Source organism: Eucalyptus grandis, chromosome 9 (assembly GCF_016545825.1).
Source record: "Eucalyptus grandis isolate ANBG69807.140 chromosome 9, ASM1654582v1, whole genome shotgun sequence".
Lineage (NCBI taxonomy): Eukaryota > Viridiplantae > Streptophyta > Magnoliopsida > Myrtales > Myrtaceae > Eucalyptus > Eucalyptus grandis.
In genome coordinates this window covers 33,598,861-33,727,556 of record NC_052620.1, presented here as the reverse complement: position 1 = coordinate 33,727,556, position 128,696 = coordinate 33,598,861, and the positions used below count along the sequence as shown (strand labels likewise).

General features: G+C 40.0%; 12 protein-coding genes across 21 annotated transcripts; 5 read left to right on the top strand and 7 right to left on the bottom strand.

The window, feature by feature from the left end:
* Positions 1–3,992: 3,992 nt before the first annotated feature.
* On the bottom strand, positions 3,993–5,939 carry LOC104420702 (GDSL esterase/lipase 7). Its single transcript, XM_010032495.3, has 5 exons — positions 5,690–5,939; positions 5,386–5,507; positions 4,804–5,052; positions 4,426–4,678; positions 3,993–4,247 (listed from the first exon to the last, which is right to left on the bottom strand). Exons 1-5 carry the CDS (start codon positions 5,937–5,939, stop codon positions 4,033–4,035), a joined length of 1,089 nt encoding a protein of 362 aa, XP_010030797.3. The 3' UTR covers positions 3,993–4,032.
* A 25,034-nt stretch (positions 5,940–30,973) lies between these two features.
* On the top strand, positions 30,974–36,473 carry LOC104419454 (O-fucosyltransferase 27). 2 transcript variants are annotated; one of them, XM_010031123.3, is made up of 10 exons: positions 30,974–31,486; positions 31,986–32,073; positions 32,606–32,676; positions 32,765–32,853; positions 32,974–33,217; positions 33,816–33,928; positions 34,009–34,099; positions 34,192–34,320; positions 34,590–35,143; positions 35,707–36,473. In XM_010031123.3, exons 1-10 carry the CDS (start codon positions 31,286–31,288, stop codon positions 36,173–36,175), a joined length of 2,049 nt encoding a protein of 682 aa, XP_010029425.2. In that variant the 5' UTR covers positions 30,974–31,285; the 3' UTR covers positions 36,176–36,473. The 2 variants fall into 2 exon arrangements, with proteins under 2 accessions (XP_010029425.2, XP_010029427.2); XM_010031125.3 differs by having other exon boundaries at positions 30,975–31,486; positions 31,989–32,073.
* Positions 36,474–37,641: 1,168 nt separating this feature from the next.
* LOC104419453 lies at positions 37,642–40,424 on the bottom strand. 2 transcript variants are annotated; one of them, XM_010031120.3, is made up of 5 exons: positions 39,540–40,424; positions 38,662–39,208; positions 38,320–38,578; positions 38,102–38,220; positions 37,642–37,937 (listed from the first exon to the last, which is right to left on the bottom strand). In XM_010031120.3, exons 1-5 carry the CDS (start codon positions 39,938–39,940, stop codon positions 37,932–37,934), a joined length of 1,332 nt encoding a protein of 443 aa, XP_010029422.2. In that variant the 5' UTR covers positions 39,941–40,424; the 3' UTR covers positions 37,642–37,931. The 2 variants fall into 2 exon arrangements, with proteins under 2 accessions (XP_010029422.2, XP_010029421.2); XM_010031119.3 differs by having other exon boundaries at positions 37,642–38,220.
* Positions 40,425–40,555: 131 nt separating this feature from the next.
* LOC104419452 (transcription factor BIM2) lies at positions 40,556–45,458 on the bottom strand. Of its 2 annotated transcripts, none has more exons than XM_010031118.3 (7): positions 45,070–45,458; positions 44,869–44,953; positions 44,193–44,262; positions 44,000–44,095; positions 42,680–43,068; positions 42,034–42,163; positions 40,556–40,928 (listed from the first exon to the last, which is right to left on the bottom strand). In XM_010031118.3, the coding sequence occupies exons 1-7, from the start codon at positions 45,200–45,202 to the stop codon at positions 40,818–40,820; spliced, it is 1,014 nt and encodes a 337-aa protein (XP_010029420.2). In that variant the 5' UTR covers positions 45,203–45,458; the 3' UTR covers positions 40,556–40,817. The 2 variants fall into 2 exon arrangements, with proteins under 2 accessions (XP_010029420.2, XP_010029419.2); XM_010031117.3 differs by having other exon boundaries at positions 44,869–44,962; positions 45,070–45,457.
* An 896-nt stretch (positions 45,459–46,354) lies between these two features.
* On the bottom strand, positions 46,355–67,350 carry LOC104419450 (auxin transport protein BIG). Its single transcript, XM_039302068.1, has 14 exons — positions 66,792–67,350; positions 66,297–66,403; positions 64,738–64,903; positions 58,562–64,608; positions 57,298–57,915; positions 57,001–57,181; positions 56,219–56,453; positions 51,623–56,146; positions 51,322–51,544; positions 50,412–50,816; positions 50,169–50,312; positions 48,807–49,829; positions 47,714–48,217; positions 46,355–47,461 (listed from the first exon to the last, which is right to left on the bottom strand). The coding sequence occupies exons 1-14, from the start codon at positions 67,117–67,119 to the stop codon at positions 46,646–46,648; spliced, it is 15,321 nt and encodes a 5,106-aa protein (XP_039158002.1). The 5' UTR covers positions 67,120–67,350; the 3' UTR covers positions 46,355–46,645.
* Positions 67,351–78,903: 11,553 nt separating this feature from the next.
* Positions 78,904–79,985, top strand: LOC120288514 (glycine-rich cell wall structural protein 1-like). The gene is made up of 2 exons (XM_039302555.1): positions 78,904–78,922; positions 79,360–79,985. The coding sequence occupies exons 1-2, from the start codon at positions 78,904–78,906 to the stop codon at positions 79,983–79,985; spliced, it is 645 nt and encodes a 214-aa protein (XP_039158489.1).
* Positions 79,986–80,787: 802 nt separating this feature from the next.
* LOC108955202 (uncharacterized PE-PGRS family protein PE_PGRS20-like) lies at positions 80,788–81,681 on the top strand. The gene has a single exon (XM_039302554.1). The coding sequence runs from the start codon at positions 80,788–80,790 to the stop codon at positions 81,679–81,681; it is 894 nt and encodes a 297-aa protein (XP_039158488.1).
* A 1,947-nt stretch (positions 81,682–83,628) lies between these two features.
* Positions 83,629–93,100, bottom strand: LOC104419448 (AUGMIN subunit 5). The gene is made up of 10 exons (XM_010031114.3): positions 92,233–93,100; positions 91,194–91,736; positions 90,427–90,568; positions 89,357–89,533; positions 88,712–88,921; positions 88,016–88,201; positions 86,419–86,578; positions 85,395–85,590; positions 84,760–84,892; positions 83,629–84,329 (listed from the first exon to the last, which is right to left on the bottom strand). The coding sequence occupies exons 1-10, from the start codon at positions 92,727–92,729 to the stop codon at positions 84,201–84,203; spliced, it is 2,373 nt and encodes a 790-aa protein (XP_010029416.1). The 5' UTR covers positions 92,730–93,100; the 3' UTR covers positions 83,629–84,200.
* A 4,290-nt stretch (positions 93,101–97,390) lies between these two features.
* On the top strand, positions 97,391–101,692 carry LOC104419447 (E3 ubiquitin-protein ligase At3g02290). Of its 3 annotated transcripts, none has more exons than XM_010031111.3 (5): positions 97,391–97,626; positions 98,300–98,673; positions 99,559–99,982; positions 100,563–100,672; positions 101,406–101,692. In XM_010031111.3, exons 2-5 carry the CDS (start codon positions 98,557–98,559, stop codon positions 101,427–101,429), a joined length of 675 nt encoding a protein of 224 aa, XP_010029413.2. In that variant the 5' UTR covers positions 97,391–97,626; positions 98,300–98,556; the 3' UTR covers positions 101,430–101,692. The 3 variants fall into 3 exon arrangements, with proteins under 3 accessions (XP_010029413.2, XP_010029415.2, XP_010029414.2); XM_010031113.2 differs by lacking the exon at positions 97,391–97,626 and adding an exon at positions 97,662–97,799; XM_010031112.3 differs by lacking the exon at positions 97,391–97,626 and adding an exon at positions 97,986–98,188.
* A 394-nt stretch (positions 101,693–102,086) lies between these two features.
* LOC104419446 (uncharacterized protein YwbO) lies at positions 102,087–105,560 on the bottom strand. 3 transcript variants are annotated; one of them, XM_039301984.1, is made up of 8 exons: positions 105,403–105,560; positions 104,187–104,354; positions 103,972–104,091; positions 103,850–103,893; positions 103,626–103,751; positions 102,794–102,878; positions 102,436–102,492; positions 102,087–102,312 (listed from the first exon to the last, which is right to left on the bottom strand). In XM_039301984.1, exons 1-8 carry the CDS (start codon positions 105,487–105,489, stop codon positions 102,229–102,231), a joined length of 771 nt encoding a protein of 256 aa, XP_039157918.1. In that variant the 5' UTR covers positions 105,490–105,560; the 3' UTR covers positions 102,087–102,228. The 3 variants fall into 3 exon arrangements, with proteins under 3 accessions (XP_039157918.1, XP_039157919.1, XP_039157920.1); XM_039301985.1 differs by having other exon boundaries at positions 105,298–105,428; XM_039301986.1 differs by lacking the exon at positions 105,403–105,560 and adding an exon at positions 105,304–105,397.
* A 908-nt stretch (positions 105,561–106,468) lies between these two features.
* Positions 106,469–112,166, top strand: LOC104419445 (ultraviolet-B receptor UVR8). Of its 3 annotated transcripts, none has more exons than XM_039301980.1 (8): positions 106,469–106,954; positions 107,625–107,818; positions 107,908–107,955; positions 109,402–109,474; positions 109,672–109,843; positions 110,683–111,114; positions 111,197–111,388; positions 111,791–112,166. In XM_039301980.1, exons 1-8 carry the CDS (start codon positions 106,702–106,704, stop codon positions 111,855–111,857), a joined length of 1,431 nt encoding a protein of 476 aa, XP_039157914.1. In that variant the 5' UTR covers positions 106,469–106,701; the 3' UTR covers positions 111,858–112,166. The 3 variants fall into 3 exon arrangements, with proteins under 3 accessions (XP_039157914.1, XP_039157915.1, XP_039157917.1); XM_039301981.1 differs by having other exon boundaries at positions 111,197–111,391; positions 111,792–111,924; XM_039301983.1 differs by lacking the exon at positions 111,791–112,166 and having other exon boundaries at positions 111,197–111,392.
* A 570-nt stretch (positions 112,167–112,736) lies between these two features.
* On the bottom strand, positions 112,737–122,419 carry LOC104419444 (agamous-like MADS-box protein FUL-L). Its single transcript, XM_010031105.3, has 8 exons — positions 121,680–122,419; positions 119,787–119,868; positions 116,030–116,094; positions 115,038–115,137; positions 114,893–114,934; positions 114,144–114,185; positions 113,903–114,021; positions 112,737–113,064 (listed from the first exon to the last, which is right to left on the bottom strand). Exons 1-8 carry the CDS (start codon positions 121,862–121,864, stop codon positions 112,950–112,952), a joined length of 750 nt encoding a protein of 249 aa, XP_010029407.1. The 5' UTR covers positions 121,865–122,419; the 3' UTR covers positions 112,737–112,949.
* Between the last annotated feature and the right edge of the window lie 6,277 nt (positions 122,420–128,696).

The window sequence follows — 128,696 nt, the reverse complement described above, 5'->3', positions numbered from 1 at the left end:
AGGCTCGGCTAGGTGAGGGCCAACCCCAACGGGGTGGCCTCACCTAGGCAAGGCTCGACAAGGGTCGGCCTTTCCTAGACTAAGTGAGGCCAGCCCTCACCTACGCTAAGCGACCTCGCCAAATTTGGCGAGGGAGCCCTTGTCAAGGAGCCTTGCTGAGGCTTACCCTCACAAAGACCAGATTTGGCGAGGCCACCTTGGCCTAGGAAAGGCCTCACTAGATCTAGCCAGGCGAGGACAACCCTAGCCGAGTCTTGCTCGACTAGCCCTCACTTGTGTGAGGGCACCCCTCGCCAGTGGCAAGCAAGACCAGCCCACCCTTTCCATGGCTGGTGGCTGACCATCGTCTAGAGTTGGAGGCCAACGACCGGAAAAAGGTAGAAGAATACCAAAAAGAAAAAAAAAAAAAAAAAAAAAAAGAAAAAATTCAGAAAAAATTCAAGAAATATTAAAATATTATTAAGAATGTGTCCACGTCAGTACCAGACATGCCACATGGCATTGCGGACGTCCACATCGACAAATTCTGGCCAAAATTAGTCGGATAGACTCAATTACCAAAAAGTAAAAAAGTTTATGACTAAATTGACAAAATTGAAATATTTAGTATTGAATTGGTAAAAGTACAATAGGGTTAGGGCTTTTTGAATGTTTTTCATAAGAATTAGGTATTCATCATATGTCTATCTTTAGTGTAAACAATCTGATGATTTCTGGCTCTCGCCCGCTTTCAACATGTGTCGTACTTTATTCATGAAATCAATGAAAGTATTCCGTGGATAATGAAGGGTGTTTCGTGTTGTTTGTTTTCCACATAATCGCAACTTAACTAGGTGTTGGGAGCTGATGGCTTGTAGCTTGTTTATGCTTTTGGGAATAAGCTACATCTTGTGGAAAACAGTTTGGGGCTTCTAGTATATAGGTCAATTGTGATGAACTCATCAATATCGAACCTTCGGATCTCAAGAGTGATATTATATAGTTATTAACTTAAATGAAATATTTCATAATAGATGTAAGACTCAATTATGTGGCTTAAAAAGAACAACTGCATTACTTGCTTGAAAGGCTCGAGAGGGATAACTGCTCCACTCGATTCTTCCCACCTTTTTCTTGCCTTGGTCATATTCTTCATAAAGAAAAAAAGGAGTACGGAGAATGATCAAGCAATTGGATTAACTTTAAACTTAGCATATGGCCTGTTCAATTCACAACATCTACCACTCTTATTAACCCTAAAGGTCATGCCAACCATGCCGGGGACAAACCCTTTCTAAATACTTGTGAATGAAGCGATTTGTGTATTACTTTCACAAGCATTAGTCAAGCTAAAGAATTATCAAATATATATAAATCTAAATCTATGAAGAACCCCAACAAGAAGTTGCGCAATATTCTCTGTACGTTTTTCTAAATTTTAGGGCATAACAGCATATAAAACTACTTGAAAACCCTAATATTCTTTCCCGGAACCATGGACATTATCCTCTAGGGCAACGAATCGGATCGACTAGACAACTCAGCAGAACAACCCATCATCGACTCATTAATCTAGCATATCTCATGGCACTGGATAGCAACTTACGAACCAAATTTTCTTCTTGGAGAACATGATTCGAGGAACAAAACCAACCGATAATGTCCCGATGTTTCCGCGTCCGTTACATGGTCACCACCTCTTGTGGCACCATAGTGCCTGAGACGTGAAATCCTAAACAAATCAAACCCAAAAAATTTGCAGCAATGTAGAAATGATGGCTTGATCATAGTATAATCTTGCAAATTCCCTGCCGACAAGTGTTCCTTTAAGTTGTGGTTAACGAGTATTATTAGTCATAATATTAAAATATAAAAATAAAAAACAACCCGTAATGATTCCGAATGCGATTCGCCCCTTTTTACTGGTTACAAAAACAAAACAAAAACCTGACAAATCGAACTACTGCTCCCATTTTTCAATTATTTAACTCGGTCAACACGGATTGTTGAGTAGCTTATGGACTAGCAGTTTGGTTACCCAATTTTGAACTCGATCTCGTTCCATTGGCTAAACATTAATGGGCTTTTATTTGATTTATCAACTTCATCAAGTGTATCGAATGGGTACCTATGGTTTCATTCCATTTAAGTCTATCAATTTGATTGTTATTTTTTATGTATTGATTACTAGACTTGAAAAGACTCGCTAAGGCTTCTTAAAAGGTGCTTATGACTTTCCGTTGAAACAAGACAACATCATAAGTTTGGTTAAGCGCTCTTATTGCACAATAGGTGCTTTAATATTATTCACAAGACGCATATTTTTACTAAGCTGTGTTTTGCTTGCTTCTATCGCGTAATCGTACATTATAAGTTCTCAAGGTGCCGAAAAAAAGTCGGAAGGTGCGGAGGACATTTACTAGAGGCCGCGAAGCTCGGGAAATAAGCAAGCACGGCAGAGATCACTGGTATTCGCGGGAGAATCTGCAAAGAAACCAGCAAAAACCGCAAGTACGCGTTAGACAGTGCGTAACAATGGTGGCCCACACACGCATAACGAGAGAGGGCAGTTGCATTGCTTGCCTAGAAGGGATAACTGCCCCACTCGATCCTCTCCCCCATTTTTTCGCCATGAAAGATCTTGAGGACATTCTTAAAAGGAAAAAAAAGAAAGGAGTCTGGAATAAAATCTATGTACTTATTTTTTGCTTCATCGTAATGTAAATAGCAAATATTTTAGAAGTATAAACCGATCCCCCAATTGGACTTATAAATATTTTTGTCATTATTGCATAGTTAGACAATGCGATTTCACTATTTCATTTCTCAAAAACAGTGGGGGTGTGCAATATAAAAACCACCCGAACTGGCCAGTTCTTAGAGGTGTTGTCTGGTTCCTGATACCGTAAATTGGAATTAGTGACAAGTGGTTCGATTTCAATTTAAGAGTAGGAACCAAACCACTGGATCGGACCAAACACGAAATCTTTAGATCTCTTTCTCAACCTCTGAAGAAGGAGGAGGAAGAATAGGGTCTCTCCCTCCCCTCTCCTCCGCAGACCTCCCTCCTTCAACTCCATATTCCCCCCTAGCTCAAGCAAAGAACACAACCACTGCCATCGACGAATCCACCCTCCCCAACCTCTTCCAATCCCAGCAAAACCACTTCAACTTCTTCTTCTCGAATCTTGACCTCCCTCAGACACTCTGCTTCACCCAGACCCTCCTCCTCAAATCCTCCTCTGCCGTTAGCACCATCTACTTCACTGGCGTCGACAAGTCCAGCTTCATCGCCCGCAAGATCTTTGAGACCCTTGTCTCCCTTGGCATCTGGTCCAAGTTCCTCCCCCGAAAACCTCCATAATAACAAGCTCGGCATTGACCTATTCAATTGGATCACCCGGAAACCAAATAGGATCGATCGATCCATTCCAAAATTGAGCAATCTGATTCCTAGTTCCAAAAATGGGGAACATGTCCTTCTGGTCCCTTTCTCAGTCTAGTGGTTCTTGATTCCTAAATAGGACCAGACCAAACCGAGAACTGATCCCCTTTGAATAATAGAATTTTAGATAGAGAAATTCACATAAGATTCAAAATTTTGTGATGTAAATAAGAGTAGGAAAGTTAGTATAGAACAGGTAATTTTGCAAACAATAATAAAAAAAAAAATTTGATAAGTTTTAGACAAATTATCTGCAAAGGAAATCACCAAACATTTTTATTTACTAACAGTTTCTCAGGCTCACAATAGTTTTAAAAAATAAAATTGAACAGCATAAAAAAAATTCCGTATTTTGAGGCATGGAACAATAAAATTCTGTAGGCAGACAACATGTAAACAATTATAGTGATAACTTAGAAAAAAATCTGAAAACTTCACTTTCGAGAAATTTGGGTGGAAGTATACATATGGGGACCACATTATTGTACGTTCGCGAACAACACAGGACAATTACACTGTCCTTTACATTATGCCAGGGACGACCTTCGGATAATGATGATAATCCAAGATGAAAAGTAGCCTTAGATAGGACTTATCAAATGAGATGCTCAAATCTGCACGAGATCTTGTATGTTGACCGGAGAGCAAACTTTTGTGTCATTGAAACACAATGAAGCTAAGATCGAGTTAACGGCCTCAGTCGGATGATATCCATCCCAAAAGAAGCGTTTATCGACGTCGGGGCACGGGGTAAGTAATGGAATGCATGTTAAGGTTCCGTTCCCCCACGCTGTGCAGCAAGGGTTTCTCGAGTCCGTCAAACCTGTTTCAACATGGTCAAAATATTCCATCAAGACTCAGGTCTACGCGCCAATCGGATCCAAGAGCAGCCATTGGATCCAAAATTGGTGTCATATGATCCAATGGCTACGATGGATCCAAAAATCATGAATTAATTGATCGAGTAAGCCTTTCTCAATTCAGATGAGCTGAGTGCGTACCATATCTGGAGGGATTGATTACCGCGTCATAGCCAAGCCCATTCGCTCGACCGAGAACGAACATTGATCCGGCGAGACTAGAAGTCATGTTTTGTAGCATCGGTTGAAGCATCTGATTGAAGTAGGAAACTAGCAAGTTTGGTCCTCCGTCACATACTCCATCGTGGTTCGGTTTCTTCGCGATCGTTGGGATGCAACCAATCGGGCCAATCTCAAAGACAACAAACTTTCTCGCTCCCGCATTATATAATCTCTGCAATAATATTGCCCGATATCTGTTGAGACTTACTGTCAACCTAAGATATACTTGGATGCATGTATATGTTTTCCTGGAAATTCAGTAATGAAATCAGCATGTCGGTAGAATCAAAGGAGTACCTCTAGTTGCCGAGAAAGCGAAGCGACGAGGAGCTTCGCGAATGGCTGAGGCTCATAGGTTTTGCTCGTGCTGTAGAGCACTGGATTGAGGTAGTTGCCGAGGTAGTCGTTGCTGCCGATCGCGAAGGCAAAGATGGACTTGGCCAAATAACTAGAGAGCTCATCAGAGCTCTTGAAGAGTCTTGGTAAATCATGGAGGGCGGCACTCTCAAATAACCTCACTTGGTCATCCAAATTAAGGCATTTGCCCTGAAAAAAAAAAAAAGGTTCCCCTATCATGCGTTTCCAAAGTTCAATATAAGCCTGTCACGTGACAATATTTTATTTTCATTTTTGTTATATCTGTACAAAATTTTGGGATCATTTTGTATGGTCAAAGTTCTAAAACCCTAATATCAATCGATGGACCACAAGTGTAATTTTTTTCAATTTTGAGATTGGTTTATAATCTGAATTTAGGAGCAATTCAAATATGAATTAGCACAAACCCGAAATAGACATGCGTTGATTTAAAAAAAAAAAAAAAAAAAAACAGAAGCAAACGCGCAATGAAATATGGAGTGGACGGTAATGAGCTCATACCAAGGCATTTCCTGTCTCAGGAAGAATGCCACATGCCCCGGACGCGAAATTTAGTCCGGTGATCACTCCTGACATCCGAAAACTCAGGAATGGCGGTGGATAAGGCAACCCCAGAAATTCAGCTAACAAATCAAGAAAAGTTAAGGAGAAAATGCTGGTCAAAATCAAAGAGAAAAAAGGGGCAAATGAAAGCGGTTCCGAGTGATTAGATGTAGTCACGATGATGTTTGATTCGTAAAAAGAGATATTTGCAAGGCGCGTCATTTTCCTTGCAAATTAAAGTCGAGAATATATCGATACATACCAAGGAAGTCGGCGGCGGTCCTCCCGTTGGTGAATCGTCCGGTGACGCCTTTTGGAAAATCGTCGCCATAAGGAAGGTAATTGCACTTGGCGAGGGTGGGCAATGCGTTGTTGTTGCCACTGTCGAACAGCGAATCGCCAAATGCGTACAATGCCGGTGCGAGGGGCTGGTGCAAAGACGACGAGCACACTACTACTTGCGTCTGAAGTCGAATCACCAGGAGGAAAAACGCCACAAACTTAGGAACCATCCTTGACCGATTTCTCATGTTCCCGACCATGAAATGGATTGCAATGCAACGTTGTTGTCTGATCGAACAGAGAAAGAAGGAAAGTTCAAAACTGAGAAACTGGTTGGGGTTGCGGACGTGGTCGCATGAAAGTCTTATATATAACTTGTGCAATTTTGATGTCTATTTAATTGAGCGACGAACAGAGAACTAATAGTTAAGTAGTACTAATATTGACATGTGACACGCGACACGACACAACACGACACGCCGATACGTCGTTTATCAAAAAACAGAGAATTCCGACACGTTGGGACACGTTGTATATTAAATATATATTTTTATATATACATAATAAATTATCATTTTTATGATTATTTCAGTCAAATTAATTTGAATCAAATTCATAAATAAATAAATAAATAATTAAAAAGCCTAGAATGAATTTACACTAAAAACATTAATATGCCATTTGTTAAAATCATTTATTGTTTTAATGTGACAAATTTAACTCTATTTCAATAAAACAAGCAATCCATATTCTGGACTTGCATGTTAAATATGTTGGAAGAGGAGGAAAAAAAAAACTTAAGAAGTGAATTGTGTATTAGAAAGTGAGAGTAAAAAGAGAAGAGAAGACTAGGTTTTATTCTTTCTTCATTTATTATTTTTATTATTGTGTTTTATTTTCACACACACACACACACACACATATATATATATATATATACACACACACACATATATATATATATATATATATATATATATATATATATTGACATCTCATTTATTAAATTTTTAAAATTGACGTCGATATCGGAATCATGTGTCGGAAACTCGTATGTCCGACTCGAGTGTCGGAAAAGTTGACGAGGTGTCGGATTTTCCGACATGTGTTGACTGAGTGTCGGAGAGTGTCGGATACATGTCGAAGTATCAACACGATACAAAAACTTTTGGAGAGTGTTGGTGCTTTATAGACTAACAGAAATGAATTCAAACGGGTGTAAGCCATCAGGCATACAAGAGAACTGCTATTTGACATTAATATCAAAATGACTGGTCCACCAAATCTATCAAGCACGATGAGAATGAAGTGATCCTAGATAGCCTTGAAAAAATTGATAGATTCCCCTTATAGAGACAAATTAAAGAAATTCGTTTGGTATTAAGATCAAATAATTTTTGCTGTGTAATTCGAACAGAGAATCAGTCAGGCCCAAGAAGATTCCTAGTAGGGTCATCATGATTGGGCCTTTTTTTTTTTTTCCTTTTCTCGGATATGACATATTCAGAAAAGATTTGACTTTCAAAAAATAAATCAATTTCCTTTTTGAGGACGCTACCTAATTATTTATTCATTATAATTTATCGAAACTTGTTATTCGCCACGCCAACCCGCAAATAATAGTATACTAATGAGTCTTATTTGATTGCGAGAAATAACGAAAATACATTAAAAGTGATGCAATACGCATATCCAAGAATTTTTTACGAGAAAAAAAAAGCTGAGAAAACAATCTCATTAAGTTGAGTTAGCCATTGTGAATGGTTATGCACGTAAGAATAAGGGGATAAATTATCTAAAAAGTTATAAACTTATTGTGTTTTTACCAATTCAATCCTAAATATTTTAATTTTGTCAATTAAGTCATAAATATTTTTACTTCTTACTAATTGAGTTCATTCAACCAATTTTGGTTGGAATTTACTGACGTAGCTGCCAATAGTATCACGTGGCATCACTAATGTTAACGTAGACAATTTTTAATAATATTTAATATTTTAAAATTTTAAAATTATTTTTCTTCCTCTTTTTTTTTTTTTTTGGATCTTCTTCTACCTTTTGCCAATGGCTGACCTTCGTCCATGGTAGGGCGAGCTGGCCTCATCCACCTCAAGCAAGGCTTGGCTGGGCGAGGGCCAACCCCAGCGAGGGGTGGCCTCACCCAAGCAAGGCTCAGCGAGGGTCAGCCTTTCCCAGACTAAGCGAGGCCACCTTGGCTTGGGTAAGAGTTGGCTGCGCTAGATCCAACCTGGGCAAGGACGACCCTAGCCAAGTCTTAGCAAGGGCACCCCTTACTAGGGCTCAACCAAGCCTCGCTAATGGCAAGCAAGACCAGCCCATCCTACCATGGTTAGTGGCCGACCATCATGTAGAGCCAGGGGCCAATGACCGACAAAAGGTAGAAGAAGACCAAAAAGAAAAGAAAAAGAAAAAAAAAATCAGGAAAAATGATTATATATATATATATATATATATATATATATTAAAATATTATTAAAATTTATCCACGTCGGCACCGGCCGTGCCACATGGTACTGCCGACGTCTACATCGGTAAATTCTAGCAAAAATTAGTCGGATAGACTCAATTACCAAGAAGTAAAAAAATTTATGAATGAATTGACAAAATTGAAAGATTTAAAATTAAATTGGTAAAAGTACGATATGATAATTTCTGGCTCTCACCCGCTTTTAACATGTGTCGTACTTTATTCATGAAATCAATGAAAGTATTCCGTGGATAATGAAGGGTGTTTCATGTTGTTTGTTTTCCACATAATCGCAACTTAACTAGGTGTTGGAAGCCGATGGCTTGTAGCTTGTTTATGCTTTTGGGAATACGCTACATCTTGTGGAAAACATTTTAGGGCTTCTAGTAAATAGGTCAATTGTGATGAACTCATCAATATCGAACTTTCGGATCTCAAGAATGATATTATATAGTTATTAACTTAAATGAAATATTTCATAATAGATGTAGGACTCAATTATGTCGCTTAAAAAGACCAACTGCATTACTTGCCCGAAAGGCCCGAGAGGGATAATTGCTCCACTCGATTCTTCCCACCTTTTTCTTGCCTTTCATGGTCATATTCTTAATAAAGAAAAAAAGGAGTACGGAAAATGATCGAGCACTTGGATTAACTTTAAATTTAGCATATGGCGTGTTCAAATCACAACATCTACCATTCTTATTAACCTTAAAGGTCATGCCAACCAAGTCGGGGACAAACCCTTTCTTGATACTTGTGAATGAATCGATTAGTGTATTACTTTCACGAGCATTAGTCAAGCTAAAGAATTATCAAATATATATAAATCTAAATCTATGAAGAACCCCAACAAGAAGTTGCGCAATATTCTCTGTATGTTCTCCTAAAATTTAGGGCATAACAGCATATAAAACTACTTGAAAACCCTAATATTCTTTCCCGGAACCCATGGACATTATCCTCTAGGGCAACGAACCGGATCGACTAGACAACTCTGCAGAACAACCCATCGTTGACTCATTAATCTAGCATATCTCATGGCACTGGAGAGCAACTTACGAACCAAATTTTCTTCTTGGAGAACATGATTCGAGGAACAAAACAAACCGATAATGTCCCGATGTTTCCGCATCCGTCACATGGTCACCACCTACTGAGGCACCACAGTGCCTGAGACGTGAAATCCTAAACAAATCAAATCCGAAAAATTTGAAGCAATATAGAAATGATGGCTTGATTGTAGTATAATCTTGCAAATTCCCTGCGGACAAGTGTTCCTTTAAGTTGTGGTTATCGATTATTATTAGTCATAATAATAAAAAACAACCCGTAATGATTCCGAATGCGATTCGCCCCTTTTTACTGGTTACGAAAACAAAAACAAAAACAAAAAAACCTGACAAATCGAACTACTGCTCCCATTTTTCAATTATTTAACTCGGTCAACACGGATTGTTGAGTAGCTTATGGACTAGCAGTTTGGTTACCCAATTTTGAACTCGATCTCGTTCCATTGGCTATACATTAATGGGCTTTTATTTGATTTATCAACTTCATCAAGTGTATCGAGTGGGTACCTATGGTTTCATTCCATTTAAGTCTATCAATTTGATTGTTATTTTTTATGTATTGATTACTCGACTTGAAAAGACTCGCTATGGCTTCTTAAAAGGTGCTCATGACTTTCCGTTGAAACAAGACAACATCATAAGTTTGGTTAAGCGCTCTTATTGCACAATAGGTGCTTTAATATTATTCACAAGACGCATATTTTTACTAAGCTGTGTTTTGCTTGCTCCTATCGCGTAATCGTACATTATAAGTTCTCAAGGTGCCCAAAAAAAGTCGGAAGGCGTGGAGGACATTTTCTAAAATGGTAATTTTGGCAGGATAATGATAAATAAATAAATAAATAAAAAGCCATAAAAACTTATTGTATAATTGCTAATTTAATCATAATTTTTTTTAATTTTGCTAATTTAATTCTAAACTTTTTGAAGATTCGTCAATTCAATCATTCTTATTAAAAATTACTGACGTGAATGTCAATCCGTTATCCTCCATGGTCAATGAGGGTTGGGGGAGAGCATCGGTCCAGGGTTAACCCTAGATCGACCCTGGACTGATCCAACCTTACTAGTCTTAGTTTGGTTTTCAATAGGACTAGGTCGATCCTTGGTCCTAAAACTCCTGGACCCTACATTGTGCGGGTTAGTCATTGGTCTTAGGAGTTTAGAATTAGTCCAACCCCGACTAATCCTATAGATATTATATATTTATATATAATATATAGTAGATATATTATATATTTAATATGTTATATATAATATTCTTTTACCTATTCTAAAGTTTATAACTCTAATTTAATGTTAATGGCTCTAACAAGTTGTCCTCCTCCAGCATTTTGTTTTGTCCTCTTCTTTCTTTTCTATCCTCTTCTTTGTTTTCTTTTTTTTTTTTTTTTTTACATGTTTCCCAAATAAATCAGAAAGAACAAAGCCCTAATTAGAAATTTAGAAACCCTTCGTGAGCAACGCTCGACACTCGCCCCGCTCTCAACTCGCCGCTTGCCCCTTGCAACACTGCTCGCCTCTCGCCCTTTGCCTCACAACTCGCCACTCGCCCCGTGCCTCGCGTGGGACTAGTCCAATCTAGATGATGCTTTCTCCTAAATAACAAGATGTAAAATTGTATATTCATGGTTTCTATTAAGTATTTTGAACTTTTTATGGTTTAATTACATTCCACCGGTAAGTTTCACCTGCACTATAGCCTAGAAGTCTCTTGCTTTGAACTTCCAATCTCATCCCATTTCCCAAGCAAAAAAAATGATTCAAAGACAAATCAAAAGTGAGGGAATTATAGCATGCTCAAGTGATGAAAACACTTTATTTCCATGAGTAGTCTTGATCGTTTTTAAGCTTTGTTACTTTTAGCAATTGTGAAATTTCTATTGTTACGTTATTTTAAATTTATGTTGGACATGTATTGGTGTTTATAGTTTGATTGATCAACATCGTATTGTTGATGAATATATAATTTCAAATAGTAGGCTTATATTTTTAGAGAATATAAAAATGAAACCAAAAAATTATTGATTGGTCTAAGATTGACCTTGAAATAAGACCGGACTAATAGAGTCAATCCAGTCCTCGATCCTAGGCTTAATAGGGTCGGTCATTGAGGACTAACACTATGCGGGTTAGTCCCTAGGTTAGGTGTTGGACTGACCTAACTTGGGCCGTGCTCAATCCTAGTGAGGCTTGGATGCCCTCACTTTGTGGCCGGCATGACTGACGAGAGTATGGAGGCCCTAGCCTAACTTAGGTCGTGCTCACTCCTAGTGAGGGTTGGATGCCCTCGCTTTGTGGCCGGCATGACCGGCAAGAGTGTGGAGGCCCTCGTTCGTCACCGGTAAGGGCCATGATGCCCCTAGCCATGCTAGGTGAGGATAAGAATAATATAAATAAATCATTCATGTTAGTGCCGATTAAGCTATATAGGATAGCCGGCATCCATAGTAGTAATTTTGACCAAAATTGGCTAGAATAACAACATTATTAAACTATCAAAATGTTTAAGACTAAATTGATATAATTGGAAAGTTTAAAACCGAATTGATCGACGTACAATAAGTTTAAGATTTCTTTAGTAATATCTCCCGATTTTACATGTCAACATTTCAAAACCTTTTAATGGGTTTCAAATGTTTCAAGTTAAATAAAAGTCAAAATATAAGTTATACCAAATATATAAAAAAGAAGTCAAAAAATAAACAGAAATCACTCCAGACATTTAAGGATTTAAGAAAATCGATATCATAATATATTATATATACGTATGTATATATGCAAGGTAACACGAAATGTAACATTTCAAAACCTTTTAATGGGTTGGGTCCATTTTCCTTGTTCCCGTTTCTTTGGGTAGAAGTGTTACCGTGGAGAGAGAGAGGGAGGGAGGGAGGGAGGCGAAAGGAAAAAGCACAAGCAGAACCAATTCGTGCGACATTAGCCTCGACAGATCTCGAAATACAAAAGCTACGAACAAAGAAAATCTTGCTATTACCTTGATGCGAAGAGAGAAGAACTTCGAGAGGTCGAACGGAGAGAAAGCACTAGGGTTTGAGTTTTCCTCTGCAACCTATAGCGAATTGGCAGGCCGGGGAGATCGTGCGCATTTATAGTCTACGTGCCGCGTCGAAGACCAGACCGCCGGATTATGCGCTACGACAACGCGTTTCCTCGTTGCGTGGCCCATACGAGGCGACCATCAAGGCATCTCGTGTCGTGCAAAACGCGCCACCGTTTAGGCCACGCAATGAAAACCTCGGCAGCAGAAATGAATGCTTCTGCTCGGTTCCCATCTAGTTTGTTTCAGCACTTTCTTTTCACTAAAGAACGCGAAAAATGCGGATCAATCAAATTTCTAAAAAAAACTATTTTTTCAGGCAAAATATTCAAACTTCACTTGCGTGAATTACGCTTAATTTTAAGCATAAAAGAAATAATGTAAAGTATTTTTAGATTTTATAGACAATCTGTTCGGATGAAATAACAACAAGAGCTTTGAAAATGTACCTCAATTGTGGAAAATATTTTTCATATATTATATTGATAAGGAAAATCTTTTCCTTTATATACTCTTTTCATTTATTTTATTTTTTAAAATGGATTTTTCATATTTTTTTTTTTTAAAAATTGATTTTTAATTATTTTAATTTTTAAAACCTATTATTAATTTTTCAATTTTTTATTTTTTAAAATTTTTTCATATTTTTTGATTTTTATTTTTTTAATTTTTAAAATATATTATTATTTTTTCTTTTTTTTTCTTTGTTTTCCGTCTCCTTCTTTCTTGGTCGGTCACTAACCACGGTGATGGCCCGTGATCGGCCACCGACGAGCCTCAAGTTTGCCAACGAACACAAGACTCACCGCTCCCAAATTAGGCGAGCACGAGCGTCGAGCTTGAGGCTCGCCAAATCGACGAGCGCAAGCTTGAGATCGACAACTCGAGATTCACTTGGCAATGACCATGATTAGCCAAAAATGAAGAAGATGGAAAACAAAGAAAAGAAAAGAAAAATATAAAAGAAAAAGGAAACTAAAAATAATTCAAATTAAAAAAGAAAAGAATAAGAAGAAAGGGGAAGAGGAAGTAAGAATTTGTAAAGATGTGAGATAAGAGAGATCAAATGAAGAAAATATTTTTCACTTTTTAAAAGTAGAAAATATTTTCCCATAATTTAGAAGACATTTTTCCTTTTATGGAAAATAGTTTTCCTAAGGAATTCATTTTCCATGAAACGAACGTTGGAAAATTCGGAAAATATTTTCCCAAAAATTATTTTCCGCAAAATGAATAAAGTCCTCAACTCAATGCTTCTGGAGCTTGACCTAAAAAATTGACATGACAAGTCATTGAATTTTGTTTTTGTACAACATACAACATGATTTTAAAACTTTTATTTTATTTTAATTTGATCATGAACTTTAATTCAATTTATATATAATATGATTTCTAAACTTTTGTTTTATTTAATATATTCTAAAATTTTGATACATATTCGTTTTATTCCTTGAATAATATAAAAAATGTCGATATTATCTCTAAATCAGAAAGAACAAAACCCTAATTAGAAATTTAGAAACCCTCTTCATGAGAAATGCTCGACACTCGCCTCGTTCTCAACTCGCTTGCCTCGCGACTCGCCTCTCACCTTTTGCCTTGCAGCTCATTGCTCACCCCTTGCCTCGCGTGGGACAGGTCCAATCTGGATGATTCTTTCCCTTATTAACAAGATATAAAGTTATATATTCATGGTTTATATTAAATATTTTAAAATTTTTATGGTTTAATTACATTCCACCAGTAAGTTTCACCCGGAAGTCACTTGTTTTAAACTTTCCATCCCATCCCATTTCCCAAGCAAAAAAATGATTCAAAGACAAATCAAAAGTGAGGGAATTATAGTATGCTCTAGTGATGGAAACACTTTATCTCCATGAGTAGTCTTAATCAATTTTATGCTTTGTTACTTTTAGCAATTGTGAAATTTCTATATTTACGTTATTTTAAATTTATGTTGGATATGTATTAGTGTTTATAGTTTGTTTGATTAACGTTATATTGTTGATGGATATGTAATCTCAAATAGTATATGACTTTTTAGGGAATATAAAAAAATGAAACAAAAAAATTATTAATTAGTCCCAGGTTGACCTTGAAACCGAACCGGACCAATAGGGTCGATCCAATCCTCGATCCTAGGCTTAACATGATCAGTCCTCGGTCTAAAATTTAAGGACTAATACTATGCAGGTTGGTCTTTAGATTAGGTGTTGGACTGGCTAACTTGATCGTGCTTAATCCTAATGAGGGTTGAATGTGACATTTGAATTTTCGCTCAACAAAATAGTGAGCCACAAACATTTGACTGTCCACACTACGTTAGTAAGCTTGCCATCGGACTATGCCGTTCGGGTCCTTGCGGTGTCGTCACCAAGTGACACCATTTCCACTTCCTCTGAAGATGCGCCTACATAGCCAAGCTGCCGCTTCCTTTACATTAACATAAGAGTCTTGAAATTTTCCCATTATTGCTCATAAAGATTTTTAAATTATCCTCCATCATTTGAGGATTCTTGAACCATCCCCTCACCGCCTACAAAAGGGATAAGGATCCAGCTGGTCAAGGGATGGGATAAATAGTCAATAATCGTTGCTACACAAGGGAGGGACCATGGCTATGGAAGGGGCAGCGAATGAGAGAGAGAGAGGGTGGGGGCTGCATTTTACTGTAAAACACACCCACTCCGCTTCATTTTTAGGGCATGTTTGGTTCGGCTTTGAGCAAATGTCATTAAAAAAATGTAAATACCTTTAAGCTAAAAGGGTTTGTGCAAATACAAATAATGTTTGGTAAATTGTAATTTTAAAGTGTATTGTAAAAGGACTTTATCTTAAACAACATTTGGTAAAAACTATATTTTGTAAAGGATTTTTACTAAATTTTATATATATAAAAAAAATTATTTTATTTTATCTGTAGCCACCGGTGGCCGATCTGACCACCCGCAACCAATGTCTGACGGCTAGATTTGGCCACCGGCGGTCAATGTTCGGCGGCCAGATTTGACCGCCAGACAGCCTTGCCTAAGGTCCGGCAGCCTCAAGCGAGGGTCGCCTAGGCTCGCGCGACCCAAGCGACGATCACTTGTTGTCGCCAAACCTCAGGCAATGCCTAGGGTTTGTGACCGGGCGCCGTCACCAGGTCGTGCAGCCGTCGCTTGGGTCGCCCAACCTCAAGTGACGGTCGCCGAGTGGCCGCAACCCCTAGGTGGCGGTCACCGAGGTTAGGCGAGGGTCGCCAACACGAGCCACTCCTTGGCCGACAGTCATTAGCCTCCATTTGTGTCTCTCCAAAGAAGATGAATAGTACCGAGAAGAAGATGAACAGTACCGGACTTGCATTCCAAAGATGCAACTTCCCAAAGTACCTCCAAAGCTGCATTGGGCTAAAGACTCTTAGAGCCATTTGGAGATACAATTGCATCTTACCAAAGTTGTCCAAAAAATCGAACCAAACGTGTTTGCATTTGGCTAAAGGACTTTAGAGTCCCAAAACCCATTCCCAAAGTCAAACCAAATGGGGCATTAGTCCACCGCCAGAGTCCCCATGCCCCCTCCTCACTTTATTCTCTCAACCTAATTGCTGCCAACAAACCAGCAACAAAAGAGACAAACAGCTTCGACGTCTTCATTGCTTGCTCTAGAAGAACATCAAGCCAGCAACAAGCCATCTTCGTTGACTTGAGACCACGGCACACGAGAACCTAAGGCAAGTGGACATCCTTCATTCTATCCTATATTGATCATTTGTCATGTGACGAGAATAGTTTCGTAAAAATCCAAGAACATTGTTGAGATTTTCATTTAATCGAAATTTCAACTACATTATTTGTTTAATCGGAAGTTCCGACTACATTAGTTAGCAACATTGTTGAGTTCAAAATAGTCAAACTTGTAGTTAGGTCGTAGAGGCATGGATAGTCGATATTTGACACATGTGAAGGCCGAATAGCAGAAACTTTGAAGGAAATTCATGACTGGGCTAAGGGTGGGTTCGGCTCTAGCCCGACCCAGAAGTTTGCTAATTTTTTACCGACTTATGTTGTGCAAATTTCATAAGGCATTCTTCACGAGAGTTGTCCATTATTGGCTATTCTATGACATAATTTAATTTCAGATTTTTGGATTTCATATGGCAAAAATATATTTGAAAAACTTCAGGATTCAAAATCTATTTTTGCGTCGCTGGACCAACCTCTTTCTGCTTTTCATTTTCTACAAATTTCTCGGTCTAGAATTCTAAGATATGTTCTTCACAAAGGTTGTAGAGCACGTCCCAAGCTACCACATAATTGTTTGGTCTCAATTGATTAGTGAAATACATATTTTTCTACTCAATTTCATCTTGGAGATTTTGACTGCTTTGAGCCCGGCTTGCAAAAGTTATTTAGAATTGTAGGAATTGAACTGGATTTTGAGTTCTTCACAAAAAGATGTTCCTTTAGGTCTTATGCACCTCATACTAAATTTTCATATTTTTTGGAGATCGATTACCTAGATGATGGTTATTGACTCTAGAGGCATGCAAGACACCTTATGAGGCTAGTTTGGGTCTAGAATGTGGGACCTTTCCCACGGTTCACTTAATGTCTATATGGATGAGTTTGTATTATTCTAAGGAATGAAAATGACTGATGATTTATTAGATGCATGCTTGAATCCCTAAATGGTAGTGGTGTTAACGTACTTTTAATTGAATTATAAAATTGCTGCATCATGGTTTGAATATGTGGCTAAGAATGCCATCGGTCCTTGGAATGACAATGCCCCGAGTTGTAGTAAGGATGCCTAGAGGGGTAACTAGATTCCTTTAGATGCTTGGGGGGTGTAACGCAGGTCCCTCAGATGCCTCAAGATGCCCGGGGGTAATAGGGTTCCTCGGAAGATGATGACAGCATGTAATTGTATTGATTGTGGCTTTGGTATTCCTGAATTGAACTATTGGTCATTTGCTAGGAAAAGTAATTATTTATATTGATCAACCGTGTATGTTGAAAAAGTTATCAGGTAAGTTGTTATGTATGGGATTTATGAAACTTTCTATTGAAACTTTTTTATCATACGGTGATCGATTTGTGTGGTATAGATCGGCGGACCTTCTACTTGCTGGGTTATAACTCACTGGTTGTTGACCTTTTTTGTAAATCATTAGAATGTTAATCCCACCCGCCTCCCCGATGATTCACTATGGGGTGCCGGTAAACTTCACTTCAGAGGAGGACAGGTTCATAGACCCCAATTTTCCGAATACTATCTTCATTCGAATCAAGTCGAATATGGTCATTGATGTAGGGCTCTCAATGGGAAAGGTTACCCTTGAGTTCGTTGGGGTGTATGCTCGCGTTAACGGATGTACAATGGATCCACTCCCATTGACCTCTGAAGGGTTAGGAGGCGGAGATTGTTGGAGAAATCTTTCCGGAGATATTTTGAAGCCGACAAAACATTTCTATCGCCCAGTCCGGATAAGACATGCACCTTCCGTTTAGAGTCCGAAGACTTTCGAGATCACCGAGACTCAAGACTCAAGACTCAAGACTCTAGAGTCAAGACTCAAGACTCAAGACTATTCTCTTTGACGGTTTTTCTAATCCAGTGACGAAGGCAATCCAGAGCCAAAGTATTTGGTTGAGGATTTGGTCTTATCCTCTGGAGAAGATCTCTTAGCTGGATAAATATAACGGATTCTTTTATTCGTAATCAAGATCGTTTGAAGATCCGATGGTGAAGAAATATTCTTGGAAGGTTCTATTCTTGGAAACCAAGATCCCGATTGTATGGGCGAACATGATTGATAGCTATCGTCGGGTTCCTTTAATAGCTCGAATGATCTTCTTGATTGATTCCGTCCAACGGGTAGATTGGAGGAATTCCTTTGGTAAGTGCCAATGGGTATGATGGCATAAAGGAGTATAAAAGGAAGACATTCTAGTTACTTTAGAAAATGATCGATAGAGAAATTCCAAAGTCTGAAGTACCTTGATTATCTTGAGCGAGTGTGGTAGATCATTTACACCGTGAAAGCAAGGGAGAACAACACTGTAACATCTCTTTGTTCATAGTGGAATCCAGCCAATAGGCTGTCAGTGCAGAAGAGTGGACGTAGGCTTGACATAAGTCGAACCACTATAAACCGCGTGGTCAATTTTCTCTTCTCTCAGTCTTACTTTGATTATCGTTTGTCTCAAATCTATCAACTGTCTAGTATTGTGCAATTATCGAGAAAAATCCTTTATATACCTATTCACCCCCCTCTAGGTACTTATACTAGCTATATCAATTGGTATCAGAGCTCGTGTACTCACTTTATTTGAAGTGTTTTGCTTCAGAGTAAAAGATCCATGGCTAGTATATTAGCACCAGGGCTGATGGAAGGGCAAAGTAATACCAGACCACCCTACTTTGATGGAAATGATTACAACATCTGGAAGAACAATTGGAAGAACAATTATACTAGCTATATCAATTGGTATCAGAGCTCATGTACTCACTTTATTTGAAGTGTTTTGCTTCAGAGTAAAAGATCCATGGCTAGTATGTTAGCACCAGGGCTGATGGAAGGGCAAAGCAATACCAGACCACCCTACTTTGATGGAAATGATTACAACATCTGGAAGAACAAGATGAAAGCTTTCTTACGATCAAAAGATCCTCTGGAATGGGACGTTGTAGAAAAAGGAATTACTCCTACAGCTGCATCAGTCTCTAAAAGAGGGAAAGAAACCTGTTGAGACCAAATGAATGACTCGGAAGAGATAATCAAGAGACAAGCACTCGATGCAAAAGCAATTTACTCTTTATATTGTGCTTTGTCACCAACTGAATATAACAGAATATCTTCTTGTGTTACAGCAAAAGAAGTTTGGGACAGATTGCATATCACCTATGAAGGAACAGGACGAGTGAAGGAAACTGTAATTAACATTCTCCTCGGTCAATATGAAGCCTTCAAAATGAAACCAGATAATCTATAACCGACATGTTTAGCCATTTTACAGATATTGTCAATGGTCTTGAGAATCAAGGACAAACAATTTCTGATCCCATGAAGGTAAACAAGCTACTGCGTGGACTCTCCAAGGATTGAAATCACATAAAGACTTCAATTAGAGAGACGCAAAGAATTATGCCACTATTTGTCGACGAGCTGATTGGACCTCTTCAGTCTTATGAAGTGGAACGGATCAATGAAGATGAAGATCCAAAAGGTAAGAAATCTATTGTATTAAAATCAAATTATGATTCTGATGATACAGATTCTGAAGATGATATGGAAGATGAGGAGCTTGCTCTCATGATAAGAAGATTCAAAAAACTGAATAGAAAAGGAAGAAGGTTCAACTCAAAGAAATAAAGCTTTCAAAGACAGTAGACCAAGTCTGTTGATGATGAGGAACCCAACAAAGATATAGTTTGCTTTGAATGTAAGAAAAATGGACGCCATCAGACCCAACTGTCCTCTTCTGAAGAAGAAGAGAGGAAAAGTTGAAAATTTTCGAAAAGCTCTCAAAGCCGAAACCTGGAGTGATACAGAGTGTGAAGAAAGTGATAATGAATATGCCAACCTATGTCTGATGGCACAATCAGACTCAGACTCAGATTCTGGATCCGACTCAGACAGTGAATTTGAGGCAAGTAATTTTAAAATTCCTGTCAAAGTTTCTAAATACATTGATGAACTGTGTTTTAGTCTTAAGACTTCTCTCAAAAGAATTTCCGAACTTAAGAAGGAAAACTCAGCTCTAAAACAAAAGGAAAACGTTTTAGAAGAAAGAGTTAAAAGTCTAGACTTGACTGTTTCCACTCTTAAAGAAAATGAAGATAATCTTTTGAAAGAAAATACTCTTTTAAAACTGACTTATCAAATATTTCAAAGAAATTTTCAATAGGGTCCGAAAACTTGAAAAATTCTTTCAGCTCAAAGACCTTACTTCAATAAGTCCGGTTTAGGTATGACATCGAAACAATTCCCTTGATTGATTTTCCTAAAGTAAAAGAAAGAATTAAGAAAAGACCCTCGAGAGAGGCTTACAAAAATCATTTCAAGAAAGTTTTTGTAAAGTCTCGTAAGTCGAAATGCTCTCGATGTTCGAAGTGCAACAGTCCGGATCACTTTGAAAAGAATGTCCTATGGTTTGGAAACCTGTTAAGAAAGTATGGGCTAATACTGCTTATCTTACTAACGCCAAATGACCCAAGAAAGTTTGGGTACCAAAGAAAGCTTGAGACTCTATTTTAAATGCAGGTCTCCGTCAAGAAAAAGGTAAAGTGGTATCTTGACAGTGGATGCTCAAGACATATGACAGAGACTCAAAATTGCTTCATAAAGCTTGTTCAAGTAAATGGTGTAAAAGTTTCAATTGGAGGAAATAGCAAAGGAAGTATTGTGGGATTTGGAACTGTGAAAATTGGAAATCTCACAATAAGTAATGTTTCCTTAGTGGAAGGACTCAATTACAATCTTCTCGATTAGTCAATTGTGTGATGCTGATTTTAAGATCTTCTTTCAAGAAGGAACATGTTCTCGGAATCGCAAAGACTCTACTCGCCTCTTTCATGGGTCGAAGACATGTAAATATCTATCTTCTGGATGTGAAACCAAATGAATCGCAATGTCTAATCTCTATTCAAGACGAAGCAAGCTTATGGCACAGAAAGCTTGGTCATGTCAACATGAAGCAATTAGCCAAAATCTCATCAAAGCAGCTTGTTCGAGGTTACCCAAATTACCTTACCAAAAGACTGATCCATGCACTCCATACATTCGGGAAAACAGTTGCTGCATATAGATATCTTCGGACCAACTAGAACCTAGAGCATTGGAGGTAAGAAATATTGCCTAGTAATTGTGGACGATTACTCCCGTTTTACTTGGGTATATTTCCTTGCAAGTAAGTCTGAAACATTCTCGTATTTTGAAAAATTTGCTAAAAAGGTTCAAAATGAAAAATGATGTGTTATCTCAAGTATAAGAACAGATCATGGAGGTGAATTTGAAAATCAAGATTTTACAAAATTTTGTGATGAATCTGGTTTTAAGCATGTGTTCTCCTCTCCATATACTCCTCAGCAAAATGGAGTTGTGGAAAGAAAGAATAGATCTCTTCAAGAAATGGCTAGAACTCTTTTAATTGAAAGTAATATTTCTTCACGATTTTGGGCTGAAGATGTTTCAACAGCATGTTATATCATCAATAGAGTCTTCTTAAGACCTATTCTAGAGAAAACCCCTTATGAGTTATTCAAAGATAAGAAGCCTATTGTGTCATACTTTCATGTATTCGGTTGCAAATGCTTTATATTAAAAAATGCAAAAGATCGAGTTGGTAAGTTTGAAGAAAGATCAGATGAAGGCATCTTCCTTGGATATTCTACATCAAGCAAAGCCTACAGAGTATATAACAAGAAGAGCCGATCCGTGGAGGAGTCAATGAATGTCAAATTTCAAGACTCAATGCAAGATGAATCCAAATCGACTCATCATGAAGAGTCCGAACCCGCTTGACCCTCCAAAGCTTACTACTCAAGAAGCATCTTAGACTCGGAAGACCAAAGATCAAGCTGTTTGTGAAGATTCAAATAAAGAAAGAGACCATCAACCGCACAAATCAACAAGTAACTGGAAGCATAAGTCCAGTCATCCTAAAGATCTCATTATCGGCGAAATTAATGAAGGAATTCGCACCAGATCCAAAAGGCGAGAAGAGTCTAGTGCTGTGGCTCTCGTTTCTGAAATTGAACCAAAGAGCATAGAAGAAACTTTATCTGATGAAAGCTGGATTGAAGCTATGCAAGAAGAGCTCGGGCATTCAACATTAATGATGTCGGGGAATTGACATCCAAACCAAAAGGTAGAACTATTATTGGAGCTAAATGGGTGTTCAGGAACAAGATGAATGAGAAAGGAAGAGTCGTACGAAACAAAGCAAGACTCGTGGCCAAGGGATATACGCAAGAAGAAGGAATAGACTATGATGAGACTTACGCACCGCAGCAAGGTTAGAAGCTATTCGACTATTACTTGCGTTTGCTTGTTATAAAATTTCAGGTTATTCTAAATGGACGTCAAAAGTGCCTTCCTAAATGGATTTATCCATGAGGAAGTTTATGTGAAAACCACCGTGATTTGAAGACCCAAAGAAGCCGACTTAGTCTTGACTGAAAAGGCTTTGTATGGTTTAAAGCAAGCACCTCGAGCTTGGTACGACGACTAAGTAAGTTCTTAATACATAATGGTTTTGTCAAAGGTAAAGTAGATACAACTTTATTTATCAAAAAGGAAAACAAAAGTTTCTTACCTGTTCAAATATATGTGGATGATATTATTTTTGGATCCTCTAATGAAAGTTTGTGCAAGAAATTTTCTAAGTCTATGCAAGATGAGTTTGAAATGAGTATGATGGGAGAGTTAACATTCTTTCTTGGTCTTCAAGTAAAACAATTGAAGGAATGAACTTTTATTTATCAAGAAAAATATGCTAATGATCTTGTCAAAAGGTTTGGACTGGAAAAGTGCAAAAAGACCGACATACCGATGTCAAGTTCTTTGAAGATAAACAAAGATGAAGAAGGGAAGAAAGTTGATCAAAAGCTGTACAGGAGCATCATTGGTTCACTTCTTTATCTTACTGCTTCTAGACCAGACATTTTGTTGAGCGTTTGCATCTGTGCTAGGTTTCAATCAGATCTTAGAGAATCCCATCTCAATGCTGTGAAACGTATTTCATCTTCAAGCATCGGTCTTTGGTATCCTAAGAAGGGAGACTTTAATCTTATGGGATATTCAGACGTAGATCTGGCCGGTTGCAGAGTTGATAGAAAGAGCACTTCGGGAACTTGCCATTTGCTTGGAAGCAGGACAGTGTCTTGGTTTTCAAGGAAACAAAGCACTGTGGCTCTTTCAACAACATGAAGCAGAGTATGTAGCCCTTGGAAGTTGCTGTTCGCAAATTCCGTGGATAAAACAACCTACAAGACTTTGGAATTGAAGACTCATGCACGAGATTAGATGTGACAACACCAAAGCAATCAATCTCACTAAAAATCCAATCCTTCACTCAAGAGCAAAGCATATAGAGATTCGTCATCACTTCATTAGAGATCATGTTCAAAATGGAAAAATCTCAATTCAATTTGTTGATTCAAAAAATCAACTAGCAGATATATTCACAAAGCCTTTGGAGAAAAATCAATTCGATTTCATCCGCTCCAGACTCAACATTTTGAAGCTTGAGGAAGTTAAAGTCTAGAGACTCTCCAACCCTCGACTGCACATTCATGGCTATAGACTCGTAAGTTGTTATATTCAATCTCGAAAAGGTACGATCATTAGTTCGGTTAATTTATAATTTCCGTGAGAAACCGAATCTTGTCTTTTCAAAAATATTAACTTCTATTTGGCGCTTATTGATTTTAAAAGAGTCTTCTCGTTCATTTTCCTTTGTGCCGATTGGTTTTTCCTTTTTAAACCGAGTTATATATATACGCTTTTCCTCGCAATCTTCAAAACCCTAAAAGCATTCTCCTCCCAATCCTGTTTCTACTTCGTGTTTATCTTCGAGAAAGTTGTCATCTTTTCTTGGGAAAGCGAGTAAAGGAATCTTTCAACGACAAGAAAGGATGTCTTCCTCGAGAAAGTCTTCAAGAATCGCGAACAGGGGACCACAGAGAATGAAGGAGGGACCTACCCATTTCGATCTCACCGAAGAGAAAGATTTACCGAGCCGCAACAGAGCCCGATTCACTCTCCACCACGTCACTCTTCATCATCTACCCCACAAGATGTGAGTCATCAACCAGAGGAAGAAATCATCGAGGACGCAGACCTTGTAAGAGTCCAAAAACCCTCTTTTATTTACAAGCTCTATCGTGCAATGAAGAGCATTGGGACTCCGCTGAACTATATAGATGATTTCCTTAAAGATAAGAATTATGGGAATGAGTATCTATTTTTGCGACGAATGGAGGATTTAGGAATTGCTCTCAAATGAAAGGCTGAGGAAGCACTTGCGAATATTCCAAGTGACCCTCATGTATCGGGACCGACCCGACCGATGGGAACGATGATGATAAAATGTTCGAGAAATTTCAACCTCTAATGGGAGTTGCTGCGAAGGTGAAGGGAAAAAGGAAGGACTTGTTTAAATCGAAGGAACAGGAGAATCTGCTTCTTCGACCGTTGAAACGAGGGGTGATAAATCCTAGGAGTGTTGATTTCGATTTCTTGGATGCCATTAATGTGAACTTAAGGGAGAAGTTAAATCTGCTTCAACTTGAGCAATTCTGCTCCGATACCACAGACGGTTATGCGCAATTAACAGCATACTTCTATTCGAATCTTAGCTTTTTGGATGTGAATAGAATATCATTCAGTGTTCAAGACCAGGTCTATGAGGTGGATGTGGACATGTTGGCAGACATAATTGGAGTCGAAAGAGGACGATATAAACCAATCAAGGTGTCAATCGCTCATACCACTCTGGAACTTGTCAAAGACAGGAGTACAGAAGGAAGAGTTACCTATTCAAGAATGCATGCCATCAACATTTTGCTTCACAAAATTGTGATCAACTGTATCAGGCCAAAGTCTACATCAAAAACTGACGTGTCTAATTCCGAGGCAAAATTGATGTATGCGATCAATTCAGGGAAAAAGTTCTCTCTCCCTCACACCATTCTCTTTCACATGTACAGAGCAATGGTGAATGACAAGGGCCAATTGCCTTATTTTGGTCTTGTGACCAAGATCTTCAGACACTTGAACATTGAACCTCCACATACTCTTTCACATGTACAGAGCAATGGTGAATGACAAGGGCCAATTACCTTATTTTAGTCTTGTGACCAAGATCTTTAGACACTTGAACATTGAACCTCCACATACTCTTTGTGTTCGACCATGCGACAAAATGGTGGTGGGTTTGAAAATGCTGACTAAAATGCGTCCGAAAGAGCTTAGTAAGGCAATGGAGAAGTTCAAAGTGAAGACTCCAAAGATCTTTGCATCAAAGAAAAAGGGAAGGAACCCATGGGTGCTCCATCCAAAAAGAAAAGAACTCTTATCTTGGAGGATGAAGATGAAGAGGAGGATCTCACTATCTCTACATTGAAAAGAACCGGACGTTCATACCAATCAACGTAACATCGAAGAAAGGAAAAGAAGCGAAGAAAAGAACAGAGAGAAGAAGAGGGACAAGCAAAGAACAGAGAAGCAAAGGAGCAACAAGAGAAAGAGAAAGAAGCTGAAGCAAAAAAAGAAAAGACTGCAGATGAAGCCAGAGGAAGGGAATCAAGGCGCAGATGAACATGACCATCACTCTTCCCCAATTGAGGTCTTAGAGATAGGGGGAGATGGTGAGCAAGGAAGGACTACACCACATGCTGTCAACAGTGAAGGTGTGAGTCGCTCACCAGCAAATCTAGAAGACTTTCAGGCTTCTCAAATGCCTGAGGAAGGACATGATACGTCAACACCAAATCTGCTCGATTACGCTGAAGTTCCATCGTCTGCCTTCACTCCATCCGAAAGAGCAAATGCGAGCACACAGACGGACAATACAGCAGATTTTCGTCGTATCCTTGATGTTCTTCCTCGAAATGCGGGTCAAATCTATGCTCTGAATGTGAACTTCAAGTCATGAAGAATGCTAGACAAGCATCTTCTGTTACCCTGGCAGATCAAATGAAAGCCCTCGCTCTTCAAATTCAAGCCAATGCCAAAGGAGAAGAGGTGGCTCATCTTCGGGAAAACTTGAAGAGACTGGAAGGCATCGTCCAAACGATGGGAGATTTCCAGATTGTGCGCATTCCCAAGAAGACTTGACTCTTTTCTCACCTTTTTAATGATGACAAAAATGGGGAGAATTGCAATTTGAACTCTTTAAACTCTTTAAAAATTTGACGTGTTTGAATATTTGAGTATGACTTGGGTGTGAACTTGAATTTGACTGACTTATGTGGATTTTGATGTTTGACTATTTGCATTTATATCAAGTGTTGTTATATGGTCTTACTCATGAAAAACTAACCGATTTTCTGTGGATGCAGAGTCTGGTTGATTTATTAATCTTTATGAGATAGCCATATTGCTTGAGTAATGTTTTGCAGGTCAAAGTTATTCAAATCTACAGGAAAGTTTTGTCACCATCAAAAAGGAGGAGATTGTTGGAGAAATCTTTCCGTAATATTTTGAAGCCGACAAAACATTTCTATCGCCTAGTCCGGATAAGTACAGACTTTCTGTTTAGAGTCCGAAGACTTTCGCATCACCACTCAAGACTCAAGACTCAAGACTCAAGACTATTCTCATTGACAGCTTTTTTTAATCCAAAGGACGAAGGTAATCCGAGCCAAAGTATTTGGTTGAGGATTTGGTCTTATCCTCCGGAGAAGATCTCTTGGTTGGATAAATATAACGGATTCTTTTATTCGTAATCAAGATCGTTTGAAGATCCGATGGTGACAAATATTCTTGGAAGGTTCTATTCTTGGAAACCAAGATCCCGTAGGGCAAACATGATTGAACATAATAGCTGATCTGGATTCCGCTTGAAATTCCTTTGATTTATGATGACATCATTCTAGTTACTTTAGAAAATGATCACTATTGATTATCAATCGATACATTTTGAGCAAAATTGTACACACAAAGAGTGTTCATACTTAGTGATACCTTGAGCGAGTGGGAGATCATCTACACCGTCAAAGCAAGGGAGAACAACATTCTCTTTGTTCATAGTGGAATCCAACCAATAGGCTGTCTAGTAAGAGTGGACGTAGGCTTGACATAATATAAACCGCGTGTTCAATTTTCTTTCTCTCGCCTTACTTTGATTATCGTTTGTCTCAAATCTATCAACCGTCTAGTATTGTGCAATTATCGAGAAAATCGAGAAAAACTTTATATACCTATTCACCCCCTCTAGGTACTTATACTAGCTAATGATACATGTATAATTGTTGGAGCTAAAGATTTTGATGAATCATGAGCCACTATAGGCGAAGTTGGTGGGAGGGGTGATTGACCTAGAGTCTAGTATTTTTTTTTGTACTTCCCCGTAGCACTCCACATGTCATCTAATGTACATGTATAAATAAATAAGAAATAAAGTTGCCCTTTCTTTTTTTTACAGAAAATTCCTAGAATTTCCTTTAGTCCCTTACGCTTTCATAGGCTTGAGGAAAATTAAAATGAAAAAAATATTGGCGATAGTAGTTCTACAGTAGCCATGACGTGCTAGGGTCATCACATTGGATGCCCTCACTTTGTGCCAGCATGATCGACAAGGGTGTGGAGGCCCTTGTTCGTCACCGTAGGGGCCATGATGCCCTTGCCCATGCTTGGCAGGCTCAGCTAGTGCTAGGTCAGAGTTGGAAAAAAAGATAAAAGAAAAGAAAAATAAAGAAATCATTCATGTTAGTATCGATTATGCTATATAAGATAGCCATCATTCATAATAGTAATTTTTGACCAAAATTGGCCGAAATAACTACATTATTAAACCGTCAAAATGTTTAAAACCAAATTGAGATAATTAAAAGATTTAAGATTGAATTGATCGACGTACATTAAGTTTAAGATTTTTTTAGTAATATCTCCCGATTTTGCATGTCAACATTTCAAAACCTTTTAGTGGGTTCAAATGTTTCAAGTTAAATAAAAGTCAAAATATAAGTTTTTCCAAATATATAAAAGAAAAAAGTCAAAAAATAAACAAAATTCACTCCAAACATTTAAGGATTTAAGAAAATCGATATCATAATATTATATATGTATGTATGTATGTATGTATGTATGTATTTATGCAAGGTCACACGAAATGTAACAATGCTTGGTGGGCAGATATATCCGTTGCAGTTGTTGCAAAATTAAGGGGATATTCTTTATTTTAGGCCTCTCGACATCTTTTTAAAATGAACAATTGGTGGAAGCCACTCAAACACGTGAAATGGGTAAAAACTTGTTCCTATAGAGCCAAGTTTAGAAACTACGAAATCATGTTATTAGCCACTCAACATATTAAATGCAAGACTTCAATTTTCCTTAATCCACCATATATTGATATGATAAACTCGCTTATACCTCTGTCCTCTCTTATCCTTACTTTATTTTGAAATTAGCATGATAATGCATGAAATGCATCCGGTCTCGTCAGATAAAAAAAACCAAGACGAAGGGAGTTCAGAAATCGTAGAATAAGCCACTCAACATATTAAATGCAAGGCTTCAATTTTCCTTGTTCCACCATACATGTGTGGTAAACCCGCTTGCACTTCTATCCTCTTTTATCTTTACTTTATTTTGAAACTACCCTGATACTGCTTGGAATGCTTCCGACCTTGTCAGATAAAAAAAAAGCAAAGAAGAAGGGACAAATGGGGAAACCGCCATGCGAGGGTAAACTTCACCCTCGACAACCCATTTGCACGGTCCGGTTGGGTCCTGCCCTTAAATAATTGTACATCGGGCCCTCACCATCCAATCAATAAAGGTGAATAGATATTTCCTTACCTAATTACATTTACTCCCTCCTGACATGTCTTCCTACTCCCACTCGATGACTTTCCAGTTTTAGACTTTTATTCCACTTTCTCATGAGGCTTTGCTCTATCAAGAACGCATACTGCTTATTGGATTATCTCAAGAACTAGCCCAAGATTAGAAGGAAAAAAGAAAAGGGGGATGTACCTGCATTGGACTGATCTTATTATTATATATAAATCGAGATTTGAATGCAATCACAAATTGACAAGTGTCCATTGACTAGAAACTTTATTGACCTCTTCACCATCTAAAGGATATATTAACTAACCTAAGTTATAGGGCAATGTCAGCTTTTACCAAATCAATGACTTTATCTAATCGTGCTTCCTTTTTCGATTTAGGGTGAACTTCAATTTGGTTATTTCTATATTGGTGTTTGAATTATGGTTGAAAATATATTAGTGCTTAGGGTAAATTTGTGTTTGGCCATTATTTCATTCATTGCTTAGCTCCATTAAAGTTCAAGGAGTCTTTGATTGTGGCCACATCTTATATATTTGATGGTTTAATTTATATGCAACGTGAATGCTAAAAGGCGAAAAAAGAGAGGCTATGTATGAAAATAAATATCGATATAAAAATTCACTACCCACCACATCGTCTTGATAAATGACTAGTTTTACATAAGATTGATTGCCTAGGTGTCAACACAAGCATGTATTTCTAAATACAACATCACAAGTTCAACCTTTTTTGAAGATAGTAACTTGTATTTAGCTTTGGGAGATGCGTATTAAACCTCCAGCACCTTCGTGAGGCTATTGTGATGGGCTAAATTACTCAAATTAAGGTAGTCTAAGTTTTGCTAAGTGATAATTTTTCGGTACTCTTCAATCCATACATTCCATGTAAGTGTGAGACTCTCACAAGAGATGTCTCGAATGAGTAGTAGTGCTAATTGCATCTCCCACCTCTTCTCTCGATAAGCAATCTCAATTTACCAGTCATAATAGAATTTTTTTTTTCTTTTGTATTCTAATTGTAGGTAAATTAATACAAATCTCCCCCCAAATATATTTTTTTATGCAAGGAATGTAAATGAAATCTAAGTCTTTTTTTTTTTTTTAAGGTGCAATTAAGTGTTTGCCTTACAAAGTTGCCCAAGTGACTGCTTTTATGGTAAAATAGAGTTTACATTATGAGCGACTCAATTGCACATTTTTTTCAAAAAATCAATTTTATGACTTTGCAATTTTATGCCTCGATTGCATTATATAAATTTTGGCGTAATTTCTTCTTTTATCCAACGAGAGCTAGTTGTGATAAAAATGGCTGATTTTTCAAATCAAAACAAGAAAAGTTAGTGACTTTCATAACGATGTAATTGGGATAAATCTACTTATGTTCATCAAGAGGGAACAAAATTAATCTGAATTATTTCGATTTCATAAGATATACATCAAATGCTAACTATTCGATGAATCTAGCTCAATGATCAAGTCAATGACAATCAAGCTAGATTCATTCATTGGCAACTGGATTTTCTGGGCTTTATCTAGTTCTGCTCCATAGAATGAGTGCACTCCACATGCTCCAAGAGAGAGAGAATATGATGATGAAACAATGGCAAACCCTAGGAATAAAAAGTATAACGGAGTTTCATTAATGTGCTGATTACGAGTCATTAATTATCCTGCAACTTTGTTAAAAGTGTCGGTTTCATCCGTTTATACCTTTCTTGGCGTTTTGGCCAATTTTAAAGTGTTTTATACCTTTCTTTCTACGTGATCTCGAGGCTTTAGAAAGGATGTTTTCTCTTTCTATCTTTTACTTCTTTCTACAAATTCTAAAATAAAATAAAATAAAAATTCACACGCCAATTTTTGCACTTGAAAGATTCTAAAAATTTGGCTTGTAAATCAAATCAAGTTACGAAAACTTTTTAAAAAATTGTTCTTCAAAAGATTATTTTGGTTTTGCATCTGAAGATGAAAATTCGTGAACGCTGGTTAGAGATCCAACAAGTAAAAAAATGCTGGAAACAGGCGTGTCTGAACGTTTCCAACTCAAACAGCACCGTCTGTATTGTCCGAAACATGCTATCCCACGTGTTGTCTCGCTCGCCCTGTCCCTTCGAGTCCTTGACTTTTCACGCTCTCTCTCTCCCTCCCTTCACTCCTCTGCTGTCAGGCTCTCTCTCTCTCTCTTACCCACTTCCATTTTTCTTTCTTTCTGCAAGTGGCAGTGTCATAGCAGGCAGAGAGAGAGAGAGAGCTGGGATTTTACAGAGAAATTTCTGAGTTTGAGAAAGCAGAAGGGACTGGGTTGGGTCCATTTTCCTTGTTCCCGTTTCTTTGGGTAGAAGTAATACCGTGGAGGGAGAGAGAGGGAGGGAGGGAGAAAGCTGATAATTTGCGGAGAAAGTTTGGAGTTTGAGGAAGCAGGAGGGATTGGGGTGGGTTTTGGCAATGAAAGGAGAAGGGAAGACGGTCATGATGAAGTCAAGACTGAAGTGGGTGGGTTTGGTGGGTCTTGTTCTATCGGCTCTCTCCCTCTTCGTCCACTTCTTGCTCGCCAGATTCACTGAAGACGGCTTCTCTGAGTATCAGACTTCCATCACCATCTTCTCCTGGAGACCCATCTTCGAGAATGTCGACATCCCCACCACAGTAATTCACCCGAAGCCTCCCCTCTTAAAGATCTCTTTTTTCTTTTTTGTCGCCCTTTTGCTCGTGCAAATTTCACTTCTTTGCTTCCCTTTCTTTTTCTGTCTAGGGAATTCTTTCACACTGCCTCATCAAGCTGCCCGGTGTATAGTTCTTGGTTTTGCGCTTCCTGTTGTAAATGCGTTTTGATGGAGCTGCGTTCTTTTTCTTTTTTTGTGATCGGTGTTCTGCTTGAATTACTGATAGTGTGCAGTTTTTTGTTTTCTGGGCTTCATGATAGTATGGATTGAAAAGGAAAATTAGTTGGTGTCCGAAAAGATGCTTTTGGTTTGTTCTCCTTTGCTTGTCTTGATTTCGTGTTTCTTTTCTAGTTTGGATCTGCTTTTCTTGTGGTAAGGAGTCCATGGTCCACGGCCAACTCTGCAATGTGGTTTTTGTGCTCCTTTTCTTTTGAATTTTATTTTCCTCACCATTACCCCTGATTAATCTTAAATTCATGAAGCAGAGTCCACTGTATAGAAGGCTATGGGGTCCGGTTAGGCACCTTGAATCTTTGCATCCTCATGCCAATCCCAGAGGAAATTATGCAGGTTACAACTTGCATATAATCTTGTTACACCACTGTTTACTTTTTGTTTCTACAGTTTCCTCTTATTTTTTCATTACGATAGCTTAGGTACATGTTCCATATCCAGTATAGAGCGTAGAATATGTTCTGGTTTTGGGTTTGATAATGTCAACTCCACTCTTCAAGTTTGATAATCTCATTAGTTCCTACACTCTTGTTATAGAGGTGGCATATTTTCTTGCTTGAAGCAATTTGTGGAAGGAAGAAAGGATGGTGAGATTGAACATGTACGATGTTAGTTAAGGATCTTATCGGAAAAAAGGATGGTCAGATTGAATATGCAAATTAGTTAAGGATTTTATCTTTTCAGTCATTCATGAGCTTCTTGACTTGAGCCATAGGTTCCACTTTTAAATTGCATGTAGCAGAGTACTTTCTGTTGGGCCGGTCATCTCTTATAGGAGGGGTAACTCCCCCACTTGTCCAAGCTCTATGTTATAATCTTGTCGGGATTTTTATTTTAGGATTCACTAACTAGCTTAAGTAAATGGCAGAACCCAGTATGCAGACAAATGGCTTTATCTTTGTCAGAATACAAGGAGGTTTCCATGAGATACGAAACTCGGTAGGGGATCAGATGCTTAAATTGGTCAATTTAATTAAAACTATTCCGATAAATTAAAGGTGTGAATGAGATCTTCTTAATCTTACAGATATGCGATGTAGTCGCAGTGTCTCGGCTTCTTAATGCGACATTAGTTGTTCCAGAGATCCAATCTACCACGAGCAGTAAAGGCATCAGGTGTGTAGGGTGTGTGTGTGTGTGTGTGTATGGCATGTTGCATGAATCTTTTTTCCTTGCACAGGTTTTGTGATTTCAATCTATCTTAATCAAAGGCTATGTGTGTTACTTTGCATGCAGCTCAGAGTTCAAGAGCTTTTCCTATCTCTACAGTGAGGAGCAATTCATGACAGCATTGGCAAAGGATGTTAGAGTAGTTAAGACCCTTCCAAAAGATCTAAAAGGGGCAAGGCGGAAGAAGAAGATCCCACTTTTTAGGGTTCCATACCAGGCCTCACCATACTTTTTTCTCCACCATGTTCTTCCGGTACTGAACAAGCATTCAGTTGTTGAATTGGTGGTCTCTGATGGTGGATGCTTACAGGTATGACTTAAAAATCTTCCATAATCTGAGTATTCTCTCGCATGTGATGTGAAAAGAATCTTTTCTACAGTTATCAATACTGATTTGTCATTTTCTAATTGGAAAAGGGCCTGCAGATTTTAGATCTGATTGCCAGATGTTTCTGAAGATATTCTTCCTTGTGTAGATTACTGCATGCGTTTGTCAACCACATTATGAGCTACAATCCCCTGTCTATGTTCCTAGTGCTGTCCCCCTGCATTTGTGTGAACTGACTCTGGACAGCAAGACTCCTTCTCTTACATTTCTGGTAGCAATATTACTAGAGCTGTTAAATCTTTTCTTTTATTTGACATGGAGTTTCCATCTGGGTGCTGATATTCACCTCAATTTGTAGCATCTGTAGAGTCAGTTCTTCCCATCAATGTATGTGTCGAGGTGTCTAGTGGAAACTTTGAAATACCCTAAGACAACCGTGTATCTAATTTAAAATTTGAAACGTGGGAAGTTTCTATGGGATCTTCTAGATGAGGAGCATCTGTCCTAATACGATTTGCCACTGTTTTGTCATGATCTTCTCCCAATTTTCAAACTCTCTCTTATGTTGGGCCTTATCCAGGCTATCCTTGCACCCCAGTTTGAAGAGCTTCAGAGGCTGAGATGTAGAGTCTCTTTCCATGCTCTTCGATTTAGACAGGAGGTCCAGGAACTGGCTACTAATATTCTGCATAGGTGATTGATTGCTTGTGATTCCAATTTTTCTCATCTGCTAAGTTTTACAGCATTTCACTAATCTTCAGTGTAATTTCTAGATTACGGTCCCCTGGACGGCCATTTATAGCATATGATCCTGGGTTGACAAGAGATGCATTGGCATATCATGGTTGCGCCGAGTTGTTCCAGGTATGCTGTTTTGTCAAACTACCTTGTGATGGATTTTTGGCTCCTCTGGAATTGGCATTGAGAAGAGTGTGGTTTGGCAAAAATTCTTTAAGGATGTACATACTGAACTCATCCAACATAAAAGAGCTTGGATGCTGAAGCGCGGGATTGTCAAGGGGAGCCTCTCTGTGGATTCAGCAGGAAAGCGCCTCAACGGGTCTTGCCCTCTTATGCCGGAAGAGGTAAGCCTAATTGGTTAATAATGCTTTATGAAGCTTGATTACTTTGCACATATTCATAGCAGTTTGCCTATTGTGATGTAGAGAGATGGAGGTCAATTTCTATAGTGTTAGTTGAAATGAGAAAAGGCCTCTTGTAGCTTGTTTTGCATTTATATGGGGCGAACCTATATTTTAGAAGATGGAGCTTGTCCAATTCTGATTGAACATTTTTTTGGGAACTCATCTCAATTCCATTGATTGATTTAATCAAAGTTATATTGTGTTAACAGATTGGAATTCTTCTCCGTGCATATGGATACTCATGGGATACCATAATATATGTTTCGGGGGGTGAAGTCTTTGGTGGTCAAAGGACATTAATACCTCTTCACTCCATGTTTGAAAATGTCGTCGATAGGACTTCGCTTAGTTCGAGTTGGGAGCTAAACAGAATTTACGGGCGTGAGTCCAACCTAGCTTCAGATTATCCCAAGAAGCTTACTCCTGTCAATGTAGAATTGAAACGCAAAGCGTGGAAACTGGCAGGCCCACGCCCTCGTCCACTTCCACCACCTCCAGCCCGGCCCAAATACCCTTATAATATTGAAGGTTGGTGGGGCTGGGTGGCTGAAAGTGATAATGAGCCTGACAGTACAGTAATGGAGCTGAGGATGAATGCCCATAAATTACTCTGGGAAGCAATTGACTATGTGGTTTGTGTTGAAGCCGATGTGTTTGTTCCTGGGTTTGATCATGATGGTAAGGGGCATCCAAATTTCGCCACCTTAGTGATGGGCCATAGACTATACCAGTCAGCGGCCTCCAGAACTTACAGACCTAACAGGTAACCATCTGGCTGATTTATCGTAGACAGCTTAATATCGTAAACAAGTGAATCTCTCTCGTTAGGCAATAGCTTTGTATTTGAAAAAGAATTGGGTGCTATTGTTTGTTCGTAGTAGTTCAACTCCCTTGTTTCTCCATATGAGTGTCTTTTCAGGCAGTTACTTAGGCCTTTGAATTCTTGAACCTTATGAGTACATGATAAATAGAACCTTTAAAAGTATGCAAATGTCTTGTCAGGCAGTTACTTAGGCGTTTGGATTCTCAAACTTTGAGTACATGATAAACAGAACCATTAAAAGTTTCCAATTCTTGTCTCTTAGTTGTGATTTTTTCAACTGGAGATTGCTCTCTGTTCAATCGCCGCTGGACTAATGTTACATCCGCACCCTTGGGCATGACATGCATGTTCCAGATGATTGTTAAGTTGGGCTTTCAACTAAGATAAAAAAGTTTTCACATTGTATCAGAAAGATCCTGTATTCTATTCTCTTGACTCTTCTCTCATGAAAGTATGGTCTTTTTCCACGTGAAATAATTGGTACCGTGTTTCTGTGAATGCAGGAAGCAAGTCGTGAAGTTCTTGGAAGAAACACGTGACCACCTTTATCAGGCAAATCGAACATGGCTGACATCGATCCGCAAGCACCTGAGAAATAGCCTGCTGGACGGGCTAACAGAAGCGTCTGTAAAATCGAAGTCTCTCTCTTTCCTCTCTTATCCTGTCCCTGAATGTTCTTGCTCGAGCCACGATCCAGCCAAATCTACATCCCACACTTCCAGTTCGTCTCACTCCCTTCACGCAGCTCTTGGCTCTGTCCACCATTGCCCTGCTTGGATGGACACCAGCATGACATCCCTTTCAATAGAGAAGGAGCGCGATGAAGATCTTGACGAGGACGACACCTCATCGTCTGGGTTGTTTCTTCGGAATAGCAGTGGTGCAGCTCATGAAAACGGAAGCGGTGAGGCAAGTAAAGAGGAGGCCCAGTTGGAGGACCAGGAAGAACTAGAAGGTGGAGAGAGAAGATAACAGGTGCTTAGGCAGAAAGTTTCAGACTTGTGTACATGAGTTTTTTAGGGGTGATAGAGTGCTTGTGGTTCATAGTTTTGTTTCCTATCAATCTTTGTTTTTTGGTTTTGCCCCCTTTCATTTTGGTAGTCATTCTAATCTATGATCATCTTGAAATTTGTATCAAATTGTGCAGAAAGAGGAACTCATTTCTGGGGATTCAAAAGTAGTGTTGTTAGCAACAGAGAACCCCAGCAACAATTTTGTTGTAGGGTGATGGGAGTATATACAAATTTCACGGCAGAGATTTAGCTGACTATGGTGGCGTAGGGTATGTTTATACTTGATCTTGAAAAGATGCTGCCTTTTTTAAAGGGCATTCTTGTGATTACTCATAAATTCCGGGGTCAAAATGATAAAAAAATAAATTGGGGAAATTATATTTTCCAAAGAAAATAAGGTCAAATTTTCTATTATTCCCGTCATTAAGATTGAGAAGTCAATTCCTACTTAATTAAATGATGTTAGAATTTGGATCACATGTGGCTACCCAAGGTAAAGATCACCTGAAAAGTCAAAAGAAGACATTTCCGCGGTGGCTTCAGCAAAGCGGAGCAGCCGCTGCGGAAACCATGGGAGCAAAAAATTTTGGTCTTTCGAAACGGTAGCGAGTCAAATTACCCGCAAAAGTTCGGTTAAAAGTATCTGGGTCACTTTGGAATGTCTTTCATGCTTGGACGCCAAGGAAGTCTCAGCCATTATAAAACGGGGCCGGCCAAGGAAGTCTCAGCCATTATAAAACGGGGCAGATGACCGCATTCAGTTCATGTTTCAGCTGTGAGCTCTTGCGCAAGAAAAGCATCCTGCGGGAAAAAACAGAGTTGGGAGTGGAAGAGATGGGCGAGAGCGGTGACAGCATATACTGGTTCAAGACCTTCTTCTCTTGCTTCCTCGTGCCCGCCAAGGCCGCGTCTTCGAGGCCGGAGAAACCCAGCAAGGTGGAGGCGACGGTGGTCGAGTCGTGCAAGCATTTCTCGTCGGCCCACAAAGTTCAGTTCAGCTAATGTTCAAACCAGAAGAAGTAGACTGACCACTCATCGGTGCGCCTAAATATGTGGCTTTTCGCGGGAGAGAATTTGCTTATGCCGATCGTGGTTTGATTCCTGTGCATCCCACATCCGCAGTGCACGAGATTCCGGATGTAATTATGCACTGACTTAATTGATTAGCATGCATCGTCTAGCATAATATATCCTCAGAATTTTGTTTCATGTGGTGTGTCCTTGATGGGAAAAGTCGTTCCCAGAATTGGGTACTGATCGATGATAAGCATTCCTTCATGGGGGTTTAGGGCGTTAAGCTTCTGTATGTATCTGTTCTGCGTCGTCTAGTGTCAAAAGTGTGTAGCGAATGTTAGCAATGAATTACAGTGCCACTGTGGTGCGTTTGGCCTTGTATCAGTTCACACATCTTCTGCGACATTAATATAACTTAGAACCAACGAGATCTTCATTGGAATAATTCATCACACGTGGTATCTAGGGAAGATCGAAAACGATCTTGGACAAAAGGCCGAGAATGGTACGAGTTTCAAGACCGAGTCCGCTTGCTCTTTTGCATCGTTCGTTTGACATCCTCATACCTTCCATGGGGCCATGCGGGACTCAAACGTCTATCGAGTTCTCTGTTTTGCTCGAGTTTCAATCTTCATCCTTCAATTGTTACAAACGAGCGCTTCTCGCTTTCTTGCAGTCGCTTGTCAGGGACTTTTTTTGGCTCAAATCTGATGTAGAAAACATTTGAAAACTGATGAACTAGGGACGAGGAAAAGTTTACATGATTCAATTGTTACAAGTGAGAATCGATTTCAGTAGATAATATATAAAAGCTCGAGGGAAAAAAGTGGGGGGAAAACTTGTTTCTTGTAGATCAAGACAGGACCACCACCTTGCTCAGTATCCACAGCACGAGCGAGAACTCGAATGCAAAGATCGTGTGCAGCAGCCCCCGGTCCAGTGCGAACCCGTACAGCGTTATCCCGCCATTGTTCCGCTCCAAGTACGCCACTGCACATACAGTACACCGAATGAGAGATGGTATCGAAGTGAGGTTTGAGCTTCAATGATGGATTTCATGTGTATGGATATGTGTGGATATGAACTGACCTAGTGCTTGTCGGATTTGGAATGAGCTAGAATCTGAGAAGGTGGAGACTGGGATGAGGAGATCCGAGTCGGTGTCGCTGTGCCAGCCGTTGTGTTCCACAGTTTCGGGTTTCGGCCGGTTCGAACCAGAAGCAGAAGCGGAAGTCACTAGCATGTTCCATCTAGTGGCCAAAGAGGCGATCCCTTGAGCTCTGTGGGTGATTCTTGCAGCCCCCAACAAGCACAAGAACAGACCACTCAGCTCAACAACCGAACACACCTGCAACAAATGCATCAAGAAAATCAAACGAAGGTGACAAACATATTCTGGGGAACATAATTGAATTCGCTTCGTTCACTCACTACAAGATCTCCGGAATTGAAGAAATTCTTCTCGGTCTTTGATGCCAGGACGATCAGCAGTGCTGCAAACTGGCTCACTGTCATCGTCAGGAGGCAACTGATGATGAAGAAACGGTACCGGTGGCTTGTTGCGGACAGCTGCTTCCTGATCCTGACGTGCTCATCAAATATGGCACTCGGGTCGGACCCGCAGCCCTCAAGCATCCCGTGGAGGCCACCGAGCCTTAGGATCTGGAGCTCGCAGGTCAGCCTGAACAGGACACAGACAAGGAGGAAGATGCCGGTTCGGTAGATCCAGGAGGCGAGGACGAGGACGAAGAGGACAGCGTTGGATGGGAAGGGGAAGGGGAGGGAGAAGGACATGGAGACGGTCGAGAAGAAGACAACCTTGTGGGTAAGTTCGACAAGGAAGGAAGGGAGGAGGATGTAGGACAGGTATCGGAACGACTTGTCGAGCTCGCGGGTGTAGTTACGACGCACAGGGGCGGAGTCATATTCAAGCACATCGAGGAAGAGGAGCTGCCGCAGCCCATACTTATTGAAGAACCTGCGTTACGCGTCACAACAAAGACGTCGAGAGCAGGAAAGTCAGTCACGAAGAGTCTTCTACTGCAGTTTAATGTGATTGAAGAACAGACATTCGGGATTTTGTTCTCAGTTTGCTCAACTTTAGAACTTGCATGAACTGCATGTACCAACCACAGGATTGACACTAGTATTATTATAAGATGAAGGTTGAAATATAGATAAAGCTTTGGGAAAAGGGAAGAAAAACAAAACCAAAGGACTCGCTAAGATCACAATTCGTTATCTCGAGCTGGATTAACACCATTTAGAAAAGGAAACGCCTGACGAAAAAATGAAGAAAAAGATGCTACCTGCATAGTGTGAAGAAGCCAATTGCCGCTAAGCCCGATTCCGGGAACTGGACAAGCAGGTTGAAAGATATCGGGTTCTCGACTGGAGCTGTCGATGGTACTTTCACGGCTAGGGAGCTCACTATTGGAATGACGAACGTGAAAAGTATGAACGTGAAAATGGAGATGAACATCCCGAAACAGGAGGACTGATCGAGCGCGCACCACCTGAGGCTGATTCGGAAGTGGCGGAGATCATCAGAGATGAGCGATTTCGACCTGGCATAGGACGGTTGGAGAAGCAACGGGACGGTGGCAAGTTGGCATGGCTCATGGAACCGTGTCGGGGAGGAGGATTCGCGGTCGTGGTTAGGAGTCTCCACATGAATGAGGGCGTCGTCGCTGATGGTTGAGGGATGCATTTTGTGGTGGTCGAATGGAGGAAGATTACGTGGGTTATAACAGAGAAGATTGAGTAAAGGAGAGTGAAGCAATCCGTGACAGGGGAAGCTTTTCTAGGTGAGAAGAGAGCAACCTCTCACAAAAAGGAAAGAAGATAAAAATTGGTACTTTGCTTGAGGATTTGAAGAAACTGCAGGATTCGTTTTACAGGAAGAAGCAATGCATCTCTCACCTCTAAAAAAGTTGGTGAAAATCAGGTCCTCACGGACGGGACTCACAGGTGTTCAGACTCAAAAAAGTTCAGAGGGAGTAGAGAAGCTCAGCAGAGTTCGTAAAAGAACCGTCCAAAAAGCGAATAAAAATAAAACACCTGGAAGGCAAATAACAAATATGGTCTGGCAAAGAGATTGAAAGAGTGGAGAAAAAGAGAATGAAAGGGAGATGCACGGAATAAGCTTAAGAAAGACTAAAGAAGAAAAGTCTGGTAAAGATGGCAAGGGAATGACATTGGAAAGCAGCAGGATCTTCAAAAGACATTTAAAAGTAAATTGCACTACAGTAGCACAGGAAGAGGAAAGAAGCCGCGCCTAAGCACCTTCAAACCTGAACAAGAATTAAGGAAATGCCACCAGATGTCGCTATGCCGCTTCTCGTTATATACCCACGGAAGCCAGAATTGGGCACAGGAGATTCAAATAAATGAATACATGTAATAGAACTTTTCTATGCATTTTGCATGTAGCTACGCAAATCAGAGAGCACCACCATATACAATTAACCTGAACTTAGCTGTTCTCAGACCACGGTAGACAATTGATGGAACCTACTTCCTGTTTCCACTCCTAACATTACATAGAAAAAGAATAATGAGAAAAGGAGGTAGACCATTCTGATTCACTAACTCTTCTCTGTTCTAAGTCTTTTGTGAGCCTGATCAGGTTCTTCACCATAGACTTCGGAGCCATCATGCATCCGAGCTTGACTATCTGGAGGGACGTTTTCATGATCCTGTACAAATGTGAAGACAGATTTAAAGACTAAACACGCAAATACATGAAATGTCTAGCTTTGAATTCAACCCCCTCTACAATTTTGTGAATTTGTCACAAGCATGTCCACTTGTTAGCTTTAGCACATTTCAAGCAGAACATATTCAGAGATGAAGGCCTTCTAAAAAGTTTATGAAGCTCGAGACTTCAGAAATGAATTAGTCATGGTCAATATTGCTCTTTCAGCCTGACAGATCGTCAGTCTTAATTGCCAACTCTGTCATTACTATCTAGGCATTTACCAGGAGAAAGAGGTGCAAGAAGATATAAAAATAGATTCACCGACCATATAACCAATAGTTAACTTGCACATCATTGGTGGAATGACAATTAGAATAGCAAATTGGAAGTAGACTACCACATACTTCAAGAAGCTACATCATTGCAAATAATTAACCGCTCTTAAAGCAATTAAAGGGTCATTTACCATACACTAGGCCACCAAAATAGTTTTAAAGGACTTATACATCTACAACACAAACTCATCCTGCATGGACAGCATTACAAACTAATGCAGAATATCACAATTTCAGCTGCTTATATCAAAGTAAGGACACCAAAATTTCAAAAGCTTATGTCGCATTTAGGATGGCCATTGCATTCAGTGCTGCAAAAATCGCATTTAGGACTTATACATCTACAACACAACTCATCCTGCATGGACAGCATTACAAACTAATGCCATTACCATCCAAAGAATATCACAATTTCAGCTGCTTATATCAAAGTAAGGACACCAAAATTTCAAAGGCTTATGTCGCATTTAGGATGGCCATTGCATTCAGTGCTGCAAAAATCGCATTTGCTGTATTTGCTACTGTTAAACATTCTACACAAACCAGCTAATTTTAGTCTGCTGTCAAATGTTTGCAATCTGAAACACTGAAGAAGCGGGACTGAAAAGCGAAAAATAAAAAATCTCAGTTGGTGGTTCTAACAGGTCTTGCAGCTTCCCTAGCTACAATCAATAACAGAATGGGTTTGTAATTATTTAAAAAAAAAAAAACAGCGACAACTATTTCATGAGAGATGATAGCCCAAAAAATGAGTCATAGGTTTTAGACCTTTAAAGTGGATAAGGTACCAGCCGCTCTATTATTTGCTCGCTTCCCAACATCAATTTGCACAGAGATGTTGGCTTGGGACAAATCCACTCCCGATGATTGCAGTGCTTGGGTCAGAGTGTTTAATATCCTGTCACAAGACTACTATGCTGTCATACAGGAATATTCAACCATTTCTGGAACAAGATATCATTAGATGAGATGTAACATCAAAAAGAAGATTTCACAGCTTGCAATGATGCAACTCTAGCATGAAAGCAATTAGGCAGTCCAATTCAAGCTGCTGTGAAACTCAAAGGTCAGTGATATAAACTCAGAAGAAATGTGAATATGTCAGAGACAGCCCAAAGCATACAAACATCTTGTCTCTCAACACAAAGATTAGGTAAATCATCGTATATTATTCTGATTATACTTGCAGTAGTCCTCTTCTTCATTGATGCTGTGACAATCAAGATTCCAGATAAAAGCGTTATCTTTCAGTGGTAGAACCCTTAATATTAGGGAACTTCATTTACATACTCCACATAGGAAGTTACTTCATATCCATTATAATGTAGATTAGCGATATATCTTTGTTGGACAAGGCATAAGAAACATCAACCAAAAATTTAACTGGATTTAATGGGTTTCAAGGACCAATTACCCTTGAGAATAGGCAGCAGAAAGGCTAACAGATCCACTTTCAATGGTAAATTGCTCTTGATCAATATGTGTATTGTTTGGGATGCTACAATCTGCTGCAAAAGGCATCGCCTGCCACAACTGCGACTGAGGATGGCCAGACACGTTCCCGACATTAGATACGGCTTCAGTCAACGGTTCACTGGCCACCCCGCCATGCCCAACAGAAGCATACATGCCTGGTTGGGTTTGCATGTCTATGGAGACTGCAGCATTTCCCAAATCAGATTCCAATGAGTTCTGCGCATTTGCAAGCAGTGGGTTCATAACAACTCTGCTCTCATGAGCACTTCCGTTTTTCATAATTTGAAGATGATCCATTTGACTTTCCACAGTCCCAGTGTTGCTTCTCTGCAACAAATGAAGGAAACATTACAAAGAACACTATCTGTGGTTCTATGTTGGCATTTCATGATAATATTAGCTTCAGCAAATCACTTGATGCCAACTATTCACTTAACAAGCTCATAGATTTTCAAAACTAAGTACTGACAATACAAGAAGTCTTCCATAAGGATCAATAGTTTCTCTGGATAAGTCTATCTTTTCTTACGAGTTGACTTAGAATGGACATTTAGTAAGCACATGCATATACACATACTAATAGCAATGCGGATGAATTAAAAAACAAAATTGATGCCAGTCCAAGGAACAACTTTGTGCGATCCATATAACATTCTAAAGTAAATTCCAGTAGACATCAAACCATAAATCCCAAATGTATTCCTCAATCAAGCATAACTAAATCCTTGACAACCAGCTATCCAAGGTTTCAGCAAACATCTTGCAGCATTATTATCTGAATTCATGATATAAGCACCTCATGAAGTGACATCACTGATCATGCAGAAGTAATTTCTCAAAGCAAGTCCAGAAATTTCTTGACCAAGTAATGTCACAGGGAAATGTCTTTTATAAAACTACCAAATCCCAAATGCAGAATTAACACCATACGCGGATATGGAACGTGTCTCCCAGCAATAAACTCAAATTGACCAATGGCCAGAATGAGTTCACATGATCAATTCTGAGGTTGCAGAAAACTGCAAGACAAACTGTACAGTTTACTGTTTTACAGAAGACATTTCACTTCGTCTTCACAAAAAAAAAAGTCGATTGTTTTCATAACTTTCCATTCGATCGATCTACATTGCCATGCAAGGAAATATAAAACCTTAAGTAGTTGGAACCAATTTCTATATTCATGTCCAAAAACAAGTTAAAACAAATAACAAGGCAGGCGATACTACTTTAACAGCATATGTGCAGTGCTGGCTCTTACCCATGGTGTTAATTTACTTGGCTCCTGATCATAACCAGGGTATGAACCCTCATACATCTGTAATTTCTCCTGTAAAAATTGAATGTACTCTATAACCTGAAAGAAATTTATGGAACTCTGCTCAGCTATCACATTTTTCCACAAAAAAAAAAAAGCCAATTTAGTGTCCAAAAGATGTGCCTGGACCATTTACCTCTAACAAGAATGAAGCCTTATCTCTTTTTTGATCATTTTGAGGGATGAGATCTCTCAGTATTTGAAACCTGCAATTCCAAAATGAAACATCAACCACAAAGTGGTTCTTCTGCTATAATTGTAAGGACATCAACATGAGAAAGACTGGATTATGAGCCTATGTCATGGTACAGGATCCAAACAAGGCAGAAGCTTTCACAAGTTTGCAAATTCAAACTGTATTCACATCAACCGTTTGGATTATTCACCCTTCATGGTATTCACTATCTTTTGCATAATTTAACAACGGAAAAATTGGAAATTTTCTACAATGAACCAAATGGACTTAAAAGCACTTCTTGCGCAATTTACATTCTTTATTCGAGAATAAATTCCTTCCAGCTTCCTTTTTTTCCCACCCAGGCATGCATGGGTGATGTGATTTAAGTAAATTATCGGCAGCAATCCGGGGGCCCAAAAGAACTAAAAATCAAGACGGGCGCCTCGGTTCCGACTGTGCAGAAGCTATAGGGACCACGAAACCAAATGCAAGAAGCAAAGACCAGCTTCCCATGAACTAAGCAAAATATCCACCACACCACACCCAACCATCCACTGATTTTACACTAACTTCAACACCACAAAGCAGAACGGAGCACGACAACGGCAATTTTACAGGAACAACAAGCGCTTGCCTCTCGTTGATCTTGCTCCTCCTGCGCTGCTCCGTCTCCGAATGCTTCGACCGCGGCGCGCTCCCCCTCTTCCCGTCCCCTTTCCCTGCTTCCTCTACACGAACACGCAGGTCAGGAAACCAAAAAATTAAAAAATTAAAAAAAAAAAAAAGGAGGGAAATTTACACAATCTTTCTCGAAAATCCTCAAAAAAAGAGCAACCTTTCGGGAAAGAAGAGTTAGAATTGTGGGCAGGAGCGAAGTCGTCGCCGTACTCGGTCTCCTCGTCGTCGTCGTCGTCGTGCTGCTCGTGGTGGTGGTGGTGGTGAGGTGTCTTGGCGGCGGGCCTCACCATCTCTTCCGCCGCGCCACCGAAGCCTCCTCGGAACAGCCCGAGAATTCCCGGCAGAAATCGCCGAACCTCCGCGCCTCCGCAAACGGCCTCGGAATGCCCGGAAATTGAGCTGCTAAACGCGCATCGCCTGAGCCGCCGTCGCTGGCGACCTCACCATTCCACGCCGGAAAGCCATGGAACACGCCCAAGCAGAAAGAGAGAGAGAGAGAGAGAGAGAGAGAGAGCCCTAGGCAAGAGTGAAGGGGGAAAGGTGCCGCTCTTGAAATGGTGCTCCTTTTCACCTCTCCTTCTTCTTTTTTTCCCCAATTTTTTTCTTTTTTTTTTTTGGTTTTTCCATCTAAGCATACATGATGATATTAGCCAAAAATTAAAAATTGATTAGCTAAATAAGTAAGATAATCATCTTCTACACCTTGCCCAAGTTGTTAATCCTTATTTGGAACACGAATGCACTTTCCTAATCGCGCTTACCTTTTTTGCTCACCAATTACGCTCACCAAACGATACACCGCACTTCGTATCAATATACACGAACTAAGCATGAATCAATATACACAAGATAAGTATGCGTGCAAAAGACATTATGACCTCCTTTTTTCTTGCTTTTCTCCCTAGCACCTAGCGCGCATTCACTTTGATTAGGGAGGGGATTTAGCACGGGTTTACTATGTGATGAAAGCTGGGGACCGAGCCGGAGTGAAAAGAGCAAGTGACAGAGGGCAATTGTCCGGATTCGGACAAACCGTGCGAATGGTGGTGGATGCCAAATTTGCGCGGGGTAGGTACCGTCAGATGCCCCCACGAACCCATCGACACAAGTAAAGTCCACTAATAATTAATTGATAAAAACATTTTTATTGCCAACATCAAAAAAGTTTTTTTTTAAAAACAATGCGAGCAATTATTTTCAAGAAAAAGATATTTTAAATAATTCAATTTTTTGTGAAACAAACCAAACTATAGGTTAAGAGATGCCCTAACTAGCCGGACATCAATTATAGAATACGAAATAGTTAGGTGACGTGGTATACCCGAATGTCCGCTCGCAGAATATTCCATCAGCGAAGTTGGTGTTTATTTCTTTATGAGTCAGTTGGAAAGAGGACAATCACAATCCCAGCAAAGATTATAGATATATTGCATTATCGAACAGAGATGAGGTCAAAAAAGTTTCTTTAGCTGAGGCCCCACAGCGTACCAGAAACAGTAACGCCGACGTGGGTTTTAACGTACGAGCGGATCGAAAAGAAAGAGCCAAAAAACTCCTGGCAAATCCCACGATTCGGATCGCGTGAAAATTTGGAGCACTCTCATCAAGCCACTTTTCCATTGGATTGGCTAGAATTGTTCTGTGAGATGTGGCGTATGATATACACTTTAGGACGCACAATCGCTACACGCTATACATAAGGATACAATGCCGGGTGCTCTAGAATGTCTGCCTCAGCTTTTGCCCGCGTTGATTGCCGCTTGAACAAACTCCTCGCACTGCGCGAACCCGCCCGACAGGACGTCGGCCAGAACGCCCATTACGTCAAACGCCTCCTGTAGATCGCAGGCGGAGTTTATGTCGTCGAGCCATGAGAGGAGCTCCTTGGAGAACCCCATCATCTCCTTCGCGTTCAATAGCCTCTCCTTCATCACGCTTTCCCAGCTGTCAACACTCTCCTCTCCCGAAGAGGAGGTTCCTTCGGCTCGAGTGGGTCCTGCTTGCGTCGGCCTCTTGACTTTGAAGAAGTGCTGCAGCTGTTCGATCAGACCACTGTAGACAAGCATTGGCTGGATTGTGGAGAACAGCTCGTTGACTCCCCCCATTCCTGCAGAAGCAGTCCCGCTGCTACTCCCTGAATCTGCTCCGGCAGCTGCAGTGATCACATCGGGTGAGGCACGGGATTGCCTCCCATGAGTCCGCTGCATGTAGGCATGATATATTCCGCGTTGCAGGAAGGCACGGCGGTGCTGGGACCAGGACTCATAGGACTCAGAGAGCAGCGAGGTCACCATCATAAATTGGACGGTGTCTTCGGTTCCTCCTGAAGCATGCACTCCGGGAGGAGTGGAAGGTCTGGACTCCGCTGTGGATGATGACAGGTACGTGGACACTGCCTTTGCCATTGTCTGACACTGCGAAGAGCTCCCTTCATCGAGAAGGTGACGGGCCATCTGGATCATGAAAGGCAAGAACCGGGAGTTGCTTTCCCTTCCGCCACCTCGGCTGTCAGCACTAAAAGAAGCCCCGGTTGCAAATCGAGCCAGCATCTGCAGAGTGGGCAAAGCAACAGATTCCATAAATAGAAAGAAAAAGCACGCTATGTGGAGATTTCCGCGTACAAAAAGAGTCTTTCTACATCCAACATGCAGAAATTCAGTTCTCGCCCACTCCAATATAATTTACAATAGACGCAACTGTTTTACTAAAAGAGGACATATAATCAGGTACCTTTATGCATTATGAGAGGGAACATGATCGAATAAAAGAAAGACACTGAAGTTAGGGATATTGAAAAATACCAGAACGATATCATAGGTAATTAGTCGAAGTCGATTTCCATCAGCTCGTCCCAGAGAGTTGAGATTGTCCCAGTAATGATCAACATACCGGACATATTGAGGCAATGGAACACACGGACCTCTTAGTGGGAATAAGGAATTGCAGAGAGATTCGTTGTTTCTAAGGGCAGCACCTTCCCACTCTTTCTTAGGATTCTTGAGAGCGGCATCGGCTCGTTTGGCCTCCTGATGGCATTGGAAATGAATGACATTAAACGAACTAACAGTTGTATAAACACAATCCCCACGAGCACTTCCTGAAGAACTGACACCAAGATTCACTCGTTTGCTGTAAGTATATACACCCAGGATGTCGTTCGGCCTCAAACCATATCCTTCCCGGCATACCATGCATGCCAACCCATCCTCCTCCTCCTCTACATCCTCCAAACCTTCAAGAACTGGCTGCGCCACAACAATTCGCTCACCACCATCAGAAGCAAGTTCTTGTCTCATACCAAGTCCCTACAACAGCAAACAGAGGGAGAAAAAAGACGTTAGGGCCAAATGAGTGTCACAAAGAAAACACATGCTTGGGTGACAGAAGAGAGTTTTTGCACTTGCACTTTATAAGATTATAAGGAATCACTGCCAACTGTTCTAAACTTAAGCTATTAGATAAAAGACGTGGTTCATTATTTAAATATTCTACCACTCCACACTTAATCTGGTATTTTTTTGCCAAGTACTTTGTGTGGAAATATGCAATTAGGAAAACAGGGCCCAGAAAGATTCGAACCCAGCACCTGCTTTGGTACCATGTGAGAATATGTGGGACCACTGTTAATTGTTCTAAAAGCTCGAGCCATGATTTATTATTTAAATATTGTAACACATTTCTATAATTGCTTGTCATGTTCAGCAAATCCTGGTTTTCAGGCTTCTTGACAACCTTTTGTGTTCTTGTAATTGGTTCTTCCCACATAAGAGAGAGGGGAAGTGGTGCAACTTTCAAGCACATTAACCACTGGCAGCATTAAAATTCGGCTCATAAGCATTAGCAGAATATCAGCAAAAGCATCCATCTGCTGCATCAGAGAAATAGAAGTGATACCTGGAGCATTTGCTCTCTCTTCCTCAAAGCTAGACGTCTCCTTTCGTCTTCAGTGGCGTGCCGCAGCTTACGCACCTTCTCTTCAAGAAATCCATCTCCACTACCATCTTTATTAGACAGTGTGTCCAACAAGTTTTCAGCCCTAGCTCCAATTTCATTTTCTCCCGAGACCCCTTCCAGCGCATGAAGCAAAGGCAAGATCCCTCCTTCATCAATACATCTCTGTGTAGGCAGATGCCCCGTTGACAATCCCGTGAGTATGGACAATATGAGCGGGACAGATGGCAGCTTTAAAGCAGATGCCCATTCTGCACTGGATTTGAAACCAGCTTGTCCAGCAAAGGAAAAAGTTTCCCCCAAATGTTCAACTGCAGCACCGATTATGCCCTTCTCAAGGATCATGTCCTTCAGTCTCTCCCCACAGGAACTTGTCTTCAGTGACTCTGATACTCGAACAAAGTTCTCGACAGTGAGCTTCTGTTTAGTGGCTTTCTGAGCAATCATCTCATCCTTTGGATTGTCTTCATGGAGTTCCTGCAGCCTGTTAAAGTCACTCCAATCTTGCAAGAATGGATTGAAATGCTGAACAAGGGCTTCCATGGCAGCAGGTTCACCATATGTCAAATAGGGCAAGATCCTCGCGACCATCTCTGTATTCCTTTGTTGTTTGTTAGATTTTTTGCCCACAGGATGGCACAACCTTTCCAGGAACATGAGAACTATCTTTTTCGCCTGTTCACCAGCACCAGTTGCTTCACTATTAACAGTAAGAACACTTCCTTTGATGCTAATATCATCACTTTCGTTTGCTTCCAATGTCAAACTCTCAACAATCAGAAGAATGCCTTCGGCTGGCTCCATGGCATCCACAGAAAAAGCTCGCCTCGCTGTTTCAAGAAGTAAACCCAGAGCTCCCAACCTCAATAAAGCCCGTCTGTTCTCTCTTATTTTGCAACAATGCATCAGGAGGTTGAGGACTGCTACTAACTGCTCTTGGTTGGACTTGAAATCGTCTCGTAAACGCTGCACATAACAATTATAAGCCCAATAATCAACAACAGGAAAACGAGAGGAATATCCATAAGCTAACAAAAAACTAAATTTTCAATCTCCAAAGCAATGTTCTGGAGTATGAAATGAATAGAATAGCAGAATACAAAATCAGGTTGCACGTATTATCAGATGACCAGAGAATCTAAATAACATTGTACATATCCACAAAAAGGAAAGTTTTCATTTTGAGAAAATTGCAAATCTGTAAACACATCTACACTTCGCAGATCCCAGCACAAGGACATCTTCTGTAACCAGGAAATAGAACATGTTATGGTACATGACTCGCCATTGCCAAAAAAAATTTACCTGGATCATGTCCAAAATAACTTCCAGCCCACCACACTCACGCACAGCACCAGCTATTGCAAACTCAACTTCTGGATCTTGAGATTCCTCTCTATCTTCTTCCAATTCTTTAATCATAGGCTCTGTTGCTTCACCATCTAATCCCTGGAAAATGGTTAACCGGATTATTGTACTCAGTCGACACAGAGGATAGACTCACCAGGGACAACAGCCTATCCAATTATCGAGGAAATAGACACAAACCTGAAGGCGATATGTCACATTCATCGGTGGGCAATCTCTGCCGGAAGTTGCAGCCCCAGAAGATAACAAAGTGGTGGTTGAAATGGTGTTCGAGGACTGACTACTGGACTTTTTCCATACTTGCTCATATACTTGTGCAATGCTCAAATCAAGTGATATTATATTTCCCGCTACTAGCAATTCCATGCTGAAGTCATCATCAAGAAGACTAACAAGATCCAACTCATGACAAATTTTATTTTTAACATCACGCATCAGAGGACCAATCTCCGAACTTGAATACGGATTCTTCGTCATTGATCCCCTAATAAACTCCTCTTGCGTATGCGCTTTGTTCAAAACCAACAAATACACAGAATCCGGTTTTGATGGGCAGATCAGATTGCACAGTTGCTCCAGGACGAACTGCATATTGTACAACTCAATTCAATTCAACAATCAAAGAAGAGCAAATGCACACATGCACAGTCCCCACCCCTCCTCCCACCTTTTTCACACTCAGAGAGAGAGAGAGAGAGAGAGAGAGAGAGGTGCCAATCATTGAATCATGTAAGGTAAACTGTAGCCTCCAGTCACATGCTATCATTAAGGGCCCTCTACAGGTCCCCGAAGGAACCAATCCCTCTACCACGTCATACCAAAGTTCATCTTGTCGTATCTCTAATAGAAAGTGTTGTACCACACAAACACTTGGAATTTTGCAATGAATAGTCCATTGTGTGGTACAACAATTTCTGTAAGAGGTACTAGAAAATAAACTAGAGGACAACAAGGTACGACAGAGGATCGGTCCCTCGAGGTACGACAGAAGATCCCCAACCATTATGCTCTAGTTCGGAACTATTGTTGTCTGAAACTACCAGAAAACAAGTAAGTACTGACATTATGAAAAATTGTAATTACACCATACCAAATTAGTTTGCCCTTTTCTCTCCTCCCGATGGATTTGCAGGCCACATATACATGCCCGGATAAACTGCCATTTATTTTCACTGCTTTCAAGCAGAAGGCTGTTCAAAAGATCTTTCAGCAGTCGATTGCAGTCACTTATTAACTTTGTCTTCTGCACTATTAAGCGGCGGATGACGATCAAAGCCTCAAGAACCTCAGATAACAGATTGTCCCGCATGAACCTAGCACCAATGCCATAGGTTAGTATGAACCATGAAGAAACAGGTTACCGGGAACGAATTTAAAAGCAGAAGCTATACCTGGCCCTAATATTAGGAACCTCTAAGAATTTGCCAAGAAGCTCCACAAGCTTATGAACAATAAATCCTTGTGAAATGTCAATACGCAAGCTCGTCTCTAATGACTCAACATTGCCCACTTCCTGACTAATCAGGGTGCATATTGTAGACAGACATCCACGGGCAGTCAAGAAAAGTCGAGCATCTTCCACATCGATCATCTTAAACAGCAACTCAAAATATTCAGCAGCACTTTCACCAGCAGGCAGAGTTGCCGGCAACATACCCATCAGCAAGTTCAACAAACGACAACGTCTTGATGAATTCTGTGCAGAGAGAAGACTGATGAGAGTGCACATCTCTGACCTGATAGACTGAGAGCAAGCACTTAAAATAAGTTCTTTGACCCATGATCCAAGCTCAAACATTGAAAAGTCACCTTTAGACGTCCTGTAGACACGTTGCTTCCACCTAAGAACATATTTGAGAGCCAGGTAGTCCTGTCTTGGTGTTCGTGATCTCTGACCAGCAATCTTAACTGCCTGAGACACTTTATACTGCCTCCTTACAAAGTCGAGATAGGATGCTCCCCTCTCCCACTCTGCATAGCTTACCAACTGAATATCTGGAATTTTGTCTGAAGAATCTGAATTCTTTTCCAAATTCTCGGTCACCAACTTGCTTTCATTCGTGGCCCCAGATGAACCAGACACACTTGACTTATTCTCATCCCTCGGACAAGTTGATTTTGCCAGAGTTTGCTCCTTATCAGCTGCATTAGATTTTGGAGGAGTGCATGCCTGGGAAACAATCTTCAAACAGGGAAGAATAACATGCTCTGAAATTGAAGGATGCTTTGCTCCCAACTTAATTGAAGAAAATAAAAGCTGAAACACCACACGTAATCTTGACTCCCAAAATTCATCTGTCAGTGAGCACACTTCAGAAAGCAAGGACAATTCTTCACGAGTGGCAAGTGCAATGTCTATAGAGCGATGGTGTTCTAGGCAGTACATAACTTTCTTCTGTACCAAACTGTTTAGTTCAGAGATTGCATTCATATCACCCTCTGAAAAAGCACAAAGGACAGACCTAGCTTGAATACGAGATGCTTTTGGACCTTGATGAATGTTGTTCTCAAACAATTCGGCTAAGATGCCTGCAGCAACAAGCTGTTTTTTAGCAGCAGGCTGCTTTGAAAGCACATGCAGAATCTCAAGACACTGAGTCACAAAAGTAGTTGCGCAACCATAACAATTGCCCGGTGACCTGGAGACAACAAATCTGGATGCAGATGTGGAATTATCCGAATGTTTCTGATGCAAGTAATTCATCAAAACTCGACGCAGCCCCTGCAGTGTCTGAACGCTTTTGCTAACGGAATCAAAAGCAGCTTTGCACTTCTCACCATATAGAACACCAAGAAGAGCAATCTTTCGATTTATTTTGCAAGATGGACCAGGCAAAGACGACATCATTTGCTGGACAGAATCCTTCTGCTGAGAGTCCATTTCATTCTCACCTATGCTTGATACAATCTTCATCAATGGCTTCTTGAACCCCAAAAGCTGTTGATATCTCCTGTGTGCATTTTCTGATTCGGATTCAATAGCTGCCAACCCTCTCTTCATATCCTCATCATTCTCCATCTCATCAAAAGTAAAACTTGGTTTTGCCAAAAAATTAAATTCAAATCGACCATATTTACTATACCCACATTCATTGCATAGAAAAGAATCCAGATTTTCATAGTTTATGTTGCGGCACTGCCTGCACTGATAAGCATTTTCATGGCAATTGCTGCAAATCCCATGCTTATCCGTCACAGGTCGACTGCAACGTGGGCATTGCAATGGCTCAAGGGACAAGGCTTGAAGATTTTCATAGAAGGAGTCCAGCTCAATCATGAAATTGCATGCAGTTATTGGAACAGGAAATTCTACCTTGAGTTCTGTTTGATTGAAAGTAAGATGACAACTTTTTGCACGCTTCCATAAAGACCAATTGTTTTTCAACTCCGACAAATCAGCCACAGGTCGGTTGTTGTAATACAGATTCAAAACTTTCACCGATTTGGATTTGCGTGCATCATGAACATTCATGCTAACAGTCTGAATGGTATAGCTCCCAGTGCACTTCACTATGATGCGGTTATCAGTGAACTTCGTTTCAGATTTCAAGGTTTCAAGCTTCATCCTGCTATAAGGTACCTCAGGAGAGCTGCAAGCAACACAAGGTTCACTCTCAAGATAGTAACCCTCGAATTCAACTAGGCCACTCAAAGTGTTGTATATGCGTGAATTTGGATGATTAGCCAAAAGTTCATTTTGTGTGTGAAGTGTTTCAAAGATGCATTTGATCACATCAACTGTCAAGCATCGATCCACAAGTTCCTGAGAGAACTGCTTTGAACTGGCATCAGGAGCCTTTCCCAGCAACATTGTAACAAGTTGCGTATACTCGACAATATTTTGACCATACATAGGGAGCCGCTTAACTTTTTGTAACAGAGACATCAACAAGGTTTCTTTTAATGACAATTTCCCATGATGCCAGATTCCTTGAAGAACACACTTAGCCTCTGAACGCACAGAACTTGAATTCCACTCTAATAGAAAGCAATCAATAAACTGCGTCAAAACCTCGCCACCCTTGTTAGTGAATATATCTACAGCTGCCTCCATATCAAGGTAAGACTTTTCTGAACCAGGGTCATTTCCATCATCAGCCTTCTTCTTCTTTTTAGTTTCCACAAACTGTGTACCAGATTTGCTTGAACTGATTCCGGTATCTCCTGTCTCAGCTTTCTGTGAGGAGTGATTCATATCCTTTCCAAAGTAAAAGGCCAAATTTATCAGCTTTAGAGTCTGAATGACAGACTCTTCACCAAATTGAAATACTGCATCAATAAGGAAAGGCAAAACATCTGCATGCCTTAAGCAGTATTTTTGCCAATTTCGAGGCCGTGAAGCTGCCACTTCAGACATAGTGGTCAAGCATTTGATCACCTTAACACTCCTCTCATATGAGACAGAGTTCTGAAAGCCACCAGACTTGTCCACATGCTTGTAAAGCTTCTTCAACTCATTTGAGAACTGCCAAGCATCCCGAATGCTGTAATACTGAGTTTTGCTTCCACATATATGAAGGAAAAGCCTCCTTGCATATCTCCTCACAAATGCAGTCTGTGGATTGTTGATATAACTGCAGAGAACATCTTGATATCCATCTAGCTTTAAATCCTTAACACTAGATATCACAGAGACTTTCTCTTTATCCCCACCCTTGTCATGCTTTTCTGGTCGAACCAAAGTGTATACAAGACGAAAAGCATTCTCTAACAGCAACCTGTGATAGTCCACAAATATATCCCTGTGATGGGACTTCACATATGAATCTGAAAAGAACGGAGAGAAATTTCCAGCAGGCATATCTCTTCTAACAGACAGGAGCGCTCCACAGCCGGAACCAGGGCTCATAGAATGAGAAGCCTCTAAATTCAGGGTTTGAGACTTAAAAACTTGCACCAGTTGCTGTAAAATATCCATCAGATAATTGACCAATGATTGCTGCCTCAACGAATTACAAGCTTGGAGCAATTGCGACGCAAAATCAGTTTTCTCAAGGTCATCCAAGGAAGACTGAGCAGCAAGTGATGTAATTCTGTCATTTACATCAGCAGCTTCGTTCTGGTTGCAAACAGAAGAACTGCTGCCAGGCTGGTGCCAATTACGAAGCATCAATGTGAAGAACATAAAGACAAGGACAGTTACTTCCCCAAAAGAAGAACGGGTTCTAGCTTCAAAAGGTCTCTCGAGATTAATTTCATTAAGAAACCAATTGATCAGTTTCTCTAAGTTCAAACTCTCAGGATTTGTGCTGCCTATCAAAGGTCCATTGACAGCAGATGATAATCTATAGAAAAGCTGCATTACAGGTATAGCTCGAACCCCTGATGTTGTCTCCATCCACCCTTTCAACTGTTCTAGAAGCTCAGATATAAGCAATGAATTCAACTCCCTTTTTGATGCAGAGATCAAAACAGAGTCACTGGCTGAAGAAAATTCTTCAGAATCATTGGGTTCCAAGATGTGGATAGAAGGAGCAGAATTCTGTGTGCTGACATTAGTTGTGGCAGGCATCGAGTTGGATTCACCAACATCATCTGCAGAGTATTGATGAATTTCATTAGCATTTGTCCCTAATGATTCTGCTTCAATTGGAATTGCAGTCATGAGATGATCTGTAGAGTGTGGAGGAGGAAGCTGGTCTGCAGCTAATACTTCATGACATGCTTCGCATAGGTCAAAGTCAGGACAGATAGTACAATGCCACCTACGCCTCAATATTGGAACTGTGGAGCAACCGTCACAACAGTACTGCACAGATGATGTAATGGAATCTTCTTCAATTGTCACTTGATTATTTGCAACAGCTGATTCAGGTGGTACAGTACTAGAGGCAGACGTCTCCATAGCATCATCAGTCGTAAGTAGAGTTTGTTTTGGAAATGGAACTTGAAGTAATCTTGAAGATATAGCCAAGCTGCACAAAGAAAGAGAATAAGGAAAGGAGTGACAAGAAGAGACCGTTTCACTAAAACAGTAAACTTAGTACCTGCTGGCAGTTTGAACGGCCTCATTGGAGGAGAATAAGAGTTGCTTCAATAGACCTACAGCAGGTGCAACAGAACATACTCCTGTCTCCTTTCCATGTAAAGTCAGGCATTCAGCATAACAAAAGATAAGTTCAACAGATAAAATCACAATGTTGTTCATCGTTTGTGTATCAGGCTGCTCCAGCTCCAAAATTCCCCACAGAACTTGCATGAGCCCATCTACCACTTCTGAGCCTATGCAAAACAAGGGCAAGAAATTAAGGAAATATGCCTGCCTAAGCCAGAGAATATATACACATATAAATACTAAAATAAGGTGCCCTAAGGTCATTCTCAGAAAACAGATACAATTACAAACAATGATCAATAATGTCACTAATCGCAACAATACCCCATGCGATCAATTTTAAAATGGGACAAGCCACAATAATCAATCTGCCAGAACAGAATAGAAGCAAATCCACTTATATGTGCCAATGATACATGAATGGCTAGATGCATCAGCAGATCATCAGTATGGCCCAACTATTAAGGAATGGCTAGTGACACGTCCACTACTTACAAGAGCAATGTATACAATTAGGCAAGAATTTGGGCAATTGCCACGTTAAAATTCATCATCTACCCTTCGTATCCCAAACCCTAGAATTTGGGCATCATTTGATATTTCTAGTTCAACTCTTAGGTACCCCATCCATCAGACACATGGTAAAACTACTGAATGACTCTCATTCGGAATGGGAAAAGAAACAATAACAGCAACGGATAACTAATTACATACCATTCATATCCAGAAATGTAGCCAAATTTGAACGACGCTGCAATGCAATCTTAGAGACAGCTTGCATGTGAACAGTAAACTCTTCAATAATCCACCCTCCAGTTGCACCCCCAACACCAAGCCTTGAAGAAAGAACAGCAACTGATTTGACCACTCCAAGAAGGCGCATAATGTCCTTGACCTGATAAAGACCAATTTGCAGGCTCAGTGCTTATTAACAGAATTTTGCAGAGGCAGGGAAAGCAGCTCAAAAAAGGTTGAGCCAAATCAAAGGAAAATTTTGCATTAGATCATTACTTGGTAGTACACCTCCTTCTTCGGGAACAAAGCCCGCAAGACACGGCAAGCTGCAGCCTGCAATAGAGGCTCTTTGTCACTTTCGAGTAATGTTTCCAATAACTGCTTGCATTTGAAGTTGTTAAGCTCCAGTCTCAAGTCCTCAACTTTTGGACAATCTTGGACCCTATAAATCGAATAGAACCTTGATAGAAGCTTCAGACTATCTGCCAAAACTTGCTCCTCAAGAGAGGCAGACTGCATCGCCCTGTATTTTCTCCCTCTCCCACCAAGCAAAGGCTTGCTGCCAGGCACTTGAGACTCCATATCCAACAGTTGATCCACTTTCTCCTTCCAACCAAATTCATCTTTCAAACGCCCATAGACCTCAAGAGAGTCAATCCTCGGCAGTGTAGAGCCGTTAACGGTTGGCCCAACAGTGATTACAAATTCCTCATCAGCTAGAAGTGATTCAGCAACTGTAAATGGTACATCATACCAAGACCTCATGCCCTCATCTAACTTTATCACCCTCTGAAAAATGCTAAGGTTCGTAGGGATATGATTTGGAGATGTGTTACCCACATGCACACGGAAGCCAACCATGACAATATCCAGGTTTGAATTGGAGACTGATATCTAGATGCATTGAACAAAAGACAATCAAGGCAAGATATTAGAGCTACCATGTGAAATATAAGGAGAAAATGCCATCATGCAAACCTCACTAGACAAATAAACTGTAGAGAAGAGCACATACTAGGGAGGATCATTCTAATGCACAAGTCAAGTCTTGGTGAAGAACTAAAGTCTATTCTGTCAACATTGCTGCCTGAGATGTAATTGCCATTAATGTTTACCAGGTCATACTACTCATCCTTTATTCCCAAAAATTGAATAGATCAACATTTGAAGGTGAATGAAGTGCCACTAGGCTGACTTGCTCTTGTCTAGCTAATCTGATCGAGCCTTCCTCATCAGTCATGTAACCACATTTAAACTTACCAAATTGATTGCTTAGCAATTAAGAGAAGAAGTACCATCGAAATGAGGGCAAATAACAAAAAAGGATATAACTGCATCTATAAATTTACAACTGAATACATAGCTTTCACCAGTTTAACATGCAATATTTAGCTCAATGTTTTATAAAGATCGTATTGTCATCTTTAACACTTCTAGACATGATAAGTTATAATAGCAAACAAGACAAGCGTGCACAGAGAGAGAGAGAGAACAAACACCAACACGTAGTAATTACAGTATATAAGCTCTCAGAAAGTACCTTAAATCCAGAAGGGCTTGGGCTCTCCAGAAACCCATCCTCAGACGCCAAGCTCTGCCTGGCTCCATCAGAATCGGTGTTTCGTATAGCATCCCCACCCAGTCTAACATCAGCTGTGATGCAGAATGTTTTCTCAAAAAAATCAAGCGGAAATTCCGGGTTTGTCCCTGCATAAATTCTATTGCTGAGAATGCCATAACCCAGCTTCTTCACTTTCTCAGATGCAGCATTTGCACTGAGATCAGCTTCTGCAGAAGCATAGCTGTATATCTGAAGACTGCCATCATCATGTAATGCAAGACAGTGGATCTTGTCTTTGGACAGAGGCCTGTAAGCAGTAATGCCAACTAAAGGTGCAGATGAACCCAAAGCATGACGAATTGTCTGAGCAGTTAACTCATGTGCACCAAAAGATACAGCAAGTCCACAATTGGATTTCACACTTGAGATGCATGCAAACAATCCACTCCCAACCAGTAACTCTTTCCAGTGATGTAGCCCAGCAGAGCGGAGCTTCCCATCCTGTTCTTCTTCATACACAGAAGATACCTCAATTAGTGACGTAGCATCAGCGCTTAATTGGCAGACCAAGGTGGTCCCATCCTGGTAGGATAAAAAGAGCAACTTGTGAGTGGATGAAAAGTATAAAGATGAGCCCTTAGCATGAATCTCTTTATCCTGTATCCGAATAATTTCTTTCAATGGCTTTGCGCCAACATTGCCTTCTCCAGATAATTCTAACCTGAATACATGTCCCTTTTCTGAAAGTACAAGAAGAAACATCCTTCTATGGGAAGTCACAAAAAGTGCTGCATCCATGATTGTGTCATCAGGCAGCATGAAGTAATGAATGGGACTAAAGTTATCCTGGGAGAGATCATATATTTTGACAAATCTGTTGGTAACCACCAGTAGCTGAACTTGTGAGCCTGGTACCCACTCTACTCGCCTAATATAAGAACCTTGAAGAGCAAGTTCTATGGCAAGACGATCAGTGACTTCTCCACGAGAATTCATAGTGAGGACCTGGCAATCTTCATAGCCTGCCACAGCGAGATAGTTCTCAGCTGAAGGGTTAAAAGCAAGCTGTACTATTTCAAAGCGAATGACATTCTTTGATAGAGGCTTCACATTGGACTTGTCAGCTGTAACTGGAGCAATAGTGGCTTGCCCAATTAGCTGCCCAACGTCAAATATAGCAACCTTATCCCCCTCACCAACAGCAAGTCGACCCCGAACATTAACACTCAGCAAAGACTTGACAAGAGAACCACTAGATAGATGGGATTTAAGCTCCTTCGTGTTTGAGTATTCTGTCTTTATCTTTAGATCCAGCGAACCACTTTTATATGCTTTCCTCAAATGCAAGAGATCAACCCCATAAGATATCACCTTGTCTTCTCCAATAAAAATTTTCTTTTCTTTTGAAACATTAGAGTCTCTTTTGCTAACTATACATGGCAGTAATGAAGTGCAAATCTCAAGGACCCTAGCCTCAACATCAAGTTCTTTAAGAACCCGAGGAATTGAATCACGGATGTCTCTTGGAATAGATAAGCTGAGTGAATTATCTGCCTCCACACTGAGAACTTCATCAAGGTCCGTATCGCTATCTGGCATCTGATTTCCATCTTCTGACAAGGGTAAAAACGACTGCAGATTACTCGAGCGACTAACTGGTCCGTTGCTGCTACCAGTGAATTTCCGAGGTTTTAAGCACTGACAATTGCTACCTATGACTCCACCAGCTCCACAGTCGCAAAAAAAACGACTCAAGCGAGAATATACAACACGATGGCCACGGTGACAAACTTTTGCACACACAGAACAACAGCCCTTTTGAACTGTCAGATCACAAGTATAGCAGAAGTACCAATGTTGTTCCATGAAATTGTTGCCACTGGATGTGAAAGTACAAACTTTAGAAGCGAGTGCCTTCTCACTGTTACTGTCCTCTTCCTCATCCTTATCCATGCTGCCCACCTCACCATCAGATGTTCCATCATCCTCATCCTCATCCACGGAGGTTGCATCACATTCAAATGTTGAGGATCCACTTTCTTGGCCACCCAGCAATAACGCATCAGAATTTCTCCTTGATCCTACCTGCTTAGCAGCTACGTTACCCACATTAAGACTAGCTCCAGCAGACTTTCCAGACGACTTATCTAGTGTGGCCTTATAGGTCCCGCAATCCTTCAAGACAGTTGCAAGGAAGCCAATAACAAACTTGAGCCCTGAAATCAGATGACTGTCTCTAGGTAGCTTCTCCATCAGCAGTATGGTCTTCTCCAAAAGCAACTTAACTGAAGAATCATCTCTTGCAAATTGAATAACAAATTGATAGTAGGATCTTGCTACATGAATATCAAATACCAAAAATGCAGCATCAAGTGATGCCAGCAGGGCTTTAAAGAAATGGTCATGCAGATCCCTACATAATGATTCGGCTGAGAAGGATGTAAGACAGATGATGAAATTCATGGTTGAATCTCTAAGAGAGCCGGAACTTTCTTTTGCATTATGGACACCATCAGCCACTTCTGTCATACAACCCAAAAGCCTTTTCTCCAGCCATTTAGACAGGCTTGGTAAATCCATAAGAAGGAACTTCTGCTGTAGTTTTTGTTTGAAGAGATCAGAGCAGAGCTCTCCCGACAAGACATCAATTACAAAATTCAAAACTTTCACATTCACAGATTCAGAGTTGCAGTAATCCAATGCATTGATCAAAATCATCATATCACCATGTGGCAATCGATGAGGCTCAGTCTCTGCTGTAACAACCTCCATACCAAGATAAAGCTTCAAAGTAGAAGATTTCCCAGGGTCTTTCCTCATGAGATCCAAGAGGTCAACAAATCTGTCAATTACCCGTTCAAGGACGCTGCTGTCTCCCACTACACTCTTGCTAATATCACTCAGAAACTCTTCCACTTGCCTGATCATATATAGGCTTGAATGGTCAACCACGTTCACCCCTACAGTCAAGCTGTTGCAAATAGCTTCACATTTCCCATGAAGCCTGTCAAAGATCCGGTTAAAGTTAATGATCATAACTGAATCAAGAATATGATGAACTGTTTCGTTTTCTAGGTGGATAGTTCCATGTCCATCTTTTACTCTGAGCAACCCATCCAGAACAAAGATAATTCCTCTAATGTTCAGAACACAAGAAAGCAAGACTGCACCAGAGGTAGAAAGAAGGGAAGGAAACCCATGCAACATGAATTCCCACAGGACCTTTGAACAAATCCCTGGAGAACTTCTATCAACAACTGCATCTATCTTTGTTAACAGCTCAAGTACATAGTCTAGCCTGCTTGAATTAACTCCACTCTTGACAAGGATCTCATCCTGCATTTGCTTATCAAAACCAGAATGTACAAGAAGCAGAAGGGATGAAAATGAGCCGTCCCAGTCTTGGCCATTACCTAGGGCAGAAATGAAAGCATTCTGAAGAGTACGTATGTATCTATCTAACAACGAAGACAACATCCTCATCAGCGGCAGCAATTGGCCAGCCTCAGCCATATGGCTAATCAGCACTTCTGCAGCAGTGACAAAATCAGTTCCTTCATACATGCCATCTGTCAAGAGTGGACCCACGCCAGATACTCCGTCAAGTATGCCATGTCTGAGAAGTCCGCTAATGAGTATGGATAGCATCAGCGACAACCACATTCCACCTCTCAAGAAATTCCAGTCTATCTCAGTACACTTATCCGGGAAGGGTAAACCAAGCAATTGCTCCAACACATGTGAGACAACATTAGGGAACTTCATATCCTTAACGATGGCATCACAGCGGCCCAAAAGTAAATGACTGAACCGAAAGAAGATTCCCATATCGCATATGTCCAGATCTTCTGTGTTACTCCACAGAGGTTGTAGATGGTCCAGCACAGAATTCCTGGTAGGCAAATCCCAGCAAAGAAAGAATATGTATCTCTCAATGACCACATCTTCAACTGATGCAGCTTTCTTATCCTTCCACAGCCCCAATATCCAAGAGAACAACTCAAAAATTTCACTCCAACTCATCCACAAGCAGTCAACAGACAAATCATCTTTAGAAAAAGAAGGAAGCATCACCGTGTCGACCATATGGTTGATCAAGATGCTCATGGAAGGCTCTTCCTCAACCCCTGAAAACATCACACTCTTCAAAGCACCTGATACCCAAGAATCATTTACATCATCTGATGGACGTAACCCAGCAGTTGGAAGATCCCTCAACTTCGATTTCAGATCTAACAGCAGCGTTGGGGGAAAGGCATGTGGATGGAAGATCATATGACGTACAAGAAGAATCAACCTAGAAATTACTACAGCCCAACATGATAACTGCCTGCTCGAATAACCCGTGGTTGAAGCACTTATATCTTTAAGTGACGTGATAAGCAATGTGGCCAAAGCTGACCTCTCTTCTTTGGTCGATAAATGGAATGTCATAAGAAGAATCTCAAGATGAAATGTAGATGGAAGACTTCCAAGGATTTCCCTTAGACCAGGACAATTTGTGTGAATACTTTCTGTCTTCTCGACAATGTAAGCAACAAAATCCTTGTAAATCTTGTTCCTCAAATGACTACCAGACAAACCCACCCTACTGAGAAGTGCATTGGCCAGCAAAGTCAACGTCCAACCATTGTAAACAAACATACCATTTTCAACTTTCAAAATTTGCTCAACAAGGTAAACTTCTAAGGAATCGGACAGAGCACGACCAATCAGAAGGTTCTGCAGGAGTGTAAAGCAAAGTTCCCCAACCTGTCCTATCTTTCTATCTTCTTGAGAAATGCCAGAGCCTTCAGGACCCTTATCTTCTGAAATAGAGAAGTGGGAGTTAAGAATGGAGAGAAAGATGTCAATATGTTCACAATTGAGCTTTCTGCAGGCTTCCTCGAAAACAGAAAATTGACACTTGGGAGAAAAAATTGAAACTTTGAGAAAATTTAACAGCTCAGAAGCCGCTTGAAGAGGCATATTGCAGATGCTGGAACCAGCACTATTGGAAGCAGGTAGCTGATCATATCCCTCAGTCGAACAAATAGAGCGACCACCCTCAGAGAAAAGGTCGCCAAAGAGGGCTTCATCATCATGGTTAACAGCATTTTCTGCTTCAGAGGTAACACTAACTTTTGTGCAACTGGAGAATGACCTTTCCATTTTGGGCCCTAGTTTTGCTCCTTCAGAATACAGGAAATAGATAAGATGAATCAGACCGTCCAGCCACTGACCAGATGGAGGAAATATTAATTTCAGCCGTTCCTCAACCGTGAGCCTCCTGAGCAAAGGTATCTTCCCAGCATGAACACTACATGAAATGGAATCAGCTGCATATTCTTCCCTAGGCCACTTGCAACCAAAAGGCTGGTATGTTTCGCCATTGATATCATTGATGAGCTTTAGCATGTAAACAACAGTTCGAGGGAAGTAAGCTACAGGAGGCTTTATATTCGTAGCAGATTTGCTGTATTTCCATTCAGTAGATGCTAGATCATCCAATACAGAAGCCACTATGGATGCCTGTATGTTTCTGAAAGTACTATCCTCGCTAAAGATAATTTGGAGAAGATGAAGAAACTCCTCCAACAGCGACAGGATGAGGTTCTCAAAAGTACCCTCGATGACATTACAACTACTAACGAAGTCAAACTTCAGCTTAAACAAGCTAGGTAATATATCAGCATAGGAAGCACATGCCTCCAACAGTGCCGAATCAAAGTCAATATACGGGACATCCTGTGCCAAATGTCCAAGTAACTTCAAAATCTTCAAACTGAAGGAAATTCGTCTGCGAAAGCTGCTACCTGCTGTCTTTTCATCATACGGAAGTTCAACCAATTTTTTAGAAAGCAAGATAAGCCGTTTAGTACTTTGAATGTGAGCAACAGCCCAATGATGAGACAGCAAATTCAATTTGTTCACACTTCGGGGAAAAGTAGGTGAGGTTGATCTTAAGATCTGTCGATCAGATTGAAGGAATTCAGGAGATAATGACATCAGAAAATGGTCCACCGATTTCTCTTCTGAGCAGCAACCTTCCCAATCAACACGTAAAGAACATTGCTTCAGTTAGTAATCTTACTACCACCACATAGATGATATTATGAGTGAAATAATTCTCATGATTATCAAACTCCAGTGCACTAATGTTTTGACAAGCATACCTTGACGGCTGCATCCAACATGCTTATGTAGTTCCATATCAGCTGAATTATCAGCAACCGCGAACAAGAAGTTGACAGTGTCATCATCCGTAAAAGGTTGAGAAACTTCAGATATCTTATCTGTGCCATCAATCAGCGCTATCTCCAACAGCTGTAATGCAATATTCTGGCAAACAAATAGCTATGAGACCACAATACGAAAAATTTTAATGCTTCACAACTCTCTCCTTTACCCACACCCTTCTAACATGCATCTATCCAACGCAGAACGCTCAACTGATTGAATGAGAATTCTCCAAGCCATTGCACAGAAGGAACGGATAATATACTATATATGGAACAAGAAAGAGAAGAAATTTCCTGTTTTACTTTAGGCTGAATTGGATAAGTGCCACAGTACCCATCCTCAGGCCTTCCATCCTTTGACAACTAAAGGAACTTTTTTTCAAAGATATTGACAACTAAAGGAACTAATCCACTTACTGGTGACATCGCATTCACCAGTGTGTCCAATTCTGCCAACTTTCATTAATTCAATGTATTACAAAAATGGAAGAATTTACTAGCTATAAATAAATCGGCAGAATAAATGTGGTTCATGATAATGAAACAAGAAAGGAAGAGATGTCAGAGGTCAACCTAATTGTGATATTCCACCAAACAAATTACATGTTTAATAACGAACTAAGTGATCTAAGGATGATCTCACAAGGATAATCTCCTAGAAGAGAATCTCCTCCTCTCTACTATACTGTATAATTTTCAAGCTAGGTGTACTCTTTAATCTGTCATGTATGACACCAACAACCAATCTTTAAAAGTATGGAAGGATCTGATATCTAAGCGACTATAGCGGGTTGTCAGATGTCTCAATTTGAACTAAGAACATCATTCCCATCATATGAAGCACTGTTTATGAAATTCTAACATGCTTCCCACAGATGAAACTACAGCAACATTGTCAACTCTTAAAAGTGCACAAATATTTCAACAAAGAAGTATTCTCCTCCACATTGCTAAACAACATGCAAACTCATATAGAACAGAAGGCAAAAGTGATAGCCTGACTTACCCAACGTCAAAGCTTTCTATCGACTTCTCATGCGGTTAATTCAGAAGAAGTGGAACAGTTTTGACTCATGACGAAATAATTTAACAACTTTGCACTAATCAGCTAATCTTTTCTCCGTTCAACTCTAAGGCATAACATAAATGCAAACAAAAATACCTCAAGACAAGGCCAATTTCTAAACTTAAATGTCCCAACAAACTACAAAACTACTACAATGACAATTCAGTCCGTTTCGAAGTCTGTTTTGAATACAGGGATTGGAGTTCAACCAGTGATTCTTATATAACATTGCATTCTATCTATCAATTCATTAGCCAGCATTAGCAGAAAGAAAAATACAAAGACAGACAGATAGTTACTTAAACTTCATATCTGGATGCATACACAACATATTGCATTGACTCAATATCCCAAAATGTGCCCCAAATAGATAGAGAAGTGAGAGTGACAGACAATAAGTAGTGGCGATGAGAATAAGCCGCATTACCTGCAAACTTAAATCCTCTCTCTCGATATCTGAATTCTCCAAATAACAAACAGCAAACTCGAGCGACTGCTGCACCACGGCAACAATAGCTGGCTCCAAATGATCCACTGATCAAGGTAAAACATCACAACATTCAAACTCTACATCAGCAATCATAATTCCATTGATGCTTCAATTCAACGAACTTAAAAAGAAGCACCGCATAAAACATAATCCTACAAAACCCATTATCCCAAACGACTACTCCCAACAACAGAAGAAGCACTTCATCATTGGTCAGCTCATTAGAACTACTTAATCCGCTCCAGAACACTCCACGCCAACAACCAGGCCCTTCCCGTCACTAATCGCTATCGAAAGACGCACCGACACATCAGCGCCCGAAGCCTCCGTCTCGACAAGAACACAACCTCCACATCCCGAAACAAGAAACGAAGAAGAGAGAGAGAGAGAGAGAGAAAAAACAATAAGCAAAAGCCAGAGGCCCAAAGTCACCTGACAGAGATCGAGAAGCGAAGGCGACGGCAGAGGCGACGGAGAATACAGCCTGAACCTGCGAATCGGTCCAGGAACGGAGCCTCGGGCCCCGATCACCTCCGATCGGCTCCACCCCGCGCCTGAGGACCGAATAAAGGACCTCGAGCCCCGCCCTGGCCGAGGCGCCGGAGCGGAGCCTGAGCAGGAGATCGGCCCGGCCGCCGCCGCCGCCGCCGCCGTCGGAGAGCGACTCAAGGAACTTCGCCACGTGCCGGCGCTTCGGATGCTCTTGCGGCTGCTCCTCCGGCTCCTCCCGCCGCTGCGACGGAGAAGGTTCCGGCTCCATAGCCGCCGCCGACGCCGACGCCGACGCCGATCGGCGATCGGGGGATCCTCCCGTCCACTCCGCAGAAGCGACACGGCTGATTCGTAGTCCGAACAGCCGCGAAGAGGCGCGAGAGAATCTCTCTCTCGCTGGCTCGCTGGCTCGCTGGCTGCGTGTGCGCAAGGTCTGGTTTTCGAGTGGAGAAGTGTAGAGAAGTTCGGAGAAGGGGGGTGGGTGGTTTATGAGGGAACGGAAGGGAAGGGAAGGGAAGGAAGGGATGAAGGAAGGAGATGGATGGGGGCAGAAGTTTTGGTGTTTTGGGGAGGTTTTAAGGCAGTGGAAGATTAAAAGCCGGACGTGGAAGGAAAGGGAAACGAGAGGGATGAGCCTAGTATTGGTCCTCCTCTCTTGCCTTTGCCGATGGTACTTGTTTTTCTGGCTTGCTTACCAAGCGAGGGAGGGAAAGAAAAGAGATTCCTTTGCCTACTTTTTCCTGTCCAAAATTCTTCGATAAAGGGGCCAAGAAAGAGAAAAGAATATTAGCCTTGATTAGGTCATTACTGTTAAGAGTTGTAGAAGCTATAAGCTACTCATAAAGTGGATGTTACAAAAGTGCGTAAATGATTTTATTAATATAAAGGGATGAAAATTCTCATAAACACAATGCGAGATATTATGCGATGTGAATAATAAGATACTTTAGCTCTTATTTGCAGATTGATATTAGAGAAATTTTAAATCGGGTCCTTATATTAAAGCAGCATATATTTCTTAAATACATACGATTAAGGTTACACATTGAAATAATAAAAAGAGGGAAGGAGGATGAGGAGGCCATGAAACTTTTCGAGAGGAGAGCATCAAAGCCCTTTTCTTGTAACGAAAAAAGCTCGATTCTTTTGATTCGACTCCTTTAATAATCAAATCGAGTCGGATCGAGTTAAGAAATAAATTTATTATTCATTTTGATAGAAGTATTTTTATTCTTAATATTAGATAATACACTGAAGTCTAGAGACGGTAGTTGGAGAATGTGCATGAAGCTTCCGGCAAAGCTCCTTCGACGCTCATCCTAATCAGTTAGGAGGAGTACGACGAGCCGACGTGTCGGTCGGACCTTGGGGAGTACGAGGTGGAGAAATTTTTTTGCCTTCCTGAACAAGTCATCGTGGAAAACGACTGCAACTTTTTTGTCTCTGTGGGCGAGCCGCCATGATGGCTCAATTTCGATTGTCACTTCAGCTCTACTGTGAGTAACCACGTGACATCTTTCTACTGCAAGTGATAAGCAACTTTCTCCATTCAATTGCAAAGTTTTTCATATATAAAAACAAGAATCGGTGTATCAATGGTTATACTACGTGAATTTTTAGCTGTGCCAAGCGACTTTTCGTATTAAAATCGTCAAACTTGGCCGGCCACCCGGGAGTTTATTAGCCTAGTATGCTAGGAGATGACAGTGACCTCCCTTCAGGCGGAATCCCAGCACTAGAAGCACTATGGCCGGAGAGGTCAGTGGGGCTGTTATCCCGTGTTTCTTCCCCTCACTTACCTGTAAATGGCTTATGGGGGGACACCCTAGGATGATCTGTTCAAAGTAGAGCAATTTAAAGACCTGCTTAGGTCTAACTTGGGCTTGAGGGGGAGGCTCGACCCACCCCCAAGGGCTTCGTTTCCCCTAGGTTATCTTCATTGCCCTCCCCGGACTTGTTCCTTGGGTTTATTGTGGGGGAAACCTTGAAGATAAAAGCCCCACCTAGGAACCCACTTCCCCCCCGGAGGGGGGCACCCTGCCTGATGGCTGGAGCCTTTTAAGATCTTGCTCAGGACCGGTAAACTTTTTATCTAGCTTTTTCAAGAAAAAGTGACTTCCAACTTAAAAACAAAGAAAATATTTCCCTATGATAGAAAATTCATGACTTTAAATTGGGCTGGGGTGTATAAAAGTATTAGTGGAGTTCAGCAATGCACTAGCCACCAACGATCTTTGTAGCTTCTTTTAATATGTCAAGTCACTGGGAGATTGATCTTTATAGCTTCTTTCAATATGTCAAGTCACTAGGAGATTGGATCGTCAAAATCCATTGTCAAAAGTCACTTTCTCCTAATTGAATTAATAACCCATCGGGGCCTTTTTGAAATATATTTTGTTCGAAAACACTTACGTTTTGTTCTCATGGTACTCATGAATATGAATGACTTTGGTTTCGACCCAAAAAAAAAAAAAAAGGTTTTGGGTGTTTAGTAATTAGTAAAATGTTCCATGTTCCAATAGGTGTTAAAGTGAGTCGAGTTACTTAAGTTCCGACTCTCGAGCAACTTAAATGCACTCAATTATTCCCAAATTAAAGTAGAGCTCGAGTAATGCACGGGTTTATATTGAGTTGAATTTAAATTTCAAAATACATAATTCATGAAGCTCACGAGCCTCGTCCAATAATTGCATTTCATACATGTTTTCGCAATATTAGATGAGTACATGGGCTTATAAATTTTCAATTATAATGTACTTTCATAGTTCGCGCTCAAGCATGGTGTCAAGTTCGAATACAATTCAAGGCTTGACTAAAATTTATAAATTAATCGAATCAAGCCAAATCGAATCCAAGCCAAGGTCAAATTTGTTGAAGCTTATTCAAGTCGGGCTTTAATGTGAAAAAACCAAGCAAGCTCAAATCGTACAGCAAGTCCTGATCATTAAACTCAAGTCGAGCTCGAGCTTTGATCCGTGTTGACTCAACTCGATTGCATCTCTATAATTCCACAATTAGAAACCTTCACACGTGAGTGGTAACTTTGTCTATATTTTTTTTTTTTTTTGGTTGGTAACTTTGTATAGATTAGCACGTAGTAAAAATATGAGTAATATTCTTTACGTAAAACTAATTTTCACAATGGGTAATAATCTTTCATATTGAAAATTCTCATTCTTAGCCCACTCAGTCAAGCCCATTCAGGCCCAACTGATGCAACTACCTACGCACAATGCTTTGAAGCTAAATAGAGAAAATTCATTGCAAGCTACACCACCCTCTCGGGGGGTCGTCAACGATATAGTTCGCTTTTTCAGACATATGCCTTGAAAATTTTAAAACTTATCATGAAAATGTAATTAAATTCTAAATTTTTTCAAAAAATATAATGAAATCCTAAAATTTGTCATAAAATTGTAATTGAGTCTTACAATTTTCAAAAAATATAATCATGTTTTAAAGCTTGTTAAATTGATCTAAACAAATGATTCCATTAATTGGAAACTTTGAAAGTTTTAGCATCTAAATGTGCTTTCATGACAAGTTTTAAAATTTGATTGCACATTTTAAAAGTTTTAAAGCTCAATTGCACTTTCATGAAAAGTTTTAAGACTTATCACAATTTTATAATAAGTTTTAAGACTTCCAATATACTTATCCCTTTACTTTTTTACCAGCAAAGCCCTAAAATAGGTCAACTTTGATCTTTTGAAATATGACACTAATTTTATAGATCACATAATACTTAGGCCTAAGCCCGATCGAGTTTGAAAGCGAGCATTATCTGATTCTAGAGCTAGAATTATGAACTGAACCGAAGAGAACAGGTTCTAGAAAACCCGAAGTCCGGAACTGAACTAATCTACCCTAAAACCAGTTGCGGCCCATTCCCAAGTGGAACCAAGACCCTTGTTCATCCCTAGATTGAGCGGCCCTACATATGGAATCATACGAGCTTGTATGCACTTTGCAATCTGACTAAACCTGGGTCGTGCGCTTTTAACTCACGAAGTTCGAACTTTAAAACTAGCCGGTCTTGTAGGGTTAATCGATATAGTTTTTACCCACTTAGAGAAAGCAAAAATCCATGGAAATCCACTTTGCATTGCTTAGGATTGTCAATACATTTTGAACGAAAACCTCTGTAAGCATAGGCCAATTATTCCTCTGCAACATATATCCAGCATTCTGCCATCTCATGAACAGGCTACCACGGACAATGTTCTGTAATGTCCCAAGCTCTCATAAATCCAACGAAAGTACAGAGTTATTAGGAGTAATTTATTTTTGAAAAGAAGAAGGTGATGGAAAAGGAATGATAAGCAATGTTAACTATGTGCATTGTATAGTTAAGGGGACGGAGTAGGTGGCGACGGCATGGATCCCAGGAATGGTGGCAAGGGAAATGGGGGAGAGGGAAAGGGAAAAAGGGGGCAGGGAAGGGGATGCTGGTCGTGATGAGGGCAAAGGAATCGGTGGCTGCGGCAATGGAGGGAACGGGAAAGAGATCGATGGTGGCAGCTGAGTAACCGCCGGTGTTGGTGGGTAGCGAAATGGTGGCAACGGCAGGATAGGCGGTGGTGGCATGAATCCTAGGAGTGGTGGCAAGGGAAATAGCAGTACTGGCGAGTGAGGTGGCAATGTGGGAAGGGGGATATGGAACGAAGGTGATGGCGAAGGAGTTGGTGGCTGCAGCAATGGAGGGAACGGGATAAAGGTCGATGGTGGTGGCGGAGTAACTTCCGGTAGTGGTGGGAAATGAAATGGTGGCAACGGCTGGAGAGGCAATGACAGAGGAGAGGGAGATGGAAATAGGGCGGCAGCGTTGTCGACCCTGGCACTGGTGGCGAAGTAACAGGAGCCGTCGCTGGCTCTGAAACAGTGATGGCTCGTAGTGGATAGTCGGATGTTTTAGAAGTGCGTCGAGCTGATTCCGGATTTACTGAGCCTTTCCTGGAACCGGACTCTACGCGACCTCTCTCCGGGTCGGTTTTTGGGTGCACGAGCTCGGTTGTTCCCAGGGCGTGAAGGCAAGAACTCCTACGGAGAGTACTTGAGCTCCTTGCCGATTCAACTTGAGACGAAGTGAAGCTCGTGATGACACTGCATCACAAGCTGGATCACTGCTTCTGATCAGCTTCACCATGCATCCCTGCATTTCCTCGGCATCCTCACTCGTCGAAGGAGGCAGACGGACCTCGAACTTGCCACCCTTAGCCGTTGTCACCTCTTTTCGGAAACCCAATTCTGTGCATTCTACCAGAACAGATGCACCTGCATATATGGACACAAAAGAGCTTGCAATGATGTTAAGACAAATTGCAATTGATGCACGAAACTCCAAGGACCACAAAAGAGCTTGCAATGACTCTCTTTCTTTCTTTTCGTGCTAGGATGACCATTTTTGGACCTGAAATGAAGTGGCTTCTCCTAGATTGAAGCATGGGGCACACAGGACAGTACCAACAACCCGCACAGACCGGAGGTCCTCCTGGGGGGCGGCTCCGGTATCGTGAAATAGCCCGAAACCGAGCAAGATCAATATTATCAATGACCAAGGCATCGGCATTGCAACCTGCTTTCAGTTCATCTCATAGCACTCTCTTCTTGGGTCCTATATATAGAGCTCCTGATGACGTTGTGACAGATCTAGACGAAGAGGGTTTTTGCCTGCTTGGCTCTTTGTTGCTGTCTGGATTCACTCCAGTGCACGAAAGCTGACCCTGCTGCGCCATCCGCCCTGACATCAGAACGGACGAACAGAATGGTTGTTTCAGGGGCGGAAAAGGTAAAACTTTTGTTTTTGCTCACAGATTTCGTTGATCCTTGAAGTAATCTCCATCCCAACAACGAAGAAAGTTTTGTTTTCGGCAATGCACATCAACGCATACATTTGCATTAACGCTTTTATGTACTTGGCAAGCTGTCGCCATCCTAAGCACTAAGGTAGAGAAAAAGAAAACATCTCCATATCGATCTAAATGATGAAGTTGTTTCGGCTTATTAATGTAAGAAAACCTTCCAACAGTGACAACAATTGCTGAACTGAAATTGAAGGACGGTAGAGTATAATTTTTATTTTTTTAAAAATATGATTGACAAATTTCACACTCTACAAATTTTCACACGCATCCAGAGGAGATGCAATGATTGGGACGAAACTTAAAAAAGCATGGAAAAAGCAATAGAAATTGTACCCTTAAGGCGGACCTAATCCGGATGATCCAATTCCAAAGTCAGAACTGCGAACCGAACCGAAGGGAGTGGAAGTGTCGAAGACACTTGACCCGGCTTGAAAAGTTTGGATATTTTTGAGTTGGTTTTCTTTCGTGTTTGAGGTAATGCATAGAAAAAGCCTAGTATCATTGGGTCGGGCACCTGAACCAAGCCGAATCACGAAGAATTCCCTCTTTTCTCCTCACACATTTTTTTCTCTTCCCTCAAATTTTTCCTCCTAGCAACCATGAAACTCTACACATCCCCTTTGAATCTCTGATTTTGCCTCCATCCTTTGATTCTCTCCTCCCCATCGCGATTCTTCACTTTTGTCATTTCATCATCCCATACCTCTTCAAGTTCGTCTTCATTTTCACGTCCAATGTTGATGAGGAGCTCCAAGAGGAACTGAGATTATTAGGTGCAGCAATCCAAGTCCAAGAACTAAGTCAAGCCTAGGGCTTGCTTGATGGGTGGTCTTGAGGTGAGAGAAGCTCAAGACCACCTAACACTAATATCAAAGTCAACAAGTCTGAACTCAACAGTTACACAGAAGAGGTACAGGTTATTCCTACTTCGACCCATAGACCAATGTATAAAGGGGGACATCAATTGTGGAAGGAGCTTGTGAACATTTTATAAATGTGAGGGATAATTTCACCATTTGAGTTAACTTTTGCATTGAGAGAAGCCCAAGACCACCCAACACTAGTATCAGAATTCGGGTTGCTAATAAGTCTGGATCCAATGGTTACACGAAAGATATATAGGTTGTTACGACTCCGACCTAGGGCCCAATATTTGCGAGAAAGATTTTTGGAGGAAGGAGCTAGTAGTCAGTTTATAAGTTTAAGGGAAAGCCTTGCTTTTAAGTTAGCTTTTGGAGTGAGAGAGGCTTGGAACTAGTATCAAAACTAGTATCAAAACCCAAGTCATCACAAGTCTGGGCCCAATAATCACTCGAGGGATGCTGGTTGTTGCGGCTCAAACCTAGAGCCCGATATATAAGGGGAAGATTGGTGGAGTTCACCTCACATTGATTGTGGAATAAGCTAGTAGTCGGTTTATAAGTATAACGAAAAGCCTTACCCTTTAAGTTAGCTTTTGGGGAGAGAAAGGTCCAAGACCACCCAATACTAACATTAGAGTTTAAGTTGCCAACAAGTATGAACCTAACAGTCACATAGAAGAGTTATGAGTTGTTGCGGCTCTAATCCATAACTTAATGTATGAGGGGGAGATTGTTGGAGATTGTCCCATATCGATTATGAAAGGGGCCAGTGGTCGGTTTGTAAGTGTTAGAGCACCTTATGAGTTAGCTTTTGGAATAAGAAAAGGCCAAGACCACCCAATATTGCTCTCATTGGAGTTTAGAGTCTTGGATTCCAAGATTTTTTTATGCTATGATATCCAGTGTTCGCTCAATCTAGAATTTCTAAATTCTGTTGGTATTCTGGGTATTGTTTTGAGGAATTGGAAAAATGTAATTCAACTTGTGAAGGTGGGAAGTACAAGGAAAAAAGAAAGAAACTCCTGAAGGGACCGATTCCAAAAATCTAAGAATGAGAATTGAACAGGTTAATCTTAGAACAGAGCTATGGTCGGTTCCCACTCCGAAAGGGACCAATTCCAAAAAATCTAAGAATGATAATTGAACGGGTTAATCTTAGAACAGAGCTATAGTCGGTTCCCACCTCGGAAGGGACCAATTCCAAAAAATCTAAGAATGATAATTGAACGGGTTAATCTTACAACAACGCTATGATTGGTTCCCACCTTGAATCAGAATCACTGCTCACCCCTAAAATGAGTTACTTGCTTATGAGATTACTGAACTTGTTTCGTTCCCACCTTGAATCAGAATCACTGCTCACCCCTAAAATGAGTTACCTACTTATGAGATTACATGAACTTGCTTCCATTTTGTGGTGTGGAATCGATCCCGTGTCACATGTCTCATAACACACAAGTCAAAACTTTAAGATTAGTCAATCACACGGTTAGTAAATGTGGTTTTCCCCAGATAGAGAAAACAAAATGTTGTGGTAATTCACCGTTTTCCTTCGATGTTTCATACAAGGAGAAAAAAATTTATCATAGCATTCATATGCCATATTAAGTGTAGCTCTCTAATCCAATCAAAAGGCGGGCTATGTATAATGAGTTTGAGACTCACGAATATCGCATCAAACACAACATAGTCCCTATTCGCAATCGACCATGGTTCTTAGTACATTTTGAACAAAACCGCTCTAACCATAGGCCAATTATTACTTTGCAACGTACACACAAGACATGGAATTCTACCAAACTCCCAAAAATCCAAAGGAAGTAGAGTGATCAGGAGGAATTTTGTTTTTGATAAGAAAAGGGTGATGGAGAAAGTAGGAGGAGAAATTGTTATCTATGTGAATGGTATAAGTCAGTCAAGGGGACATCTTTGGAAGAGTTGAAATTGCACCTGCGTGTATTGCACCTGCTGATATTTCTTTTCAAACGCACCTGCGTATATTGCACACAAGTTGAATCTGCTTTACGGCAAATTGCAACTGATACAGAAAACTCAAGAGGACCATAGAAAAGTTGGCAATGACCGTCTCTTTTGTTTGTGCTAGGATGGCTAGTTTTGGACCTAAAACGAAGTGGCTGGTCCTAGAGAAGCCTTGGTTGAAGCAAGGGTTGCAAACAACAACACCCACAATCTGTGTTGCCGAAAGCGAGTGATCAAACAATAAAATAGATAGAAGAAAAAAATATATCAAACACGAGATTTACGTGGTTCAATTGTAGAGACCTACATCCATATGGAAAGCAATAATGAATTCACGATAGATCAAGCAATATAAAGAAATTACACATTCGAGTCACGTAAACACTCACTCGATGTTTCCCAAGCCCTAATTTCACCCAATAACACACGGTATTTAGCCCTGAAATTTCTCAAAATATAATCTTTCAATCTCATGAAGGAATTACACGCAAATCTTACCTCAAGATTTAATTGGCTATAAACACTAATTCTTCTCGGATGCAATTGCATGAAAGAAAAATCAACGAAGAAACCCACGCCAAGCACTCGTTTAGAAATGCCGCTTCAAGAGATCTTCACGTTCGCCACAGCCCGAAGACCACGTTGCTCTGCTTGCATCAACAATGCTCTGGCAACCGCATGCTCTTACGGCAAAAAAAACAAATATATATGATATAATATGCATGGCATGGCCAACTTCAACTCAGAATAGGAAACTTGGACACTTCGGTCAACAAGTCCAACTTGGACTTTCCTATTTTTCTGTAATCTTGAACGAACAATACATATGGAATTTGATTTCCATAATCTACAAATCCTGGACTTTTATTCGGCTTATCAAAACTGCAACTTATGGTCCAAATATTCACTTTGGAGCTCCAACGCCAAATAGGAAATCTTGTGCACGTCCACAAATATTCAGCTTTCATATTTTTCCTTTAATTTATCTTGAATGAAATTTCATTCACGGGCTTAAACTCAAGACATGTTTTAACAATGTATAGATGGGAGGGTCTCCTTGTGGGCTGCCCTGGAAGCACGAAATAGCCCGAAATACAGCAAGAGCAATGTCACCAGAGACCAAGGCATCAGTCTTGCGACTGACTCACAATTCATCTCAGATCCCTCTCTTCTTGTGTCCTGCATATAGCTCCAGTTGACCTTGTGTTAGATCAGAAGCCAAACAAAGTGTCGGCCTTTTTGGCTCTTTCTTGTTGTCTGGATGTGACTTCTGAGGTATATACCTGAACAGCAAGCTCGCCAAGGCAAAACCTCCAAAGCCGGTTGATTAAAGTGCTCCTTTGAGCTCATCGTTTCCTTAACATTGATAGATGGTCTTGGCTTCCATTTATACTCGACGCAATCTCTCGTGGCCAAGTCATGTCGCGAGGAAGTATATTCCCAGGTGCATTGTCCAGTCCCGATGCAGATGGCCCAGCCTCCTCCGAGCGGAATCGAGAGGGGGCACGAATCTTTAGTCTAGTATGAGAAAGCTGATTTGCTACACCATCGGACCGACGTCAAAACGGATGGAAAATAAAGGGTCAATTGGGGATGGATGAGGTAGAGTTCAGCAGTGCTCATTGTACTTAACAATGTCTGGATATAAATATTTTCTATTTTTCAGATCATTCAATTTCCGTGAAACAAATGAAACCTTTTAAACCAGACCAAATTCTGCATCGGTGGCTAATGGTTTTTGCATAAGGGGTTGGCGTGCTCTTGTAAACCATCGAGAAAAAGTTTGCCCTTTACAAATGTGAGTTGGGGTCCCAGAAGGTTTCAATGAATATAACATCGCCGAAACAAATCGACCCGGATGCAATTACAATAATCCACAACTGCACCGCAAATAAACAAATAGAGAATATTACTAATCCTAAGCAGCGATATATCTTACCAAGATAAGAAAAAAACAAACATCTACACGTGAGTCTTCACATCCAATGATGAAGTTGCTTCTGCTTCTTGATGTAATTCCGACCAGAAAACCTTCCAACTGCTACTAATTGCTGAATTGAAGTTGCAGAACAGAAAGATCCACCTTTGTTTTTTACAATCTAATCGACAACTTACACGCCACAAATTTGCGCACACATCCAGAGGAGATGCAGTGATTAGGACGAAACTTACAATCAATTTTTTGTATGTATGGACTCATTACAGTCTAAATCAAGAAGGAATCTTCTCCGGAAGAGTTGATTATCGCGTGACAAGGGAAAGAAAATTTTCCCCGCATGGAAGCATATGTGGGTAAAAACTATGTTTATTAACTCCATGGGACTGGCTAGTCTTAAAGATTTAACTTACGTGCGTTAAAAGATGCGCGGCACGGGATCGATTCCACTTCACGGAGTGCAAACAAGTTCACATGAGTTCTTAAATGGGGCTGCTCAATCTAGGGTGAGCCACGGACAATATTCAACCTGGAAAACGGCTTGAGCCAATTCTATGGTAGTTCCGTTCAATTCCCAGTTCTAGTTTTTCTAAAGTCTGTCTTTTCCGTTTGGTTCCCATTTCTAACCCTGGAAACAGACCACCCGGACCATGCTCACCCTGAAATTTAGTGCTGAGACTGGGCAGTGAACTGCATAATCTAGTGCATTGGACGTTGAGTAGTCAGAACCAAGCATATGTTCCTCTTTCTGTGACCGAGAGAAGACTTGTTGTCAATTAACAGGAGGCGAAATCCTCCGACATGTGCATATTGGCGGTACTTAGTTCATTCGGTTCTGAGACGGCACGTCATGAAGACCCAAAATGTTGGCATGTCCTTTCCGCTATGCTCAACGACTTCACGTAAGAAATCAGCCAAAAAAAAAAAATGGAATGAGAAAGAACTGCTTAACATGCCGGCGACAGATTGTCATTCATTTTGTCAGAAGTTAGAGGAGCCCTTGTAGTGTAGGCAACAGGTTATTGTTCGTTAACGCTGGGATCTGGGTTGCTTGTGAAGTTCTAACTTGCCAGATGATGAGTCAATTGTGCAGGCGTGTGGCTCGAGTTATGCAAGATTTGCTCTTGATGCGAATGCCTTAACTGGGTGGCTTGGTTGTGCGGCCTTATAAAATGAATATGTATCATTTCAACTGCCGACCGAGCAAGAGATTCATAAGATGCTTCTTTTAATTTGTGCGACTAAGAAAAACAAAAAGTTGGAGCCAATTGGAGGGCATTTGATACTCGATGGTCAGTTCCCTAGTTGACCTTAGGATTGGCTCTAAAGTAGCCAGGCCAGTCCAAGCCGCTTCTAAGGTCAATAGGGTCGGTTCTTGATTCCACAAATGGGGAACCAACTGTAACTGTATGGGCTCCAAGTTCCAAGGTGAGAACCGATCACCCCTACGCAATATCAGGGCTTTCATATGCCACATTAAATCCAGATCTCTAATACAATCAAAAGGCAAGCTATATCTTATGGGTTTGAGACTAAGGGATATCACGTAAAACACAACATTGTCACAGTTCACATCAAACCGAATTTACAGACAGCACCACGCAATCGCTTGCGACTGTTACTACATTCTGAACCGAAACCTCTAACCATAGCCCAGTTATTCCTCTGCAACATTACATAAAACAGATGGAATTCTACCGTCTCAAGGACAAATTACAGAACACAGTGATGTAATGTCCTACACCCCCACAAATTCAATGGAAGTACGGTAATTAGGAGAGACTTTTATTTGAAAAGAAAAAGGTGGTGGAAATACTAGGAGATTTGTTACCTATGTGAAAGTATAGTATTATGTTTTGATCAAGGGGACATCTTTGGAGGAGTTGAAGGAGGACGGGCATTAGAGCAGAAAGGAGATGATGCAAATGGAGCTGGAGAGAGAGGAGGAGAAGGGAAGGATGGTGGAGTCGGAGTCGGAGCTGGGGATGGGGGCGAGGGAGATGGCGACGGCGGCAGGAGAAATGGCGATGGGGATGCGGGGGAAGGGAATGGAGGTGGCGGTGGAGTAAATCCGGGTGGTGGTGATGGAGGAATCGACGGCGGTGACAATGGAGGGGCCGGGAAAGGGATCGATGGTGACCTTGGAGTACATCCAGGTGGTGACGGCTTGAGAGGCGGCAGTGGCGGGCTTGGCGGTAATGGCGATGGGCATGCGGGGGAAGGGAATGGAGGTGGCAGTGGAGTAAATCCGGGTGGTGGTGATGAAGAAATCGACGGCGGTGACAATGGAGGGGCCGGGAAAGGGATCGATGGTGACCTTGGAGTACATCCAAGTGGTGACGGCTTGAGAGGCGGCAGTGGCGGGCTTGGCGGTAATGGCGATGGGGATGCGGGGGAAGGGAATGGAGGTGGCGGTGGAGTAAATCCGGTGGTGGTGATGAAGGAATCGATGGCGGTGACAATGGAGGGGGCGGAAAGGGATCGATGGTGACCTTGGAGTACATCCAGGTGGTGACGGCTTGAGAGGCGGCAGTGGCGGGCTTGGCGGTAATGCACGGACAGAAAAAGGGAAAAAGGACGGGATCAGGAACCCCGGGATCGGCGGGAAAGTGACAAAGGGTGGGAAATTGTCCTCATGGGTGGCCCCGGAACCGCAATGTAGCCCGAGAGCGAGCAGGAGCAATGTTATCAGAGACATCAAGAGCATTGTCATTGGGACCTGACTCTCAGTTCATCTCAGAGCACTCTCTTCTTGTGTCCTATATAGTATACAGAGCTCCCGATGATCTTGTGATAGATTTAAAGTCGACCAAAGACGGTTCTTGCCTTTTTTACTCTTTCTTGTTGTCTGGATGTGACTTGCGAGTTACACACGAAGAGGCAGCTCACATAGGGCAAAACCTACAAATCCGGTTATTTAATTTATGGGATACGAGGATCCCAACTTCCACAGTCACTGTACTTTCCTAGCTATCACCATTATGAGCGGCGATATATTATATCACCACAGAGAAAACAAACCCTACATGTCATTGATCTTAGTCGTAGCATCTAATAATGAAGTTGCTTCGACTTATTAATGTGATTCTGACCCGAAAACCTTCCAATCCTGAGTGAATTGCTGAACTGAAATTGCACAATAGGACAGCACATTCTTATTTTACAATACTACTGACAGACTACACGCTACAGATCTGCACACACATACCAGAGGAGGTGCAATAATTAGCACGAAACTTCTAAAGGAGCATGGAAAAAGCAGTAGAAAATATTTCTTCCTATTTTTTGTATGTATGGACTTATTGCAGTTTAATCAAGGAGAAGTCTTCTCTGGAAGAGTTGAAGCTGGGGGTTTACCAGGGGAACTGGCAGGCGGAGGGAATGGGAATAGTGGAGGGAGAGGGGGAATATGGAAGGTCGGTGGGGGAGGAGAAGGTGGTGGCGGCGGCGGAGTGAATCCTGGTAGTGGTGGGAAAGGAATTGGTGGCAGTGGCGGGAACGGTGGCAATGGAGGAAAAGGGAATGATGGTGGCGGAGGCGGCGAGGGAGTAAATCCTGGTATTGGTAAGAATGGCGGCAGTGGAGGGATAGGGAAGGGGAATGACGGCGGCGGCGGCGGGGTGAAAAATGGGATCGGTGGCAAAGGAATCAATGGCGACGGTGGCGGTGTGAACCCTGGGATCGGTGGCAGAGGTATTAATGGCGGTGGTGAAAAAAATGGGATAGGAAATGATGGCGGCGTTAGCCCCGGGATTGGCGGGAGGAAAACTTTCGAGGGCATCAAGCTTTTCTTGGAACCAAACTTGAGATCTCCTGGAGCGGCACCGTCCGTGCACCTGCTCGGTTGTTTCAGGGGCTTGAAGGCAAGAAGCCCTGCCGAGAATACGTGGAGTCCATGCCTCTTCGACTTGAGACGAAGCGATGACGAAATGCCTAAGGACACTGCGCGGCAGCCTGGGTCGCCGCTCTTGATCAGCTTCACCGCGCAACCCTCGATTCCCTCCGCATCTTTACCCATCGAAGCTGGTAAAAGGACCTTGAATTTGCCATGCCTATTCGTCCTCGCTTCTTGTCGGAAGCTCAGGCTCGAGCTCGAGTTTCCGCATTCTATCGAAACATATGCACCTGAACACACACATGTAGGTGGAATTCTGTTTTTAGACACAAGTCGGAGCTATAGCACATAGAGTCAAGGCAACAGAAAGAACGAAATCTCAAGATATCACCATCTCTTAATGTTTGGGGATGAGTAAATTGGACCTGAAATGAAGTGACTGGTCCTCGAGAACTCTTGCTTGAAGCATGTGTCACAGAAAACAGTGCCCACGACTAGTGCAGATGGAACCTTCTCTTCATGGACAGCCTCCGAAACATCTGATATTCTCAAACTGAGCAACACGAGAGTTATCAGAAACCAAGGCATTGGCATTCTGATATGCTTCTCTTTGCTCTCATGACATTCTTCTTTGGCTTTTTATATAGACCTCCTAGCAATCTCTAGTTCTGTGTTAGATTGGGTTTACCAAGAGATAAGTTTGCTTCTTGTGTCTCTTTCTGGTGTCTGAATCCAAGGCACACACGAACCGACCTTATCGATGTTCTGTAGCCGGTTTAATGTATCCATGTGAAAACAAGCTGTAATTAATCATTCGAAAAGATTGTATAAGAAAAAAGGGCACAACAAGGCACCCGGGTTCGATTGACCGGACTTAGGAGGTGAACCGAGGCGTGAAAATTACATCGAGGACTCGATCCGGACACGGTAATTAAAGGAAACAAAAGGAGGGAGAGGTGATTTTGGGATGTCAAAAAGGGTAGATAGAGGAGAACTCTTGCGTGCTTAGGGGTCATTGTTGGCTCACACATGCTGTCACTTTTTGTTCCTTTGCTGATGCGAAAATGCCAATAAAGAATACGGTCGGGACCCATTTGAGTCACGAGAAATGTAAAGTAGCCACCGCCAGATTCTCTCCTTTTGTCAGATATTGAAGTCGTCTCCATTCTAATTTTAAAGAAGAAGAAGGAAAAGAGAGAAACAGCTCCATGTGGAGTCTAGAGGATGACCACCATGTGTTGGAACTGAAAGTCTCAGAATTATTTTAGTCCACATGTAACGTTGTGGAGCACTGTTGTCTTCATCATCCATAGGGAAAGGTTGCTTTGTTATTCCAATTTTTACTGAACCGGCGGAAACACGTCGATAAGGTGACTATTCGTGAGGTCGAGCGTGGTTATATCGGACAGGTACTCTGTCATCTGCATATTACCACCAAAACAAGCTTATTAATCGATTTGCTAAGCCAGGTTTAAAACGTTTTATTCCGCTAAGACCGCCTCTCTTTTTTCCCGAATCTTTGTTTTCGAAAAACCAAGATTGCCTCTTTTGTCTGGTTCTTCTGAACATCGTTGTCTTCACGGGGTTCCAAGAAATCGAAGTTCAATGCTTCACGGGTGGGTTTTAGGGGCCTGAAACATCGGGCTCTTCTCGGATTTCGTGGGCTAACAGTTTAAACGTCGCTTTTGGTTGGAAACGATATGTCTGGTTCGATACTATGGACACTGGCTTGATTAAAAGTTACAAAGGTAAGCTCTAACTTCTTCCGTACGCTTTTTCTCGAATATCCGACTCCAGAGTTTAGTAGAGGGTTAAAGCGAATGAGATCAAGATACCTGAGGTCTCGGGCTTGAAGCCTGGTTTTCAAACCTCCGATGCAAAATTATCGAGTACCTATGCGGTGCAGTGAGCCATTTCATGTTTCGACCGCCAGATGGAAACATGTTTTTGTGGACGAAGTTGGATCTCTGGGTCTCTCGAAGAGACCTGATCAATTTCATCAAACCGTAAGAGTCTCATCATTTCTCGGCGATAAGATTATTCATTGGCATGGAAAGGGGAAAAGTGCTAAAAAAAGTCATAAACATTTTACATTTATGCCAATTTAGTCCTAAACCTTGTGCCTAAGTTGACACAAATATAAAAGGTTTAGGACTTTTTTAGCACTTTTCCCGCACAAAAGGCTCTCTTGAAGGTGGTCCTGAAGGAATTCCCTTTGATTGTGCTCTGATTTGGGTTCTTATTTCATGAGGTGCTATTCACTACCGATTCATACTTTGCTCGATAAAGGAATTCTATCCACTCTTAAAAAATGACATTCAACAATGACAATAATGCAAATCTTGTTTGGTAACTATCGACACGTCATGTATTTCTCATGTGATACCCTTCTCAAACGATACAAAATTACAATCAGAAGTTGCTGCAAGCAACTTGAAATGACTCAGGTGGCATCAATCCCCATTCTCAGCCAAAGAAGTGGCATAGTGAACCACCAGAGTCAAAGCTATAACAAACATATTATACAGAAAATGCTTTTTCAGAAGCAACGCAATCACACTGTACAAAATCCAACAACGTAGGCGGAGGATCAGTGCCGATGAATACCCTCATCAGAGAGTGCAAAATTTTCCCCCTCAAATTGTCAAAAGTAGCCAGGAGGTGTAAGCAGTGAATACCGCAATAATGCAAACTGCTTCTGGTCCGACGTAATTATCCTGTGACTTCCATGTCATATGAACCATTAGCAAGTTGATCTAGGAACTAGTTCCAGAACCAGGCAATTGAAGATTGTCCTCAGAGGTTCCTTGAGCTCAGCTCACAAGAGTTCCTTATCATTTCAATTGACCTCAGAGGTTCCTTAAGCTCAGCTCACAAGAGTTCCTTATCGTAAAAAGCAAGAAGCTGTTTGACATGGTTATGCCAAGTGGTAACATTCTGTCCATCAACCGTAACCCAGTCAACAACAGTTGCTGCAGGCTGCTCCCACCATTCATCAAGCTGCCAATGTCAAAACCAAGAGTCAGGCATGACCAAAATAAGTCTAGCAGAACATGTGAATCGGTTCATTTCATTCACTCCAGCCATAAATTCTACAAGTTACTTTACCGCGACAGGAACACAGAAGTTAAATGTCACTTCTACCAAAGCTATAATATAAGCAATATCTTGTTCAGCAAAAAAAAAAAAAAAAAAAAAATCAAACAAACAAACAAAGCAAAGTATAAGCATATATGTACTAGTCTGCAGCTATGAAGATAAAATCTCCAGCCAACAGTTGACATCATGTAGACCTTTTTTGAAAAGAGAACCAAATGCCTGTACATTCTGATATTAGCTAAGCCCTACACCCTGTACTCAAACATCATGTGATTCTTGATGGAAAAAAATGGGTGATTCCAACAATTTGTTAGTCATTCATGGTACTCACCAATCCCGCAACATATCTGCACTCCTCAAAGCAATTATGAGCATTTGAAACTGCAGTCTTAAGCTCAGGCAACCACTTATCCATGACAATTTTCTCTTGTTCGGCAGCCAAATTCAAACAGTAGCTAGTAGCCCTGAAAGGTGCAATCTTAGCTGTTATACTCTAAAACATAAAGATTTTGTGAGAACAAGTACATATGAAAGGCTAAATTGTGCAAATCTCAGGGTCAAAAAGATGAAAAACATGCAAAGCACTTGAAAAGGTTGAAAATTTTGATTCAGTGGCTTGAAAAAACTTCATGACAGTGAAGGATGCATTTTTTTTTTACTTGCTGCTCAATGGTATCAAAATTATTTTTTTTTTTTTAAATGCACAAAGTACATTTTCAAGTTTGCAGTCCACCATTCCAGCAGATATACCATAACTGATGAGTTTTTTTCTCTTCCTGAAAAGTAAATTAAATCTGATTGCCATGTAGCTAACATTCACATATATGGTCTGGCCTCAAAATGGATTCAAAAATTGACTAGAATGCTGAAAAAAGTACGTGTGGACAGGCTTCCAGCAACGTTCGATGAACAGTATAACAAGATGCAAATAGCCTAAAAGTAGCCTCAAACATAAGAGAAGTACACCTTTCATATTCTTGCAGAGCACGGTATGCGTGGTTTAGCAATGTATGACTGCTTTCCACGAGATCCTGCCGGACATGCACCAAATTGATGGCTTTTGCCAAGTCCTCCAACACACTAGCCTCAGAACCACGAAGTTTTAAACAGAAGTCCAAGGACTCTAGCACTGACGCTAAAGCAGCATCTGACCCCTCCATACCTACATATATGAACAAATAATTTAAGAGACATGAATTATCCACAAAGGCTAGCACTGCTGCAATCATCAAAACCCTCATGAAACTCCGGAAGGCCATAGAACAGAGACTGATTCTGTTGTGTTTTAAAAGCATAGCTCTAATCTGAGCAGTTAATCAGACATTGGCATTAGGGGTGTCAAGGGGTCGGGTCAGGCCTGGTTTTCATGATACCCAACCCGAAACCCTTTAGGGGGCGTGATTGACCCAACCTAACCCGCCCAAAACCCGAATATCATATAACATAAAAGAATGGGCCGGGCCGGGCCAGGCCGAGCCGGGTCGGAATATCATAAAATGGTTTCATTAAAGGGACAAAATCGGAAATTTATTCAAAGCTACTCTATAGGGATGTCAAAAGAGCCCGCACTGGCTCGACCCGACCCCAACCTTATTAATACCAATATCTAAAAATCCCTGCCCGAAGAAGACTAAGGCCCAGCCCCAAAATACCCCAAATTTTCAGCCAGGCCAAGTTAGGTCAGGCCAGCATGGGCTTTTTTGACACCCCATATAATTCAAATACACCACATCCTACAATAACAAGTCACCAAAAGCTCTTAAATCCAAGCCAGAGAAGGATCTAGTTTAAAACAGTGCAATGGCACATGCAACCTGACACATAAAAGCACGACCATCACAAAAAATTCAATTTCAACTAGTATTCAATTTCAACTAGTGCACGGCCCAATATCATGGCTAGGGTGTCATTTGTAGTGCTTTGACTGACAAGAAGATGCATGCCCCACCCTTTTCCAGAAACTTTCTCCATAAAGATCCATTTAACTCACCAGCCGGATATTGGAGAGCAGCAGAAACACGGCATATGGATGGCACAGCTGACGGATCCCTGGCTCCAGCTCTTGCAGTCAATAAAGCAGCATTTTTTTCAGCAGCAGCAACAGCTTCTGGTCCTGTGGATCCACTAGAACCCATAGACTCCAGGAGTGCCTAACATAAATCATGAAAGTAATATTCAAATATAAACTACAATGGAAAGAGAGGCACATGTTGAGTTATTACAACTACAACACAAGGACTCTTAATCTCTCTCTCTTGATCAAGTGTCACAATGCAATCATAATATTGTAAAGCAATCACAAGGACTCTAAACCTCTCTCTCTTGATCAAGTGTCACAATGCAATCATAATATTTGCTGCTACCCCATTTGGGCATTAAAGCATCAAAAGTGACCATTTACAAAAATGACAAAATAGTGAAGCATTGAATATGTAGCTAATTTATGCAATGCCATACAGCATTTTTGTATCAATAATTATCAAATAGAAAAATAAATAATAAGGCCCTTCATCATACATAAAATACAAAACCAGTGAGAAAGATTTTGCAGATTAAGTCAATAAGGCAATACCAAGACAAGTTCAAAAACAGAAGTCCTAAGCCCTTAGAAGCCTCATGGAGGAAATCACACTGAACCTTTCTGTTGTTTAATTTTCTCATATACTCTTCCCCAATGTCTTGTAAACCATTTCAAAAACATGTTTCCTTCAAATCACATGTTACGAAAGATGGCAGAGAAAAAAAAGCTTTGCCACAGAATAGCTCATTGAAAGGGAGAAAAAGTTTTTTTACGAACGATGCCAACAATAAAATCATCTGGTGGACCAAGCTACCAAAGCATTTCTTACGAAACAGAGCAAAAGGCATGCCTCATTATATTTTGAAAGAAAAAAAAAAGAGAGAGAGAGCAAAAGTCACTAACACAACCATAGCAATTCCTGAAGCACTTGCAATAAGAGAGTATTACCAATCTCTACACCAAAATCTGAATGGATAAGCAGCTTTTTCATTCTCACAAAAAATATCCTTTGTAGCAGCAAGCCATATAAGCAAGTACTCTCTACATATCACCAAAACTACCTGACCTAACAAATTTTAGGTATTGCACTTCTGACGCAGCATATCTGAAATCAGCATTTGTTTCAAGTCCCCTAAACTATATCCAATCTGGTTATGAAATAGGATAAAGAGAAAAACAACTAATAGCCACAACAAACCAGTTGGATTTTGTAAACGGATAGATTTTCCTCAAACTCTGATTCGAGAAAACTTCCTCCAGCCACCCTTTTGATTGGTGGGTCACAAGTTATGAATATCACCCACATGCAAAATTAACTAACTTAGACGTGAGTAATGCCATGGTTGTAACCCACCTATCAGAATAACAGCTCTTTTGTAAATGGTAGACAGAGTACTTGAACACCAAGTCACCAACATTACTGACAAGAAAAATTAGCACCTAGCTATAGGGTCAATGATAAAAATTTCCTTCATAATCATGGACGCAACTGAAAACAACTTCATAATAGCGAAAGAGGACTTTGTGACTAAAGCTCTCGCTAATTAAGTTGGGAAGTCATAAATACCTGGGGGGTTGATGGGAGCATGTAGAGGCTGTTATCCGGACTTCTGCAGAAGGCAGAAACTTCTTTATCGAGTAGATCTTTTGCACTGTTTGAGATGTCTATCACAACCGTGCATGCCGGGATTATAGTGCTTGCTGCATATTCCCTGGCAACTAATGGCTGCTGATTCCAACAGGCTATGGCATCCTACAATATTTTCCAAATGAACAAGAACTTTATGGTCCCCTAAAAAAGCAATAACATTCGCACTTATGCAGCCCAGAATGAATTAAATTCAACCAGAGAATCAGACTCCACCAAAGTAACTAAACCAGTCCAGAATCAAGTGATGAAATAATAGGTCCACACTACCTATAGCCCTCAATACGATTCAAAAGCCATTCTTGTTGTCAACAGTGGGGGAACATTGCAGAGGTCAGAATGTAGTTAGCCTGGCAAAGCATTTCTTGTGTAAAGACAAAGATACTTAGATAAATAACCTACCTTGCCGACACCCTTCCCCAAAAAAAAAAAAATTAACAAGTAAATAAAGAAAGTAAAAAATAAGCAAATAGTACCAATATTCAGATTAAGTGGCTTTCCCCTAAGCATCTCAAAAAGTCACCGGCTTTTAGCTAAACCCTCTTGACAACTATTCCTTCTGAAATTGAACACATTCTCAAATGACAAAAAGAAAAAATGGCACTGAGAATTTACCATATTAGCCTTGAGTAAAGCTGTATATATGGTTTCAAGTTCTGATCTACGGGCATCAAACTCTTCAATCTTTTTCCATTTTTTCTTCAGTGAATCTTCAGCTTCTTTTCGCTCGGCACATAATTTATTTAGTCGTTGGATTTCAGACATCAAAGTGTTCCAGCTTGCCCTCAATCCAGCAGCTTCCCTTTCCTTGGCCCAAACTTCCAACTACATTAATGGAAAATAAAAAAGAAAATGCAATTTATCTCGTGCTGTAATATAATTACCAAAAAAAATAAAAAATAAAAACTAGTGCTGTAATATAAAACCTGAAAACCAAATGCACATAATAAACTTTGAATTTTTCTAGACGAGTACATAAGGAATTTTGAAGGTGAAGGTACTTCATGAATCATATGGACATGATTTATTGACAAAAGACGTGAGAGGAGTGATATCCAGGAGCATGAGCTACCATGACTATGTTCAAAAAATATATCATATTCTCCTCATATATTCACTATCTACTTACTCTACATTCATTCATCCCATCATCTCCATTTCCTTAGTCCAACACACCCCCTCCCCCTCCCCCCCAAAAAAAAAAATAATAATAAATAAATAACAAAAAAGAACTGCAAAGCTATCATAAAAAGAGCTCACCTCCAACTGCCGAAGGCTGCCAACATTCTGTGATTTTACCCCAGTACCAACTGTTTTTGCAGAAACCACATCACTACTTCCATGCAGAACTTTTATAAGCCTTTGACAAGAATCTCTGGCCTCCGCAGATTTGTTAAGTGCATCTTCAGTAGCCAAAAACTGCTGAACATGTGCTTTCTGCGGACAATAACAGGCATCATGTCATAATCACACAACAGAACTTGTGAGGACTATAGTCAATTGGAATTGGATTTCACTTAGCCATGTAATTCCTTACTCTTTAAGTATCTGAAGTCACCCACCACAAGAATTACATTAAAAGACTTTGCAAAGATGCAACATGGACATATTGATTTGTTCCCCACAAGTCCAGAAGAAAATGTTATGACACTACGATGTAATAGTTGCAGAAGATTTTAGGCTTCAAGAGATTTAGAACTAAGACTGGAGTTGTTAAAAGAACGTGCCAACTCAGATGAGTTATATACAAAGGAAAATACTAGTTAAGATGCTTTCTTTTACAAGTCAAAGTACAAATACATGCAACTAAAAAGAAATCTTTAATTGCACATAAACAACTGCAAGTGACACATCCGCAACCATGAAACCTGCAGCAAAGGCACTATCTATTTTACTAGGATGAATAGATAAAATGTGATACTGATTTGATGAACTAAGCAATGTTTTTCTTCTTCATAATCTCACAGAAAGAAGTGAAATCTTAATTCCATGTATAGATGTACTTTCACATTGGACAATTGACCAAGAAAATTTACATTCCAAATCTATTGCCAAAGATATCTGTCTAAATTAAGCAGTCGAATCGGTTAGCCTGCCATGTATTGCTCACAATATAGAGGAGGAAGAGGACAGGAGACAGGAGTCATTCATCTGCTTTTTATCACTTCAACTATTATATGATGAAGATGATGAAAGTTCAGCACAAGAACAACTAACTGGCATTATAAGTGTCCTAGTTTAGTAAGAAAAAAACTTGTCTCATAAAGATAAATTCAAACCAGAAGTCTACAAGAATATAAACGAAGGTAATTTCTGGAAGAGAAAATAACCTGTCTTTCAAGAAGCTGATTTTGGGTTCCTCTAGAAGACACATCAACTCCTATCTTTCCATTGCCATAGAATTGATAGTTTAGAGGTGAATTGGCATCGGGAGAAGAAACGTCCATTACTCTGTTGTTCTCATACTTGTATCTGATTATGAAAAATAAAGAGCATTAATATTTGAAAGATCTGCAAATAGAAGCTCAATTGACAAACACTGCACAAAAGAAGTAGATGGAGCTTAATGATGAAACAGTAGAAACCAATCACTAATATTTTGCTTGCTTAAAGAACTAGTGCGATGGGATGCATACGTGTGCCATTTAATACAGGACAAATTGATTGAAGGATTAGCTCGTTCAATGAACAAACTAACACACATCGACAAGTAACTTCCACCCATTTCAAGGTCCTGATAGGATGCAGCTTTTAAACAAGATCATGAAATTACCCTACATCGAAATCTTAAACCTGAGACGCTTCCTGGCTATATACCACTATTCAAGAAAAGCCTATGCAAAAACTAACACAACATTTTCAGCTCCTCGTTGACGCTATTAAATGTTCCATATACTTGAAAAAGCAACTGCTCAGAAATTAAGGAGCTCATGAGCACAATGAAGCTAATATCAGTCAGGTAACTAAGTGAAGAATATAAGATACCAACACATGCATAAATAATCCAGCCACTTTTCAAGCAAGTAGATTGAAATGTAAACTAACAAGGAGAGGCAAAAAGAAGCCAGTGGAAAATGTTGGGAAAAAATTATCGTACCTCAGTATTTCTGCATCAGCTCTGACATCAATTTTCTCTATCTCTCTGGAAATCAATGTTTTCAACCGCGATGTGTATGCAGTAATCGCCTGAAGCAGTAAAGGAGGACTCTTGAGGCAATACAAAATTACAGTTGCGACCTCATCGGGTATTTCTCCATCAAAATCAAATCCAAGTTTAGCTGCTTCTAGTTGAGGGTTTGTATGTATACCGCCTCCTTCATAAGCTGGAAAACAGCTGCGCACTTTCTCAATCATGTGTGCAGCAAGAGACTCGCACGCCTTGCGTACATTTTTTTCTCGAGTGGTTTCAATAAGGATAACATCTTCAGCAGATTTTGTACCCTTGACGGTTGAATAAACAGCTTCTTTTTCACTGCCTCCACCATAACTATTGGCCAGCTCAGAGGAAGGGTGAAGAATGGAATTCTGAGCATCCCTTGCTTGACTGACATAATAATGAAGTCGTCTGTGATATTCTGCAAATATTCTAGCTGCTTCATCACACTGTTGGTCATAAGATTCTAACATCACCTGCTTGTGCCTGCAGTAGAAGCAATGTGCCATGCAGTTAAGAATTCAATAGCTAAGACTCTTAAAAATTGGTAAAAGAACAAGAGCCTTAGGCATTTTTAGATTTTAATTAAAGGAAACAATCTCATTCAGAGGCTTTCTCATCTTTCACCACGGACCCTAATCATCAATGAATGTACAAACTTCTTAAAGCAGAACCACTGGGATGCAGAGGTTTGTTAAAATAAAAGGCAGAAGATAAAACATAACAGAAAGAAGGATAGGCACTTCTTGAACTCCCAGGATGAAACCTAAGAAAAAGGTAGAGTTCTTGGATTCGCATCATTGGAATCCTGGTGATCCGGACAGACATAGACACTTTCAACATGTTATGACGACACTATGCGCCACGCCACAGCACGCCACGTTCAATTTCCCACACTTACTTGGTCATCAGTATCTAACCCGTAAGTAGCAGCTACCAGGCTTTAACAAAATCAAACCAACAAAACCGAATCAACTCCAACCTGTAATTCGCTCGCTCGTCGAGCATCCTCTTCCTCTCGGCCTCCTCCCTCGAAACCTCCAGCATCCTCGCCTTCAAATCCTTCCTCTGCCTCCTCAAGATGTTCCTCAACCTGTCCACCTCCTTCGCGGCCAACTCCCTCTCCTGCAGCGCGGCCTCTCTGCTGTCCGCCTTGCCGGAGCTGTCCCCGCCCGCCTTCTCCTTCCTCCTGCCTTTCCCACCTCTACCCTCCTCCTTCCCCAAACTCGCGGACCCCCCGCCGCCGCCCGAATCTCCCCCGCCATGGACCGTAATATTCCTCCTTATATTCTCCACCGTCTTCTCGGATTTCACGCGCTTGACCAGGAAGCTCCACACGGGGATCATGTTGCCGCGGCAGATCTTGCGGAGCGCGTCGGCGGACGGCGCCTGCGACTTGCTCGAAGCAGAGTAGGGGCCCAGCGGCCGGTACCCCATTTCCTTCTGCAGCCACTCCAGTATGGCCTCCGGCTGCGCCATCAAATCTCCGCGAGCCCTACACTCGTCTGTACCCCCGAATCTACCAGCTCCGAACGAAATAAATCAAGAACGGAGCAGAACCCAAAACCCTAATCCGCATTTCCACGGAGCCCACGTGGGCAGTTCGGCGACAGCGCCGGCTTAGCGGGGGCTCCGGCTTGCGGGAGGACCCTCTCAAAGGAAGAAACTTTCCGCTCGTTTCCGGCAGAACCCGGGAAGCCGAGCTCGATTGCCGATACCCTAAACGAGGGAAATGCGGGCGGCGGAGAAGCGAGGCTGTTCGGATCTGAAGAAGGCGTGTTGGTGGAAACGGCCGGCGAGAGGAGGGAGGAAGGAGACGATGACGACGACGATGACGATGACGACGTCTGCACTGTTTTGAAGTAAAAGGCACGCAGGAAACGACGGCCTCCCCCACCATTTTTTTTTTTAAAAAAAAAGGGAAAAAGGAAAAAGAAAAAGAAAATGTGAGAATTCGATGAAACGAGGAGGATGCGGCTGTGCGACGAGTCACGAGGGGAGTTGCACGAAGTTTTTTCAAACTGGAAATCCTCCCGCCATTATTGGAATCGGCTCTCCGGGCAGCGTGATCGGACAGGTGGCGGTAACGGGGCTTCCCGAAGATCAGCCACGGCGTCCGGTCTGTCGAGTCCGCCGGATTCCTCGATCGTGCTCGAATTTTGGTGAACTGTGTGTTGTTACAAACGAACGAACGAACGAAAAGTTATGACGTGTGAGGTAATATAATTAAGGATAAGTAGTGAAGCATACAGAGATTGCTAAAATTAAGCAACTATGTAAGGTTTTTGAGTATCCGCCTTGGTCTTACTAATTGAGGGACCATTCCAGTTCGATGCCCATCTGATAGATATAAAAAATAATATGCAGTGTAATTGATTTGAACTTGGCTTTTGAGTGAGAAAAGATAAACATATTTACCGTGTGTGCGCGGTGAGAATCAATGCAAAACTTGCAATCATCTCATCGATTGATGAAAAAAATATTAACACTACAAAAAATTTCAAACTAGACAAAATTACCCTTAGCTAATCTTTTGAAAATAAATAACCTTAAATCGGTATACTTATAACAAATTTATTATATTTATGACAAATTTCCCCTCGTTGGTTTTCTTACAATTCAATTAAAATCACAAAAAAATCATAAATGGGTTCACCTGTGAAAAATTGAAGATAAAACTCAAAGCTAATACACCTATAAATTGCCAAATGTCATCTAATTTAGTGATTTCAAGGTAAAATATAACGAAAAATAATGGAAAGTAAAATGGTCATAAATGTACTAATTTTTGATAAATTTGTTATAGGTGAAATAGCTTTGGATTTTCTGTGGTATTAACTCGGAAAAATGTAAAATTAAAGGTCCGTTTGTTTAAAGAAAACTATTTTCGAGAAAGTATTTTTAGACTTTTTCGCTATATGGATGATGGAAAACTAATGAATTTATGTGATTTGTTTTTACTTTTTTGGTAGTTTATCAAAATTTCCTTATTACCAAAAGGAGAATTCATTTTTATTGTTGTTTTCAGTAAATGGAAAACAATCTTTGTGAATCGATTAGTTTTTTGTCATTGAAATTATAGAATAGTAGAAAAGTAATTTCCTGAAAAGTAATTTCCCGAAAAACAATTTTCCTTAAAACAGACGAGTCATGATATATCATTTCTGAAAAATATTTTCCTAAAAATCATTTTCATTTTATGGGGAAAATGATTTTATTTGACTGAAACCTGAAAAAGACTCACCGGCCTTGCGTTAGGCTCAAGCTTACTCAGCGCTAGTTGCGGAACTTACCGTAGCGATTAATTCGTTGAGGAAGAAGCAAAAGAAAATAGGAACAAAATAAAAGATATTAAAAATTCGAAAAATTTAAAAAAAAAATTAAATGTAATAATTTATAATTCAATTTAAAAAATACTTTTTGTAAGAATTTTCATTAATTATTGACCCGAGCCAAAGCACCAAAACTTGCACATGGCTTTTGTGGACCAAAGCCTAAGGGTTAGGACTATAGTTCGAACATAAGGACCCAAGCATGGCATTTATGGTTCCAAGCTTAGGTGTTAGAGTAATGGTTACAGGTGTCGAGGATTTAGGCCCAACCTTAGTGAATTTAGTCATGGGTGTCAAGGACCCAAGCTCGAGCATAGGATCCCAAGCCTAATTATCGGAAACCTAGTTCTGAGTGCTGGGACTAAGAACCAACATTGGGGTTCCATGAAAATTTGCAGATATTAAATTTATAGAGCCAAGCATCAATACCTGATCATATTTTGAAAAACTTTCTCGGTTCTTTCAAAGAGAAAATTCATTTTTCTCAATTTAAGTCGTGATATGAAAACATTTTCTATTAATTAGGAAAACATTTCCATTAAGTCATTTTTTCAAGTGAACAAAATGCTGAAAAATAAGGAAAATGTTTTTCTAAAAAATGTTTTCTGCAAGTGTATGCCGCATGCTTCATGATTTCAACGAAACTTCATCCAACGTTACCCGATCAACATCGTGCTAATAACTCTTACTTGTCTATGCAATATTGTCGACGATTCAAAAGATGTCGGATTTTTTTAATGACATAATTTGATTGAAGCCTCAGAAAAAAAGTGCAAAACCAGCGACCAAACCCACCTAATCGATAATACGAGCATGGTGGATTTAGAAGGACCAATTATCAGATTTATGATCAGGTCTAGGCCGATTGAAAAAGGTCAATTCGATTGATGATTGATATTCGGCATGGAACTCTTCTGCCTCCGCCCTGATAAAGCCCGTATGAGATTGCCAAAAGCCAATCCAGTGGCCCAAAACGAACTCTCGTTTTTTATAAACTCCATATTATTTTTCTACCTCGTTATTATAACTCATTCATAATATATAGATTAAGTTGCAACGTAATCGGTGAATTATAATTAATATGATAAACATAATCATCAACTAATTCCATAAATCTCATAATTTCAGATCGAATTCAAATCCCCTAATCCCACAGCCATTTGAATTATTTACTTACCATGATTTGAAAAATAATATTTTCGATTTCTTTTATATTAACAAAGCGTCCTATGCTACGTGCACACAAGGGAAATGTTTGCACGAAGGAGTGAAAAAAATGTGACTTAAATTATTTAAGAAAATGGATGTGAATTATTGCGCGATGAGGAAGGTTATCTAAATTTAGAATCCACATATATTTACAGGATAACATGATAATTTCATTCACATCTTAAATTACTATTTTGTCCGTTATTCTAATAGTGCACGACCATTGTTTATATTTTAGCTAGCACGAGTATTTTAGAAAAAAAAAAAAAAAAGGTGGTAGTTCGATTATGAAGATTTTTTTAAGTTTATATTTTATGAAGAGGTAAGATAGAGGCAAATAAAATTTCTCATATTTGCAGTATAACAAATTATTTTTCTCCAATAACAATTTTCTTAAATAAATAACCAATTAAATATAAATAATATTTAAATCATGCTTAAAAATTTCTCATATTTGAGTTAAAAAAATTACTTTTTTCGAATTACAAGTTTCTTAAATAAATAAACAATTAAATATAAATAATACTTATATATTTTCCCGCTCTATAATAAATTGTTTGAGGAAATTTGATGGCTAAAGAAGATAGAAAAATAGTCATTGATGCTTTGATGCGTAGTGATAACCACTGCCTTTAAATATATCATTTGTCCCTACTATTGTTGCTGTTGGGTTTAGAACAAATATAACTTTGAGATAAAACACCAAAGTTGCAGATAAATGAGTTCACCAATTATTCAATTTCTCTTTTGGAATTTCACCTTGAATGTACTAAAGCTGCATGTGTGAAAATAAAAGAAAGAAACATTTATATATAGTCGTGATATTTTACATAATGTGTCAATGGATCCCTATTCAAAGATAACCAATCAACACATCTTTTGAGAATATGCATTTTATTTCCAACAATCAGCACTCTTAGTTATTATAAACATTTTTTTTTACCGAGAACCCATTTTTAGGACTAAGAGTCACATTTTTTCATAATAACAAACTATATCAACATATATATTCTGCACATATAATACATATATTAAGTATAAATATTTAATACATATTTTAAGTGTGTTGGTGTAGTTTAATATATAGAATTTTTCTTAAAGAAAGATAGAAGAGAATAAAATTAAATAAAAATTGGGAAAAATTAAATAAACACAAAGTAGAAGAATCTATGTTTTAAATGAACAAATTCAAACTCAAAAACCAACTTTCTAATTCTCGAAAAATGACGGGCAATCCCTATTTGTCCCATAATCCCATCTCGTACGGGATACTCTTAAATTAACATTACCTCCATTAATTAATTACACGACATCATCAATGTCGTACGAGGCATGGATCATGATGGCAGTGCCCCACAGGCCACATCCCAACTAACCCAAGCCCAAACACAAACACAAACACAAACTCAAACACAAACACAACAATATTCTGCAATTATGTTCCCCCATTAACAAAATTTCCTCCCGTCCATCATCAATTCAATCCCCCTTTTCCTTTCGGCCAGATTTAATCAAACCAAAGGCGTTATTTTTTTTTTATTTTTTTTTCAAAGGCGTTAAATAAAACCGGATTAAATTAAGCCAAAGCGTTTCCTAGCTTTTCTCGCCTTGGAAAAAAAATAAACAAGAAGGGAAACGCAGGCAGACATAATACAATAATCTCCTGCGGAGGAGAGAGAGAGAGAGAAGGGATTCATTAAGATCTCCGAAGCATCCAAACCTCAATCCATGTCCTGGTATTAGCCTCGATTTTCGGAGCTCCCCCGTTTATTCCCCCGTCTCTCCCTGTTCCTTTCTCCGTCCTCTCTTCGCCACTCTTCCAAGCTCCCTCCAGGGTAACTTTTTCTTTTCTCTTTGGTCCTCGTTGAATTCCTTTTCAAATTCACTCTCTCTCTCCCGATTCTCGTTCTTGTTTTGTGGGCATCGAGCTCCTGAACGATCGATACGTGTCCGGAACGTCGCCGCCGCTTCTGGGTCGTTCGCTTTTTGGGTCCACGTTTGGTCTTCTGTATGTTATCTTTTTTTTTTCTTGGGGATCGTCGGCTGGGGTTGCTTATGATTGCGTGGGCGATCGTTTCTTGATCCGACGAGCTTGGTTGTGTGCCGTGCTTGCGTTTGCGTTTGTTTTGGTACGTGGGTGCCCCATTTTTTTTTTTAATGGGTTTAAGGCGTTTTGGTGATGAATCTTTTTCCGATGGCATTTGTCGAAGGAGAGCGAGCCTTGCTTAATGTCCACGAAAGAACGCCAGAAAGGTTGTCCCTTTCGTGACGAGCTTGCGGGTTTTCTTAAGACATCATTGCCTACGAAGAATTGTTCTGTTGGGTTTGTGTCTGATTATGGACTTGTTTGAATAAGGGTGCGAGGATTGATGTCTTTCTTTATATTTTGTTTCATGGGTATGTCAGATGGGTTTTGTTTCTTTTATGGCTCATCGATCTGTTCTGGAAATTAGGAGCCTTTTTGTCATGAACTTGATGATCTGATTCGCTATGGCTTATTTTATGCAGGTTCAGGCATATTGTGGATTTGTTCATTTGTTTAGCTAAGGCATATAAGATCCTTTGATTGGTTGAGGGAGGGTACTGCTTCTCAGAGGTGGCTCAACTTCTGTGAGCTCAGTGTCCTCTCTCATTCGCCTTCTATCGGCTCCTCTGTTCTTCTTCTGTGGCTTCTTTTTTTCCTGAAGGACTCATCATATTCGAATCTCATCAATAAGATCAAGACTTCCATACAGAAAATCAGTTTGTGTATTGAATCTGACGCAATGGGGTCGGTCTGTTGCTGCTTGCAAGCTGGAGACTTGGAAGATGTTCTCCGGAGCAGTTCTGCATATAGGAACTGCATTTGCTTTAATTGCGTGGTTGATAATTTTTTGTATGTGGTATGTTGCACCTCACACTTACTCTATTAATGCCTTAACAGTGAGCATTTCTTTGGATGATGAGCTCCACAAAAGTCAGTGATAAAATTGGTTTTCAATTGTTGCTGATTAGTCACCCAGAAAAAGCCTGTTACTGAGAACTGAAAATATACATGTTCAGTTAAAAATATACCTGCTTTCATGCCCTTGCTCTTATGTTGCCTTTTCAAAGTGCACCTCTGCGATTGGAGATTGACCAGGGCAAATTTTTGTTCCCATGGAGTTAGCAGTTCATTATTTTCTGTGGCATTAGTCAGATTGGAAGCATGGTTCAAATGACAACAAGGGGAGAAAAAGTGACATTGAAAAAGAACTTGGATTCTCTCTCATTGCCCGTGGGCATTATATGGCTTTCTAATGTTTACTTAGTCTAATATCCATAATTTACTATACTGGGAATAAGCATGTAATATCGAGATACTCGAAATTCTCGAGGTATATGGTTAAGAGCACTTTATTGCTGCCTGCTAATAGACACATGGCGAGCGCGAGAGAGCACGAGCAAGCATACGACCAGTTGGAGGACAAGATGAGAAGAGAGTGTGAGAAACAAGAAAAACAATTAATGGGTCAATGTAACCCTGAAAAAAGTTATTTAGTTACTGTAGAGCAATATTGCTCTATGGTCAATCCCTCCTTTTGGTAGACGGTATTCTTGAGATTTATGTTTAGCTAGGTCTACTTATCTGATAGAGTTGTGCATACTTGAGCTTCGAGCCCACATCTTGTGCTGAGCCTTCATGAGAACATCAATTAATAATAAAAATAATTACCTTGAAGAGGATATTTTAACTGCACTCAGCATTTTGATAATCTATTTTGATGCTCTCTTGTCATGTTGTGCAGTACACAGTGCTATTTCGGAGAGAGATTCATGCCATCCCTTCTTCCATTCAGGAAGCATCCACAATGACTTCTACAGCATCACCTGACAATTATTTTTCTGACATGTACCACTCTCCTCCAAGGCCTTTGCCCTATGACGTAGAGCCAAGGCGTTTATTCATGCAGAGGGATGAACTGGTTCCAAGGCATGAGAAGGGTTCAAGTCATGCCAATGAGGAATCAGAACCTCTTAGGAGTGACACGGATGGGGAATCAGATAATATTTGCTCAGAAGGCAAATGGACTAACTATGCACATGAAAAAGGTTTGAAAGAGCAACCATATAAGACCTTACTTAGACTATCCTCAGCAAAAGTGAATGCTGATATTGGGCATATTTATACGACATCAGAAGAGGAAGATGTTTGTCCGACGTGTCTTGAAGGTAAAAGTTTTTGTATTAGAAGATTGGTTGCTTGTTGCTTGCTTATTGAGCTGACAATTATTAGCGGGCTAAGCTAATTCTGAATAACGTGAAGTGCTGAATAAGTTTTAGAAAAGGGATGAGACATAATCTTAGGCTAGTTCAACTTGTTCACTTTCATGCCTAGATGTAGTTGAGTTTTCAGCTTAAAAACTATTTAGAGATCCAATCTACTGGTGAACTTGAATTTTTTTCTGAAAGAAATTACCTTACCATTGTATGCTTTTGTGCTTTCCTTTTTTTCCTGGGAATATGCTGGCAAAGACGCAGATTCTTTAGAGAAAATTTTGAAAAGGAGAACTTTCATCTGAAAAAAAAATAAAAAATGACAATAAGCTTATGTGGGAACTAGGGAAGTACTTTCATGAACTTGGAATTTGGGTCTGATTATTGCCTCAGACAGTGGCAGCAGAAATATTGTGTGCAAGTTGGCTTGTGTATCGGTTTATAGTTTTGTTACATGTGACTGCAATGTTGTGATTAATTAAATTGTTGATGTTATTGATGAGTTCTATTAATTTTTACTGCTTACTAAATGCAGAATATACGCCTGAGAATCCAAGAATAATGACAAATTGCTCTCACCATTTCCATCTTGGTTGCATATATGAGTGGAAGGAGAGAAGTGACAGCTGCCCTGTATGTGGCAAGGTAATTCTTTTCCTAGATCCCGACAGCAAACATGCATACATACATACATACACATGTGATTACTGTGCTCCAATGATTGCTTCACCGTGGCACAGACCACAATTCTTAGTTGTTGTCTGACCTCACAGAGTGACCTTTCTCATGGAAACTCTTTTTTTGGGGTAGGAATTGGGATTGTTTCTCCCTCTGCTTTTATGCACGTTGGGTTGCAATCATTTTAAGGACACGTTAAGAGCTTTTTACAAAAGAAGATATGCTATTTGGTTTTCAACTGGGATTGGTAACTTTTGAATGGTTATAACCTCCATACTAATCCCTGTACAAGTCTTACTGACACACAGGATGAGCTGTTATGCTTGCAGCTTATTGCTTTATAATTGGAGGTTTTCCTTTTCTTGGGGATTTTTCAGGCTGGGTAGTTGTCATAAAAAAGAAAGATCATTAAACAATTACCTAAAAAAATGGCAGAAAATAGTAGTACATTTCTAGCCTCATGAGCTTCTATGGGTTGAGCATGCTGCTAACATTTTGGCAGCCTCTCACCGACTGATAGTTGTGGCTTCCTATGATTTTGCGGCTTCACAAGTTATAGGATTGCTATATGTCTTCTATATTGATTTAGAGGCGGTGCCATTTTGTGTGGGCAGTTGAGAAAAATCAAGATGTTTTCTGGTATTTCAACTGTTTTCTTCTCCTAGTTGTGTGCTTAATTGGACCTTTTTCTGTTTGACAGGTGATGGTGTTCGATGAGACTTGATCTTAGGCGAATGCTCATGTTGACATACTGTCAGCACCGGGAAGAGAAAAAAAATCCTGTTAATATACTTGATGAAATGTAAAGATGTCTCTGTGCATATTCCCATTTCTCAGACTCTCTCTAAAGACCCATTATACATTCCTTCTAAATTATCTTTATACTTTGTTTAGACTTGGTTATGCTGCTTGAAACTGCAATTGTAAATACGAGCAATATCTCAAGTGCATATTGGGAAATGTAATTGTCTGGTCGTTGCCTTTCGATTTTTGGGTTTGGTTCAGCTTTCTTGAGTTAGATTTACAATGAAATGTCCTAATGTCGGTAATGTCGGTCCCAGCGCATGACTTCGCTTTTGTAGTTAAGTCACAAGTTTAGCGAACAGCAGCTTGATGTACCAATGGATTCTCATGCAAAATGCAGGAATTTTTCCCGGCCAAGTGAAGCCGGCAACACTCTCTGTTCACTCAGAAAAAGACAGTACGAGAGCAAAAAGATCGGATGTTTATTTCTTTCCCAGGCTTTGGGTAATTGAAACGTGAGTAAGTCAATCGTCACGTATGTGAGAAAAGCGATTTTGCATGACCATTAAGCACATCACAAGTGGACGTTTATCTGTTGAAACAGGGTGCTGGCAGGCATTGGTAAAAACAGGGCAAAAACAGAGCCAACGAAATTTCCAAGAACCGTAAGAATTTATTCACTCATTTTTCCTACGTAGTATTTATAGTTAAATAGATAACACAGCCCCTTTTTTTATTTATTTATAAGTAAACACACAAGCACGACATTTTCATTTCGTCTAATTTCCACTAGCGATAACCTCAAAGGCTCGCAGGAACACCTCGGGGGGCTGGCCGCCGCTCAATCTGTGCTTCCCATTTATCTGTTGAAAATAATGATCTCAGAAAAGGTATCTCTATGTCATCCAAAAAATTAAGGCAAAGTATGAGAGAGAGACAGAGACAGAGAGACAGAGACAGAGAGACAGAGAGAGAACATCATTTACCACAAAATGCGGAACCCCAGAAATGTTTGAAGAGTACTGTTCGAGCTCCTCATTTACCTTGATGGAGCAAAAGAAAATCATGAAAAGGTTCGTGAGATTCTTACAATCAGTGGCAAATATCTGGAAGCTGCCAAAACTAAAGAGATTAACTACAGTAGACTTCAACAGGATCATTGAAAAATTCATGGAAAACGGAGATAACACTTTCCTGAGTCAGCTTAGAGAAATGAAATCTTTTAACTCCGAAAAGCTCCTTCTAGATATTCTACACAATTAGTCACGCATTCTCTCCTGATCTCTTGGTTCGAATGTGAAGCAATGTGTGTGTGTGTGTGTGAGAGAGAGAGAGAGAGAGAACCTCTTGCAGTCCATTATTTGGATTATCCAAAAACTCGGCTGCCCCGTCTACTCCAGCCTTGGCAGCAGCTTCCACGAGGAATTCTCTGAATCCACATCATACAAAGTGTTAAGTTCGAGTGTGCACTAAAAATTAAAATGAAGACGAGCAAGCTTCATCAAAAGAATGTTGATTAAAGCTTCATTTCTAGCTTTGTGTTAAGTATAGCTTAACCAAATTTCCCTGGGGATAGAGTAAAGTCTGGAAAATGGTCTCTTTATGATTCAAATGAAAAATCAAGGACAAACAATGAAATTGGTCAGCCCCCCCCTTCTCTTTTTCCTTTTATTTGACATTTTCTCAGAATATGAGGATGTAACGCTAAAAATTAGAGAAGAATGGCCCTCTCTCCCAGCTTAGTAACCTTTATTTAGGATAACCAGCACACCCAGCAATGATTTCCCTGTGGCTTACTCTCACATTCAAACACTATTAAGAACAATCATAATGGTTCGGAGAGATCTTACATTTATCTTCCAGACAAATTGGGCATTAGAATCAGCTAAACCAAACTTTTTCTATCTTGGAAAGAGGCTTAAACTATTCATACCTAGGTTAAGCCAAAGGTCATGATGCATGTTTGACACTATGGCTGTAGAGGATTTTAGATTAAAAAATACTATTCCCAATGGAATAAAGCAAATTCTTAAGAAAAAAATACAGGGGAAGAAGATGCATCTTGAGAGGTGATGCAGTGATAAGGGATTTTCCAAAGCTCAGCAATCCACTTCAATGCATGTGTGGACACAGACAACCACATGTAGCTCAATGCATGTACAGGAAGTGAATCTACCTGTCACCAATATATCTTCCCTGGGTGAAGTAGCCAATAAATAGTTCCTCCACAAGTTTATGTTGCTTCTCGAGCCCTTGTGTCCCAGCATAGTATATAAGCCTGTGGCTATCCACAGTATTTCCCCTGTTCATATATTATATATGTTACCGATATTCTCAGCACAACCTCTTGCTTCAGGAATTTAAACATCCAATGTACGCATGATATCATAAGCATCTTACGTGAGACCAGACATGTTGTATTCCAATCCAATACCTCTAAAAACCTGCAAAACGTGCAGGATATAAAATCAATAGTTGCATAAGTAACAAATTTATGGTGTTCAAAAGAAGAAAGGGAAAACCTCGCGCATACGAGCTTCCATGCTCTCTGATCGAGATCCAAACTTTTTCAGGTAATACTCTTTTTTGTTGACACCTTCTTTTGGGGCAGATGGATTCAGAAAAAATGGATGCCATTTGAGCTGCAAGCCAATGAGACCTCAGTGAGAATGGAAATACACCACAGTGAAAAGGCACACATGTGCATGAATGAGAGAGAGAGAGAGAGAGAGAGAACCTCAAAATCAAACTGATCCTTTGCAGTGGCTATAGCCTTGTCTAAATTCTTTTTGCCTACGCAGCACCATGGGCAAACAGTATCCGAACTAATGTCAATTCGAACGAGCTTCTTCCCAGCATTGTTATCAGCTGACTCGGCCATAATCTTCACTGATCGGGAGATATTCTGGACAACAAAGATGAGTCAGATTCCTATCTGTACAGGATAGCATCAGTACTAGACTCTTTATTGTGAGACAATCGCTTCAAAGTTATCAAGCAGATGAAAACACGATAATTCCTAGGCAAGAAGTTTATATCTAATCAGTAATTGGGGTACCACTCAATTTCTCTCCAATCATGAAGAAGTTGTTTCTACTCCTGCTCGAATATTGGCAGTGGTTCCTGCTAAATATTCTAGCCACTGCAAGTAGGCATTTGAAGGACAGAGGAAAAAAATTGAGTTCCTTAGTTAATCCGCTAATTATACCATTAACTAGAACTACCAAGACCGGGCTACAAAATTGATTTACAAAGTAATGCGGCAGAGACTCCTTTAGGCATTTGAAGATGACTAGCCAGCTTGAATGTCAGGTCAGTCACAGTTTTTTCCAACATTACTCAGCTAACTAATTTCGCAAAACCACCATAGTATCCCTGGCATCGCTGTTTTCCTGATGCATGGGGCTACATCTATCCTAGAAATCAGTTACCCCACTGAGAAAAATGAACGATGATTATCTAACCTGCATAAAACACTACTTTGGTACATATTATCCACCCGATCATTGTGGACTCGAAATGGGGGAGAAGAAAAAAAAAGGGTCGGCCAAAGGAGAATCCACATTTCAGAGGCGGACTCCCTTTTTCCAGCAGAAATCAACCCAATAGTTGGCTTCCCGAAATGTTTCTCTTGACGCGCAGATCAAAACACGATCAAATTCAAGCTGCCCGACCAATTCTACCGACACCCAGAACCGCGATCAAGACCCACCACCACGTTCAAGACCCAGAACTCACAGAGACGCAAGGCGGGTTTCACGTTCAACCGCCGCCACCACAACAATACCCACAAGAAAATTCGAGACAACAGCCCTCGCTAACCCAATCAAAAGAAGTAAAGATCGAACCTTTACCGGTTAGGCGATCGCAGGACGACGATTAAACAAGCGAATTTGCACAAAACAAGAGCAGCGCGAGCAAAGAAGAAGGAAGGTGAAGAAGAGGGGGGTCACCTGAAGATTGCGAGGATGATCCGGAGCAGCTGCTCTGAGGAGGGAGACCCAACGCGACGATGGACTTCGACGGTTTAACGTTCTCATGAGTCGTCGTCACCTACCGCGTCCCGAATTTCCATTGCCCAAAAAAGGAAAAGATAAAAGGAGATTTGAAAATTGTTAAAAAAAAAAAAAAAATTGGATTTTTATCTGATTTATTATATCTTAATAATAGATATTCAGGAGCGCGAATTTTTTTTTTCTTTTTTTCCATTTTCTCCCTCTCGTGGGATCAACGTTGCACGTTCGCTGGCCGGACCAAAGCGTCACCGCTGACGCCACCGATGACGTCACCCCAGCGTGGCAAGAAAGATATTTTTCGTGTGCTTCTTTCTTACCTTTACTCGTGATCAGTTTTAAGGTCGGTTTTTGCATTTGGAATTAGAAATGGACTTGAACCCCGAACTAGCTGGGACATTCTGTTTCCTTTCTTCCTTTTTTTTTTATTCCATTTTGTCATGTATATAATATTCATATATGAAACGTGAATACAATAATATATCAAATATCTTCAATTTCAACAAAGATGTCCTATTTTAAAAAAAGAAGGTGTAACATATTGCACTTGTCAAGTAGAATAACTGGTTTAGTAAGGACTTATTTGGTAATCAAGGATAAGGTCTAGTGACCTAGTCATGATTGGGTGGGGAATAGAGTCTCGTCCAGCCACTGGAGATATCGACCTCCACAGATCTACGCGAGGTTGCCGGCTAAACTCTGCTTGGTTATTGAGACTTGGCGATCGGCTAGAGGAGATAGAAGAAAGAAAGAAAAGCAAGCAGAAGTTATTTCCGAAACAAAATGATTACCAAAACGCATCTTAATCGAATCAGAAAACTGAATCAATCAAGGCCGGTTCTCTATTTCGTGGAACCGGGAATTCCCTTATTGAACCGACTGGGCTGCTCCCGTTCAATTGGGCCGAGCTCCTAGAAGACTCCATGGGCCGCGAAACGGCCCATTTCCGCCCAACGACGCCTTCCTTCCTTGAACGTGGGAACAACGAACAACGTTGTCCGGTACTTCAGTTCATCTCTTTCCATTTCTTCATCATCCATCATCTCCTCCATCTTCCTCCGATTCTCCTTCTCGATCCAGGTACGCGCCTCCCGCCGGAGCGATCGCCGGCTCCAGAGCGACGCCCGCCTTTCCAATTCCCGCGATTTCCGGTCGAAGTTACCCGCGCGCGTGCCGATTCGGTGGGTCCTGCGATCGCGCGGCTCTTGGACGCGTGGGCGGAGGGGGGATACTGCTGCCATGGACGTCGACGGCGTGCTTGGGGACACCCGGGCCGTGAGCTTCCCGACGAAGAGCGCGATCTTCGTGTGGGGGTACAACCAGCGCGGGCAGACGGGCAGGAAGGGCAGGGAGCGGCAGCTGAGGATCCCGAAGCAGCTCCCGCCCGAGCTCTTCGGGTGCCCGGCCGGGGGCAACTCGCGGTGGCTGGACATCGCCTGCGGCCGCGAGCACACCGCCGCCGTCGCCTCGGACGGGTCTCTTTTTACTTGGGGTTACTCTCTCTCTTCATTCGATGCATCCCTCTTCGTGTGGTGTCGAATCTGCATGTTGGTTTGATGGGTGTCGACTAAATTCGAAAGGGTCGAAGCAGAAGCAGCAACGGCGACAAACTAATCCTTGACAGCATAAATGAGTTTGATGATGGATTTACCTGTTAAGTTTGAAGGATTGACTCATAGGATGCCATAAGTTCATCTTAATTACGATGTATAGCGGTAGATAATTGGTTTACCTACATAAATTGTTGTATATGACTGGATTATAAAACACGGAAAGTGACTGACATAGACGGAGCCCATTTACATACATAATTTTGGCATTGTCTCTGTCTCTCATTTCTGGGAGACATAAGCAAGTCAAAATGGCTTGAATCTTTGTTTTTTTTTATTGATTTTGTTTTAAGAGGTCTGTGTCGGTCCTCATGTGATTTCATAATCTCCTATCAAAAATTGATTTTTGGTAGTGTAAAGCTAACAATTTTATAATGTTTTTTCCTGGAATGTAACTGGGTACTCCCTTTTTTACATTCTGAGGCGTGATTTTACATTGGTGGATCGTGATTGTATGCCATTGTAGTATTCACTAATCATTATATCTATGCATCTGCCAACCAAGTGCTTACAGTGTTAACAATACAGCCTTCCATGTGAATATGCTGTCAGGGGCTAATGACTTTGGTCAGCTGGGAGATGGAACAGAGGAAGGGAGAAAATTCCCCAAGAAGGTCAAGCAATTAGAGACGGAATTTGTGAAGTCTGTGTCATGTGGAGCACATTGTACTGTTGCTGTTGCGGAGCCTCGTGAGAATGATGGAAGTGTATCAACAAGCAGACTTTGGATTTGGGGCCAGAATCAGGTTTTTCTTTCTGTCCTTATGGGAAACTTCGGATCCAACTTTAGGACATTCGATGGCCGTTATATTAATCTCCTTTTTGTTCACTACAGGGATCAGATTTTCCGCGTCTATTTTGGGGAGCTTTTACTCCGAATATGGTATGTACTTGACATTTCCAAATGCAGATTACATGGTCAATTACATACCTCGCTGTGGTTTCCACTATCTTTTTTATGGCTTTGTCTTTACTTCAAGTTAAATTTGTCGACTCTTGTATGATGAACAGCCATGCTGCATTTCTCTGAGCAGGAATGACTTTAAGTACAGAGCACAAAAATTCACTCTTTAATGCATCTTATGTCTTGCTTTAGCTTGAAACTGTCACAAGCTTTCCTCAAGACTAAGAAGTGGAGAAGCTGTTCATGAAAGTTGTTTCTTTTGGTCATGGCGGTCTCCTTATATGTTTCACCATAATGTCTTCTTTGCGTACGTTAATGAGAGGATAGAATCATGCTTAAATTGTATTTATGTCTGCATCATAGAACCACATAATGCAACAACGTTGGCACATTCTTGAGAATCTCCCCATTGATTTCTTGCCATATTCAGCAACTAAGTTCCCCAGATTAATCAAGTTTCTGTTGCCTGTTGTATTTGAGCAAACAGGGAAGCTCTGTGCTTTTTTCTGGGAAATTGATTCACATATCATCATTAAACATGGTTGTTGGTAGGGCAAGAAAATTTATAGCTTTTGCATGAGTATCAGTCATGTCTTCTTTCAGGAGCAAGTTACTATTTGATGGTTCTAGTGAGTGATGAAGTGATAGTTTTTGCTTCGAGAGTTTAACTGAGATTTAAAATTTCATGACAATAGACATGCAAGAGATCATACTTTCTTAAGTTTCATGATGTTCGTTACTCTGTTTAGCCACACTGATTGTTATCCTGTACGACCAATTTGATTAACAGTTGGGCTTTTCTGGACACAGATCATTTTAATGAGGTTCGATAGGAATGCCTTAGAACTTCTCTTGGACCTTTTATTCTTGCTGTTTCTAGCAGTTATTGAAGTAAAAAGTGGTTGCGAAAAAAGTGTTTTTCTGTTATTCCCTTTATTGATTAATGGATGTGAATGTCCTTTATCCTTTTTCAAAGTGCTCTGGGAGGTTGATTTGTGTTAGAAATCAGAAGATTGGTGAATCAGAAGATCGGTGAAGATTTTTTCTGCTTGCTAAGTTTTTGCTTGTCTTGTGCCTTGGTAGTTTGTACTTGCCTGAATTGCTATATAATTTTGTATTTTGAGGCTAAATTATTACATGGGGTTACTGTAACATCCACGAATATCCTAGAAACTGTTGGTGAATTCAGGAGTGGGAGATATCAGGCTTGACATGATCCCTTGTCCTGTCTGATTCTCTGCTGATAAACAATTTTAAACTGTATAGATTGCTCCATTGGAGGCCTTAAGGGTGATAAAAGGAACCTTGTTGTGTTGACACTTCTGAGTGATTGTTCCTTGTTTACCTTTACGGTTCTTGATTTCAGGTTTTACTGCTTTTACATGCATTAGAGTCTATCTTATTTGTGAGCTCCATTTCTCACAGATAATTCGTCAAGTAAGCTGTGGGGCTGTTCATGTGGTGGCTTTATCAGAAGAAGGTCTTCTGCAAGCTTGGGGTAATTATCCTTGCAAGTCTTTTTTTCCTTCAGAAATTATTGACGTTGCAAGTCAAAATCCTGATACAAGTGTTAGTGTGAATGGTTCTTCAATTACATTTCCAACCACTAGCTGAGCGAGATTGGAGAATACGTGAGCTTACTACGCTTTTCCTGCCTATGGTAATTAGAATTAATGAATGCTCTTGTAAAATCAGGCTACAATGAGTATGGTCAGCTTGGCAGAGGTATTACTTCTGAGGGACTTCAGGGGGCTCGTGTAATAACTGCTTATGCCAAGTTCCTTGATGAAGCCCCTGAACTTGTGAAGATTACCCATGTGTCATGTGGAGAGTACCACACGGCAGCTATATCAGATAAAGGCGAGGTGTAAGTGTTCTTAGATGGAGATAGGCTCTTCTTTTAAGCTTAACATTGTGGTTATCCGCATGGCACAAATTTTCTGAAAGTTGGAGAACAATCTTCTCATGGGATTCTCACATCCAAAGGAGACAGGATCTTAGAAGCTGATTCGATTTATGTGCAAGTTTCTTGCATTAGCTTCATTATTCCAAAATGAGAATGACTTGATTTTAATTTTAATTTTTTTAATTTGTTGTTCCAATTTTCCTTATCCTAAGAGTAAATGCTGATTATTTTCATGTTAAGACTGCATTTTACTGATCATATAAGAACTAATGATATTGGATTTTTTTTCTGTGGACACTGTATATTGGCCATGGATTCCAGAGAGAACTTCATTGCTGCTGTTGATATCTGCTGTTGATATCTGTTCCTCAAGTAGTTTGTTTTGGTAGAAGATTCCTGCTAAGAGTCATATAGAACTGAAAACTGCAAATGACACAAAACATCTGTCATTTGATATTTATCTCTGCTGAGTATAATACTTGGTCGATCTGTGGCAAGATATAAGTTAGATTTCAGCCACTACTGAAAGAAACTCCCTATTTGTTTTGACAATAGATTGCATCTGTTAATTTAACAGACATATTCTGTTTTGAGGATTAACGCGATTTCGGATGTGCTATTGGAATAACTGAAAAGCATTTTAGTTTTTGCTCTAAGAGTGGTTATGTGCTGCGAGTGCAAGAACTTTGTCCTTTTTCACATCTAATCTTTGGGAATCTTGTGTCTGCTCTTATCCACTTGCCTTTTATCTTACTTTTGCGATCATTAGACCCATGATGATAACTTTTGGGACTTCGCAGCTACACTTGGGGCCTGGGAACCATGGGTCAACTGGGGCATTGCTCCCTTCAGTATGGGGATAAGGAGTTGTTGCCGAGGAGAGTTGTTGCCCTTGATGGGATACACATAAAAGATGTTGCATGTGGTGGTGTACACACTTGCGCTTTGACTCTTCAGGGAGCTCTTTATGCTTGGGGAGGTGGTCAAGTGGGGCAACTGGGCCTTGGTCCCCAGGCTGGGTTCTTCTCGTGTATTCCTAATGATTCTGAAACATTTTTTCGAAATATCCCTGTTCTAGTTGTTCCAAATGGTGTTCGACTTGTTGCATGTGGACATTCCCACACGCTTATATCAACTATAGATGGAAGGATACATGGTTGGGGTTATAACAATTATGGTCAAGCAGCTAATGAGAAATCTACCTACGCTTGGTATCCATCTCCAGTTGATTGGTATGAAACAGTTTAGTTAATTGTTAAGTATTAAATGCCGGATCATGCATTCTTCTCTCCTGATGAGATTTGTCTTATACAGGTGTGTGGGGGAAGTGCGTAAACTAGCTGCTGGTGGTGGTCATTCAGCTGTCTTGACTGATGCATGTTCCCTGAAGGAACTCTGTGAGTTTAGGCTTGCAGACACTGTTACATTATTGAATGCTTCTCAAATTGAGGATGTTGCATCCAGAACTGGATCAGATGCTTTAGCACGCCTATGTGAGAGACTGAGGTAGTTAATGTTTGTGTTTAGCTCCTTTCTTTTGTTAAGTGGCATATTTTGGTGTTCTACCAGTTAAACGTACTAGATGGGAACTTGATATTTTTGCCTGCAAATTGTAGTTTATTATGTTACCAATGTTTCTAAGGACCATGTGATATATAACACATTGCGGTTAATTCCTTATTAGTATGGAAGAGTATCCAATGGTTAATTGAATTAGCCTGGGCTTAGTAAATCGTAAGAGAGAAAAACTTTCTTCTTCCTTGTGACCTGAGCACCTGTCATCTTGTTTATAGTACTGGTGCTCAGTAATTGTTTGTTCTGGTATGAGCCTGGACTTTTGAATCTCTCTCTCTCTCTCTCTCTCCCCCTTTTGAGAAGTAACCATCCGTGTCACTCTTTGTTTGTACAGGAGGATTTACTTGATGGTCGGAATCACGGGATTGAAGACGAAGAGCTTGCTGCTGGGAAGAAATGAAATTATCGATAACTCTGTTCACTTCTCCATTCATAACATTATTTACTGATTATCCCTGCTGCTAACCTAGGCAGGGGTCTTACTAGTAAGAAAAAAGAAACCACGAAGTCCAGTTAGCGTCTTAGGTGATTTATCATTAGCAACTGTTATAATGTCAGTACTAATTACTGTACTTTTCGCTTACTAAGTTTGGTCGTAATTGTCGACCAGAAGATAAGCATAGATCAGCCAATGTGTATATGTGACTGCTGATGGTATATGATGTGCTTTGACTCTCGACTATGTGTGACTATGTGTGCATTAACTCAACTCGGGCTTCGATACCTATACTGCTTGTTACTTTTGATTACTTGTGGCGGTGGTCGGGAAGGATTAACATGAATACGGGAGGACAATTTCGTTCAGCCTCATCAGATAACCCGCTTGTTTTTTTTTTTTTCTTTCTGAGGAGGTATTAGGGCTTTCTCTGAAAATGGTTAACAAATTGCTGGCTAGAAACAGCATTTGAGAAGGATTATCGGAGACGATATAAGTGGAGTTTTAGTATATCTGGGAAGAAGGTATATGTTTAGTAGAGAAACCTTATGTCATTTCGCATGTTGCATTTTTATGGATTACTCTATGTTATCAACTTCGGGATTGAAAAGCTAGCTGTGCTAGAATGACTAAGATATAGAACAGATAAAGCATGACTCATACTGTTGTCTTTATCTCATTCGATCGATTTTACACTTAAATTGAAGAAGACTCAGACGTGAGACATCGTATATAAACCATCAAGATGCATATAAGCCGTGCCAACTTATCTCTACCGTGTCCAAGTTCTTCGGCTTCTGAGAAACTACTAAACTTCGCGCGAAGAGAACCATCAACCGGATATGGACAACATCAAGAGGGATTGGATACCCAATTACTTTCTTATGATGGAGTAGTTCGGACATCAATAACTTTACACCGATTATAGAGGGTCATAGATAGGAAGCAGCTGAGTTAAGGACTCGCGCCGTAACATAACCTTACAGTGAAGTGAAAATGGCTTTTGGCCGTAATCAAAAGCTGATGTGGAGGAGAATGTTGTTGGTCTCTATCTCTCTATTCATTTGAACGGCGTATCATCCAAGGCGGCATGAGCGTGTTGGCTGGTCGGGCTTGAGATCTCTCCTCTTGTTCTGCTCCTCCAAGTACATGCGGTGTCTGGAACGTGTTGCTGCATCAATGTGGCCAATTTACTTGTCAATACTACATTTACGGTTTGTCATCATCGGTTCATCTATTCATTCTCAAATGGGATGATGATGTTAAGTTGTACAGTACATTTATCTTTGTCTATTTACGACATTAGCCTTGCCATTCTCGCCAGTCTAACTCATGTCCGGACTCCACACGATTATCCCTTGCTTTCGCACATATAGAATGTATTACAACTGATCAAGGAGAATTTATGCAGTAAGAATGGAGAAACTATGCAACCTTGTACTCATCAAGGAACTGCTAATTCGGCTTCCTGTAATCTGGAATGTATAGGGACAAAGGTTGATCCTAGGGTTTCTGGAGTGGAGACAATCATCAGCCATCATGGATGGACTAGGAATAATTCTTACTAATTAGACTTAGCCAAATAACATGTAAGATAAAAACTAATGTCCACAAAAGGCATGGACTTTTAAAAGTTTTAGAGCAGTCTATTGATTGAGTTCTTGCAAATATAACTTTATTCAAAAATACAAAATTATCTTTATTTTTTAGATTATTAAAGCGCAAACAATTTAACAATTTGCCCAAATTCAAGTTAAAATCCTATAGATCTCCACCTAATATTCATGGTTTTTTCTATATTTGCATGTGAAGTAAGCTCATCAGGATACACATTTTGCCTTTTAAATTTTGATTTATGACGAATTGATTTTTTCGTTTATCAGATGTTATAATTGTAGCTATGCACAAACAATGTGTGGAGAGAGAGAGAGAGAGAGAGAGAGAGAGAGAGAGAGAGAGAGAGAGAGAGAGAGAGAGAGAGAGAGAGAGAGAGAGAGAGAGTGATTCACCCAATGGTGAGGGAAGGAAGAGGCAAAGTGGGTTGTAGCATGAAGGAGGATGTGGTCGGTGCTGGGGTTTGCTGCTCCCATTGTCCACTCTCTCTCATTACCTTCTCATTTTCTTTGATCTGCTTTTTCCCCCAGTATCCCAAGAAAGAGAAGAAAAAGGATGTCACCATCTAACAATTTCTTATTGGAAGTAATAGAAAATTAAGAGGCCAATTCACTGAAAATTTGTGTGCATAATTACCTTTTTAGAGAGCACGTTATTCTGCTCCTGTAGAGATTTTTCCTGTTATATTATACACAGAAAGGAAGAAGATTTATTTCAACTACAAATTGAACCCAATCCCTCAATATGTTAGCCCCTATGGTATATTACCGTTGAAATGATAACTACAATCGACAAATCTATATCTTGACTTTGTTATGATCACTAATATATATATATGCCCCACAACAATTCAAAATTCACATGTTATCCATAAAAATGACCACACCTTTTCTTGGAGTAATGTTAGGGTTGAAAAAACCCGATTTGAAAATTGTCTTGTAAATTATAATGCCACAGTCCATAAATATTATCAGTCAAAACTGAAGAAGAATCTGTCACGCTACTTTGTAAATTGATTTTGCACATCAATTTTCGCATCTCTTGCATTCTCCATTTTCTAAAGTAGAATGGTCCACCGAGCATTAGTATGTACGTAAAACGGAGTTCTACTATTCTAGGTTCAAGGCTGAGTAGCATGATGATCATCTAAAGCATGCTAATTACACGATATATTCTTTGTTTACTATGAGAAGTTCTTGTCAGTTCAATGGAGTTACAGGTTTTTCGCCATTTAAAGTAAGCTGGGATAATGAAAGGTATAACCTCCCACAGTCCAGCAACCATTGATCAGCATTCGATCCAAAAAGAACCGACAACGACAGTTATCTTCCCCTACACGACCATATGAAGTTGCATTCAGACGCTCGTGAAGCCCGAGCTCTTACCTTCTTTTGCAGCTGAGAAATCGACTCGTGCATGAGTTGGTTCTGCATAAGATAAAAGAAAGAAAAGAGTCAAAAAAGAAAGGGATTTTCATTTGCATAAAGAACTTCAACAGAAAGAAAGACGCAACTTATGAAGGCGCCTAACCTTCCTGGTCCTGATGCGCTTAAGAGCTGTATCGAGCTGCTGCTCCAAATACTGCAGCTCTCTCAGACTCAAGGGATCAAGCTCTTCTCCGCTCAAGTTTCTGCACTGATCAAAACCAGGATTATGCACGTGTTTCATGTCATCACTATGTGCAGAAGCTAAATTGCCATTGACCAGTCATGTCAATCAACATCCTTAGAGACATCATGCATAGTTAGTCTCTCCACAGAAATGGTTACGTGCTTGTCATAAACTTCGGATTCGAACTCGAGCGATGTTCCATGGATGTCTTATCTTAGTGATGTAGACCTGTCACATTCATCAGATCTTCAAAAGATAATGCAGCGGAGTCTCTATCAATGCACTCCAAAATTGAAATGGTCTCGATCTTTGTGGCAATCAAAACAAGCAACTTCACTGATGGGTATAAAGCATTTTGATTTCACATAGAGATAAAGACTGCACCAGGCGCCTTGGTCAGCATCATACAATTTGTGTGACAAGAGATTTGCGTAGGACTCACAAATCTAATGGCAATCAATTGTCTAGCACATCAAGTCAAAGAGTTTACCTGCAGGTTTAGTCTAAAAGATTATATGAACCACATATCAAGAAACAATGCAACTCACATGAGTTTACGTTGAGTTTCACACAATTTTTCCATATTATGATAGATATTATGAATAAAATTAGTTTATCCCATATTCTTTTCAACTGATTTCAATTGCTTTCAGTGGCACCCTCTCTTTCTCAAAAGTCAAATTTCCAAATTGTTGTATGGTTTTCTCAACCAACTAAGATGCTTAATGCTATTCATAAACCGGATGCAAACCTAGTATTCCTCATGACGACTCCGACCAAAAAAAAAACAAAAAAAACTATCATTTAGGACATGCAAGTTTGCTAGCGACACATATGTAACTTGCATAGGATATTATATGACCTGCATGAAGCAATAACACTTGTATTTATGTGGCTACAGAAGATGTTACCTTATGTTCCTCTGCAAGACTTCGATCCTAGCCACGAGCTTGGGATATTCAAGCGACCAACTTCCCTAAACAGAAAAAAAGGATTACTTAAGGACAGTGCAATCAGAGTAATGCTAGGAATGCAAATATTTTGTTTTATACGATGAGAAAACTCACTTTAAATAGATAAATTTCAAGTTCATATTAAATACTCTACTAACTCATAGATTAGTTAAGAAACGGTTTGCAATTGATTATCTGACCAAACATGAAATTATTTATATCAGGTACAAATAATAGGAAATCGAACTCATATTCTGCCGTTAGTCCATACACACTAGCACATTCCTTATCCGATAAAGACTGATATAATCTATGTGATCATGCCATCTATTATTGTCCCCACATTGCAAAATGACATGACTTATATGTTTACAAAACCATTTATATGTCAATTCAATTCATGGACATTTTACTTTTTACCTCGTCACTCAATGCAATGAACAGAGACGAGCTTTCTCAGGTTAGTGGTGGGGTACTAAAGATTGATGAGCAACAAAAGAAACCCTAAATGCATGAATCCCCCTAGGATGGTCCTGACTCTCAACAAATAATGAAGACATGGAACCCAAAAGTAACGATATGAATATAACCTGATTTACAAAGTTATTTTACAAAGTGGCATGATCAACCTTTACTAAGTATAGGAATATAATCAATAATTTGAGCATTCATTCACAATCATATCAGGTCACATATACATATATAAGCTCCTGCGAGGTTGAGGAACGTGGCACACTCACATGTGAGCATTATTGAACGCTTTTGAGGGTCATTTTATTATGCATGTACTCTTACCTATAATTCTTATGCATGTACTCTTTATGTATAGTTAGATTTCATTACAATTTTTAAGTAGATATTATTTATGAATAACAGATTTTTTTTTTTAAAATCTAAATGTGATTAGATGAAAAATATCAATACAAATGCAAAAGTAAGGCTGAATTTTTTTCTAAATATAAGGCTTTCCTACTTAAATGAATAAAAAGAAAAATAAAAAAGAGTGATTGAAGGTTTAGAATGTTATAATGGGTATATTTTAGCGAATATTTAATACATAGATTACTGCACAAATGTAAGTGAGTCTCTAATTCTGCATCTCTAATTCTTTTGCATGTAACATATGTATATATAGAGATTCTATTTTGTATTTTGATTTGATATATATATCTAGATATTCATTCTATTCAGAAATATTTATACAAAAATAGATGAAAGCTATTAAGGGGGGATTCACATTCTTATTTTATACTTTCATGTTCTTATCAATTCATATTATTTTCCATGCTTGTAATGTAATTATATTGAAATCCAATAAATAATGCAATTTTATCTTTCATGTTTTCTTTTAATCGGAGGATATAACTGTATGAATTTGATTGATGTGAAGATTTATTTTGTTACAATCTTTTGCGTATTACTCTTGCACTATTCATATCGACATCAACATTTAGAATAATAAAAGGATCATAGTCTAGATCTATGTAACACACGGCATCTTACTATTATATTCTGAAAACCGGTCCTTGTATTCTTCGTACCACTTGCAAACCTTGTACAGATTAATGAATGATCCAACATTGGGATGTCCAAGAAAGTATCAAAGACAAAAACGTCTTTTAATTTATAAATTGGTAATAAAAGCCGTGCACCACTATACACAAACCGAGATCCAAACGGCGCTGAGTCAAACGTTGTTAAACTTTGTAGTGGGAGACCAATCTGTCTTCCCTAAGATCCCCCACCTACGACCAGACACACATGAACTGTTCATAGTTCTCTGTGAAATCGAATTACTAAAATTATGCACCGACGTACATCAACATGGCAAAAAATTCTTCTTTCGAGGTTTTCCTTTTGCAACAAATAGTATTTGTCGCTTGCACGCGAGGGAAAGAAAATGTACTAGATGATCACAAACGCATGATTACTAAAAGATATCACAAACGTCTAATAAGAACACTTCATCTCTTTCTTATGGCTGGCTATGCATCAACTAACATATATGCATAATGAGAAGTGCCATTATAGTTAGGAAAAAAATTGAGGTTCTTTTGGTTTATTGACTATTGATCATATAATGACGAGCTCAATTTCTATCCTTTAAATGGATGCCACATCAAGATATCTGCATTATATAGTTCTAATGGTCTTCCACCATCCATATAGTTCAAGCTAATCTATCGACTGTCCATATAGTTTTTACTCTGGTTAGGGGTAGAAATCAAGAGTCCCTAGTAAACCTTGCTTGGAAAGAGAAATAGCAAGATCCCATAATTACCATGCTTTACCACATCCTTTCTGTAAATAGGGTTGTAGCAATAAACGTAGCATTGCCTTTTTATACAATGTTTGGTCCATTTGGTTCTTCTCATAAAGTGTTTGGTGTTCATTTTCATTGCAGTATTTCTAGATAAGTGTTCGGTTTCCATTATCAATTGGTGTGTGTTTCACGCTTCTTAATTTAACCTCTTTCTATGCATTTTGGTTAAAGGTCGATGAAGGCATCATGGTTATTCGTCAAGTTTCACCTTTCTTCTCATTTCAATTTGAAAAAACGGAAGTAACTACGTACGGTTCTCAAGTTTCTAATTTTCCTGCTTGAATTTGTATATAGAAAAATGGAAACTAAGCGAACATGGCAAGTTCTAACTGATCAGGGCTTGCTTACTTGCGCTTCTCAGTGACTTTTGACATTTACTCATAACATTACTGCAATATGTTTAAATGAAAAAAAAAACTTATTTAAGATTTTCACTTTAATCTTCACTTTTTACTTTTTTCAAATCTTGTGACGAGAACACTTGAAACCTTGAAACTTTGACTGTTTGTTAAAACAGTTAAAACCTTTAAAAATGATCTTATATTGAGATGTAGATTTACATACTATTTTTCATAATCTTTTGGAAATTTGAGATAAATATTTTGGATTTTGATGGGGAAGTAGAAATTATTTTTGACGTTTTAGAGGTCTGGGCAAGAGAAAAATTAAAAGTTAAAAGTAGAAATCACTCTAAATAGATAACTTACCTTGAAAACGAGAACAGAGATATTAAAAGTTTTGTGCAATCCAACGGTCCCTTCACTTTTTCTTTTGTTTTTCTATTTTAGGATTGACAACATACTATGATTATTGTGGAGTCAACCGACAAACTTAAATAAGGGACATTAAGTGTGGTTTTAGCTTTAAATTTCAGTTGTACTTAATCAAGAATAAGCTTGAGATTGAACACGTCAATCTCTCTAAAAGCACTCTACTTATATATTTATAGCCATATAAATTTTCTTAAACAATTGATTTTATTAGCTTTACACAAAGGCAATTTAATATATATATATTAAACTTCAGAAAAAGCCCTTCCCTCTCCAAAAGTAAAATCGCGCCCATGCATGCACACACACAAAGTCGGACAGTGGTATATTCCTGCTATAAGAATTTAAAGTTGACTAAAATGTGAATTTTACATAATTAATCATCTCAAGATGATTTTGCTAGCTCTGTTCTAAAAGCTTAAATTCAGAGAGAGAACAATGTCAAATATATTTCAATTCTTCCTATTCCTCATCACGAGAGGACTACAAATGCTAACCCGATATATAATGACAACGTGCTAAATGAGAAGGATTCAGTAAGGATAAAATTAAATTTCTAATGTAAAATCTTTGAAAATGTAAATCTGAAACTTTCTGGCTCATTATTTTGCATGAAAGTTACCTGCACTTGAGGGGAATCAGTGGCCACTTGCTGTCGCTCCGCATAAGTGTATCTCTCGTACCTCTCTAAAATGCTTTCCATGCTGCAAGATCCGTTAATGGTATTTTGCAAATTGAGAACACTGATGATTACGCAAAAGCTTAAATGATGCCAATCATATTGTAGCTAACAGAGGCCCACCACGTTTACATCTCACAGATAATGTGGGGCAAACGGGGTGCTACTTGGCAATGATCGCATGTCCTTATGCAAGTGCATATATATGTTTTGAAAATTAGCACCTGTAGAGACTTATCAATGCATCAGTTGGACGAAAGAGATGTGCAGTTACATATTTAAGTAATGTTTTTGAAAGCTGATGACATAGCTGCATTGATATGAAAAAGAGAGTTTTAGGTCAATATATTAAACTAATCTTATCTCCCTAGTGCAGCTAGATCAGGTGAGGCTGGGGGAGTGATTAGACTCTTAGGCTGCGCATGCATGCCTAATGAGAAAATTATCATAAATATTTGGCAACTTTAAAAAAGAATGCCATTGAATTTGTAGTCTTTGTCAAATGATTATTCAATTTTCCACAAAAAGGACCTGCTAATTTTATTTTTAAAAAATGTTCAGAAACACACTTATTTCTGATTTTCTTCTTCAAGTAATCTCCTTATTTTTAATCCCTGTTAAAATTCAAATTCAAGCAAGAGGTTAGATATGAAAACAGAAAAAGAAGAAAAACATGGAGATTATCTTTATTGCCCCCAGAAAATAGCAAGAACAGTGCATCCATCTTTTGAGAAACTTCGATCAGTCATAGGATCATAGATCTAGAAGAAGATTCTCAATACATAGAGAAACCATGCAGTCTTGATGGTTTTAGATCTCAAAAGCCTAGGGAACTGAACTCGCCGAATGAATGAAGCATAGGCTTTGCTAAAAATAGTACTAGGTGTCCATACTCTATAAAACGAAAAATAAGCTTCAACCCACCAGATAAAAATCGTTGATGAAGTTTTAAATGTAGTATTAACTGAATCTCATTAATGAATACATACTAAAATGTGTGTGGGTGTGGGTGTGTGTGTGTGTGTGTGTGTGTGTGTGTGTGTGTGTAGATAGAGAAAAGCTTTTCTAGAAACCTTGAAATAAATTCAAAACAGCGTACGGCCACATTCATACCATGCAATTATTTCAAGAAATACATTTTGCAAATCCACGAACTTCTCTTTTCTGACGAAATAAGCAAAAGGTTTCGCTTGCAAAGTTAATTTTAATCCAACAGTTTCATCAACGTGATAATATCAGAATTATTTTCAAGCTGGATATTCGCAGCTTAAGAGTCCTTCTGATTACATAATTCGAAATGGGAAGGCACATGAAAATGGCTGACAACGGATGATTAGACAGCCAAATAAATTGATCAAGGCCGCAATTATCCACTTAAGATTGTTGTAGGCACAAGAAAAAGCCGTTCTTCATGAGAAACTCTACTACAAAGAAGGGGATCAAAGAAAAAGCAGCTTGATCAAACCTTGTGAAGAAAACCTAAAAGAAAAAGAATCAAAAGAAGAACAGCAATATTTTTCGAAATTTTGGAATCCATGAAAACCACAAACGACTGCTTTAAATTCCGTCACTATGTGTATGATGGTATTTTGGTAGACTATATTCTGCAGAATGCAACGAACCCAATCAAATGCTGTTTTCCTTTCTCATTTTCTGTTGCCCCTTTACGAGTGATGATGGCTTCACCGAAACAAGCTACAAATTCTCAAGAATAATCAACTTGCAATGAAGAGGGGAAAAGCAAACGTTCTGATATTAAGCATTGGCGGCGACAGCACTCAAAGAAACAGTGCAGAAAAATCCCAGAAAAACGGAAAGAACGGATCGAGAACAAACCAAGAGTCAGTCGAAAACTCGAAAAGCTTCCCTTTGGTGGAGAAGACGATGAGAGCGACGTCGGCGTCGCACAAAACGGAGATCTCGTGGGCTTTCTTGAGCAACCCAGTCCGTCGCTTCGAGAAAGTCACTTGCCTACTGATCTTGTTCTCGATCCTCTTCAGCTGAACCCTCCCTCTCCCCATCTCTCTTTTCTTGCTATGACCAACGACAAGAACACCAGGAACCAAAAAAAAAAAAAAAAAAAAAGCTCCAATAAAAAATCTCTACAGGGAGAGAGAGAGAGCAAGAACTCAAGAAACCCTAAACTTATCTAGCCCCGTGTCATCGAAGAGAGCGAGGGAGAAGGAGAGGGAGAGGGAGAGGGAGAGGGAGAGAGAGGGAGTGGAAGTGGAGGAACGAGCGAGAGAGGAGGAGGGAGTGTACTGATTAATCGGTATCTTTCTATTTATGTGCAAGTGGAATTATAATAAGGTGGCCTCTCCTTTTCTCCCCTTCTTTTTCTCTCTCCCTTTACTCATGCCCCAGTTCATGTTAATTGCAGAAACGGGCCGTGAAGAAAAAGAAAGACATCGATGAGGTTGCCGGGGATTGAGGGAGTACAAACAGCTGCCGAGGGCTTAGGGATTTTGTAGGACTGACACAGGGGGGGATGCCCCTGAGGGCGGGTGCCCTGTCGAGTTGCGATTGGTGGGAGGGACAGAGAAGTCGCTGTGTCTCGTTTTGGGCCGCAGGTTCTTGGCGAAGTGAGATCAAAGCATCCGTACGGAGCAGAGATGCGTTTCTAAAATGTTGCAGGTTGCAGGGGTGGTGGGGGGAGTTTGGAAAGACCCTATTGTGGGGTCGGCGCTTTTCCTTGTCTTTGCCAATGGTTCCCAACATGTGTTGCCCTCTGTCTTGGTGGCAAATCTCCTACTTCATGGAACTTTCATTTGTCGCCTTTTTTCAAGCCATTGGGGGAAGATCAGCGACGGTGTTCAGGCGATTCCTGCGGTGATATTAGATGGTTTCTAGGGTATAAAGTGATACTTTCTTATTTACAAATATGTGATCTTCCACTTCTATGGTGATAAGAGGTTTGTATGATGTTAAATAAATTTAACAAGAAGAGTTTGAACTCACTTTTACCGAGAGCAATCATCAAGAGAGAGCGTAAGTTTGACTTTAACATATTTAGGTCATTTGCACATCCATTCAAAAATTTATGATAGTAAGTGATGGATCAATTATGATATATTAATTGCTCTATTTACTTCATATTTCTGTCATTGAACTTCTTTCACCTAAAACCCTCACATGTGCATCTCCAAATTCTGTTAACCTATAAATGTTAAAAAATACTTTATTTGTTTTAAGTGATTGTCCAATTGTTTGTAGGATATGGCTTGAGCTTATTCCACAATAGTATTTGGGAGGAATTTGTTGCAATGGTTGAATTCAAATCTTGCTAGTAAAGAGTAGTTGAATTTTCATCACGCGAGTAGATATATAACTTTATTGTCAGTGGAGAAATAAGTCACTTTGTTTCCCTTGAATGTAACACAATTATACACAAAGGAAATCTTAAAGCTTCCATTGTGAATAACTTGATGTTAAGTGGATCACGCACTTCTTCGATTTTAGTCAGATAGGATCCTCCACCTTCTAGGCAGATTAAATTGAATATTGACGGGGCCTCTAAAGGCAATCTAGGTCTTGTTGGTGCAGGGGTTTATTTAGAAATAAATTGGGTGATTGATTTGGTGGCTTTGCCATATTCGTAGAATACATTCATTGACATAAGCAAAATTTTGGGCTTTGTGGTTGGGACACAACTCGTCAAAACAACTTTATTTTCATAAGAGCATCATTGAGATTGACTCTAAAATCATCATTGATCTTGTTAGCCCATGGCTTATGATTGATAATGCTGGTCCTACTTCGCTTAAAAATATCATAAGACTACTGCGCTGTCACTTTAAGTTTAAAGTGCAACATAATTTTCGAGAAGAAAATTGCTTTGTTGACTAACTTGCTAATCTTGGAATCAATAAGCGCTTGGATACTAGTTTCTTTGATTATCTCTTACAGAGTTACTTCATGTTTTATTAGGTGATGAAATAGGGATAGTAAATTTACGACATTAAATTTTTTTATTTGGCTTTAGCTCTTTTTTATAATATATATATATATATATATATATATATATATATATATAAGTAATTTATATTGAGAGGATAATGATGTGAGCTTGGTAATATGTTCGGAGAGCATGTGCTGAATTAGCACAAGTAGGTGCCTTATCACAGCAAGGAAAAAAATAAATGAAGAAAACGTGATGCTAATATTTTTCTTTGTCTTTCTTTTTCTCTAACTTGGCGCCACATTAATGCCACATGTGTTTTAAATTTATGAAGAAAATGTCACGGTCTTCATTGAGTGTACTAATTAGATAAAGACTAAATTAGACTATTTTAAAAGTATATGACTTCGATTATGATTTTATGATAAGTTTTAGGACTTTTAATACGCTTATTTTTATATTTTTTATCAAGTTAAACGCTATAACAAGCTATAACAAACTATAACAAACACTGGGTTGTATCCTAAAAAAATAAAGGTTTCTCAAGGTGTTAGGCTTTTTATCATCTTAGTGTCCACTCTTTAAAGTCCCGAAAAGAATTCTGTACTTGTATAAATCATTATAGTTCAGTAATCTGTAAAAGGTCCCTAATAACTCTGTAAGAACATGCTAAACTTACATTGTAAAAATTAAAGTTCACTTGAATATATCGAGCAAAATTTTTTCCAAACCTTTAATCAAGGATCTATGTATAAATTCCAACTTCGGAGCAAAATTCCAAAGCTTAAACACTTTTAATATCATACGTGATATACCAAGTCAATGAAATCCTAAAGAAAAATTATTCCACCACGAAACAAGTTTACTTTCTTTTTTTCTTTTTTCCTTTCAAAAGTGCTAGTTTTGAAAAACACATGGGTGTTCGGCATTATTACTGCACTAATAAATAACGTATTCTTTCTATGCTTCTTATGATGGCATAATTGAGGTGGTCGTACAATTCTGGTTTCGTCCGAATAGATTCATATTTATTAGAGCAATCAATGCTAGCGGCTATCGTAGGATTGAATAACGTTCTTGCTAGTACTAAGATTCGGCGCCAGAAAGCGGTCCCTGTTTGCACCTAGGCAATTCAGTGAAATAAAACCGTTCGTCTTTCTTTGGTTTATTTTTATTTTATAAAACAGGCAGTTCGAGAGTGGAGACCCGGTCCCGGAAGGCACATGAGACTCCTTTCATTTGTATAGATAGGACTAACTCGGAGCCGTTTGCACACAATTAGAGAGATTCTAGTAGGTGACTCCGATCCTGATATTGAATATTTTTCAATGCTCTAATCAATCTTATCAACCCTAAGAGTTAACCGCTGCTCTTTTGTTGTTATTGTGCCTGTTTAATTGCTTTCATGACTTGGATGTTGATCTATTCACATTTCGAGTATTGAGAAGTTTTCAGGTGATTTCTAGAATCTCTGTCTAGATTAAGTGCGCACGTCAAGTTTTGTAGTTTTCCTTATCAACCCTTCACGAGAAGCAATTGATTTGGATGAATGTGAATTTGGTGCTTCATAGGCTTTCTATCTTTAACCCGGTCCGCCTGCTTCCTTCCCATATCCTATATCTAGTTAAAAATTTTGTTGGCCTTTTGCGTAGCCTTGCATTGATATGAAACTCAGTGGCCATTTTTGCTTCTTGCATATCTCCACAAGGGGATGGGCATATACATATGTTCAAAAAATAACGCACGGTTGATTTGCAAATGACGCGGGTCTCGCTATTTTCTAATGTGCAAATGATTTTTGCTTGTCGGCTGTTAATAACGTAGGGTTGATTTGCTTCTTGCTGATCTAGTAAATCAGCTCATGCTATCGCTTCTCGTTTATATTAGAAGCACATAGTCTAATTGCTAAGCTTCTCATCCATGCATCAACCTAACCTAATGGTCCATCACCTTAATTTAGGCTGGGATTTTTCTCGAGTCTATAATTTAGCGTTAGGTTGGAAAGTACCATGAGGCCTAATTGAACCCAAATGACCAATAACAAGTCACAAAAGGTATTCTTCACTAGAATCGCATCAACGGAAAATTGTTTAGGGGAAGGGGCTAAGAAAAAGAATAGCCTTGTTTTAGACTTGCAATTCCTAGCCTGTCGGCATACGGAAAATTTATGTGGTCACGAAATTATTCCGGCGTGATTAGTTTTCTCATCAAAATCAAGTAAAAATGAATCGGTTGGTATTTAACTCGCGCGGTGTTGAGTTCAACTTGCTCTCGGTAAATTCGTATCATGTCCAAATCACGTTTATGCTCTTGTATCTAGAACAGCAATCCCTGAAAATTGTTAGTGCGATAGCCCTTTGAGGCAAACCCTAATCCTCCTTCCTTACTCTAATTAGCAAATTGTGACTTGAAAGCAACGGGTTCACCAACTAATTGTGCCTCTCCCGCGTTTCGAAGTGACAACCGGGATTAGAGTTGAATTGCTAAATGAGTTATTTAATTATGGCAAGTAGGGTTTCTTTAATTGTAAAAAAATGTTTCGTTACAAAGTGCGCAAACCCATGCAAACAAGCCTCTCCAAAAGCGGAAAAGAGGGGGAAATAAAGTGACGCTTGCATATATTCGACACAGTAAAATATATCATCGGTCCTGTACGAATTCGGAAAATATGCTTATTGTAGGATTAAGCATATTTTCTATCGCATTGATGATGTACGTTAACCATGAAACGTAATAAGTAACTACTTTTATCGTGGAATCAACATGAAATACGGTATAATATTTATTACCACATCTTAAACATCTTGATTGTTCGAGATTAGTGTCTTGGGATGTTTCTAGCAAATTCTACGGTGAACATGGCGAAAGTATAAATAAAAAAAAATACAACAACACAGCGCAGATATTCACCATATAATTTGTTTAATAAGATTTTTCATTTTTTTAAAACCGAAAAGGACCATAATTTCCTTTCAATTATTTTCCCTTCTTTGATATCGGCTCACCCCATTATTATTCTCAATATTAGACGATACCTCTCATTTGAGATGAATTCTTGGTGTCATTTTCTTAATAATTGAAGTTCTTTGCGATACACGAGCTAGCAAAATCCGTAACTTCAGCAAATTGAAAGTCTAACGCTTCATTAATGTGTAATTTAACTACTGAAATCAAATAATTTTTCAATCCATGAATCCAATTGAGTTCCAAATATAATTCACCAGAAGAATTATAAATTTTTATAGGTAAAATAAATAAATAAATAAAATGAAAATATTACTCCAAGAAAGAAACCCTAGGAGGCTACTCTGTCTCTATAACTTGTACCCTAAAGGTCATTCCGGTGCCAAATGACTATGACTAGAAAAACAAAACAAAACAAATAAATAAATAAACCGTTTAGGCTCGAATTTAGTGACAATATTTTCGATTGATTCGAAGGAAAAGTTGTCGTTTTACTAGGATGCCCAAAATGCCGCTAAAGCTATAAAAAGATTAGGGCCAATTTTCCAATTAAATACATATAATTTTGAACATATAGAGATTGAGGACTATGATGCAGTGCACATGACGTTCTTGTGGTCCAAATTCTTAGAAGAATGAGAATTTCGATTTGTATATTCATATAATTGTTGTTGGAGAACGGATTTTTGCTGTGTTGGTAATTAAATATCTCTCAAGAGATGATATAGTGGTCCCTCTAGTACGTACTCACAATTTCCCCCCTATAATTTAGGTGGGAAATTTCCCATTCTTTAGTCCCAAAAATAATAAAAATTCGGGGGACCATGGTACTCACCTGGCCACAAAACATTGCCACTTTAATCTTTTGTAATGGTACTAGAAAGAGACCTCGTTACAATCTTTATCCTGTGTGGCTTGACGGGGACCATTCTCACGAGCCTAAATATACAGCCAGAAACAGGAAAGACAACGAGGCGTGAGGAAGGGAGGGATCATAGCCGTCGGGGCCATGACTTGAAACTTTTTGAATCCCCCTTCTCGAGGAGCGAGCGTTTTGAATGGGGATTTCTATCGGTAAATGTGGACATACCTCGAAATGCGTCGGCTATTAAGAGTACCGGAGGCTGGCTAGCTTTAAACTTTATCGTTAGAATTTGGGGGATTTTCTTCCCATGGAATTGTTTTTGAAAGGGGAGACAGCCTTTGATCACTCGAAGGCCCTGCGAAGCCTAAATGAGGTATCCTGACATTATCTATAACAGGAACAATCTAATCCCAATGAAACCCTAATTTAATGGTTTTTCACCCCCTTTATAAATCCATCTAAGCTATTGAGGTTGAGGAGATATTCCACAAAGCCCCTGGGAATATCCTCGGAATTGGGCCTTTAAAAATATTTATGATGTCATCATGCGAAAAAAATTCACCAAATGAAAGAATGAATTGCTCCATTTCTTCACAAACAATCTGTTTTACTATGTAATTATCTGGTGGGAGGTAATCTATCTAGAAATTGGATGTAATTTCTGAGAAATGATCCTAACCTTCGCTTAAATAAATTGTTGAGCACCTTTTAATTCCTCGAGATCGATTTTTGTCAAATTATTATATTGCATATCTTCATTTAAGGTCGAATCAGTCTAATAAAAAAGAATAAAAATTAAATTGGAACTCTTGGCTCTCGTAATGCAAAAGGGGACCAAGGAAAAGCGTCGTCAGCAACTGGCAATGAATGTCCAGATGCACATCGATCGATTGAGATTTCTGAAGGACGATGTTCCTGTCATTAGCTAGTCAACTGCATTGTCCTGATACTTGCACGAATCAAAACTGATTCGGAAAATGGAAAGCTTAAAATACACTGATTTTTTATTTTTATTTTTGTTATTAAAAGGAAATCGATGTTGAGATTAAGCATAAACCCGGAAAATATAGAAAATTCATACATGTTGATAACCACGGTTAAGTGCATACCTAGTCAATTATATTGT

Excerpts from the sequence above, each read along its gene's own strand:
- LOC104420702 (XM_010032495.3), bottom strand. The coding sequence starts at position 5,939 with ATGGTTCCTAAGTTTGTGGCGTTTTTCCTCCTGGTGATTCGACTTCAG. Across the intron at positions 5,053-5,385 it reads CTGAGACAGGAAATGCCTTG|GGCAAATGCCTTAATTTGGA; the intron begins GTATGAGCTCAT and ends TTTTTTTTTCAG. Across the intron at positions 4,248-4,425 it reads AATCAATCCCTCCAGATATG|GTTTGACGGACTCGAGAAAC; the intron begins GTACGCACTCAG and ends ATGTTGAAACAG.
- LOC104419454 (XM_010031123.3), top strand. The coding sequence starts at position 31,286 with ATGAAAGGAGAAGGGAAGACGGTCATGATGAAGTCAAGACTGAAGTGG. Across the intron at positions 33,218-33,815 it reads CTGATGGTGGATGCTTACAG|GCTATCCTTGCACCCCAGTT; the intron begins GTATGACTTAAA and ends GGCCTTATCCAG. Across the intron at positions 33,929-34,008 it reads GCTACTAATATTCTGCATAG|ATTACGGTCCCCTGGACGGC; the intron begins GTGATTGATTGC and ends TGTAATTTCTAG.
- LOC104419453 (XM_010031119.3), bottom strand. The coding sequence starts at position 39,940 with ATGCATCCCTCAACCATCAGCGACGACGCCCTCATTCATGTGGAGACT. Across the intron at positions 39,209-39,539 it reads GGCTTCTTCACACTATGCAG|GTTCTTCAATAAGTATGGGC; the intron begins GTAGCATCTTTT and ends CGCGTAACGCAG. Across the intron at positions 38,221-38,319 it reads CCAAATCCGACAAGCACTAG|TGGCGTACTTGGAGCGGAAC; the intron begins GTCAGTTCATAT and ends CTGTATGTGCAG.
- LOC104419452 (XM_010031117.3), bottom strand. The coding sequence starts at position 45,202 with ATGGTGAGGCCCGCCGCCAAGACACCTCACCACCACCACCACCACGAG. Across the intron at positions 44,963-45,069 it reads TAACTCTTCTTTCCCGAAAG|AGGAAGCAGGGAAAGGGGAC; the intron begins GTTGCTCTTTTT and ends GTGTTCGTGTAG. Across the intron at positions 40,929-42,033 it reads GTACCTTATCCACTTTAAAG|GATCATGAAAACGTCCCTCC; the intron begins GTCTAAAACCTA and ends ACATTTGTACAG.
- LOC104419450 (XM_039302068.1), bottom strand. The coding sequence starts at position 67,119 with ATGGAGCCGGAACCTTCTCCGTCGCAGCGGCGGGAGGAGCCGGAGGAG. Across the intron at positions 51,545-51,622 it reads GTTCCTAATATTAGGGCCAG|GTTCATGCGGGACAATCTGT; the intron begins GTATAGCTTCTG and ends CATTGGTGCTAG. Across the intron at positions 50,313-50,411 it reads ATGTGACATATCGCCTTCAG|GGATTAGATGGTGAAGCAAC; the intron begins GTTTGTGTCTAT and ends ACCATTTTCCAG.
- LOC108955202 (XM_039302554.1), top strand. The coding sequence starts at position 80,788 with ATGGACTTATTGCAGTTTAATCAAGGAGAAGTCTTCTCTGGAAGAGTT.
- LOC104419448 (XM_010031114.3), bottom strand. The coding sequence starts at position 92,729 with ATGGCGCAGCCGGAGGCCATACTGGAGTGGCTGCAGAAGGAAATGGGG. Across the intron at positions 88,922-89,356 it reads GCAGCCTTCGGCAGTTGGAG|TTGGAAGTTTGGGCCAAGGA; the intron begins GTGAGCTCTTTT and ends CCATTAATGTAG. Across the intron at positions 86,579-88,015 it reads TGCTCCCATCAACCCCCCAG|GCACTCCTGGAGTCTATGGG; the intron begins GTATTTATGACT and ends GATTTATGTTAG.
- LOC104419447 (XM_010031111.3), top strand. The coding sequence starts at position 98,557 with ATGGGGTCGGTCTGTTGCTGCTTGCAAGCTGGAGACTTGGAAGATGTT. Across the intron at positions 98,674-99,558 it reads TTGATAATTTTTTGTATGTG|TACACAGTGCTATTTCGGAG; the intron begins GTATGTTGCACC and ends CATGTTGTGCAG. Across the intron at positions 100,673-101,405 it reads GCTGCCCTGTATGTGGCAAG|GTGATGGTGTTCGATGAGAC; the intron begins GTAATTCTTTTC and ends TCTGTTTGACAG.
- LOC104419446 (XM_039301984.1), bottom strand. The coding sequence starts at position 105,489 with ATGAGAACGTTAAACCGTCGAAGTCCATCGTCGCGTTGGGTCTCCCTC. Across the intron at positions 103,752-103,849 it reads TACAACATGTCTGGTCTCAC|GGGAAATACTGTGGATAGCC; the intron begins GTAAGATGCTTA and ends ATATATGAACAG. Across the intron at positions 102,493-102,793 it reads CAAATAATGGACTGCAAGAG|GTAAATGAGGAGCTCGAACA; the intron begins GTTCTCTCTCTC and ends TGCTCCATCAAG.
- LOC104419445 (XM_039301980.1), top strand. The coding sequence starts at position 106,702 with ATGGACGTCGACGGCGTGCTTGGGGACACCCGGGCCGTGAGCTTCCCG. Across the intron at positions 109,844-110,682 it reads ATATCAGATAAAGGCGAGGT|CTACACTTGGGGCCTGGGAA; the intron begins GTAAGTGTTCTT and ends GGGACTTCGCAG. Across the intron at positions 111,115-111,196 it reads TATCCATCTCCAGTTGATTG|GTGTGTGGGGGAAGTGCGTA; the intron begins GTATGAAACAGT and ends TGTCTTATACAG.
- LOC104419444 (XM_010031105.3), bottom strand. The coding sequence starts at position 121,864 with ATGGGGAGAGGGAGGGTTCAGCTGAAGAGGATCGAGAACAAGATCAGT. Across the intron at positions 116,095-119,786 it reads CTGATTCCCCTCAAGTGCAG|GGAAGTTGGTCGCTTGAATA; the intron begins GTAACTTTCATG and ends TTTTCTGTTTAG. Across the intron at positions 114,935-115,037 it reads AGCGCATCAGGACCAGGAAG|AACCAACTCATGCACGAGTC; the intron begins GTTAGGCGCCTT and ends TATCTTATGCAG.